The sequence below is a fragment of the Diospyros lotus genome, chromosome 11 (assembly GCF_014633365.1).
Source record: "Diospyros lotus cultivar Yz01 chromosome 11, ASM1463336v1, whole genome shotgun sequence".
Classification (NCBI taxonomy): Eukaryota; Viridiplantae; Streptophyta; class Magnoliopsida; order Ericales; family Ebenaceae; genus Diospyros; species Diospyros lotus.
In genome coordinates, this window is record NC_068348.1 from 16,457,452 (window position 1) to 16,595,059 (window position 137,608).

A 137,608-nucleotide genomic window follows, 5' to 3' on the forward strand; every position below is an offset into this window, starting at 1 on the left:
CAGGTTAGTTAAGCCTATTGAGAAATTTGTATTTTGATTTATGAAAAAAATATATTTTTCAGTATTGATGATCTCCAAAACATTTTATATAAATTCCTTTAAATTGGAGAACTTTATCCTTTCATATATATATATATATGTATATATATATATTTCTAAATAGTCGAGTATATTTCTGTAGTAGTAAAGTATGTTGAAACTTCTTTGAAAATCGGCTAAGTTAGAAAAAGTCTTTTGATAAAACTAGTTGAATGCTTATAAAGCTTTTGAAAGCAAAGCATTTTAGTATTCTATTGAGCTTTGGAAAATGTTTTCTAAGTAAGCTTTCAATATCAATCGAGTATTGTTTTCAAAGCAATCAAGTATTGAAGTCACTCAATTGACTAGTATAAAAACCTACTCGAGTATGTTCGTACAAAATTTATGGTTCTTAAAGCTAAATCAAGTATGGTACTTTTATAATCGAATATTGGTTCTCCACTACTCGAGTAAGCTTTTAAGAAAATTGAGTATTGAAATCTAAGCATATATTTTCAATCAAGTAATGCTTAGTGCGCTTTTCGAAATAGTCGATTATGTGTTTTAACAAAATCTTTTTCAATTGACTATTAAGGTTATCTTGCTCAAGCATTTTATATGAACCATTTCTTATTTCAAACTCAATCAAGTAAGGATCCATTTTCAATCGAATATCTTTTTGGTATCAAAATTCAAAGTATCTTCTTAATAGAGAATAGACTTCTTATCAATCAACTAAAGTATTTTCACAATCGAATATCTATATGTATTAGTGCAGTAAAGGTTGGATTGAATCTAGCTAAGCCTTTGGTCTTAAAAAGATAATCGAGTATCAAATGTTTATACTTGAGTAAATGCTTATCTTAGTCGAGTAAACTTTGCTCCGTAGTCGAGTAAGCAATATAAAGTCTCTATGACTTCTGAGTTAGTCGAGTAATAACTTGGTCATACTCGAGTGAGGCTTCTAAATAATCGATTACTTGATTTGTCCAATCGATTGAAGTGCTATAATAGTTGAGTAAAACTATAAGTTAGTCGAGTAACTGGTATCAAATTTTAAAAAATATAACCAGTACTCAAAGAATAAAAAGATGACATTTTTGACCATTGGAGTTTTATCTCTTTATTCAATGAAGTCTAATTATGTTATCTTATAAAAGAATGATAAATATGGTTATGCATAGTGTGCTAAATGTTTTATTTATTTAATATGCATATGGTTTTAATTAATTTGATTGTTATCAATCAAATCAAAGCAGTTGTGAGTGTGTGCAGGTATCAATCTAAATCCAAGTCTCAAGCTTTTATAAAAGACCAAGTGCAATAATGAGATTGCTATTGTTGGAAATACAGAGAATGGATGATGCTAATAATCAAGCAACATTTGTTAATATTTGAGCAACATTGAGCGAATGTAAACACAACAAGCCTATTTTCTTTTCAAGCTAATGTGAAATGCTTGAGTGAGTGTTCTTCATGTTCATTCTTCATTCACTTCAAGCTATCATTTGGTAAGGTTTCATGTAGATCTTTCTAAATCACATTTGATATATAAGAGTTGAGTGCTTTATTCATTCACATTCTTGTAACTCTCTTTTGCTCAAGAGAATGTTGAAATTATTATAATATTTCATATTTTTCTCTTGAAAAATCCTTTCACAAACTCTTTGTGAGATTTTTGTAAAGGTTATGCCTAATGCTTTAAAACACAGTGGTTGTGGCTCAACCTAGAATAAAAAGGCCTCATGTAAAGGTTATAGCTGCTCTTGTAAAAGCTGGGGTTCCTATTTAGCCCATTAAAAGTGGAGGTTATAGTTGAATTTGTAAAAACTATGTATGAGTTATAGTTAAACCCTAAAAACTAAAATCCCTTTCTGAGTGTTTTCAAAATTCTTTGTGAAGAGCTAAGGTAGTGGACTAGGCATGTTGGTCGAACCACTCTAAAATTGTTGTGCTCGTGTTGCTTGCTTCTCATATTTTTTTAACACCATTATTTTTCATACGTCATGCAAATGTTTCACATTTAAACTTAGCTCATGGATTTTTAATGCATACTAGTTTTAGTCTTTATTGCATTCATAAAGAGTTTTTAATATTTTTACTTGCATTCATTCTTTTCAAATTGCATATATTTTTCATAAGACCTAAAAGTGAGAGTTTAGAAATACAAACAAAAGCTTAATGGTATGAGCATAATAGTTTTCTTATTCTTATCTTCAAATGTTGCACTTCAATTTCTCATAAATACACTATATTTGAAACAAAATTAAATTTAGTTTTCATACAACATCTTATCACTTTCTATGCAATGTAGTCTCATTTTATTTCAATCTTCATTAAGCATTCTTGCATCAATTTTCATAGCATATATGAATGTCTTTAAATCTTTCCAGTTCCAGTTTCAGTTTTCATTGCAAGCATATAGAATTCTAAATATTTCTTTTTGCATGTAAGCTTTCTAAATATACATATGTTTTTCTATAAGAATTGAAAGTTAATCAAATAAAATCTTTTTATTGATACCATTACTAGTTTTCTCATTCTCATCCTGAAATGATATTTTTCATTCATACATAGTTATACTATATATGAAGTATTTTTAAACTAACTTGCACGAAAATGTTTTAATGCATACAATTTTATATTATGTTGTTGCAACATTTTATGTTATAAAGAGTATTTGTAACGGCTCATCTCATGGAGCCCCCGCTAGCATAAAGGATTTGTGAGAATGTTGCTACTTGAGTGATACAAAAGCAACTTGAGACCAAACTCCCATACATACCACACAAACTTTCATATGTACCACCATAATGAAGTAATTAGTCAAATACATCTGCCAAAATAAAAGTTACATCCCTTTTAACGATACATCGAATCACAAACACAAAACATATGCATACACACTCTTAGGGCTTGAGAGCCTAGCTAGCTCTAGCCTCTCAACACAAAAGTCCCCAAGACCTTCCTCTAGGCAAGCTCTACAAACATCTATCCACCCAAGGTTTAGCCCCGGCTAGACTCGCCCTCGGCCTTATCCTTGCCCTTACCTAGAGTGATTCAAAATAAGAGAATGAGCCACAAGGCTCAATAAGTATAGCAATGAATAACAAAAGACACGAGCTAATACAAATAAGCCACAACGTCCCAATAGAAAAAGGGAAGAATAAAGCCAACAAGTCAATGGTCATGCCATGCATACAAGAGAAAACCCGTGAACCAACATAAACATGAACAACATCGAGACACTTCATGCCTTACATTCACCACTACAAGTGACTTTTAGGGCCCGATAGCTCACTCCTAGGGCTGCACCCCCTCGCCATATAACCTTTAAGGATAATCAGCTCCCACCTAAGGTCATAGTCATATCACATGCCACGAGATCATTGGGGCCAGAAAGCTCACTCTTAGGGTTATATTCATGAGCACATACACCCTTAAGGATAATCCGCTCCCACCCAATGCCTTGATCTACCCATATACCATGCACAAGAAGAGGAATGCAAATATGCCTATAATATGCAATTTTTATCATAAGCCTCATAACAAATTCCAGCAAATTTCTAGATTAAGAGTGGGTATTTCAAACGATACCTATAGGCTCAAAACTTAGCCAAATAATCCAAATCCTACATCAAAATGAAGCCTATTAAGTCTAGTTTATAACACAACAAATGAATTTTGAATCGGATATAAGCACAAGAAGTTATGGCCCAAAGTGTACAATATGCACAAAATCTAGAGCTCACAATCTTGTCAAGGAATGCATTTCGCGGTAGGAAATGCTTGCTGGAGTTCACAGTCTGGTCATGACAAGCATGCCGCGGTAGGACTACAATACGACCCGAAAATGCCATTTCTTGCAAGTTTCACCAAAAGTCTTGCACCAAACTACACCCTAATGATAAAAGCACCACTCATTTGAAAATATGAGGTGGAATAAGACCTCATTTAGCCCTTGGACTTGGTTTACCAAGAATTGAAGAAAAATTACACAAATTACACTCAACTGGATTGTAACAAACCCTCTTACCAAGAGTGTGATGTCAAAGACCCAACACTTTAAGCATGGAGGAAATCATAGGATTTACTTTCTAGAACACAAAAGAAGAGAGGAGTTCACATCTTTGAAACAATAGAAGAACTTACACCACTTAAGCCATTGCAATAAGAAAACATACTTAAGGAAGGATGGAAGGAGGAATGAACTTGCCTTGGATGAAGAAACAAACAAGAACTTGTTGTAAGCTGCAATTCTCACCTCATTAATAGCTCTAAAATCAGAAAGAAGAACCAAAAAGAATAAAAAAAAACAAACAAACAAAGAAGATGGTGGAATAAAGTAGAAGAATGAGGAAGCTTGCACGACGAGCTTAAATAGCCACACCCATTTCCCTTTTCCAGATATGCCCCCACTCACCTTCCTCTTTTCCCCTTATGCCCCCACTTGCATACACACACACACACACATTTATATATAATCCCCCATTTCCTTGATTTTTCAAACATAATGCTATCTTCGTTATTTTTTACCCTTTCACAACACATAAAATGATTCCAACATATCGATCAATTACTAGCAAAGATATAACACACATAGAAATATTGATAGGTCGACCCAAACCCACTAATAGGTCATTATAGTGTTTCCTTTAACCTATTTTTTAAGCATAATATTTTTAATATTGCAAAATTTTCTCAAAATATCTAATTCACCCCCCTCTTGGATGATTTTTCTGAGCCAAACCACTATAAAATCTTATGTGTGTTGTATTATTCTATCTTGTCTTTTAATTTAGTAAAAATTAATCTTTCTGCATTCACTGTTTGCAATTTTAGCAGCGTATTTGAAGCAGTAAAAATCTAATCTTTCAATTAGCATTTGTAGCTATATTTCAAAGTCATATACTCATTCAAATCATATTACAACACTATCTTTCAAAGCCATAAGATTGTTTTTTAAACAATAGTTAAAGCACAAATATTTGAAGTGATTTAAAATAGATTATATATATAATTTTTTAATTTAAAAAAAAATTAAAACACCCAATTCACCCTCTCTTTTGAGTGTACAATATTCTTACAACATCCAAGAGCAAGGGTGAATTGGATGAATACAAATTTAGATGATCTTAAAATATTTTCAAAATAATAAGTAATATATATATATATGATTTTATACAAAAGAGATTTTCCAATAAAGGTGCTATGTAATGTTTGAGAGAGATTTAAAATGCAAAAGACAAATGATTTATAGTGGTTATTCTCTTTCTAGTCTTGATATACTACTTTAGGACCCAACTAGAGATTTTCAATCCACTAAACAAAATCTAGATTGCAAATTACAATCCAATACAATCATTAGCTAGCCAGCTAATCTACTAGCACTTTCTACTGGAAAACTCTCAAAATTTACAATGAAGAATAAGAGATACAACTCTTAACATAAGAATATCAAAATGAGATCTTGTTCCAACAAAGCTAAAATGACTTTACAAAATAAGTACAAGTCTTGAGAAATAGAAAATGAAAATAATGAAGCTCAAAGAGAAAAAACTAAAAAATTGATTTAATTTTTTAAAGTGTATAAGCCCAATCTCTCAATTTCTCATTTGAACTTCAAAATAGCTTATATTTATAGCCTTCAACCTTCTCTATAGATAACTAGAAGTTGGGGAGAAAAATAGCAAAAATTCAGTCTGCAGAAAAGTAGTTGTTAATAATTTTCCGAACATAATCGGTCGACTATTTTATAAAGTAGTTGACAATTTATTTGAAATTTTAAAAACATAGTCAACAATTTTTTTGAAATATAAAAGACAATCAACTAACATTGAATTAGAGGAATTTCACTCACATTGATTGACTATTTTTGAGAAGCAATCAAATAGTTTGTTACAACTAGTTGGCTGCCTTTCAAAAGTAGTCGACAATTTTTCCTCTTGCATTTTAAACTTTGACTACAATTTGAATTCTACCAATTTCAAGTATTGATCAATTAAATTAATCCTTGGCTCATTGTTTCTAAAAACCATTTTCAAACATCATTTAAAGTAATTTAAGTTTCTACACTCAAGATTTAATATTATTTATTAAAGTTTTGTATAAACATATTCATTATCAAAATATAAACAAAATCAAACCAGCAATCTTTCACTTTTTTATGATGACAAAACTTTAATAAAATTTTTCTATTTCGCTCCCTTTTTATCATCAATAAAAAAAACATAGGTTTAAAAATAACTCTCCCTTAAAGTGAAAGGAATTTGTTGAATTGAAATCGAAATTGGACGTGTTAAAAAAAATATATAACTCCTCCTTAAGGAAAGTATTAGATAAGCATCACAATATGAACATCAGGTAGGTATAAAAGAAACATGGCACGCAAAAAATTAAAAACAAAATTGAAGAGAACATTACATCAAAATCAAATGATTCAATGATCAAAATAAAATAGTTCATTACAGTTCAATGAAAAAAATGTTTGAATGCATTTTCAAAACAAAAACAAAATTGCTCAAGGTGGTCAAGGCTGATTAGAGTGAAGGGCTTAAGTTATGGCTAGGCTGAGGAAACTATAGGGTAATAGAAAGGTCTTCTGCTTGACCATTTAACTGTGGAAAATAGTCATCTTGCTCCTGAATGACGTCATCTCGCTCTTAAAATTTGTCATCTCATGAACCACAAGCTGTAGGTCTTTTTCCATTTTAGATAATCCGTCGCCAATTGTGATTTTGGAAGAAGGCTGACCATTGGTGGATGGACTAGCGATGTTAAGGGGTGCTGAGGACTGCTTTCTCTCTTCTACCGTAGAGTCAGATGATGAAAAAGAAGATGGGCTTTCCTTTTCCTAGACCTTACCTAGTATTCCTTTTCATCATCCCCATATCCCATGTGAAGCGAGATGGCTTAGCGATGTTAAGGGGTGTTGAGGACTGCTCTTTCTCTTCTACCATAGAGTCAGATGATGAATAAGAAGATGGGGCTTTCCTTTTCCTAGACCTTACCTAGTTTTCCTTTTCATCATCCCCATATCCCATGTGAAGCGAGGTGGCTTAGTTGAGATAGTGGGCTAGATTAGTATAGACCTTCTTAACTTCTTCTAAAGTATATGTCCTGTAACGACCCACTAAATTGTAATTTAATTTATTTTATTAATTATGGTGTTAATTTAAAGAAAATGTTAAATTATTTTATTATAGGAAAATGGGAAATTATTTGGAAAGAATTGGGATATAAGTGTTATTATTAGGTGGGGTGTAGATGTTAATTTCTGAAAATTATGGGGTCTAGGTGTAATTTTTGAAATCTGGCTGGGGATCACTTTAAAATTAATTGGGTGCATATATATATTGAGGAAGCTCGTGGATTAGGTAGCACGCGCGCGAGAGGCTTGGCTTCGGGTTGCGGGTTCGAGGTTAGTGGAGTGCGCGGACAGTTGGGAAAATGCTAGATTTTTCCAACAATGGGCCAGCCTGAAACGACATCATTTTGGGCTAAAGCAGTGGCACCGCACTTAGCCTCCAACGTTTTTGCATATTTAAAGCCTCAATTCAGTGTGCAATCAAGCAGTAAATTGAGCAAACAGAGGGAAAATTTGGAGAAGAAGAAGACACACAGAGGCTGGAAAAATGGGAAGAAATCCAAGAAAAATTAAGGAAAAATTTATGTAATCAAAGTGTAAAGTAACCAGATAAGTGGGGAAAAATATATTAGAAATTCCTTATGATTGGAATTTAATTTAGAGTGTGATTTTACTAATTTTGGTAAAATTATTGTAAGCACCCCCGCTCGGATATCCCAACCACCCGGACTACCCGAACGGGAGCACCTACGGAAGGAGAAAGAGTCAAACCTAAGACAGAAACCACCCTGGCATACATACACAAGAATGAAAACAGCGGAAGCGAAACTATATACATGCATGCACTACGGGAACACCGCTAGCACATCGATCACAAGATAAATAAATGAATACAGACTCCTGTGCCGACATACACGAGACTCGAGGAATGACCTGGCACAGTAAAAATAATAAAGTAAATCCTACTCAACTATCATAGTTGACAGGGACTGACGGGACTGCCTGTACACCATATCGACTCTGCCGTTAGAAGCTGACTCATTTGCCCTTGACCTACGCTGTTACTACCTGGAATGATGGAAAGTAAAGTGAGTCGAGAGACTCAGTAAGCATACAGAAAAGAAGGCTGCAGGCTAAACAAATCCAATAAACTCTCCCCAAAACACCAACCCCCAAGCACACACAAGTCATGAGACGCACAACACAGTATAAAAGCATAAATAAAAGCACGTATTGATCCTTGGGGCCCACACAAGACACACGCCACCCAAGTCTCATACCAACTTGTTGTTGCCCTAAAAGGCAACAAATACCGCCAACAAACCTGTGCGCGCCATCCCGGGTCGGTGCTCCCATCACCCGAATGCTCGTGTCGGTCCTCCCAACACTCAAGTTGTAGAATAACCGAGCCATAGGCTCCCTTGGAATGGTCTTCTTGTCAGAGATTAGAGAACTGTCGGTAACCATTCAATGCACATAAAAATGCAATGGCGTAGTGAGCATCAACGTGATACACTGGCACCCATACCTCCAGGCATTAGGCCATGCTCCGCCCACATAGTAAATCACACGCCATGCATATGCCCTTGCCAGATGCAATCTAACCATGCTAGAATGTCCGTGTCCAAGCATACTCAATAAATGAATACCCCAACATGCAACCCGTACCCATGTGCATAACAAACCATGAACGGTAATACAATATATCAAATCATGCAGTAAACTGCATAATGGCAGAGCTAGTCAGCAGTGTCCGACATCGGTCAATGGTCAATGACTAGGAGTGTCCGCCCAACGGTCCACTTCATGGTTGTACGATAGTCTACTTCAACGTCACCAAACAGCCGACCCCTGCCCCACTGCTCGATAGCTCTAGCCAACCCACACCTAGGAAATCCCTAAATAAACCCGTATCGCTAAGAATCTAGTCCCCAAGTTGGGTTCAGCATCATTCCCAAGAGAAGTGGGGGCGGTACAAACCCTCATAGGTTTACAACAAATAAAATTCTAAAAGTCCCAGATTTAATATAGATTATACCAAATGAATAATACTCAATAAATAATGCTATGCGCCAAATTAGCATAAGGGAGGGGATAAAATACGAGAAATCACAGAGTCTCTCACGGGAATTAAAGAACAGGAAGAGAGGGTTAGGAGTTTGCCTTTACACGACCATTCCTTGCCTTTCTTGCACTCCCGCTGCGAAGTAAAACGTTTCCTAACAATTAATAAAATCATAACTTACATTAAGCAAATTTAACCGTGTAATATAAATAATTTATCCGTATAAAATTCTTAAACATATAATGCTTCTAATACTTTTTATCCACATAGGCACATCGCAAATAAATCCCCAACGAGTCTTATATTTAATTTAAATTAAATCATGTCAATAACATCCTCAATTTATATAATTAATATGTGACACCGAAACGAATTGAGGGAAAAGTTCACAAAATGGAAAGAAATCGCAAGGGTAAAGGGAGCTTGCCTCTATTTAGCTGTTTACAGCGTTTTTATGCTCGCACGCTACCAAATTAATACACGCTGTAAATTAATATAAACTCCCAAAATTATCAAAATCAGACCCAAAATGAAATTCCAACCATACAGAATGTTTAATACATAATTCTCTACTTACTTGGCTATTTAAAACTCAATTAAACCTCATTTAATCCCCAAATTTTCCCAAATTTCCCCCACTTCTTCACTGTGCGCCTGCTCCTTCTTCTTCCATTTTTTCCTTACTATTCTTACTGCTCGGAGACGCCCGATTTGGGCTTTAAAAAGCTAAAAAATGAGTGGTTGGGGAGAGGCCACATGGTAGCAATGGAGACAGCCGCTGAAAGGCATAACCGCCTCCCCGAAATGTCGTCGTTTCGGGGAGGAATTTGCTAAAAAATCAACAAATCTCTCCTAGCCTCGCACGCACGCCCCCGCGAATTGAACCCGCGACCTCACCCAAGCCTCCCTCGCACACGACCACCCAGCTAGCCACCATTCTCAATCATAATAGCGCACCAAATTAATTTTAAAATGACTCTCAACCACTTCCAGGTTTTACATTTCAGCACCCATAGTTTTCATTAATTACACACGCGCCCCCTTAATAATTTCCCTTACACTCGAACTTCCATAAATTGACACTTTTGCCCCCACTTCACAGTTACCCCTTATTTCACTTTCGCCCTATAATTTCCAAAAACCCCCTAATTCAATTTATTTTATTATTTTTCTAAATATTTCTCAATAAATAATTATTTTCTTTAAACAATAAACACTCAATAATCACCGAAAATAAAAATTAAATCAATATTTCCTTTGAACTCACAAATATTCAATAATCCCCACAAACACCATAATTAATAATTAATATTTCTCTTAAATCCAAAAATATTTAACAATCACCTTATACGCAATAATTACTAATTATCAGTCTTTCACCAAATTATTCAATTCTAATAAATCAAAAATCACTTCAAATGCAAAATTTAACAATTATTAACTGTTCTCGACCAAATTAATAATCATTTATTTATTTCTCAAATTTCGGGATGTTACAATTACATTATTTTACAGCGAGTATTAATTTAGTGACGTATGAGTGGGAAAACACTGAAATCCGCTATTAAAAGGCAAGCTCTCTACCTCCTTTGTAGGGTTCCATTGCATTACGAGTTCCATCCCCTTCCTTAATCTGAATCAGTTCCAATTATTATTTATGTGGATTATAGATTTCTTTAGTGTAAATTAAATTCAACTAAATAAGAGACTTCTAGGATTTTATGTGTTAAGTGTTTACGGGGTATTATACCACCCCTATTCCTTTGAGAATGATGCCGAACCAAATTCGGGACTAGGTTCCTTGAGGTTGGGGTACAGTTATGGGTCCCTCAGGTGTGAGCAGTCGTAATAAGAGACATGAGTTGTCGAGCGGTGAGGCAAGTGTCGATTGTTCAACGATGATGGAGCAGAGCATCAATCGGTCCGAAGAAGGCTGTCAACTGGTTGTCCTTAGTCATGGACTATCGACTCGTACCTGGTCACTGTCGACTAACTCTATTGTTATATAACATACTGCATAACATTGTATCGCATGGGGTTAGGCTTGCATTATTGGGGGGTACATAAGCTGTGAATGCTTGAACACGAACATTTTAGAATGACTAAGTGCACAAGCATTGCATTGGGTGTGTATTTCTATGTGGGAGAAGCATGACTTGATACTTGATTTATGGGGGTCATTGTATCACGTTGATACTTATTATGCCATTGCATCTATTATTTGTTACATTGCATGGTTACAATATGACGTGGTATGGAGTTAACCCTTGATAGCTATGAGTAGAGCATGACTCTAGGTAGCTATGACTCAAGAACTCCGACATGTGATTTTGTTGAGGGCCTTGGGCTTATGTGGTTTATGTTATGAGGGCCTCAGGCTCATATGGGTGATGCTATCTAGTTCATAGCTACAGTAGGTTTGTAGGTCGGGACTTGGGTGCCAAGGTATGCATTTCTTATGTAGGCCCCAAGAACCGTTATGTGCATTTGTATATTTATGTTGAGAACTGAATACCTTGATGCATGGTATGGTATGACATTTTAATTTATTGCATGGCATGTTATGGGCGGTAATCAATGTGAGAGTTCTATTCCTAGCCATACTGTTATTTTTTTGTTTGCTTGCTGAGTCTTGTGACTCACCCTTGCTTTACATCATTCTAGGTAAAGGAAAGCAAAGGCCAAAGGTGAAGGGTAGTAATGTTTGAGTGATTAGGTAGCTGACTATACAGGGTTGTCCTAGTCATCGATCATGGGGATGTTTTGTGGTATAGGAGATTGTTAACCATGTTTTGTATATCATGATCCCAGTGCCCAGGTTTTGATAGAGGGTACGCCTTATGTTGCCACCCCATTACCTATCTGTTTTGTATGTATATATATATATATATATACCATGCTTTTGTTGTGTTAGTGTATTATTCCTTTTGTGTGTTGTTTTGTTAAGGATTTTTGGCATCTTATCTTTCTTTTTTAAGACTTTCGTCTAGGGCTCACGGGCCTCCAGGATCTCCGGGCGAGGGTCCTCACATGTCCGACATCTAAGATTATATTGATAGCCATCCCATAAGCTAGTACCATGTTCTTCCTATTGAAAGAACTAATCATCTACTTGACAAAACAAAAACACAAGTTCACCCTTTATCTTGTGATGATCATTGACATCAGCCCTAAAACCTCTTTGCTACCTTGAGTAAAATTATCATTCTTAGACAATAAGACTTGAGTGTAAATCAAGTGGAGTAATTTGTCTTGGAGTGATAGTTTGGTCACGCCATCCACATATTTCGTCAGGGAGTCATCCTAAAAAAATACTTTTGTTGCCTTAACAATATTGAAGGTCCAAGAAGTAAAACTAGCTCCTCCTTCAAGTATCCCAAAACAATTATGGATTAAAGACGCATTTATTTCAAACATATTCCTCATTGTATTTGTGATAAACTTATGGTCAGATTTTTGCTTGTTGTACTTGTTCCTAACATTTGAATAAATGACATGTATAATATCTATATCGGCTGGTTTGTGGAGTGTGATAAAATTCCACTACCCAAACTCTCTAAGGATGCTTAAGTATGGAAAGTTAATTGATTGTAGGAAAGGAATCTCAATAAACTTACCAAGTAAGATGAAAGTATATGAGTGTACACCCAAGAGGGGAGGTAAATTAAGTGTTTCAAAACTTTTGAATGTAGATTTTACACAAAAACTATTTTATGCATTTTATTGTTTTGCAAATAATGCTCTTAATGTAAACAAAAAATGCTAAGACTTTTATGATCTCAAAATCAATGCTGGAAAGTGCATAGGATAGGAAAATTAAATGTACAAGGATATGTAAAAGATAGTGCAAACAAAATTTATAGTTGTTTAACATAACCCGACCTACTCCCCTACCTTGACTTCTTATCAAGGATTTTCCAAATACATTAGGGAGTGCTTGTTTAGAAAGGTGAGCACTATGCTTTATAGCTTTACAAGACTCAGCTATAACTTTTTACACAGCTTTTCACAAGCTCAGTTAGAACCTTTCAATAGTTTTTTCAAAACTTAGCTACAACTTTTACAATAGCTTTTATAAGACTCAGCTACAACTTTTCAGTAAATTCAGAGAGAAAAACGTAGAGCACAAGCTCACAAGAATAACAACTCTCAAAGAATATGAGCAAAAACTCACATAGCAAGTAACCCTCTAAAAGAATAAGAGAGAAAGATCCAAGAGGGATTTTATGATACAGACAAAGAGTATAAAGATAGAAAATGAAAGGCCTTCCACTCTCTCTAGAAATAAAAGAATCTATATACAAATGAACTCAAAGGATGATGGCTTTCAACCCAACTCTTTTCTTTTTCTTTCTCTTCTTTCTCATTCTTCTTGTAACGCCCCGCTTTCTCGGGCACGTCATAAATTGGGACAATTCTGTGACAATAAATTTTTTTTCTTTCAAACTAATGCTAAACCACATCATTTCTCGAATTCGTCCCAGAATTCCTTCCATTTATCTCGAAAGAGAATCATTATACACATCAAGTACGAAAGCAAAGATCGAACCTGATACCTACATTAATCATAAATTAGTTCTTACATCATCATACCTCATCATAATTTAATACAAGGCATAAGTTCTTAACATTAACCCTAAATAGGATTATACATCATCATTCCTTAAAACGTTCAGATTTTAAAGTAGCAGAACTTAAATACATAGGCTACATAACATACATTTCATTTATCATGCACTTTGCTAAGTACCATTTCATGCCTCATTCATCCTCGTGTCTATTACAATCTTCATCTGGAACATTTGAATATTTTAGGGACAAAGCTTAAGTTAGATGATGAATCATCTAAGTAAGGGTACAAAAAATGTATTTCGTGCATGAATGGAATGTCTTACTCATCATAGGTGTCAACTGCACCCCTCATGCTACATACCATTTTTACGGCCACTTCTTTCGAAGTCGGGGTGTATGGGGGCACTCTTGGTAAAGTAACGATGCTGGTTCGTACTCCCTACGGCCACAATGCGTGTGATCAATGATATCAACATGTACGTATGCATTTCATAGCATGTCATGTATGCAGTCTACGTGATGGATACATATTAAAGCATGTCAATATGATGAAAACATCTCCGAGGATCAGGGTTTGAATTACCTATAAATCAAGCATTTTTCATAAAACTAAATTCTAGTTTGGGAGTACTAATTACCTTCTCAAGCTTATCAGGCTACCTCGATATTCGCACCTTGCCTTGAAATACGTGTATCGCCTCGATTTGCGTGCCAACCTCAAAATTTGCACAAGTCACTTCAACTTAAGCCTCAAAGTATCCTAATCACCATATTTGATTAAATAAGTATTAAAACCTATTTTTCATAATTTCTTGCATTTTCTTTTATTTTTCTTTCTATTTCTCCTATTTTTCCTCAATAAATCCAAACTAAATATTTATAAAATATTTTCTCAAATATTTCATTACTAAAATTCATAAAATAATATTCTTGAATTTTGAAAATTTTCTAAGAAATTTTACTTACCTTAACTTAGCTTATCAGACTGTCTCGGTATGCGTGCCACATCCTCGAAATGCGTGCTCGGACAAATTTTCTTGCCAAAATATCTGAAAATTACTAAATATCCATTTCCTATTTTTCTGACATTTTTTAAGATTTTTCTCTATTTTTATTTTTCTTTTCTTCATTTTTTTCTTTTTTCTTTTTCTTTCTTTTCTTTCTCCCTTCTTCTTCTTTCTTCTTCCTCCTCCTCCTTCCCTGCTTTTGCAACTCACGAAGCCATCACTTTTTTTTTTCTTCTTTCTTTTCTTTTTTTCTTTCTTTCTTTCTTCTTCTTCTTCTTCTTCTTCTTCTTCTTCTTCTTCTTCTTCTCTTCTTCTTTCCTCTGTTCCCTCTTCCAGCACTCGAACCAGCATTGCCCGCGGCCACCCGCTGCCGCACGCTCGCTACAGCCGACCGTTGCTGCCCACCTAGCCGGACGCCTTCGACCTTGTTGGACTGCCGTCTCACCCACCCTTGCTTGCCTTCAACCGAGCTGCCATGGCCATAGCTTGTTATTCGCAGCCATGGCCACTTGCTGTTTGCTTTCTTCAGCCACCATTTTGGCTTCAGCTCTAGCTCTTTCCCTCTCTCTTGAACTCCTTCTACTTCTCCTTCCTCTTTCGGCCAACCCCCTAACTATTTATAGGCGGCTGCTTCTTGCTCTCCACGGATGAATATATATATATATGTATGTATAAATTTTATATCACACATAATCTCAATCTGATCATAATCTTACTGTCATTTCCTCAAATCTTGCTGACATTTTCTCCAATCTTGCGCAAATCTTGGATGCTGAATCTTGCAAGAAATCCTTGGCCATCACTCTAGCAATTGAATAATTCAACTTGTAGCAAAATGAAGCTTCATAGAAGCTCTCATTCACACACACGCGCACGGATGTGTATATATATCTATATATTTTGCACATCACATTTAATTGCTTAATCCATCAAATCATCCCGCTCTACCTACTCCATGTCTCTTAGAGATTTTTTCCTCAATTCATGCTGCCAAAATCCCTCCCATTGGAGCAAATCTCAGCCATTTAAAAGCTTTCACAGAAGCTGGCCTTCTCACCCAATCGCATATATATGTATAATTGCATATTATATTATAATAATAAGAAAATTATACATTTAAATCTCACTTTTCATTTCTATTACACTTGTGTAATTCTCTAATTGCAATTACATCCTCAAACACTAAATTAAATTGTATTACAATACTGAAAACGCAAAATTAATAACTTCAAAGTTATTCAAAAATGTCGATTTTGCCCCAGTGTCCTCACCGAGCTATTGTTTCATCTCGAAACCCCTGAAGGGTTGCTCACTACGCAAAATCAGAGCTCCCCTAGGGTTTCGTTGATTTTTCGGAAGCCTCTTACAATGATTCGATTTTGCAGCCTAAATGACAGCTGTATTTTAGCTATACCAAAAATCGTTCCTGATCCGATTTCTTTCGATACCATAAATCCTATCTCAGAACGCTCATCAAAACCATATCATTTTCCTTAGAAAATTTCACTCCAAGGCATTCCTTGCAGTCGATTCGGTACTTATAACTACTATCAAGCTAACTTTTCAGTATTCTAAACTCATCAAAATTATGTGGCAACTTCATACGAACATGGGGTATTACACTTCTTAAGAGAACATTTCATCAGAGAAAGTTACTCAATCTTATGCATGCCATGGATATTTATAGCTTTGGCTTTTTCAACGCACTTTCAATGTTGCCCAATGGGTAAAAGGCTACACCTGAAAATCTACAACAAAACATTCTTTCTTTTTTCATGAAGTACCAATTAGTATTCAATTTGAACTTAAAATTCATGCTAATTGTATGAAAGAATTATCAAAATGCATTAAATGAAACTCTATTTGTCTTAAAAGTGAAAACTATGTGCATTTAATGCAATATCTAAGGGCTAGGTTTTTTTGAAATTTAATGTGAATTTATTCGAGTAATCTTGGAATTACTATATAGAGACCACATAGAGAGTATTCTCACCTCTTACACAGGATGGTTCCGCTCAATGACAAATCTTTGATACCAACATATAAGACAATTGTGTTGCCTCCAGTTTGAGGACTAATCACACAATCGAGGCCTATAACAGATCATTAATAATTTCAGCTATGTGATTTTTTATATGTGATTAGTGGTTAATTTTGTAAAAATTTTGTTATAATTATACCCTTCTTTCGATCTTAAATATGGTTTAAATTAGATATTAATATATATTTTATGGTTATATGTAAATTTAAATTGAAAGATGAATGAAATGAAGTTCTAAAGTAAATAATAATAATATATAAAATTATATATAATACATATATATTATTATATGCATGCATGTAATATATATATAATATAATCTAATATATATGTGCCATGTGTAATACATATATATAATATATAATTTATTAATAACATTAAATTATTTTTATTTTTTTTAGGCATGAAGAATTCAAGCCCATGAAGACTTAAAGTCCATGAAGAATTCAAGTCCATGAAGAAATCAAAGCCATGGAGAAATCAAGTCCATGAAGAAATCAAACCCATGAAAAATTAAAGTCCATGAAGAATTCAAGCCCATGAAGAATTAAGGCCCAATTTGAGCAACCCATGGAAAATATTATTTGGAGAAGGCCCAAGGATTATTTTTAATCCTAATGAAGATTAAAAATCAATTTATAGAAATCTATTTTTATTTTTTATGTGAGAGCTTTATTAGGTGTGTTTTTTAGCTAAAATCCATTTAACTATTAGGTGGATATTATAGCTAAAATCCATTTAACTTTATGAGTGCTTTATTAGGTATGTATTTTAGCTCAAATCCATTTAATATTAGGTGTGTATTATAGCTAAAATCCATTTAACTTTAAGTGTGTGAGTGCCCATTAGATATAATTATGTCTAATTGAATAATTGAAATTGTGTGGTTTGTATTGCATCTTGTGGCCTATAAATAGCTCACTTGATTGCATTTGTAAGTGTGATTATTATTCTTGAATAAAAGTTTAGTTGTTTCCTTATAATTCTCTCTTTGAGAATTGTTCTTGTTCTTTCTCATTTTCTTTAGTACTTTCTCTTATAATCTTACTTTTTTTTCTTTCTTCTTTTAAATTCTTATGTCATTTATTATTACTTTATTATTCACCGCCTAAATGGCCGGTTAATTTGTGCCTTTAAATTTCTGTAATTTTAATTCTTGTCATTTAATTATTCACCGCCTAAATGGCCGGTTAGTTTATGCCTTTAAATTTCTGCAATTTTAATTCTTGTCATTTAATTATCCACCGCCTAAATGGCCGGTTAGTTTATGCTTTTAAATTTCTTGTCATTTAAATTCTGTTATTTAAATTACGTCATTTAAATTTCTGTCAATTAACTTTCAAATAAAAATGAGTAGTTAAATCTAATCTTGGGTTAAGGCAAGGACAGTGTCCAATGCCAATGATTCCCAAAGAAAGCTGCGCTTTAAATAAGTAACATTAATTTAAATTTCAGTATGAGTGTGTATTAATTATTAAAAAATCACTAGGTTTGGATTGGAGCGTAAGCCTAACTTAGAGCTTTCATGCCATGTATGAGAGTTACTAGAACTGGAAACGCTATCATACCCAAACCCGGATGATTAATTTAGTTGTTTTGTATATTAATTGTAATTGGATTTATGGTAGTTGCTTAAATTAGAATCCCGCATATCATGTATGGGGATTGCTTAACCTAGAACTATCATCATCTCTAATTGCATTTAATAACAAACCCTCATATCTGAAATTAAATTAATGTTGCTAATCTTATATGCTAAAATTTGGGAATCAACGGGTTGGTACTGAAATTGTCTTAATTCAAGCACTATCCAAATTCATATTTTTACGTTTAATGTTTATTTCAATTTTTGCCTTACTTTATTTTCTAGTATCTGTTGTCTAAAAACAAAACCATAAAAAATCTTGTTGTCAATTTGTCCAAATGCGTGTGCGTGTGTGTGACATTCTTTTTCTTTTGCCATAAATAAATCTCTCAGTGGACGACCTGGATTCATCCAGAAAATATAAATTTAAATTTGGACTACAACTGCACTCGTACACTGGCGAGTATAAACCTCTCACTAAAATAAAAAAAATATAAAAGTTTTATTATGATTTGTTTTTATTGTGTTTTAATTGCAGGGTGAGAGTGCAGTCAAATTTTGGCGCCGTTGCCGGGGAGATTAAGGCAAAAACAAAAAGAAAAAAAGAAAAAAAAAAGAAAAAAAGAATAAGCATCTCTTGATAAAATCGGTAACTCTATTTCTCTTTTACTTTATTTTTGTTTGTGCATTGTATATGAGACTGAGATCAGGTAGAATTTTGAAACAGTATTTTCATATCATTCTGAGTCTTTACCTGCAATTAGATTGTCAACTTTACACTCATGTCTCAAAATTACTACAATCTGTCTGCACAAGATACTTATCATGATGAAAATTATCATTTTGAATCTGATTTGTCTAGACCTCTTAAGGATTATCTATACCCTCTTAGACAAACCACTTTTGATTTGCAATCAGACACTACCCATTTGTTACCCACTTACCATGAAATTGAGGTTTGGTGTGCTGTGTGTGAGACTTCAGCTCATTTAACGGATGACTGCCCTATAATACCTGCTTTTAAGGAGGTATTGTATGGTCAATCCAGTTACACACACACACAACTATGAGAGAATGTATTACCAGAACCATGAGGAAAACTACCATTCGGACTTTGATGCATATCACCTTAATTCACACTTTCATCCAAATTTCTCATGGGAAAATGATTTTATAGCCCAACCACATGAGCACTTCCTTTCCCAGCCTCAATCATTTCAAACTAATGAAGGGTCTACATTCGATGCATATCAACCCCCTCATGGGAGTTCATTAGAAGATACCTTCAATCTATTTATGCAAGGCCAAATGGAAATTTTTACACAAATGTCCAAATGTCAAGAACATACTATTAGAGTTACAGAGGACATTAGGAACCAATTGACACAGCTAACACAGACTTTGAGCATGTCAGAGCCTGTCCATCCCAACTCACTCCAAATTCCATTAATAAAACCCATCATCAAAAGTGAAAGTCAGGAGCAGGACATAGGAGTGACTGTCTTAAGGAATGGAGAAATAATTGAGAAACTTGATGCCCCTAGGACAGTACACCCTTTGGTGCAAGAAGAGAGAGTGGTTGATCACAGTGAGGTAGATGTCAATGAAGCCTTGGAGGAAGAAAAAGACCAAAATGATGTAAGAAAAGAAGAAACCTGGGAGGAAGAAGAGGATAAAATTCGAGAGCCAAAATGTGAAAAAATCATAAGTTTATCCACATTTACCCCTCAATTTCTATCTTTTAGGTTAGTCGATATTATTGAGGATCAAATTAAACCAAACACGTGTGAGATGTTTGTGCAAATTAATGTGCCATACGCGGATATAATAAAACCAACACCTCCGGACGATATATTTTCAAAATATATATGTGCATTCATGAGAAAAATCAATTTATATAATTTTGAAAATAACTTTAAAAGTGGTGTAGTGAATGGGAGATATTATACGATTAGGTGGGCAACCACTTATTTGATCCTTAATTGGAAGAAAAGAAAAAAAAAATTCTAAAAAAATAAATAAATAAAAATATAATAAAATAATTTTATATATATATATATATACATATAAGTTGTTCCTTTTCTTCATTACTTAACTAGTGTTTCTCTATGTGCAGTCTAAATAAAATTTCTCCATACGAGTTTATGTATTGAAGACCGCCAGGTATGCCTATCTTCTATCCTTTTATTGCCAATTGAGGACAATACGCAATTTAAGTTGGGGGGTAAGGTGTCTACAAAATTTTACCTAAAAAAAAAAAAATTAAAACAAAATTAATTAAAAAAAAAAATTGAGAGAGACAGAATTGACGCTGGTGGTAGCCATCTTTTCTTGGGCAGTGCAATCACACTGCCCTATAAAGAAAGAAGGCACACTGCCAAATGTTGAAAACAGAGGCGCCGAGCGTTGAAAAAAAAAAAAGGCACACTGCCAAATGTTGAAAACAGAGGCGCCGAGCGTTGAAAAAAAAAAAGGCACACTGCCAAATGTTGAAAAATGAGACGCTAAACGACGTCAAGTCTGACGGTGCAATTATGGCATGCCTCGAGTCGAGTGTAGAATAGTGATGCCCATTGCTCTATAAGAGACTCCATATCTGTATGAGGCAACTCACCCCTCTTGAGCTCAATCTTCTCTCCTTTGTGTTATTCTCCGATCAGGTACTCTCATCCCTTTTGTAAAGTTTATAGTTCTTTACTTTCTTCTTAGTATATTTTTTTTTTTTAAAAAAAAAAAAAATGGATCTTTATCTCTCAAAAATTCACAAGTACTATCCATCTCTCCCGCAGAATGATTTGAAAAAAATTTATGTTGCTAGGTGTGAAAGACTTAGGTTGTTGATGCTTAATAACATCCCTGAAGATATTCGTTGGCTGATCGAAGCAAAAGTTCGATTAGCTGGTGAAACTTCACCTAGTTTTAAGCATTTTCCAGGCTTAGGGAAGAGTAGTTTTGCGAAGAAAAGAAGAGCGAAAAGAGTGAATGGTTGTTACAAATGTGCTCGATGGACCTGTAACACACGATGCAAATCTGTGGGGTTTACGTCCATAAATCGAGAAGATAAAATTAGTTTCATAAAGGATGGACTGAGTAAGGAGTCTCTGGATGATATCCGATTGACTCTTGAGACGCATCCATGTGGAATAGTGCAAAGAGAACTTCTTGCTTTATGGACCTAGTTCAGAAGTGACCACCAACGCTATAGTCTTGGGAATCTGACTAAAAAAGACCCTGTTTGCCAATCTATAAGAAAATTGGATGGGAAGCTTATCCCCGCTTCATAGAAAGTGTTTAAGCCGTTTCTGGACGTAAAACCAGAGGAAGATGTGAGCCACAATCACAACTACTTATACATACGCATGATTTTTGTTTGTATTTATTTCTTGTTGAATTGTTGTATAGCTACTTTTGATCGCCAAACTTCTTTTCAGGACATACAAAAGGAACAAACATGGAAGGCCAGTTAGTTCGTCGAATCAATACCATATGCGTACTTTGTGGCTCTCAACTTGGGAGCGATATTTGTTACGCACTTGCAGCGAACGAACTTGGTAAAAAATTAGGAGAGAAAAAAATTAATTTGGTATATGGAGGGGGAAGTCGTGGATTGAATGGTTATGTTTCACAAGCTGTACATCTTGGAAATTCATCTGTGGTAGGTATAATGCCAATCCCTTTAGCTGAACCACATATTTCCGGGATTACACGCGGTCAACTTATAGAAACGACTTCTATGTCTGAGCGCATGGCTTGTAAGATTTATCAGTCAGATGCCTTCATTGCTTTACCAGGAGGTTTTGGAACACTTGAAGAAATCTTTTGTATAATCTCCTGGGCCAAGAGTAATCTCCATACCAAACCCATTGGACTTTTAAATGTTAACCATTTTTTCGATGGGTTACTCTCCTTTCTTGATCAGGCTGTGGACCAACAGTTCATTTCTCGTTCAGCAAGAAAGATTCTCATTTCTGCATCCACCATTGATAAGCTGCTAGAGAAATTACATGCTTATGTTCCACAGTACGATCCTCATGAGCCTCGGATAGACTGGTCTAAGGCAATTAGTAACAAGCGCCAAAGGGGTCCGATTAATTTAGATTTATCACTGTGAGAAATGCTCTTTATTAAGATGGCTGAGTAAGGAGTACTTTTTGTACTCTTGAGACGCATTTTGCTTATCTTATGACTTGCATGAAATTTTTATTTTGGTGTGAAAATATAAATATATATATATGGTGTGTTCATTTGTTGTTTAAGTTTTAGCAGTTCACAGCAAATCTATGGACTTGTGGAGTTACAGGTATTCCTAACAACCCTGATTTATTACTGCAATTCAAGTTGGGGGGTGTAAGGTCTAGTCATGAATCATCTGGTTTATATTTAACTGTGAGTTTGTAATTACTAGTTTGTAGTCTTGTGGGAATTGATTATCTTTATCTGCTCTTATAAAAAAAAAAATTATTATGTGTTTTAAATAATGCTATTCCTAAAGCTTTAAAGTTATGCACTGATAGCCGGTTAAGTTTGCAATACGAAACATGAATGCATTGATTTCTCATTTGAAAACGTTTATGCATGAGAATAAGTAATTTACATTCATCAGGGATTCAAAATTTAGAAATTGGTTATCGGTCATAAAGTCAAAGGTAACAGTAATTAGCTGATTAGTACATTGAATGATCCCTCAACAGAAGTGGAGACTATTACCCAAGCAAGTGTTTGAGCCTAATAACCGTTAATTCTGAGTGAAATAACACTTACTCTAAATATGCTCTCTTGTTTATCTTATCTTTTCAATGGCTTCAAAATATCAATTCGCTTTGAATGTCTAGTATGATAGCGGATGAATTTGACTGGTTTCAAACTATGAATTAGATGACTGAGAAGCATGATAGGGGGATCAATTTCTTTCATTTTGAGCCTATTTTTTTCTTTAAATCAACCTCTTGTTAGCCCATTTGAGCCATTTGTAGTACAACTTCTTTCGTTACCCTCGTTTAACCCATAACCATATGAATTTTATCCAACCTGGTCTGATTTTGGGAATTAGTCTGTTTATCTATTTTCATATTTAAAAAGAAAAAGAAAAAAAAAAAGAAGAAGAAAAAAAAAAGTGAACAAAAAAGGGGCAAATTCTCTTAGCTATTCAGCATAACTGTTTCAAAATGAATGCTAAAAAAAAAAAAAAAAAAAATCCCGACACACCCTTTGCACACTCTACCTTTTCTTTGACAACCCGTATTAACCTTATAGCCCCATTACAACCCAGTCCGGTCCCTTTTGATGCTATAAATCATGTGATCTCAGAATTCAAGTTTGGAGTAGGGAATCATGTTTAAATTCAGAAGTTACTCATCTAGAGCATTATTCCAATCATGAAGCTATGTCAATTTCCTTGTTCTTTCATGAAAATACGTTCCTTGTATTTGGGATGGCACCGAGTTTTGAACTTGTTCTGCATTTACTCTTATAACGGTGCACCCCCTTGTGTGTACACCTGAGGAATCTTTTTTATTGGAGAGAAAATCCATAGTAAGATTTGAAGTCAAAACTTCGAGGGAGTAAGTCTGTGTGTTGGTTATCCTAATTTCCATTCCTGAGATTGTATGACCTTTAACCAAAAATCTGATTTAGAATGCTAAATTATTTATTTAATTTTATGCATTTCGGTTTCGAATTTGAAATTTTTACATTCATACAGTTATTGTGAATAAAGTTTGGCAGGTGTATAATCTGCTTGCTAAGGGACTAGCAATGTTTAAGTTGGGGGGTATGATTAGTGGTTAATTTTGTAAAAAATTTGTTATAATTATACCCTTCTTTCGATCTTAAATATGGTTTAAATTAGATATTAATATATATTTTATGGTTATATGTAAATTTAAATTGAAAGATGAATGAAATGAAGTTCTAAAGTAAATAATAATAATATATAAAATTATATATAATACATATATATCATTATATGCATGCATGTAATATATATATAATATAATCTAATATATATGTGCCATGTGTAATACATATATATAATATATAATTTATTAATAACATTAAATTATTTTTATTTTTTTTTAGACATGAAGAATTCAAGCCCATGAAGACTTAAAGTCCATGAAGAATTCAAGTCCACGAAGAAATCAAAGCCATGGAGAAATCAAGTCCATGAAGAAATCAAACCCATGAAAAATTAAAGTCCATGAAGAATTCAAGCCCATGAAGAATTAAGGCCCAATTTGAGCAACCCATGGAAAATATTATTTGGAGAAGGCCCAAGGATTATTTTTAATCCTAATGAAGATTAAAAATCAATTTATAGAAATCTATTTTTATTTTTTATGTGAGAGCTTTATTAGGTGTGTTTTTTAGCTAAAATCCATTTAACTATTAGGTGGATATTATAGCTAAAATCCATTTAACTTTATGAGTGCTTTATTAGGTATGTATTTTAGCTCAAATCCATTTAATATTAGGTGTGTATTATAGCTAAAATCCATTTAACTTTAAGTGTGTGAGTGCCCATTAGATATAATTATGTCTAATTGAATAATTGAAATTGTGTGGTTTGTATTGCATCTTGTGGCCTATAAATAGCTCACTTGATTGCATTTGTAAGTGTGATTATTATTCTTGAATAAAAGTTTAGTTGTTTCCTTATAATTCTCTCTTTGAGAATTGTTCTTGTTCTTTCTCATTTTCTTTAGTACTTTCTCTTATAATCTTACTTTTTTTTCTTTCTTCTTTTAAATTCTTATGTCATTTATTATTACTTTATTATTCACCGCCTAAATGGCCGGTTAATTTGTGCCTTTAAATTTCTGTAATTTTAATTCTTGTCATTTAATTATTCACCGCCTAAATGGCCGGTTAGTTTATGCCTTTAAATTTCTGCAATTTTAATTCTTGTCATTTAATTATCCACCGCCTAAATGGCCGGTTAGTTTATGCTTTTAAATTTCTTGTCATTTAAATTCTGTTATTTAAATTACGTCATTTAAATTTCTGTCAATTAACTTTCAAATAAAAATGAGTAGTTAAATCTAATCTTGGGTTAAGGCAAGGACAGTGTCCAATGCCAATGATTCCCAAAGAAAGCTGCGCTTTAAATAAGTAACATTAATTTAAATTTCAGTATGAGTGTGTATTAATTATTAAAAAATCACTAGGTTTGGATTGGAGCGTAAGCCTAACTTAGAGCTTTCATGCCATGTATGAGAGTTACTAGAACTGGAAACGCTATCATACCCAAACCCGGATGATTAATTTAGTTGTTTTGTATATTAATTGTAATTGGATTTATGGTAGTTGCTTAAATTAGAATCCCGCATATCATGTATGGGGATTGCTTAACCTAGAACTATCATCATCTCTAATTGCATTTAATAACAAACCCTCATATCTGAAATTAAATTAATGTTGCTAATCTTATATGCTAAAATTTGGGAATCAACGGGTTGGTACTGAAATTGTCTTAATTCAAGCACTATCCAAATTCATATTTTTACGTTTAATGTTTATTTCAATTTTTGCCTTACTTTATTTTCTAGTATCTGTTGTCTAAAAACAAAACCATAAAAAATCTTGTTGTCAATTTGTCCAAATGCGTGTGCGTGTGTGTGACATTCTTTTTCTTTTGCCATAAATAAATCTCTCAGTGGACGACCTGGATTCATCCAGAAAATATAAATTTAAATTTGGACTACAACTGCACTCGTACACTGGCGAGTATAAACCTCTCACTAAAATAAAAAAAATATAAAAGTTTTATTATGATTTGTTTTTATTGTGTTTTAATTGCAGGGTGAGAGTGCAGTCAAATTTTGGCGCCGTTGCCGGGGAGATTAAGGCAAAAACAAAAAGAAAAAAAGAAAAAAAAAAGAAAAAAAGAATAAGCATCTCTTGATAAAATCGGTAACTCTATTTCTCTTTTACTTTATTTTTGTTTGTGCATTGTATATGAGACTGAGATCAGGTAGAATTTTGAAACAGTATTTTCATATCATTCTGAGTCTTTACCTGCAATTAGATTGTCAACTTTACACTCATGTCTCAAAATTACTACAATCTGTCTGCACAAGATACTTATCATGATGAAAATTATCATTTTGAATCTGATTTGTCTAGACCTCTTAAGGATTATCTATACCCTCTTAGACAAACCACTTTTGATTTGCAATCAGACACTACCCATTTGTTACCCACTTACCATGAAATTGAGGTTTGGTGTGCTGTGTGTGAGACTTCAGCTCATTTAACGGATGACTGCCCTATAATACCTGCTTTTAAGGAGGTATTGTATGGTCAATCCAGTTACACACACACACAACTATGAGAGAATGTATTACCAGAACCATGAGGAAAACTACCATTCGGACTTTGATGCATATCACCTTAATTCACACTTTCATCCAAATTTCTCATGGGAAAATGATTTTATAGCCCAACCACATGAGCACTTCCTTTCCCAGCCTCAATCATTTCAAACTAATGAAGGGTCTACATTCGATGCATATCAACCCCCTCATGGGAGTTCATTAGAAGATACCTTCAATCTATTTATGCAAGGCCAAATGGAAATTTTTACACAAATGTCCAAATGTCAAGAACATACTATTAGAGTTACAGAGGACATTAGGAACCAATTGACACAGCTAACACAGACTTTGAGCATGTCAGAGCCTGTCCATCCCAACTCACTCCAAATTCCATTAATAAAACCCATCATCAAAAGTGAAAGTCAGGAGCAGGACATAGGAGTGACTGTCTTAAGGAATGGAGAAATAATTGAGAAACTTGATGCCCCTAGGACAGTACACCCTTTGGTGCAAGAAGAGAGAGTGGTTGATCACAGTGAGGTAGATGTCAATGAAGCCTTGGAGGAAGAAAAAGACCAAAATGATGTAAGAAAAGAAGAAACCTGGGAGGAAGAAGAGGATAAAATTCGAGAGCCAAAATGTGAAAAAATCATAAGTTTATCCACATTTACCCCTCAATTTCTATCTTTTAGGTTAGTCGATATTATTGAGGATCAAATTAAACCAAACACGTGTGAGATGTTTGTGCAAATTAATGTGCCATACGCGGATATAATAAAACCAACACCTCCGGACGATATATTTTCAAAATATATATGTGCATTCATGAGAAAAATCAATTTATATAATTTTGAAAATAACTTTAAAAGTGGTGTAGTGAATGGGAGATATTATACGATTAGGTGGGCAACCACTTATTTGATCCTTAATTGGAAGAAAAGAAAAAAAAAATTCTAAAAAAATAAATAAATAAAAATATAATAAAATAATTTTATATATATATATATATACATATAAGTTGTTCCTTTTCTTCATTACTTAACTAGTGTTTCTCTATGTGCAGTCTAAATAAAATTTCTCCATACGAGTTTATGTATTGAAGACCGCCAGGTATGCCTATCTTCTATCCTTTTATTGCCAATTGAGGACAATACGCAATTTAAGTTGGGGGGTAAGGTGTCTACAAAATTTTACCTAAAAAAAAAAAAATTAAAACAAAATTAATTAAAAAAAAAAATTGAGAGAGACAGAATTGACGCTGGTGGTAGCCATCTTTTCTTGGGCAGTGCAATCACACTGCCCTATAAAGAAAGAAGGCACACTGCCAAATGTTGAAAACAGAGGCGCCGAGCGTTGAAAAAAAAAAAAGGCACACTGCCAAATGTTGAAAACAGAGGCGCCGAGCGTTGAAAAAAAAAAAGGCACACTGCCAAATGTTGAAAAATGAGACGCTAAACGACGTCAAGTCTGACGGTGCAATTATGGCATGCCTCGAGTCGAGTGTAGAATAGTGATGCCCATTGCTCTATAAGAGACTCCATATCTGTATGAGGTAACTCACCCCTCTTGAGCTCAATCTTCTCTCCTTTGTGTTATTCTCCGATCAGGTACTCTCATCCCTTTTGTAAAGTTTATAGTTCTTTACTTTCTTCTTAGTATATTTTTTTTTTTTAAAAAAAAAAAAAATGGATCTTTATCTCTCAAAAATTCACAAGTACTATCCATCTCTCCCGCAGAATGATTTGAAAAAAATTTATGTTGCTAGGTGTGAAAGACTTAGGTTGTTGATGCTTAATAACATCCCTGAAGATATTCGTTGGCTGATCGAAGCAAAAGTTCGATTAGCTGGTGAAACTTCACCTAGTTTTAAGCATTTTCCAGGCTTAGGGAAGAGTAGTTTTGCGAAGAAAAGAAGAGCGAAAAGAGTGAATGGTTGTTACAAATGTGCTCGATGGACCTGTAACACACGATGCAAATCTGTGGGGTTTACGTCCATAAATCGAGAAGATAAAATTAGTTTCATAAAGGATGGACTGAGTAAGGAGTCTCTGGATGATATCCGATTGACTCTTGAGACGCATCCATGTGGAATAGTGCAAAGAGAACTTCTTGCTTTATGGACCTAGTTCAGAAGTGACCACCAACGCTATAGTCTTGGGAATCTGACTAAAAAAGACCCTGTTTGCCAATCTATAAGAAAATTGGATGGGAAGCTTATCCCCGCTTCATAGAAAGTGTTTAAGCCGTTTCTGGACGTAAAACCAGAGGAAGATGTGAGCCACAATCACAACTACTTATACATACGCATGATTTTTGTTTGTATTTATTTCTTGTTGAATTGTTGTATAGCTACTTTTGATCGCCAAACTTCTTTTCAGGACATACAAAAGGAACAAACATGGAAGGCCAGTTAGTTCGTCGAATCAATACCATATGCGTACTTTGTGGCTCTCAACTTGGGAGCGATATTTGTTACGCACTTGCAGCGAACGAACTTGGTAAAAAATTAGGAGAGAAAAAAATTAATTTGGTATATGGAGGGGGAAGTCGTGGATTGAATGGTTATGTTTCACAAGCTGTACATCTTGGAAATTCATCTGTGGTAGGTATAATGCCAATCCCTTTAGCTGAACCACATATTTCCGGGATTACACGCGGTCAACTTATAGAAACGACTTCTATGTCTGAGCGCATGGCTTGTAAGATTTATCAGTCAGATGCCTTCATTGCTTTACCAGGAGGTTTTGGAACACTTGAAGAAATCTTTTGTATAATCTCCTGGGCCAAGAGTAATCTCCATACCAAACCCATTGGACTTTTAAATGTTAACCATTTTTTCGATGGGTTACTCTCCTTTCTTGATCAGGCTGTGGACCAACAGTTCATTTCTCGTTCAGCAAGAAAGATTCTCATTTCTGCATCCACCATTGATAAGCTGCTAGAGAAATTACATGCTTATGTTCCACAGTACGATCCTCATGAGCCTCGGATAGACTGGTCTAAGGCAATTAGTAACAAGCGCCAAAGGGGTCCGATTAATTTAGATTTATCACTGTGAGAAATGCTCTTTATTAAGATGGCTGAGTAAGGAGTACTTTTTGTACTCTTGAGACACATCTAGTTATTGTACAACTCGCAGAATTTTTCTTGATTGTGTTTCTTTAAAAAAAAAAAAAAAAACAAAACAAAACAAAAAAAAAAAAAAACAAAACTGTGGAATGTTGTTAGCAAAGTCTTTGATAAGATGGCTGAGTAAGGAGTACTTTTTGTACTCTTGAGACGCATTTTGCTTATCTTATGACTTGCATGAAATTTTTATTTTGGTGTGAAAATATAAATATATATATATGGTGTGTTCATTTGTTGTTTAAGTTTTAGCAGTTCACAGCAAATCTATGGACTTGTGGAGTTACAGGTATTCCTAACAACCCTGATTTATTACTGCAATTCAAGTTGGGGGGTGTAAGGTCTAGTCATGAATCATCTGGTTTATATTTAACTGTGAGTTTGTAATTACTAGTTTGTAGTCTTGTGGGAATTGATTATCTTTATCTGCTCTTATAAAAAAAAAAATTATTATGTGTTTTAAATAATGCTATTCCTAAAGCTTTAAAGTTATGCACTGATAGCCGGTTAAGTTTGCAATACGAAACATGAATGCATTGATTTCTCATTTGAAAACGTTTATGCATGAGAATAAGTAATTTACATTCATCAGGGATTCAAAATTTAGAAATTGGTTATCGGTCATAAAGTCAAAGGTAACAGTAATTAGCTGATTAGTACATTGAATGATCCCTCAACAGAAGTGGAGACTATTACCCAAGCAAGTGTTTGAGCCTAATAACCGTTAATTCTGAGTGAAATAACACTTACTCTAAATATGCTCTCTTGTTTATCTTATCTTTTCAATGGCTTCAAAATATCAATTCGCTTTGAATGTCTAGTATGATAGCGGATGAATTTGACTGGTTTCAAACTATGAATTAGATGACTGAGAAGCATGATAGGGGGATCAATTTCTTTCATTTTGAGCCTATTTTTTTCTTTAAATCAACCTCTTGTTAGCCCATTTGAGCCATTTGTAGTACAACTTCTTTCGTTACCCTCGTTTAACCCATAACCATATGAATTTTATCCAACCTGGTCTGATTTTGGGAATTAGTCTGTTTATCTATTTTCATATTTAAAAAGAAAAAGAAAAAAAAAAGAAGAAGAAAAAAAAGAAGAAGAAAAAAAAAAAAGTGAACAAAAAAGGGGCAAATTCTCTTAGCTATTCAGCATAACTGTTTCAAAATGAATGCTAAAAAAAAAAAAAAAAAATCCCGACACACCCTTTGCACACTCTACCTTTTCTTTGACAACCCGTATTAACCTTATAGCCCCATTACAACCCAGTCCGGTCCCTTTTGATGCTATAAATCATGTGATCTCAGAATTCAAGTTTGGAGTAGGGAATCATGTTTAAATTCAGAAGTTACTCATCTAGAGCATTATTCCAATCATGAAGCTATGTCAATTTCCTTGTTCTTTCATGAAAATACGTTCCTTGTATTTGGGATGGCACCGAGTTTTGAACTTGTTCTGCATTTACTCTTATAACGGTGCACCCCCTTGTGTGTACACCTGAGGAATCTTTTTTATTGGAGAGAAAATCCATAGTAAGATTTGAAGTCAAAACTTCGAGGGAGTAAGTCTGTGTGTTGGTTATCCTAATTTCCATTCCTGAGATTGTATGACCTTTAACCAAAAATCTGATTTAGAATGCTAAATTATTTATTTAATTTTATGCATTTCGGTTTCGAATTTGAAATTTTTACATTCATACAGTTATTGTGAATAAAGTTTGGCAGGTGTATAATCTGCTTGCTAAGGGACTAGCAATGTTTAAGTTGGGGGGTATGATTAGTGGTTAATTTTGTAAAAAATTTGTTATAATTATACCCTTCTTTCGATCTTAAATATGGTTTAAATTAGATATTAATATATATTTTATGGTTATATGTAAATTTAAATTGAAAGATGAATGAAATGAAGTTCTAAAGTAAATAATAATAATATATAAAATTATATATAATACATATATATCATTATATGCATGCATGTAATATATATATAATATAATCTAATATATATGTGCCATGTGTAATACATATATATAATATATAATTTATTAATAACATTAAATTATTTTTATTTTTTTTTAGACATGAAGAATTCAAGCCCATGAAGACTTAAAGTCCATGAAGAATTCAAGTCCACGAAGAAATCAAAGCCATGGAGAAATCAAGTCCATGAAGAAATCAAACCCATGAAAAATTAAAGTCCATGAAGAATTCAAGCCCATGAAGAATTAAGGCCCAATTTGAGCAACCCATGGAAAATATTATTTGGAGAAGGCCCAAGGATTATTTTTAATCCTAATGAAGATTAAAAATCAATTTATAGAAATCTATTTTTATTTTTTATGTGAGAGCTTTATTAGGTGTGTTTTTTAGCTAAAATCCATTTAACTATTAGGTGGATATTATAGCTAAAATCCATTTAACTTTATGAGTGCTTTATTAGGTATGTATTTTAGCTCAAATCCATTTAATATTAGGTGTGTATTATAGCTAAAATCCATTTAACTTTAAGTGTGTGAGTGCCCATTAGATATAATTATGTCTAATTGAATAATTGAAATTGTGTGGTTTGTATTGCATCTTGTGGCCTATAAATAGCTCACTTGATTGCATTTGTAAGTGTGATTATTATTCTTGAATAAAAGTTTAGTTGTTTCCTTATAATTCTCTCTTTGAGAATTGTTCTTGTTCTTTCTCATTTTCTTTAGTACTTTCTCTTATAATCTTACTTTTTTTTCTTTCTTCTTTTAAATTCTTATGTCATTTATTATTACTTTATTATTCACCGCCTAAATGGCCGGTTAATTTGTGCCTTTAAATTTCTGTAATTTTAATTCTTGTCATTTAATTATTCACCGCCTAAATGGCCGGTTAGTTTATGCCTTTAAATTTCTGCAATTTTAATTCTTGTCATTTAATTATCCACCGCCTAAATGGCCGGTTAGTTTATGCTTTTAAATTTCTTGTCATTTAAATTCTGTTATTTAAATTACGTCATTTAAATTTCTGTCAATTAACTTTCAAATAAAAATGAGTAGTTAAATCTAATCTTGGGTTAAGGCAAGGACAGTGTCCAATGCCAATGATTCCCAAAGAAAGCTGCGCTTTAAATAAGTAACATTAATTTAAATTTCAGTATGAGTGTGTATTAATTATTAAAAAATCACTAGGTTTGGATTGGAGCGTAAGCCTAACTTAGAGCTTTCATGCCATGTATGAGAGTTACTAGAACTGGAAACGCTATCATACCCAAACCCGGATGATTAATTTAGTTGTTTTGTATATTAATTGTAATTGGATTTATGGTAGTTGCTTAAATTAGAATCCCGCATATCATGTATGGGGATTGCTTAACCTAGAACTATCATCATCTCTAATTGCATTTAATAACAAACCCTCATATCTGAAATTAAATTAATGTTGCTAATCTTATATGCTAAAATTTGGGAATCAACGGGTTGGTACTGAAATTGTCTTAATTCAAGCACTATCCAAATTCATATTTTTACGTTTAATGTTTATTTCAATTTTTGCCTTACTTTATTTTCTAGTATCTGTTGTCTAAAAACAAAACCATAAAAAATCTTGTTGTCAATTTGTCCAAATGCGTGTGCGTGTGTGTGACATTCTTTTTCTTTTGCCATAAATAAATCTCTCAGTGGACGACCTGGATTCATCCAGAAAATATAAATTTAAATTTGGACTACAACTGCACTCGTACACTGGCGAGTATAAACCTCTCACTAAAATAAAAAAAATATAAAAGTTTTATTATGATTTGTTTTTATTGTGTTTTAATTGCAGGGTGAGAGTGCAGTCAAATTTTGGCGCCGTTGCCGGGGAGATTAAGGCAAAAACAAAAAGAAAAAAAGAAAAAAAAAAAGAAAAAAAGAATAAGCATCTCTTGATAAAATCGGTAACTCTATTTCTCTTTTACTTTATTTTTGTTTGTGCATTGTATATGAGACTGAGATCAGGTAGAATTTTGAAACAGTATTTTCATATCATTCTGAGTCTTTACCTGCAATTAGATTGTCAACTTTACACTCATGTCTCAAAATTACTACAATCTGTCTGCACAAGATACTTATCATGATGAAAATTATCATTTTGAATCTGATTTGTCTAGACCTCTTAAGGATTATCTATACCCTCTTAGACAAACCACTTTTGATTTGCAATCAGACACTACCCATTTGTTACCCACTTACCATGAAATTGAGGTTTGGTGTGCTGTGTGTGAGACTTCAGCTCATTTAACGGATGACTGCCCTATAATACCTGCTTTTAAGGAGGTATTGTATGGTCAATCCAGTTACACACACACACAACTATGAGAGAATGTATTACCAGAACCATGAGGAAAACTACCATTCGGACTTTGATGCATATCACCTTAATTCACACTTTCATCCAAATTTCTCATGGGAAAATGATTTTATAGCCCAACCACATGAGCACTTCCTTTCCCAGCCTCAATCATTTCAAACTAATGAAGGGTCTACATTCGATGCATATCAACCCCCTCATGGGAGTTCATTAGAAGATACCTTCAATCTATTTATGCAAGGCCAAATGGAAATTTTTACACAAATGTCCAAATGTCAAGAACATACTATTAGAGTTACAGAGGACATTAGGAACCAATTGACACAGCTAACACAGACTTTGAGCATGTCAGAGCCTGTCCATCCCAACTCACTCCAAATTCCATTAATAAAACCCATCATCAAAAGTGAAAGTCAGGAGCAGGACATAGGAGTGACTGTCTTAAGGAATGGAGAAATAATTGAGAAACTTGATGCCCCTAGGACAGTACACCCTTTGGTGCAAGAAGAGAGAGTGGTTGATCACAGTGAGGTAGGTGTCAATGAAGCCTTGGAGGAAGAAAAAGACCAAAATGATGTAAGAAAAGAAGAAACCTGGGAGGAAGAAGAGGATAAAATTCGAGAGCCAAAATGTGAAAAAATCATAAGTTTATCCACATTTACCCCTCAATTTCTATCTTTTAGGTTAGTCGATATTATTGAGGATCAAATTAAACCAAACACGTGTGAGATGTTTGTGCAAATTAATGTGCCATACGCGGATATAATAAAACCAACACCTCCGGACGATATATTTTCAAAATATATATGTGCATTCATGAGAAAAATCAATTTATATAATTTTGAAAATAACTTTAAAAGTGGTGTAGTGAATGGGAGATATTATACGATTAGGTGGGCAACCACTTATTTGATCCTTAATTGGAAGAAAAGAAAAAAAAAATTCTAAAAAAATAAATAAATAAAAATATAATAAAATAATTTTATATATATATATATATATATACATATAAGTTGTTCCTTTTCTTCATTACTTAACTAGTGTTTCTCTATGTGCAGTCTAAATAAAATTTCTCCATACGAGTTTATGTATTGAAGACCGCCAGGTATGCCTATCTTCTATCCTTTTATTGCCAATTGAGGACAATACGCAATTTAAGTTGGGGGGTAAGGTGTCTACAAAATTTTACCTAAAAAAAAAAAAATTAAAACAAAATTAATTAAAAAAAAAATTTGAGAGAGACAGAATTGACGCTGGTGGTAGCCATCTTTTCTTGGGCAGTGCAATCACACTGCCCTATAAAGAAAGAAGGCACACTGCCAAATGTTGAAAACAGAGGCGCCGAGCGTTGAAAAAAAAAAAAGGCACACTGCCAAATGTTGAAAACAGAGGCGCCGAGCGTTGAAAAAAAAAAAGGCACACTGCCAAATGTTGAAAAATGAGACGCTAAACGACGTCAAGTCTGACGGTGCAATTATGGCATGCCTCGAGTCGAGTGTAGAATAGTGATGCCCATTGCTCTATAAGAGACTCCATATCTGTATGAGGCAACTCACCCCTCTTGAGCTCAATCTTCTCTCCTTTGTGTTATTCTCCGATCAGGTACTCTCATCCCTTTTGTAAAGTTTATAGTTCTTTACTTTCTTCTTAGTATATTTTTTTTTTTTAAAAAAAAAAAAAATGGATCTTTATCTCTCAAAAATTCACAAGTACTATCCATCTCTCCCGCAGAATGATTTGAAAAAAATTTATGTTGCTAGGTGTGAAAGACTTAGGTTGTTGATGCTTAATAACATCCCTGAAGATATTCGTTGGCTGATCGAAGCAAAAGTTCGATTAGCTGGTGAAACTTCACCTAGTTTTAAGCATTTTCCAGGCTTAGGGAAGAGTAGTTTTGCGAAGAAAAGAAGAGCGAAAAGAGTGAATGGTTGTTACAAATGTGCTCGATGGACCTGTAACACACGATGCAAATCTGTGGGGTTTACGTCCATAAATCGAGAAGATAAAATTAGTTTCATAAAGGATGGACTGAGTAAGGAGTCTCTGGATGATATCCGATTGACTCTTGAGACGCATCCATGTGGAATAGTGCAAAGAGAACTTCTTGCTTTATGGACCTAGTTCAGAAGTGACCACCAACGCTATAGTCTTGGGAATCTGACTAAAAAAGACCCTGTTTGCCAATCTATAAGAAAATTGGATGGGAAGCTTATCCCCGCTTCATAGAAAGTGTTTAAGCCGTTTCTGGACGTAAAACCAGAGGAAGATGTGAGCCACAATCACAACTACTTATACATACGCATGATTTTTGTTTGTATTTATTTCTTGTTGAATTGTTGTATAGCTACTTTTGATCGCCAAACTTCTTTTCAGGACATACAAAAGGAACAAACATGGAAGGCCAGTTAGTTCGTCGAATCAATACCATATGCGTACTTTGTGGCTCTCAACTTGGGAGCGATATTTGTTACGCACTTGCAGCGAACGAACTTGGTAAAAAATTAGGAGAGAAAAAAATTAATTTGGTATATGGAGGGGGAAGTCGTGGATTGAATGGTTATGTTTCACAAGCTGTACATCTTGGAAATTCATCTGTGGTAGGTATAATGCCAATCCCTTTAGCTGAACCACATATTTCCGGGATTACACGCGGTCAACTTATAGAAACGACTTCTATGTCTGAGCGCATGGCTTGTAAGATTTATCAGTCAGATGCCTTCATTGCTTTACCAGGAGGTTTTGGAACACTTGAAGAAATCTTTTGTATAATCTCCTGGGCCAAGAGTAATCTCCATACCAAACCCATTGGACTTTTAAATGTTAACCATTTTTTCGATGGGTTACTCTCCTTTCTTGATCAGGCTGTGGACCAACAGTTCATTTCTCGTTCAGCAAGAAAGATTCTCATTTCTGCATCCACCATTGATAAGCTGCTAGAGAAATTACATGCTTATGTTCCACAGTACGATCCTCATGAGCCTCGGATAGACTGGTCTAAGGCAATTAGTAACAAGCGCCAAAGGGGTCCGATTAATTTAGATTTATCACTGTGAGAAATGCTCTTTATTAAGATGGCTGAGTAAGGAGTACTTTTTGTACTCTTGAGACACATCTAGTTATTGTACAACTCGCAGAATTTTTCTTGATTGTGTTTCTTTAAAAAAAAAAAAAAAAACAAAACAAAAAAAAAAAAAAAAAAAACAAAACTGTGGAATGTTGTTAGCAAAGTCTTTGATAAGATGGCTGAGTAAGGAGTACTTTTTGTACTCTTGAGACGCATTTTGCTTATCTTATGACTTGCATGAAATTTTTATTTTGGTGTGAAAATATAAATATATATATATGGTGTGTTCATTTGTTGTTTAAGTTTTAGCAGTTCACAGCAAATCTATGGACTTGTGGAGTTACAGGTATTCCTAACAACCCTGATTTATTACTGCAATTCAAGTTGGGGGGTGTAAGGTCTAGTCATGAATCATCTGGTTTATATTTAACTGTGAGTTTGTAATTACTAGTTTGTAGTCTTGTGGGAATTGATTATCTTTATCTGCTCTTATAAAAAAAAAAATTATTATGTGTTTTAAATAATGCTATTCCTAAAGCTTTAAAGTTATGCACTGATAGCCGGTTAAGTTTGCAATACGAAACATGAATGCATTGATTTCTCATTTGAAAACGTTTATGCATGAGAATAAGTAATTTACATTCATCAGGGATTCAAAATTTAGAAATTGGTTATCGGTCATAAAGTCAAAGGTAACAGTAATTAGCTGATTAGTACATTGAATGATCCCTCAACAGAAGTGGAGACTATTACCCAAGCAAGTGTTTGAGCCTAATAACCGTTAATTCTGAGTGAAATAACACTTACTCTAAATATGCTCTCTTGTTTATCTTATCTTTTCAATGGCTTCAAAATATCAATTCGCTTTGAATGTCTAGTATGATAGCGGATGAATTTGACTGGTTTCAAACTATGAATTAGATGACTGAGAAGCATGATAGGGGGATCAATTTCTTTCATTTTGAGCCTATTTTTTTCTTTAAATCAACCTCTTGTTAGCCCATTTGAGCCATTTGTAGTACAACTTCTTTCGTTACCCTCGTTTAACCCATAACCATATGAATTTTATCCAACCTGGTCTGATTTTGGGAATTAGTCTGTTTATCTATTTTCATATTTAAAAAGAAAAAGAAAAAAAAAAGAAGAAGAAAAAAAAAAGTGAACAAAAAAGGGGCAAATTCTCTTAGCTATTCAGCATAACTGTTTCAAAATGAATGCTAAAAAAAAAAAAAAAAAAATCCCGACACACCCTTTGCACACTCTACCTTTTCTTTGACAACCCGTATTAACCTTATAGCCCCATTACAACCCAGTCCGGTCCCTTTTGATGCTATAAATCATGTGATCTCAGAATTCAAGTTTGGAGTAGGGAATCATGTTTAAATTCAGAAGTTACTCATCTAGAGCATTATTCCAATCATGAAGCTATGTCAATTTCCTTGTTCTTTCATGAAAATACGTTCCTTGTATTTGGGATGGCACCGAGTTTTGAACTTGTTCTGCATTTACTCTTATAACGGTGCACCCCCTTGTGTGTACACCTGAGGAATCTTTTTTATTGGAGAGAAAATCCATAGTAAGATTTGAAGTCAAAACTTCGAGGGAGTAAGTCTGTGTGTTGGTTATCCTAATTTCCATTCCTGAGATTGTATGACCTTTAACCAAAAATCTGATTTAGAATGCTAAATTATTTATTTAATTTTATGCATTTCGGTTTCGAATTTGAAATTTTTACATTCATACAGTTATTGTGAATAAAGTTTGGCAGGTGTATAATCTGCTTGCTAAGGGACTAGCAATGTTTAAGTTGGGGGGTATGATTAGTGGTTAATTTTGTAAAAAATTTGTTATAATTATACCCTTCTTTCGATCTTAAATATGGTTTAAATTAGATATTAATATATATTTTATGGTTATATGTAAATTTAAATTGAAAGATGAATGAAATGAAGTTCTAAAGTAAATAATAATAATATATAAAATTATATATAATACATATATATCATTATATGCATGCATGTAATATATATATAATATAATCTAATATATATGTGCCATGTGTAATACATATATATAATATATAATTTATTAATAACATTAAATTATTTTTATTTTTTTTTTAGACATGAAGAATTCAAGCCCATGAAGACTTAAAGTCCATGAAGAATTCAAGTCCACGAAGAAATCAAAGCCATGGAGAAATCAAGTCCATGAAGAAATCAAACCCATGAAAAATTAAAGTCCATGAAGAATTCAAGCCCATGAAGAATTAAGGCCCAATTTGAGCAACCCATGGAAAATATTATTTGGAGAAGGCCCAAGGATTATTTTTAATCCTAATGAAGATTAAAAATCAATTTATAGAAATCTATTTTTATTTTTTATGTGAGAGCTTTATTAGGTGTGTTTTTTAGCTAAAATCCATTTAACTATTAGGTGGATATTATAGCTAAAATCCATTTAACTTTATGAGTGCTTTATTAGGTATGTATTTTAGCTCAAATCCATTTAATATTAGGTGTGTATTATAGCTAAAATCCATTTAACTTTAAGTGTGTGAGTGCCCATTAGATATAATTATGTCTAATTGAATAATTGAAATTGTGTGGTTTGTATTGCATCTTGTGGCCTATAAATAGCTCACTTGATTGCATTTGTAAGTGTGATTATTATTCTTGAATAAAAGTTTAGTTGTTTCCTTATAATTCTCTCTTTGAGAATTGTTCTTGTTCTTTCTCATTTTCTTTAGTACTTTCTCTTATAATCTTACTTTTTTTTCTTTCTTCTTTTAAATTCTTATGTCATTTATTATTACTTTATTATTCACCGCCTAAATGGCCGGTTAATTTGTGCCTTTAAATTTCTGTAATTTTAATTCTTGTCATTTAATTATTCACCGCCTAAATGGCCGGTTAGTTTATGCCTTTAAATTTCTGCAATTTTAATTCTTGTCATTTAATTATCCACCGCCTAAATGGCCGGTTAGTTTATGCTTTTAAATTTCTTGTCATTTAAATTCTGTTATTTAAATTACGTCATTTAAATTTCTGTCAATTAACTTTCAAATAAAAATGAGTAGTTAAATCTAATCTTGGGTTAAGGCAAGGACAGTGTCCAATGCCAATGATTCCCAAAGAAAGCTGCGCTTTAAATAAGTAACATTAATTTAAATTTCAGTATGAGTGTGTATTAATTATTAAAAAATCACTAGGTTTGGATTGGAGCGTAAGCCTAACTTAGAGCTTTCATGCCATGTATGAGAGTTACTAGAACTGGAAACGCTATCATACCCAAACCCGGATGATTAATTTAGTTGTTTTGTATATTAATTGTAATTGGATTTATGGTAGTTGCTTAAATTAGAATCCCGCATATCATGTATGGGGATTGCTTAACCTAGAACTATCATCATCTCTAATTGCATTTAATAACAAACCCTCATATCTGAAATTAAATTAATGTTGCTAATCTTATATGCTAAAATTTGGGAATCAACGGGTTGGTACTGAAATTGTCTTAATTCAAGCACTATCCAAATTCATATTTTTACGTTTAATGTTTATTTCAATTTTTGCCTTACTTTATTTTCTAGTATCTGTTGTCTAAAAACAAAACCATAAAAAATCTTGTTGTCAATTTGTCCAAATGCGTGTGCGTGTGTGTGACATTCTTTTTCTTTTGCCATAAATAAATCTCTCAGTGGACGACCTGGATTCATCCAGAAAATATAAATTTAAATTTGGACTACAACTGCACTCGTACACTGGCGAGTATAAACCTCTCACTAAAATAAAAAAAATATAAAAGTTTTATTATGATTTGTTTTTATTGTGTTTTAATTGCAGGGTGAGAGTGCAGTCAATATGCATCACATTCGACTGATATTCAACCAAAATCTACCCATATGTCTATTATCAACATCTTATGTAATATGATATGTGACTCACCATCCATTATCATTATATCTTATCCTAATCAATGGTAGTAGCCCATGTGTCAGTCCGTAATCGATTAATCATATTTCATTTCTAAGAAATCTAAAGATCATGAATAGCTTTAAAAAATCCCAAACTAAATATCTTTGTCACATATTCTTAACAATTTAAAAATAATTAATGTCTTTATCAAGATATCTAGAGACTCATTCATAATATAAACAGAGAGATGTGAATGAAGATATAACCATTTTATTAATTTAAAAGAATATATCATTAGTTCCTATTATACATACTAGATTTCATCTAAATCTAACATTAGGGCACTAATATTAATAGATACAACAATGATTTTTTTTTTCAAGTGCAGGAGTGTGTCTCGAGGGGGTGGCGAGTAACCCTTTGTGACGTGACCTGGTGACGAGAGTCCTGTGATGAGAGACTTAGTGATGAGAGAGTTTATTGGTGATAGGAGACCTAATGATTGAGAGACCTAATGATCGAGTGACCTAATGATTGAGAATAGGAGATTTAATGATCGAGTGACCTCCTTAGTGACAAGAGATCTATTGAGAAAGAAGCAAGTTAGGGGTGTAGATGAGATCACCTGCAGACCCTCTGATGCTCAAGTTGTTCTCATGCTTGAAGAGGAATTAAAATTTCAAAGACATACCTGAACAAAGAGGATGACTCTCCTATTTATAGAAAGGGAGGAGATTGATAGTTGGTAAGAGATCTACAATTTTCGGTGGGCATCTCAAAGGTTAATTTGACTAGTTCAATCATAGCTCTCGACTAGGCAGGCCTCTTGCATGGCTATTGTGGGGTGCGGGTGCATGGCACTGGTCTCTTGATCGTGTGTGGGCATGGGTCTCTTTGTCGTGTGCAGGCATAGCCATAAGGCACTCGATGCATGTGGCATAGTTGTAGGGCGCACAACATCGTTGTAAGGCAGTAAGGTGAGTTGCATGGCCACAAGGCCTTCAGTGTTGCGCGCGCGGCTGCGTGAACGAGAGAGTCTCTCGGTTGTTCCTGCGCGGCCATGGTCTCTCGGTCCGCCCCTGAGCGTGCGGCCTCACCCGGCCGCATGGCCATGCGTCTTTCTGCTCGCGCCTGCTATCTGCTTGCAGCGTCTAGGCCTGCCACCTGCTGCCTGCTGCGATGCACCTGCAATTGTGGCTGGCCCACTTGGACTTATCTCTTGGCCATAACACTTGCAATCCTCATATTTTCATGGGATAATAGAACATTTCAATCCCTATAATTTCACGGGTGCTACAGAACCTATCAATTTCTTAGTTTCAAGGGTATTATTTATTGATTAAACCTTATTTGCCACCGTAAGATCCCTATCTAGCTCCATGAATTGTTCTTGAAAATAATGATTGGAAGTTGAAGAATAATTCTAAAACATTCTTTCTTTTCTCTCTAAAGAAGGATTTACCAAATAAAAGCTTAAGAGAATGCAAGAATGATTTTCAAGAATGCAACAAGAGTTTTCCCAGTAACTTTTTCTCAAAATCTTAAATATGCCCTGATTTGTTATGGAAAAGAGTTTTCTCATTTTCAACTATAATTTATAATTAAATATGCTCTAACATTTTATGTTTAAAAACGAAATAACATTCATTTTTAAGAAATTTAGAAAACATATTTTTTTTATGTTTCTAATTCAAAGTATAAAATTAAAGAATTCGTAAATTCAATTTTTTTTTTATATTGAAATTGAATACATATTTTTTGATTATAAAAGAGCCTTAATCTGTTATTCACGTCAGACAATAATTATGTTGGCCGACGCTGAAGTGACAACAGATCATTGAAGTTTCACCTCTCATAATTGGAGGTTGCACCCCCCAATGATCTGTTATCATATCAGCGTCGAACAATATAATTGTTGTCTTACGTAAACAACAAATTAGTTTTGGATTATAAAATATATTTTTTATTTTTTAACTCAAATTTTTTTTAAATAATTGAATATCTCATTATAAAATATAAAACTTAATTTTTTATTTTTTTATTTTATACTATAAATTAGAAAAAAATGTTTTTAATGATAAATATTACAAGTTTTTAAAACATAAAATATTCTTGATAGTAAAATTAAAATTAAAAATTAGGAAATTGTTTTGTTGAACACGTAGTAGAGAAATCCTGTATCCTAAAATTGCTTCACCTTCACGTGTAAACTCTTGATAATTACCTCCATTCTCTAACAATTTTAATCTAAATCATTTATGAATTTGTGCTGGTTTGTCCATTATGCATGCGTTCGCAAGACTCGTGCATTCCCGACGGTTACAGCTTCGGAGGTGTTTGTCCGAAACAAATTCACACACTCTCTCTCTTAGGTCCTTGTGTTCTTCCATTCAATCTTTGGCTTTCGGATTCATTCGCATTCGCCGATTTCCCTACGAAGATTCTGATTAGGGATCGAGTGGCTTCGACTTGTTCTTCTTCATCAATCATCGTTGATTTACAGGCAAGTGCACTCGGGAGAGTTGAAATCTTGTTTTCAAAAAGGAATTATTCTGGTTTGCTTTGGCGCAATGCACATGTACAGACTGTTTTCGTGTTATTCTGTATAGGATTCCTATTTCTGGCATTGCGATTCTATTATCCTTTGCTTAGCAATCACGGGGGATTATGAGAATGCATCACTCTTCATTGTCACATTTGATCTGCATTTAAATATTATTTGTTGTTAAACATCTATTGACTCTCCTATAATTTTTTCATACTCTTTGAACGAGTTTAAAATCAGAATGTTCCATAACTTTTGAAATTATTTGAACGAGTTTTAAAAAAAAAAAAAAATCTCAAAACGGATCAATTTAGCATCTTCTTACTGAGAAAAGGGGAAGAATTTGCCATGTCCTATGGTTTGCACTTTGACAAACTTGCTGTTAAAATTCTGCATAGTTGCAGTAGACGTCCTAGTATTCAATATAGTTTTTACTTTTGCAGCTCCTATCAGAAAGGCAATACACGCTTTCTTGTATGGTGTACTTTCATGCTATTTAGTATTTATGCTTAATGACCCACCTAAGGAGTGCATTTGCATTGGACAGAGATGGACATCTCTAGTCTCTTAACTTCTGCTGGTATCAATATAGCATTTTGTGCGGTGTTTATATCACTATATTCTGTTTTGAGAAAACAACCTAGCAATTCAAGTGTGTACTTCGGGCAAAGGCTTGCTCAGTTACGTTCAAAGGAGGGGGACGGTTTCACCTTTGACAGACTTATTCCTTCTGCTAATTGGATAATAAAGGCCTGGAAAGCATCTGATGAAGAAATACTTGCTTGTGGGGGCTTGGACGCAGTGGTTTTTCTCAGGACAATTGTTTTCAGGTGATTGCCTCTTGCATCTTAAACATATAAGATTGGAGGTTGTTACATGCCTGCTTTGTTTATGTTGTTTTTTTCAATTATAAATGCCGATCTTACTAGTATTTATTTTTGCATAGATGGGTGATATTTTTAATATGTAGTTCTGATCTATCAGAAACTTGATAAAGTTAATAATTGTGGTTCCTTTTTTCCTTGTGCACCAGTTGTTGTCTCACTGTTTGATTTTAAAGGTTTATCACTATGAACTGAAAACTCTTTGTGGACTTTAGAGTTCTGTTAAAAGTGACAAACTGTTTTCCTTCAATTGATGTAAGACTTGTAATTAGTGTTTAATCCAGCTTTTTACATACTTCCAGGGATTTCATCTCTCAAAGGCCTTCTGGGCCAATTTTGAAGGGTTTAAAGTGTGGGTTCCAAGGAGGCTCTTGAAGTGTAGTTTAGAATCATGCTTTTGTGGTCTAGTTGATCTAGGGTGTTTGCTTCCTGTTGAAGCAGAGAGAAATTTACCTTGTACAGTGAAAACAATATGGTAAACCTAATGTGGTCCCCCACCATTTGGGTCTAAGGGTGAAGGGGCTCATGATGCTGCCACAAAAGCCCATTCGGGGTTCCTTGGGTGTGCCTGACCCTATTAAGGTTGGTCTAGCCCCGGGTTAACCCTCAGTAAAAAGCAGCTGGAAAATGATATGGCAATGGGCAGTTCCTTATAATTCACAATTCTATTGGTTGTCAATGTCAACATCCCTGTCAACAAAGTGAGTTTGACTTTTGGCTCTTCCAAATTCCCATTTGCGAAAGCTATTTTTATGGAATGATGGAGGCAATTCTTTATAATTCATAATTCTAATGGCAGATGATGTCAAAATCATTGTAAGCAAAACAAGTTTAACTTTTTCATATTTCAACAGTTTTGCACTTAAACTGTTTTTACAGTCTCATCTATGGTGTCAATTGACCATCCTAACCCTCCAGAGCTTCAATTATTACTATGTGACCATCCATAATCATTAGCTCGTCTCCCACTTCCACTAGTTGTGTAGGCACGACATGCTACAACCTCCTTAAAGGCATTCTTTTTTGGGCTATAGAAAAAAATAGGGACTATCGTCACTAGAGTTATGCTAAGAATGAACAGCAACAATGACATCTTAAGCCTTAATTCCACTAAGTGGAGTTGGCTAACATGGATTCTAGCTTGCTAGTCATCTCTATCTAGGGTTGTATCTTCTATGCTAAGAATGAACTCTGATAAAAAAAGGATGTCACTGTTACATGTCTTTTGGTTGCTCTGGAGTTGTTTTCTTTGAGGTTCATAAACAATTTAAACTCCATTGGAAGATATGTGAATGTTCAAGCTCTTTGTACTATATGTTGTATCTTCTCTCTTTCATGAATTATATGTACATACAGTTCCAACACTTGTTGGTATTAATATAGAATTCCTTTCCTTATGGAATTAATGTATAATATTTGCTTCTGTATTTAGGAATATTATAATATTCTTCAGATCTATTCATAGAGAAATCATTTTATAAAAAATAGCAATAAATCTTCAGAAGGTTGACTTTCCAAAACTGTTCAGTGCAAATTGTGTATTATTGGCCTCACCTACCCCATGCTGATGGTGTAGTGCATTATCAAGGCACCAAAGCTACCAAGGTTATGGTAACTGTCTACATTGTGGCCACACTCAGCCTACGGCAAGGATAAAATCATTCTGTCCAAACATTGTGGCCACATCCAATGTGTTGTGGCAATTGGAATTCTGCATTTGAATCTTCGTTCCTCAGGTTATGGTCTCTTCCGGTGTCCAGTCAACCAATAGCCTTTCTTTAGATTTCCCACTTACTGCCATTAATAGCAAAAATCTAAGTTGGAAGGTATTTCAGCTCAAAATTATATCAATCAAAAACAAGTTTTGTAATAGAATATGCCAGCACAGAACTATGGATGTCACATAAATTAGTGCAGTTGTGGTTTAGTTACACGTAACAGGCTATAGCCAGGGAGTATGCATGTTTCTTCCTTTCAGTAATTGAGAGTAGTTATAGTCTAGATACAAGGTCGCTTAGATCAGGTAGTATTTCTGCAAATATTAATGCAAGAAAGAAAAAGGGACAAGAAGCATTTAAACCGTTCTAATGGACATCAGTAGCTACTAGGACACAAGCTTATGCCTACAAAAGTACAAATTTAATAGACAACTGCAAATGATTGCATTCTTGTTTAAGTTGTAAATTACCTTATTCTTGTAATCTTTGTGCTCTCCTCCCCCCACTCCTTTGGAGAAAAAAAAACTTACTTTCTTTTTCTTCCCTTTATTTCATGAGGTATGAAGCACCTGATACTGGAATTTTTGTGCTAGGAAAATTTATGGAATATTACTTTGTTTTTGAGATTTGATAAACCTCTTTATAGCTTCACCTTTCACCTTCATCTTTAGTGAGGAATCATTTTCATGTTGTTTGATTAGCAGTTTTACTCACTATAGCCGCTGCATTATTTTTTGAACAGTATTCGGATATTCTCCGTTGCTGCTACAATTTGCATTCTCCTTGTGCTTCCATTGAATTATTTTGGAAAAGAGATGCAGCACCACCATATCCCTTCGGAATCACTGGATGTATTCACGATAGTGAATGTTAAAGAAAGATCACAATGGTATGAGTTACATCAGCAAAATGCTAGTTTAATCACTTTGAATATGCAGTTTTCTCTAGAATCTCAACTGTAGTCTTGCTGACATTCTGTATTTGTTTACAGTAAATTAAATGGGTTGCTGTAGCCTCCTAGAACAAATTGAATGTTTCCTGCTGGATTTTATGCCTGCAAGGAGATTATATGAGTTTGCTTGGGCATTTGGATATTTTTACTTTTCCAGCTAGGAGCAGACTCTAAAAACAATCTCCTTTCGCTCCTTTTGGAGCATGTGCTGATAAAGGAGTTACCAGTTCCCTGATTACTACTTAATATCTCTCCCGATGATATTCCCTTTCAATTTCACTTAAGTTAGGCACCAGCCAAAAGAATGACCTATGGGTTCAAGGACTCTGCAAACTTTCAATGTGAACTATACTTGATAACTGTTTTCTAATTGACTTTGTTTCCATTTCATTCCTGATTTTTGTTCTACTCATTTGTTTTCAGGCTTTGGGCCCATTGCCTTGCATTATACATCATATCCTTCTCTGCGTGTCTTCTTCTTTATTTTGTAAGGATCAACCTATTGTTTTATATCTAAATCTAATATTATTCTTTCAATGGGTCCACACCAATTATCTGATCTTGTTTTGAGTTGATGAACATGAAAGATTCTTGTAGCAACTTAAAATCAAAGTAAGTTGAATTGCTTATGAAGCTGTTCTTCTTTGCTTCAGGAGCATAAAAACATCACAAAAATGAGGTTGGTGCATATTACTGGATTTTCTCCAAGTCCGAGTCACTTTACAGTTCTAGTTCGTGGTATCCCTTGGACTCCAAAAGATTCATACAGTGATTCAGTGAGAAATTTCTTCGGAAAATATTATGCATCGAGTTATTTATCGCACCAAATGGTTTATAGGTCTGGTATAGTTCAGCAACTAATGGTGAGAATCTGCTTTGGATAATTTGCAAATGATTGTATGAATTTTTTTCACATTTTCAAAAATTTATTATTTTTGGGCTTTAAACGCTCTATGGGGATCTCTGGACCATTTGACAGTCAACAAGATGAGGCCAAGCCAACTATGTGATAACTAAATATGATAATCAGTCATAATTCTCTTTTTAAGATACCTAACCCGGCTGCCTGCATTCATTTTTTCATTTTATTTTGGAACAACTTATTGACTCTTTTAAGTATTGGGCTGGATATCCCTCTCCATCCATGGAAAGAAGACAGATCTCAATCCTTGGTGATTGCATGGTCCCTCTGTGTTCTACTGTTGTTGCATTTAACGTGGGTTTCCAAACTATGATGGTCGTATGGAACTATTTTATTGGTTGTTTTCATAGGTAACTTTTTTGTTTTTTTGGAATAATTGAAGGGCATCAATAAGATCCATCCATTTACAAAAGAATAAGTCAAACTCCTTATAAGATCTGTGTACAATTTCATGCTGAAGATCCATATGTAATGGAATATGCATTTCACGTGTCCAATTTAATTTGTTATGCTGGAAAGATATCCATGTTGAAATGCTGGGGCTCAACTGTATCATTCACTTCTATCATCTTGTTTCCTCCTGTCCTCATTTTCTGAACTTATTTATACCGCTCTGTGATATCATCAATCTTTCACGTTTATTATGTTAGTAATATATTCTATTGTGCTGGATTGTCCTCCTCTTGAACCCTATGTCACTATTGTTAGACACACACACACACGTATGTCAGGAACCCTAATGTTCTATAAAGGGATTCCTTATTAATTTTGTATGGCAGTTAAGTAGCAATTGTACCTTACAAGCTGCTGCTCATGTTGTACTTTGTAATTGGCTTGGCGCCAACTTCAAAACTGCTGCTGAGATTAGTATATAAATAGCTAATCCAGCCTAATGAAGGATCATTGAAGAATTATCCAGTAAATTCTGATCTCTCCCTCAATTTCTCTCCCTCTCGATTCTTCTTTATCTCTCACTCCCTTATGTTCTCCATCTCTCAATTCTCTTCTCATTTCTCCCTCAATTCTGCCCTAATTCTCTTCAATTGAAGGGAATTAGCTCTGCCTGATCTTAGAACCTGACAATTTGGTATCAGAGCTGTTCCTTGGCCTTCAATTGCTCATGCTTGTGAGATTCTGCCATGGCTGACAGTATAAGGATGAAACAATTCGAGCAACAACTGCAGCAAGTAAACGCGATAGTCTCGGATTTGTAGTTGCGCGTAAATTTGCTGGAAGCTAGATCCAGCAGAAATCACGAGGCAATTCTTACACTCAATCGGAAGTTTGATACGCTACCTCGGAGGTTTGAGTTGATGGAGACAACTTGGAAGGCCTAGCAAGGAAGTTTGAAGGATTTTTTATGATGTTTTCTAAGACGCCTCAAGGAAGTATCTCTCTTGAATTTCCTCCTAGGGAATGGACTGATCCAATCCTACAAGGAGAGAGTTTTTGACTTCCTACATGGTCTAAACTCAGACCTCGATGTGGTAAGAGGCAGGCTACTCCGGACAAAATCTTTTCCATCCATACGAGAGGTGTTTGTAGAAGTAAGACGAGAAGAAAGTAGGAAGAAGGCGATGTTATTTGATTCAGGACATTCCAACAATGAGGCTTATACTTCAACCTGAGCCCTAAATATTTCTCGAAGGAAAACACCTATTATAGCTAAAGGAGAGACTCCTAAAGAGAAACAGTGGTGTGACCACTGCAATAGGCCTTACCACACTAGAGAAACTTCCTGGAAAATTCATGGAAAGCCTGCAAATTGGAAGCTAAGGAATCAGAGGAAGAGAGACAATGAACTTACATGGTAGAGGTTGAAATAGGGAATTCAACAAACTTCACCTTAACAGCAGATCAATTGGAGGCTTTATAGCAACTACTAAGCCAAACCAAGGTGATTGAATTTGAAAATCTAGAGAACCCTAATCTGATGGTGTCCCTAGCAAAGCAAGGTAATGCTACATACTCCCTTGTGTCTCAAAAATTTCCTACAAGCTATTAGATCATAGACACTAGAGTATCAGATCATATGATAGGTTCTCTTAATATGCTGTCCAATTATGAACCTTGTGATCAAAACATTAATGTTTTTATGGCTGATGGTACAATATCCTTTGCGAAAGGAAAAGGAACAACTTGTGTAGCAGGATTAACTCTTAAATCAGCACATGTACCTGATTTAAAGTGTAATCTGCTATCAGTTAGCAAACTAAGGAAAAAGGCTATTTGGTGACATTCTTTCAATCCTATTGTGTTTTTCAGGACTTATTCTCAGGGAAGATGATTGGAAATGCTGAGGAGAAAGGAGGACTCTATCAAACTCCAAGACTTGATCATTCTACTACATTTAGGTCACTCATTCAATCTTCTTTATCTATTGTTTCAGAATCATAAATAATGCTATGGCATTAGCGTTTTGGACATCCTAGTTTTGATTATCTTAGAATTTTGTATCCTTCTTTTTCTAGCAATAAAATTCAAGATTTCCATTGTGAACATTGTATTCTTGCAAAACATACCAAGAGTCCTCATCCTAACCGTATCTATACTCCTTCAAAACCTTTTCATTTGGTCCATAGTGATATTTAGGGGCCAACTAGAACTCCAAATCTCACTAATACTCTATGGTTAATCACTTTCATAGATGACCATATGAGGATAAATTAGGTTTTCCTAATGAAATACAAATCTGAAGCTTATCTTGTCTTCAAAAGGTTTCATCAAATGGTGAAAAATATCTTGCAAACATCAATTCATGTGTTGAGGACTAACAATGGCCAAGAATAGTTTTCTAATGAGTTCTATAAGTACTTAATTGAGCATGGTATCATTCACCAAAACTCATGCCCTTATAGCCTCCAACAAAATGGGACAGCTAAAAGGAAAAATCGCCACCTGCTTGAGACAACAAAAGCCCTAATGTTCACTCATTCAGTCCCAAATTCTTATTGGGGAGAAGCTATTTTGACATTTGCTTATCTCATCAATAGGCTTCCTTAAAAATTTCTAAAGTTTAGGACTCCTCTAGATGTTCTTCTTGAAGCTTTCCCTCATCATGCTCGAGTCCTAAACTCCCTTACCCCTAGAGTGTTTGGGTGTGCTATTTTTGTTCACAAGAATCAACCCACTCAATCCAAACTTGATCCTAAAGCTCTCAAGTGCATTTTTGTGGGCTCTCTCCTACTCAGCAAGGGTATAAATGCTACAATTCTATTACCCAAAAGTTCATTGTTTCTTGTGATGTCTCTTTTATCGAGAATCATCCATTCTTTCAGGATTAGTCTCAATAAGAGAACATCACTAAAACAGAACACCATTAGGACCCAACGATGCCTATTTCAGATTGTTCCACTTCCTTACCTACATCTATTCCTGATGGTGAATCATCCCATCCTATACCTAAATGTTGTCAAGCACCTATTCCTATTGTCCAAAATGATCAAGGGGGAGAGAATAAGGAAAACGAAAATCAAGAGGATGATCAGGTTCGAAGTAAACCACCATTGGTGGTTTACTCAAGAAGACCTTGTGACCCTCAGCCAACCATATTATCTGAACCAAGGTTAAGTCCAGAAAGAACAACTACAAGAGATGCTAAGGTTTCTAACAGGGAAGAAGACAGAGGAAGGAAGGAAGAGCATGATCTGGATATTCCCATTGCTCTAAGGAAAGGGGTCAGATTCTACACTAAGCACCCTATTTCCAATTTTATGGGATACTCAAAAATTTCTCCTCAATTCAGATCGTTTACCGTCAGTATTGATGACGTGGTTATTCCTAAAGATATCTATCATGCACTACAGGAGAAGTGGAGGGTAGCAGTCATGGAAAAGATGCAAGACTTGGAGAAAAATGATACTTGGGAGATAGTGAGACTGCCAGATGGAAAGAATACAGTAGGCAACAAATGGGTGTTCATAGTGAAGTACAAATCAGATAGAAGAATTGATAAGTACAAGGCAAGACTTGTAGCTCAAGGTTTTACTTAAACTGAAGGCCTTGACTATGAGAAAACATTTGCACCAGTGGCTAAACTTAACTCTATTCGGGTGTTATTATCATTGCCAGTAAACTTGGGCTGAAGACTACATTAGTTAGACATAAAGAATGCCTTCTTGAATGGTGAGCTGGAGGAAGAAATTTACTTGAGGATACCCCATGGTTTTGAAAAAGAAGACACAAGAGGAAAAGTGTGCAGGCTGAAAAAGTCTTTGTATGGCCTTAAGCAATTGCCTAGGGCATGGTTTAAAAGGTTCAGTGACACTCTAAACTAGCTTGGATATAAGCAAGGGCAGGCATATCACGCTCTCTTTACAAAGACAAAATTTAATGGAAAAAAGACTATCCTAATAGTCTATGTAGATGATATAATCATCGTCGGAGATAACACTTAAGATATTAAGAAATTGAAGCATCAATTAAGGGAGGCATTTGAAGTAAAAGAGTTGGGAGAATTGAGATGTTTCTTTGGCTTGAAAGTTGCTAGAAGCAATGAGGGTATTTTCATATCACAGAGAAAATACACTTTGGACTTGCTAAAAGAAACAGGCAAGCTCAGGTGTAAGCATGCAAGTACTCCTCTAGAGCCTAATTGGAAGAATAAAGAAGAAGCTAATGAAGGATATCAAGTTGATAAAGGAAGATTTCAATGCCTAGTGGGAAAATTAATCTACCTATCACGTACATGGCCAAATATTGCGTATGCAGTAAGCATAATCAGTCAATTTATGCACTCTCCAACCAAAAGACATCTTGAAGCTACTTATCGTATCCTAAGGTATCTCAAAGGAACACCCGAGAAACGGCAACTATTTAGGAAAAGCAAAGAAAAAGGAATAGGGAGTTATGCAGATGGGAATAGGGTTGGATCCATTGAGGATAGCAAATCCACATCAGGGTATTACACCAAGCTATGGGGGAACCTAGTCACGTGGAGAAGCAAGAAATAGCAAGTTGTTTCGCGCAACAGTGTAGAGGCTGAATATAGAGCTATTGCATAGTGCTTTTGTGAGGTAATTTGGATAGAAAGATTGATGAAAGATCTTTCTATGCCCGAAACCTCTCCTAAGCTACTTTATAGTGACAACAAGTCAATCATAAGTATAGTAAATAATCCAGTACAACATGAATGGATGAAACATGTTAGGATTGATAGGCATTTTGTTAAAGAAGAGATAGAAAAAGGAGATATAAGCTTGACTTATGTTCCTACTGAAGATCAAGAAGCAGATATCTTGATCAAGGCTATGCAAAAACAGGGATTTGAAGTGCTTAGAGGCAAGCTGGGAATAATGGACATTTATTCACTAGCTTGAGGGGGAGTGTTGGAAGATAAAAGAGATAAGGAAGAGAACGGATGAATAAGGGTCTTGGACGTGTGAAAGGATCACAACAAGTTGAACTACTAGATAAAGAAGGAAAAGGATGAAAGTAATCTTGGCATCAGCTAAGGATATCCAAGTCATATCAATCCAAATCTGTAAATTAGATAAATAAATAGTTGTTGTTATCTATTTCTATAAAATAGGAGAGATTATAGGAGATTTTTTAGGAGTTTTCCTGTATATAAGTCTTCTTAAGTTAATGAAGTAGCCTACGGGTGAGAGAGTTTAACTTCCCCTAACTAATTCTTTCATCTTGGTATACAACCCTTCGTTCCAACGACACCTAGAACACCTAAGAGCCACACTAAGGGTCCTTAGATTTGACCAACTATTTTTCAAGAAATTAAAGTGTTCCTTTGCACAACAACATGTGGAATACTTGGGGCATGTAATATCTAATGCAGGGGTGAGCACTAATCCAAAGAAGGTGGCTACTATGAAGGCTTGGCCAAGACTAATTAATGTGAAGGCTTTGAGGGGGTTTCTAGGACTAACAAGGTACTATTGAACAAATGGAGAGGGTGTTTGGTACAAGTCCTTGTTCCCTTTCTAATGGCAATAGGGAGATCGAGATCACTTAGATCAGGTTGATTACACATACTTATGTTAGGTTCAAGTGTAGGTGTAGGTGTAGGTGTAGGTTTGATGGAGGATGGATTAGGTTCATAAATAGGAATGTAAGATTCAGGACACGGTTTAGATATTGTAGCCTGTATAGGTGGATGAGTTGGTACCTTTCTCCTTGAATACACCTGGGGTGGACCAGAAGAAGGTTGCAAATTTTCCTCGTGTATCATGCTTTGTGAGTCCTGTGAGGTAGAGTCTAGAGGAGGCAAGGAAGAAGAAGGAAGATTAGGGAGGAACAAGTCTTTGTCTCTATCTTTTAAGAAGGCAGTCTCCCCCTGAGGGTAAGGATGGTTAAAGTAGGAACTTTCGTCCACAAAACTTACATTAGCTGAAACAAAAAACCTCTTGGTAGGAGGGTGAAAGCATTTATAGCCTTTTTGAGTGGAGAAATACCCAACAAAGATACATTTGAGAGCCCAAGGGTCAAATTTGCCTCTATTAGGGGTGTGGATATGAACAAAACTTAGACAACCAAAAACTTTGGGAGTGAGACCATTAGAAGTATTGAACCCAGGAAAGGCCTTGGTGAGGTGATGAATCGGACTATGGGAATCAAGACTTCTAGAAGGTAGCTGGTTAATAAGATATGTGGCTATTGAGGTTGCTTCTCCCCAATATTGTATAGGAACATTATTGTTGAAGAGAAGAGCTCTTGTAATAGCTAACATTTCCTCTCAACCACTCTATTTTGTCGAGGAGTATGAACAAAAGAAGACTCATGGATTATACCTTTTTTTTGGAAGAAAACAGACAAGCTGTTTAAAATAGTCTCTAGCATTGTTTGACCAAACTCTCTTTATTTCCACCCCAAACTAAGTGTTAATCATGTTATAGAAAATTGGAAAAATTGTGCACACTTCGGATTTAGCCTTTAAAACGTATAACCAAACCACCTATGTGCAATCATCCACAAATGAGACAAACCATCGAGCCCCTTAGATATTAGGAATAGGAGAAGGACCCCATATATTACTATGAATAAGTGTAAATGGAAGAGAACTTATGTTATTATTAAGAGGAAATGAGACTCTCCTATGTTTTGCAAGCTCACACAAATCACAATGAAATTCCCTAGCATCTAATCCCTCGAATAATGAAGGAAACAACAATTTAAGAACCCTAAAAGATGGATGACCAAGACAAAAATGATGGAGCCAAAGCCTATCTTTATTGGACTTAACTAAGAATGATATAAGGGAAACACTCCTTTTATCAGTCTGTCCAATAAGGTCTTCAGGATAGTAAAGTCAATCCTTTTCCCTAGCATGCCCAATCATCCTCCTTGGGTCCTGTGCTTGAAATTCACAAAAGGAGGGATAAAAGATGACATGGCAGTTAGCATTAGTGGTTAGTTTTTGAATGGAAACAAGATTGGTGAAATGTTTAGGGACATAGAGAACATTCTTTAGGACTAGGTTATTATTTATAAGGACATCTCCTTGGCTAGCTATAGTTGTTAAAGATCCATCAGCCCTAGTTATTTTCCTTATGCTAGAACATGGTGTATAGGATAGAAACCGGTGTGAAGAAAAAGTCATATGGTCTGCATCTCCGAAGTCAAGTATCCAAGTGTTTGGAAGGGTTACATCTAAAGCATGAAAGGTAAGAAAAGAGGAAGATATACCTGTGAAGGCTAGAGTGCAAGTACTTGTCCTAGGTTTCTTTTCTAGCGTCCCCAACAGATTCCTTAGCTTCTGAATCTCCTCCCGATTTAGCTCCATTGTATCTACTTGATCTGGAGCTTTTCCTTCAGTAGACTACTAACAATTGGCCACGTATATTTGCCCTTAGCCTTTTTGTTGTCCACCCTTGGTTAGTTTACCATGAAGTTTCCAGCACTTCTATATGGTATGCCAAGGCTTCTTGCAGTATGTGCACCACAAGGTGTCCCTGTTCATTATTTTGGATGAATCAGAAACCTTCCTGTCCTCTCTAGGTTGTTTCTCTTGGCCAGAACTCCTCAAGGTTATGAGTGCTGAACCATCTGTAAGAATAGTCTCAAGCATCACCCCTCTTCGTCCTTCCTCTGCACGTACAATTGATATTGCCTCATTTAGAGAAGGCAAATCCGCCTTTCCAAGTATTTGGACTCTAACTACATTAAACTCCAAGTTTAGACCTGCAAGGAAATCATAAGTCCTCTATTTTTCAACAAATATTTTCTGTGTAGCGGCATCTTCACTGCACTTCATCTGAATGCATTAATAGTGGTCCGATTCTTGCCACAAAGTTTGTAAGAGATTTGCATAGTCGATGATAGATCGAGATCCTTGCTTGGTGGCTACTACTTTGGTCCTGATCTCATAGATCTGAGCAACCTCATGTACCTTAGAGTAAGTGAGCTTCACAACATCCCGAATCTCCTTTGTAGTCTTTAGGAACATGACAGTTCACTAATCTCGAGCATCATGGAATTCTAGAGCCAGGACATAACTGTGGAAATATAGGAGTTGTCGATTTGCTGAAGATAAGGAAGGCGGAATTATAGGAAGGATAAAGAGATAAAAAGGAGAAGAAGATAAGTCAATGATTAAGTTTAAATTGTATTCCTAAAAATAAGAGATAGTTAGTTTGTATTTTAAATAATTTAAGTATCTTGTAAATAGAGTAGACTTTTATAGAGAGTAGGTATCTTGTATTCATGTATTTATACACCCTTTGCTGAGTGAATGAAGTGAAGTTCTTCTTTTCTCCCAAATGTTTTCTATATGGTATCAAAGCAAGATTATTTTCTTTCTGATTACCAAACCCTAAAGAAGTAATAGCAGATCAGCCGTGACCCCACCACCCTCTACCCGGAACTGCAAACTCGCTGGTACTCACAATGGCCGACAGAAGCTCTAGCCAATCCTCCTAGATTATACCCCTACCGAATAGCAATCCTGTAACCATGGACAACAACAACATGTTTGCCATTATAGGACACAAACTTAATGGTCAGAACTATCTCCAATGGTCACAATCAGTGTTGATGTTCATATGCAGCAAGAGAAAGGATGACTACTTGACTGGAAGCACAACAAAACCTGAGAAACAGAACCGGGGTTTAAGGCTTGGAAGTCCGAAAATAACATGGTGATGTCTTGGCTCGTCAACTCTATGACAACCGAAATAGGTGAGAATTTTCTCTTTTATAACTCTGCACAAGAAATTTGGGAGGCTGCTAAGGAAGCTTATTCTCATATTAAGAATACTTTTGAATTATTTGAGATAGAGAGCATGCTTGATGATCTAAAACAAGGAGATTCTCATGTGTAACATTACTTTAACTCCTTAAACAAATTTTGGCTTCAATTGGATAAGTGTGATACTATCCAATGGAAGTGTACAGATGATTCAGCAAGATACAAGCAGATTGTGGAAGAGAAGAGACTATACAAGTTTCTTATAGGTTTGAATAAGAACCTAGATGGAGTGAGAGGAAGAATTCTTAGTACAAAGCCCTTGCCTAGTTTTAGAGAGGTGTTTGTAGAAGTACGAAGGGAGGAAAGCCGGATGAAGGTCATGCTGAAACCTACCAACCCAGCCTTGGAGCAATCAGCCTTAATCACCCAGGGGAGCCATCAAACTTCATCTAAACAAAAAAGGGGTCGTCCTTGGTGTGATCATTGTCACAAGACAGGACACACCAAAGAAACTTGCTGGGAAATTCATGGGAAGCCACCTGATTGGAAGCCGGCACATGAAAGAAGGAGTAAAGGATCCTTAGCCTCCACTGAAGAAACCACAATAGCTTCATCAACCAATGTTTTCAGCAAAGAACAAATTGAGTGGCTTTAAAATATGTTTGGAAGATCTCAGATTACTCAGCCTCCTACTTTGGCATCTGGTTCTATAGCTCATAAAGGTAATTCCTTCCATGCCTTGATTGCTAAGGGTAATTTTTCTTCTATTTGGGTTGTTGATTCAGGGGCTTCGGATCATATGACTGGAAATAACAATCTCCTAACTGGATTTCAACCATGCCAACAAGATTGGGTGGTGAAAATTGTTAATGGATCACTATCACAAGTTGCTGGAGTAGGTTTAGTGGTTGTTTCTATAGATCTAACCTTACATTCAGTATTTTTGGTGCCAAATTTAGATTGCAACCTATTATCAGTTAGTAAAGTGTCAGCCGATCATAATTGTGTGGTTAAATTCTCACAAAATCAGTGTGTATTTCAGGATCGGATTTCGGGGAGGACAATTGGTAGTGCTAAGGCATGTTCGGGACTATATATCCTTCAAGAGACTACTTCCAGCAATAAACTTGCTTCGATTAGCAAGTGTTCCTCCTCTAGACCCTCTGGTTATCTCTCTAAATTTCATTCTAGCAATAATAGTGCAATTATGTTATGGCACTATAGACTTGGACATCCAAATTTTGTTTATCTTCAAATGTTATTTCCCTCATTATTTGAGAATCAAGATCCACATATGTTGCAATGTGAAGTTTGTCAATTCTCTAAACATGTTCGAAATACTTATCCTAGACAATCCTATACTCCATCTTACCCTTTTTCCTTGATTCATAGTGATGTGTGGGGGCCTTCTAGGGTTAAAAACATTACTAGGGCTCGGTGGTTCTTCTCCTTTGTTGACGATCATACCCATCGTACTTGGGTATTTCTTATGAAAGATAAATCTGAAGCTAGTTCTATCTTCCAAATGTTTCATTCAATGGTGCAAAGACAATTTAATGCCAAAATTCAAATCCTAAGTACTGATAATGGCAAAGAATATTTTTGTGGAAGCATCTGAAGTTTATTATTGCTGTTTCTGTTTTATGTTCTGTTATATGTTTATGTTAGTAGTTAATTAGTTATTGTTGTGTTGAGGCGGTGCCTCTTTCGGTTGTAATAAGCTGTCTATTTAAACAGCTTATGTACTCTCTTTCTGATTAAGTTTTTCAGTAGTTTATTTCATTCTCTCTTTGGTCTCTCGATCTCGCTGTTATCACTTACAGCTTCGTTTAGATCCTAGGGTTACATTTACATGGTATCAGAGCCATATTGCTCTAACCTAATGGCCTCAGCTTCCTCCTCACCTCTTCGATCTTCTTCCTCCTTATCAACCGCTACTCAGTTGGAATTTTCAGCAGTCGCCAAAGCTTTCAATTATATCCCGATCAAACTCGATTCCAGTAATTACATATTTTGGAAAGCACAAATTCTTGCCACGGTTCGTGCGTTTGATCTTGTGCCGTTTCTCAACAAGTCATCTCCTCCGTTAAAGTTTTTGCCGAATTCCGAAGGAGGAGAAGCTGTCATCAATCCAGAATACCTGCACTGGATTCGATCAAACCAACTTCTGCTTGGGTGGCTCTTCTCCACCATCGATAAAGAGGTGCTTGCGCAAGTGATTCACTGTGAATCATCTGCTGAGGTATGGATTTCATTAGAAAGCTTATATTCTCGTCAAACAACGGCTAAGTCTTTCCAGCTGAAACAATAATTAAGATCTATAAAGAAAGACTCTCTATCCATCAATGATTATATCCTAAAGATTAAGACAGTAGGACATGCTTTGGCAGCCATTGGAGAACCATTAAACGACAAGGATTTGCTACATGCTATCCTCAACGGATTAGATCAGGAGTATGATACCGTTGTGAGCCTTATAACCTACCAAATGGATGATATAGATCTAGAAAAGGTTCAATTCTTGTTGTTGATGCATGAACAAAGGTTATCGGTAAAAAATGCACCTAATCCAACTGCTGGAAATTTTGATTCTATGTCTACTATGCATGTAAATGTGGCTTCAGTTCCTCCTACACAGAATAACAATTTTGGAAATACAAATAGAGGAGGATACAATCCGAGAGGAAATGGATTTGTTAATAGAGGAGGAAATGGAAGAGGTCACGGGAGATCATAAAAGAGAGTGTATTGTCAACTATGTGGAAAACCAGGCCCCTTTGTAGACCGATGCTATCATCGGTTTGATAAAACTTTTCAACGTATGCCTAATCAAGGTTTTGGAAGGTCAAGTAATGGAAATCAGACAGACTCTAGAGCTTACATGGCCTCCTTTAGTGATTCTAATGGAGCCTACATGAATGATACGGGTTCAATACAAGGATCTCACTATGGTAGTCCTTCTAATCCTACCCCTTACCTATCTAATAACTATGTTTCTCAGCCTAACTTTTCAGATCCTGCTTGGTTTGTTGATTTTGGGGCAACTAATCACATTACTTCAAATCTAAACAATCTCTCCTTGCATTCTCCATATACTGGTGGAGATAAAGTTGTGGTAGGCAATGGTAAGCAACTTCCTATCACACATATTGGTACGAGTTATCTACAATCCACACCTAATTCAAATGTTGTTCTTTCCTTACCTAAAGTTTTACATGTCCCGAATATGCAGAAAAAATACTTAGTGTGTCTCAACTTACTCATGATCATAATGTTGTGGCTGAATTTCATTCGGATGTTTGTTTTATTAAGGACAACTTTCAGACGGGTGCTACTTCGGGGACATCTTAAGGATGGGCTTTATAGGCTGACACCAGCATCTTGTTCTGCTGTTGGCAACAACTCTGCTCAATCTCTAGCTTCTTCCTGTGTTTCTTCAGCTTTTCCTTCATTCATTACATGTAATAAACATGATTCATGTAACAAGCAAACTTCATTTTGTCATGAGTTGCCAAGTACTGTAAATGTAGTTCAGAATGTTAGTCTGTGTCAGCAGTGGCATAATAAACTTGGACATCCTTCCTTAAATGTACTCAAATCTCTGTTACAGAAAATTGGTATTTCTTGTTCTGTTTCCGATCTATCCTTTTGTGACTCTTGTAAGATTGGAAAGCTGAGTTAACTTCCTTTTATTCGCCATGAAATCACTGCTGTTAAACCTCTAGAGGTGGTTTATTCTGATCTATGGGGTCCTGCCCCTATTTTATCCATTGAAGGTTTTAGATATTACATAATCTTTGTGGATGCATGTACTGGATACACTTGGATCTATCCTCTTAAACTCAAATCTGATGCTGTGAAAGTCTTTATCACTTTCCACAAGTTTGCTGAACTTCAATATTGCACTAAACTCAAAGCATTACAAACTGATAACGGTGGGGAATTTAAAGCCTTCTTGCCTTATCTTCATGCAAATGGCATTCAGCCTAGGTTTACTTGTCCTCATACACATCAACAGAATGGTGTGGCAGAAAGAAAACATAGACATATAGCTAAGATGGGTCTAACATTGCTTTCTCATGCTAATATTCCTCTTAAGTTTTGGGTTGAAGCATTTCAAACAGCAGTACATCTTATAAATCTGCTTCCTTCCTCAACCTTATAGTACGGTATCCCATTTGAGTTGCTTTATCACAAACAACCCAACTATTCTATTCTTCAACCCTTTGGTTGTGCTTGTTTTCCATATCTTCGTCCCTATAACAAGCATAAATTTGATTTTCATTCCACCAAGTGTGTTTTTCTTGGTTATAGTCACACTCAATCTGGTTATAAGTGCTTGCATCCATCAAGCAAATTATATGTCTCTAGGCATGTTCAGTTTAATCCTCATGAGTTTCCTTACTCTACTTTGTTTTTCTTCTTCTTCTACCTCTTTATCTCCTCCTCTTCAATCAACTGGATTTTCTACTGCCTTTTTACAACCATTTTCTTCTATTTCTAATTCTTCACGATGTCCTCAAGTAGCATAATTCCCAGTTCAAGTTCAATCTCGTGATGTTTCCAATGATACTCGTCACAGTCTGCCTTCTCCATCCACTGTCTCATCAACCTTTTCACTGCCTATTAGCCACTTACCAGCCTCTTCAATTCAGTTTCCAAAACCTAAGACTGTTCCAGCACCATCTATTCACCCTATGGTTACAAGATCTAAATCCAAATAGTTAGTTGTCTCTTCCCCAAATGCCTTAGTGAGTTCCATTGAACCTAGTTCTGTTCGTGAGGTTCTTTTAGACTCACAATGGGTTAAGGCTATGGAACAAGAGTTTTTGGCCTTGCAGCAGAATGATACCTGGGAGTTGGTTCCCTTTTCTCCTAATATGAATCTGATTGGAAATAAGTGGGTTTTTCGGGTGAAGTATAATACTGATGGTTCTATACTTAAGTACAAAGCTAGGCTTGTTGCCAAAGGCTTTCTTCAAACTTCGGGTGTGGATTATGGTGAAACATTCAACCCGGTGGTTAAAGCTCCAACAATCAGAGTTCTTTTTTCTCTAGCAGTCACTTTTGGTTGGGAAATTCAACAAGTTGATGTCAATAATGCTTTTCTTAATGGTGATCTCATTGAAACTGTTTTCATGACCCAGCCGGAAGGTTTCATAAGCTCTCAGTTTCCTAATCATGTGTGTCGGCTGAAGAAATCATTGTATGGGCTTAAACAAGCACCTAGGGCTTGGTATCTTAAACTGAAAACAGCATTACAGAATTGGGGATTTGTTAAAGCTGTCTCGGATGCTTCATTATTCATCAAAAAGACGGCTGATTATGTTCTATTTGTGTTAGTATATGTTGATGATATACTCATCACTAGTTCTGATTCCACCGCCCTTAAATCTTGTATTTGTGACTTGGATACTCATTTTGCTCTCAAGACTCTTGGTTAGGTTAATTACTTCCTAGGATTTGAGGCATATAGGGACAACAGTGGTCTATATTTAACTCAAACAAAATATGTTGGTGATTTGTTGGAAAAGGCTGCTATGACAGATTGTAATCCCTGTGAAACTCCTATGGCTGCTGGAAATTTTTTAACTAATGAAGGAGAACTCTGATAGGATACTGATTATCGAATGGAACTACAAGCTGGAAAGTAACAAAATGAAAAGGAAACTGGGCATTCGAGAGGCCCTTCACTCTCCCAAAACTCAATACAAGAATGATAATGCCCTCCCCCAACTTCTTGCCCCTCTATATATTCTTTTCTTCCTCCCCTCAACAGAAATCTGTTATGCACTTGCTGGGTTGTTACACAACCCAGCGATTTCCCTCCTCTACCCCTACGCACATGGCTGGCTTAACAGCCAGCCATCCAAGTTACATCCTTGCCCTTACCCTCTTGGACCTTCTTTGATAAGTCAAGTAAACCGGGGGCCTATCAAACTCTTTTCTCATCCATCATTATACAGAACTCTTATTAGCTTTTTGCAGTATTTGACATGTACTCGCCCTGATATAGCATTCACAGTTAACAAATTGAGTCAATTTCTGTCTAATCCTAAGACTCAGCATTGGTTATCTTGTAAAAGATTACTTCGGTACCTTAAAGGAACTATGAACTTCGGGTTATTATTTTCTCCTTCGTTGCATGATATGTCTTTACAAGTCTACACCGATGCAGACCATGCTGGCTGCAAAGTCACTCGTCGATCTACTAGTGGCGTTTGTGTTTATCTTGGCAGCAATCTTATTGTGTGGGAATCTAAGAAGCAGTCCGTTGTTGCTAGATCAGTTGGGGAGGCTGAATATTGGGCCATTGCCTTGGGAGTAACTGAGTTGATGTGGTTGAAGTCCCTATTTTTGGAGTTAGGCTATCTGTGTACTGCAACTCCTATTGTGTGGAATGACAATTTGGCTGCTAAAAGTATGGCTGAAAATCCGGTTTTTCATTCTAGAACCAAGCATGTTGAAATTGATGTCCATTTTGTTCGTGAGAAGGTAGAAAATGGTGAAGTGGAAGTTAGATACGTTCCAACAGCAGATTAAGTAGCTGATGTTCTCACAAAAGGGTTGCCCAAAGACCGGTTTGTATTTTTGAGACAAAAGCTTGGTTTGAAGGTGTCACCTATGTGTCCTGGTTCTAGTGGTGATGCAAGATTAACTAAGAATAAGTGATCAAGCTTCATGGAGTCTGATTTGAAGGGGAGTGTGGAAGCATCTGAAGTTTATTATTGTTGTTTCTGTTTTATGTTCTGTTATATGTTTCTGTTAGTAGTTAATTAGTTATTGTTGTATTGAGGCGGTGCCTCTTTCGGTTGTAATAAGCTGTCTATTTAAACAGCTTATGTACTCTCTTTCTGATTAAGTTTTTCAGTAGTTTATTTCATTCTCTCTCTGGTCTCTCGATCTCGCTATTATCACTTACAGCTTCGTTTAGATCCTAGGGTTACATTTACAATTTTAACTCTATTCTTGGTCATTATCTCTCCCAACAAGGCATTATACATCAAGGCTCATGTGTTGATACCCCACAACAAAATGGGATCATTGAACGGAAGAACTAACACCTTTTAAAAGTGGCAAGATCCCTATTGTTCTCTACCAATATTCCTAAACATCTTTGAGGTGAAGCCATTCTTACAGCCACCTACCTTATTAATAGAATGCCCTCTCGCATCCTCAAGCATCAAACTCCGAGCCAACTTCTCCTAATTGCCTTTTCTCACACTCGTGTTCTTTCCCAACTTCCATTAAAAATCTTTGGTTGCTGTGCATTTGTCCATGTTCACAACCACCTTCGGAGCAAGCTTGATCCTAGGTCTATCAAATGCATCTTCCTAGACTACTCTCCTCATGAAAAAGGTTACAAATGCTACTGTCTCGAACTTTAGAAATTCTTCACTTCTATGGATATAACCTTTGCTGAAAATCAGTCCTATTATCCCAAACCTGATATTCAGGGGGAGAACACTCAAAATAATTCCTTGGAATATTAGTTTTGGGATATCCCATCCTCACTTATTGAAAATCAGCAACCTACCAGTAACCAGCAGCCCCAAGAACCAGTCCAATCAACCCCTAATTCCTCTCCCACCAAGGAATTTCAAGTTCATTCTTGGAGACAGTCTAACTGGAAGGAGAGTAAGGACCAAACATGCCCTAGACCTGATCAAAAGGCTAACCTAAATTCAGATCCTGCAACTGGTGAGAATTTGGACACTACTTCTCTTGATGACGAGGATTTACATTGGCCTATTGCTTTGAGAAAGGGAGTAAGATCATGCACACAACATCCTATACAAAATTATATTTCATACGAGGGTCTCTCACCCAAATTTAGTGCATTTGTTTCAAATATGGATAAAGTGTAGGTTTCACACACTGTTCAAGAGGCTTTTCAACACCCTAAGTGGAGGAATGTTGTTCTTGAGGAAATCAAGGCATTGGAGAAGAATAAGACATGGGATATCACTAATTTACCTCCCGGAAAGAACCCTGTGGGCTGCAAATGGGTTTTTACAGCAAAATACTAGGAGGATAGAAGGATTGACAGGTACAAGGCCCGACTAGTAGCAAAGGGATTCACCCAATCCTATGGTATTGACTATCAAGAAACATTTGCCCCTGTGGCAAAACTAAATACCATTAGGCTTTTATTGTCCCTAGTAGCAAACATGGATTGGCCCTTACATTAGTTAGATGTAATGGTGATCTAGAAGAGGAAGTCTACATGGAAATTCCATATGGATTTGAAACGAAGCTTACAAGAAACAAAGTATGCAAGCTAAGGAGATCACTTTATGGACTTAAATAGTCCCTGAGAGCCTGGTTTGAGAGATTTACAAGGGCAGTTAAGAAATATGGATATAATCAATGCCAAGCAGACCACACCTTATTTATCAAGCACTCCAAGGAAGGTAAAATTTCCATTCTTATTGTCTATGTGGATGATATCATTGTTACAGGAAATGACATTATTGAAATTACAAGTCTTAAGGAAGTCCTTGCAAGGGAATTTGAAATTAAGGATCTAGGAAGTCTACGATACTTCTTAGGTATGGAAGTTGCAAGGTCGAAAGAAGGGATTTCAGTCTCCCAAAGAAAGTATGTTCTTGATCTCCTAAATGAAACAAGGATGCTTGATTGCAAACCAACAGATACTCCTATGGAATCTATAGCAAAATTAGATATTGGCAAAGAAAGCACACCAGTTGACAAAGGGAGATATCAAAGGTTGGTGGAAAAACTTATATACCTATCACATACTAGGCTTGATATAGGCTTTTCTATGAGTATTGTAAGTCAATTCGTGAATGATCCCAAAGAAGAGCACCTAGAAGCAGTTTATCGCATCCTCAGGTAGTTAAAATTAACTCTAGGCAAGGAATTAATGTTCAGGAAAACAACAAACCGAGGGATCAAAGTCTATAATGATGTTGATTGGGCTGGATCAATCCTAGATAGAAGATCAACCTCTGGTTATTGCTCATTTGTGTGGGGAAATCTAATCACTTGGTGTAGCAAGAAACAATCAGTTGTCTCTAGAAGCAGTGCAGAGGCTGAGTTCAGAGCCATGGCTCAAGGATTTTGTGAAGGAATATGGCTAGGAAGACTACTCCATGAATTACAAGTAAATGTGACAGAGCCAGTTCAAGTATTATGTGATAACCAATTAGCCATCAGTATTGCAAAAAACCCGATCCATCCTGATTGACCAAAACATGTGGAGATTGATAGACACTTTATCAAAGAGAAGATAGAAGGAGTATTCAAGCTATTCTACACACCTACAAAAAATCAAGTAGTTGACATTCTCACTAAGGCCCTACCAAGAAGATTATTTGATGAATTAAGCTGCAAGCTTGGCCTGAATAACATATTCAGCCCAGCTTGAGGGGGAGTGTGGAAATATAGGAGTTGCTGATTTGTTGAAGATAAGGAAGGCGAAATTATAGGAAGGATAAAGAGATAAAAATGAGAAGAAGATGAGTCAATGATTAAGTTTAAATTATATTCCTAAAAATAAGAGATAGTTTGTATTTTAAATAGTTTAAGTATCTTGTAAATAGAGTAGACTTCTATAGAGAGTAGGTATCTTGTATTCATGTATTTATACACCTTTTGCCTAGTGAATGAAGTTAAGTTCTTCTTTTCTCCCAAATATTTTCTACAATAACCAACGAGTCCTCTTCATCCCAGGTTGCATACATAGGATTGTCCTCCTTAGGCCCGATTCCAAGTAAGTGGCTCAACTTCCCTTTGCCCTTCAGGAATGTCTTAATCAATTGGGACCACTTCAAGTAGTTTTTTCCATTTAGCCTATAGGCTGCTTGGATATTTTGTAGCTCTCCATCGGACGTTGCACCATTGCTGGAAGTTCTAGCAAAAGGAACTTCTTTTGTGCTACTGGATTCAATGGAGTCCGTCATGGTTATAAGGTTTTGAAAAGAGATTGGATCAAGGTAGGCTACAACCACCGAAAGCCAAAAATTGCCTTACTTCTAAGGGTATGAACCTATGGCTTTGATATCATGTCAAAATGACGGAAAATTCAATCACACTTTCATTGAAAGGTTACAAGAAATATATATACAACTTATTCTCTCATATAGGCAATATCCTAATTAGACAGTTTCCTACTCTAGATTAGGAAATATTTACCATCTATGATACAATTAAAAATACAGTCAAGATATAATCTCATAGGAAGAAATATAGAAAGATAAATCAACTGTATTCAATCCATATCAATCTTCGAATATGGATAGTACTCTCTCGGTATTTCTAACAGATATCTATTCATTAGCTTGAGGAGGAGTGTTAGAGAAGATAAAGGAAAAGAAAAAATTTATTCAAAGCTGTGAACGAGTAGATAAAGAGATGAGGTTGCTATGAAAAGATTGGAGAAGTTCAAACTAAGAGGATAAAGGAAAGAAAGGATAATGCAGTGTTTCAAGAACAGATAAGGGAATCCAAGTTCAAATGTATTCTAATATGTAATACATTGTTATTTAAATTTGTTGTAATTTATTCTTGTAATTTAGGAGAGGTTTTAGGATATTTTGTGTATATATAGTTCACCCTACAGATCAATAAAGTGCGAGGAAGAACATTTTATTTCTCCCATTTATTTCTCAAATTATAAAGGTAATCCCTATTTAATTAAGATTCTCATAAATAAAAGAAATTAAGAAATTAAAAGAAGCTTAAGAACAAATTATAATAAAGAAACTAATAAAACATAAACAATATTAATTTCTACTTTTACGCCTAAAATATTGTTTCCCGAAATATTTGTTTTTATGATGATTGTCATTTGGTCTCTTCATATTTTATTGCATATACATTAATCAGAATCTTGGTATCTTGATTTCTGCAAGTTTGGGGTTTTAGGGTGGTAAATATGTATCAGATTTGCATTTGCATTTACATTGTACAGATCACTAGCATGAATTGTGGAGTTATAGTTTGGGAGATTGTACTTATTTTAGACACTGCTGTTTTTCTAGTCTATAGAGATCCTTAAAATTGGTCTGCTTGCAGAGAGATGCATCAAAGATATATGAGATGATCAGTCTCAATTCAACTGAGCCACACTGTAGATCAAATTTACTAAGATGCTGCCTCTGTGGAGGAAAAACACATTCTTTCAAGATCCTCTCCAATGAATCAGAAAGTATCCGCCAGAGAAGTGACAGCATAGACTCAGATTTAAGAGAAAAGGTCACCACTTTTCACATAATTTAGACTGTTTCTCAACTGATTTGGACTTTCAGGGTTATTTGATAAGTATGGCCCTAAAATATAGTGATATGGAATGTACAATTTGTTTGGATAATTTTGCATTTCATCTAACTTCTATCTTTTCCAGATAGCTGTGTTGCTTTACTATAATGCTTTTCGCTCATCTTATTCTGCATCCTCGAGATAATTTTCCTTTGTGGCATAGACATTGCTGACTGTATCATCAGCTGTGTCAAATTTTTTCTGTCCGTCTTGTCTTCCTCCCTGATTGGAAAACCTAGATTGGTGCCAGGCCTTTTTATTGGTTTCATGTGTCGCTTGACCTTTTTTAGTAAACAAGTTGATTCAGTTACCCATTGTTATTGCCTTTGAAGTAGAGCAGTTTTTGGCCATTGAATTTTGCCTATTCTACAGATGCTGCTTGTACTTGGTTATAAAACTTGTATGGTGGTGGTTGGAGGCCACCACATGTAATTTTTTTGTTTATTTTTTTTTTTTTTGCAATAACAGTGGAGAGAGAAGGGGTATTTAAATAATTTTAAAAAATTAGCAGCCATTAACTAACAGCATGGAGGAGATTGATATGCAGCTATGAAACTCAAGGGAGGGACGTACCATTTTTGAAAACACAACAATGGTGGGGGCAATTTAGGCAAACTTTATGTTTGTTCTATGAAATTCACACTAATAAAAATTGATACTTTTGTTGATGTTTTGAAGCCTTTTTTGGAACAAGGTATAAATTTATTTACCATAACCATTGGATCGAGCCCTTCTTTTAACTTCCACTCACATTGGTACCCTTGCAAGTCAGGTTTTGTTGCTCGTCAGGTTCTTCTAGCTGCTCCCTGAGTTTCCTGATAACAAACTAATTTTAATTGTTGTATTATAACAACAACAATAATCAAGAATATATATGCTTAAAGAGCTTGATATGGAAAAAAAAAGAAGGAAACCCTAGATTATGAGGAATCTTAGGGATTAACCTCAGTAAATTTGTTATAGGTGATGAAATTCATGGTTTTCGAGTCATTCAGAATTATAAGAGAACATGAGAAGAGGTTGAACTTAAGGTTCCTATATTAGTCAAGATGATCGAGATTTCTAGTGATAAAAAGAATGCAAAAGATGATTTTGGAATGAACCCCAAATTTTTGTGCATGATTTATTATGATTATAAGACATTGGGATTCTGTAATTAAGTGATTAGATTTATTACCTGAATGGTTGGTGTTTGATTCTAAAATCCATGACATGACAAAAAGTCTAGATCTAATGGATCCTAACTCAAGGTTATACTTGATGATAAAAATAAAAAATATGAGATACAAATTCTTAGACACAAGCAAACCATTAAGGTTTAATGACTGAGTGACACAGCGTGTAGCGCATGTGTGAAGAAAACACAACAAAATAAACTCTTGAAAGAACAAACTTCAATGGCCAAAGTTTGACTTTCAAGAAGACGCAAAAACAAGACTGTTTTGTTAAGAAAATCCAAATAGGTTGCTAAAATTTGATTGAGAAAAACTTAATTACAAATTCTAGGTTCTAGGCATATTTATACTATTTGGCTAATCCAAATCCATCTAATATTTGTAAACAAAATCCAACTAGAATCCTAATAGAAATAAATCATAAATAAAAGTTAATTGGAATCCTAATAAAAATAAAACCCTAATTAAACATGAAGTAGAATCCTAAATCAAGTAGAAACATGAAGTAGAATCCTAAATCAAGTAGAATTCTAAAACTTAAGAAGTATTAAAATATTATTCTGGCATGGTCGGGTCGGCTTTGGGCCGGGTTTTGATTGGGGACCGCATCATTCACCTCCACTTGAGAAAAAATTCGACCTCGAATTTTAATCCGAGTATGACAAATCTACGTCCGGTAAGTACAAAGAGAGATTAGCCACATTGAATGTTTGGAAATACCCATATGATTAGGAAAATCCACAACATAAGCATTATCATTGATATTCTTTGTAATCTTGTAAGGATCATACTTCTCTGGCTTGAGCTTGTTCTGCTTTCCTGCTAGAATCCGTTCCTTCTTCAAGAATATCATGATTTCATGTTCAACCTCAAATACCTTGTGCTTCCTATGGTTGTTAGCTGTTGCCTTGTACTTCTTATTTGTGCAACCTTTGCTTGACATCTTCTTAAACCGCTTGAACTTTTCTGCTAAGGAAACATGAACAAAGACATTCCTCCTCTTCTTAGCCATATCTGCGTTGGCATGGATTCAGCCATTGCCATGTTTGTTACCCTCTGCCTCCATTTTATTATTACTTTTAAATTGAGGACCTTGAACATTTCATCTTAATCACTTCTCTAATCTGGTAGATCTTATCACAGGTCCTTCTCCTTTCATCAGCTTTCTTGATTTTGACTCCTCAACAGCTTTCGAATTCATTTGTAGATTTTTCTTGCTTGGAGAAGCATTCTTTTGCAATTGTTTTGAATAAAGGCTTATTCCATGACTACTTGCAGTCTCTCCATCACTTAAAATATTGATGCTTGAATCCTCCTCTGGTGTAAGCACTTGATCAGCTATAGCAGCAGCTGTTACAACATTCTTAGTTTCGAAATCTAATTTCAAATTAATATCAAAAGCAGTTGCACTACCCGAGTTAACTAGCTTGAGAGATCCAACACCCCTATCCACAAAGAGACCTATGTGACCATCTTGCTTTTGCAATTGCGAAGGTGAATATGTTCCTATTGCCTTCGATTCAACCATGCCAGAGCTTGAATAAACTGTAGAAGGATTTGCTACCATGATCTCCATCTCCTTTACAATCGCAAGCCTATCAGAAGAAACGCCACCATCATTGGGTTGCGAAGCAATGCCTAAGCCCTCGGGATTGGAAAATTCCCCAATATGAGTCAATAACCTTGGAGTTTCTGTCATATTAGCAGCATAAATCACACCTGAGTTTGCAAACGTTGAGGTTGCTGGGACAACATAATCTTCGAAATCAAGCTCCAAACTCATTGAAAAGCCATTCTTTAGTTTATACTCATCGTTTCCCCAATGGTTGTGTTGTTGCGCATTCCTCCTAACCCCTTTACCACTAGGGTTGGCTATCATACGACCAAGATCATCCTCATCGTCACTATCATCCATCATTGGTCTTCTAGGATTAATGAGGACAGGATTAATGGCTGGTCTTCCCGGTTTAGCATAGCTGGCTTGATTCACGCCATTAGTCCGGTTTCGATTATCCTTAACTGGTTGTAAAACGCCCAATTGGTTGCGGATTCACTCCAATTGCTGCTCCATTGTACGAGTTATTTCTCGCTGTTCCTCGATAGCTCTCCAAACCGCGAGTAGCCCCCGATCACCGTCACGAGACTAGTTGCTACCGTTACCTTCAAGATTGGCCATCTGATTGATTGATGAATCGCTCTGATACCACCTGACGCAACGTGTAGCGCGTGTGTGAAGAAAACATACCAAAATAAACTCTTGAAAGAACAAACTTCAATGGCCGAAACTTAACTTTCAAGAAGACGCAAAAACAAGACTGTTTTGCTAAGAAAACCCAAATAGGTTGCTGAAATTTGATTGAGAAAAACTTGATTACAAACTCTAAGTTCTAGGCATATTTATAGTATTTGGCTAATCCAAATCCATCTAATATTTGTAAACAAAATCCAACTAGAATCCTAATAGAAATAAATCATAAATAAAAGTTAACTAGAATCCTAATAAAAATAAAACCCTAATCAAACATGAAGTAAAATCCTAAATCAAGTAGAAACATGAAGTAGAATCCTAAATCAAGTAGAATCATGAAGTAGAATCCTAAATCAAGTAGAAACATGAAGTAGAATCATAAATCAAGTAGAATTCTAAAACTTAAGAAGTATTAAAATATTATTTTGGCGTGGTCAGGTTGGCTTTGGGCCGGGTCTTGATTGGGGACCGCATCGCTAAGGGATATCAAATGGTTATAGCCACTAATGAAGATCATGAGACAAATATTTTGGAAAATAATATTTTAGGCATAAAATTAATTTCTTTATTTTAATTTGTTTCGTAGTTTGTTTTAATTTTTTTGCCGTCCTAAAATCCCAAACACATTAGGATTACCCTTATTAGTTTAATTAATAAGGAATCCTTGTTATAATAGATTTCTATCTATTAATTGTTTATAAATAATCCCTAAAAGAAGTATTGAAGGACAAATTTTGATGAATAATATTAAATATTGCTATTGGTTTTGAGTAATTAGGATTACTCTTGTTTCTTTTGGTTTAGGTTTTGTATCAATTGGTATTAGGGCTGAAATTTCTAAATTGTTTTTGAAGATTTTCTAAAATTTTTTGGAAAAATTTTAGAAAAATCACCAGTCCTTCCATTGCCGATTTAGAGCCTACATCCAATAATCTTAAGCATTCACACGCTATTGAAGTTTGTTAACACAACAACAACAAAAACCCTAGCCGACCCTCACCGAACACCCCAAGTCTAGTCCATTCGCCACCGTTGAAGATATTCAAAACCAGTGAACGTGACGGTGTTGGAATCCTCAATTGACAACAATGGAACCCTCCTCCGACCTGTTCGCGACAAACCAGCAAACATGACAATGTCGGAATCCTAATCGGCAACATCGAAACCCTATTCTGACCTATTTGCAGCCATCATTATGTTTGTCTACCATCACCGAAGCCCTAATCACCACCAAAAACTATCGCAAGTTCTAGCTTCGATTTTGATGGAAACTGCTACACTTTCATTGCTTCCTCTTGCTACTGCACTATAAGTCCAACCCTAACCCAATCTCTCAATCCATATCCTAACCCGATTTAAAGATCCATTACCCATTAACCCAACCCATTTAACAAAAAAACTTCAAAAGCCATGACCCAAGTCCTAGTTTGAACTCTACTGCTCCTAAACCCAATAGCCCACAAGCCTTTCCCATGGTTGCCGATGAAACCTTTTTCAACTTGCCTTATCCCTTTTATCTTGAAACCTTATCACCTTATCCCATTAACCTAGTAATCTTCTCTTATCTCCGAACTACCTTATCACTTCACCCCTTTAATTTTGTAGACTCCTAACAACCTTATCTCTTAGTTCTATGCCATGAGAGAAAGAGCCAAGTTTTGATTTTAATTTTTCCAACACTTCCCATCAAGCTGGTGAATAGATATCAATTATACCCAGCTTGCCAACCAAGAACTTGAATCTTGGCTTGGACAATGCTTTGGTAAGAATATTTGTTTCCTGATTCTTTGTAGAGACATAGGATAGGTTAACAACTCTAAAGTCAATCTCATGCTTGATGAAGTTTTTATCAATTCGCACAGCTTCATCTGATCGTGTTGTATAGGGTTGTGAACTATGCTTATTGTTGATTTACTGTCATTATACAACCTCATAGGACTTGTTCTAGGAATGTTTAGATCCTTTAGAAGTCTCTTGATCCAAATGAGTTCACATACTCCTTGTGCAATTGCCTGATATTTTGCTTTAACACTACTCCTAGCCATGACACACTATCTCTTGCTCCTTAATGTCATAAGATTCCCCCATAATTTTGTGTAACACCCGGTTGTAGATTTGCTGTCTAATTGATCCTGCCCAATCTATATTTACAAACCCTTCTAAATCTTGGTTTTCACTTTTCATGAACAGAATTCCATTGCCTGGAATAAACTAGAAACTGCTTAAGTGAACTGGGTAGGCACTCCCAGTTGTTGCTACTTGTTGACCCATTTTGCCACTTTTCCAAGACTTGGATCAGTGGAACTCCCTAGTTGTAAACCACCCTTCTGTCCAATATGGCCTCTAGTTCTTCCACCCTATCCTTCTCGTTAAGAAGTGAAGGCAATGCTGGGTTCGCCTACTCGGTGCCCACTGACCTCTTCAAGAGGGAGACATGGAACATCGGATGAATGTGTGATTCCTCAGGAAGTTGCAAGTGGTAGGCCACCTTCCCAACCTTGGCTGCTATGGGAAATGGTCTAAAATACCTGGGGCTGAGTTTAGACACTGGCCCTTGGGTGATAGATTTCAAATGGGGATACCTCAGCCTTAGATACACCTTTTCCCCTACTTCAAACTCCCTGTCACTCCTCCTCCGATCAGCATATTGCTTCATTCTATTCTGGGCTGACGTCAACTCCTGCTTCAGCTATTGCAAGATTGTTCTGCTCGGCAGCAAGTACTCCTCAATGGAGGCTGCAGTAGTATGCTCTCTTATGGCTGGTAAAATGGGAGGTTTGTACCCGAACAAAGCCTCAAATGGGGACATTTTCAAGGAGGTGTGGTGGTTAGAGTTATACCACCATTGGGCCAAGGAAAGCCACCTATGCCAGCTTTTGGGTTGCATGATACAAACACACCTCAAATAGGTTTCCAAACTCTGATTCACCCTCTTAGTTTGCCCATTCGATTGAGGGTGATAGGCCGTAGACATATTAAGCTTGGTTCCTAGTGCCTTCATAAGTTCCTGGCACAAGAGGCTTGTGAAGATCTTGTCACGATCTGAAATTATAGACTTAGGAACTCCATGCAGTGCCACCACTTGATCCAGAAATACATTAGCCACCTCTTGGGCTATATAAGATGGGCTAGCCCTATAAAATGGGCGAATTTGGTTAATCTATCAACCACAACTAGTATGTTGTCCTTTCTTTCTGATTTAGGTAACCCCTCAATAAAGTCCATAGACACACTAGTCCAAGCTTGATTGGGTATTGGTAGGGGTTGCAAGAAACCAGGGTAGGCCACATTTTCATGCTTACACGTCTTGCAGGTGTCACAATCTAGCACGAACTCCCTTACTTCTGTCTTGAGCTTGGGCCAATGGAATAGTTGCCTCACCTAGAGGTAGGTGTTTTGAATCCTAGTGTCCCCCCAAAGGGGACTCGTGTAGGGCCTGTAAAATTCTCCTCTTGACAGCCTCACTGTCACCAATAACAATCCCAGTGTCCCCCCACATTTTCAGCTTCTTTCTCATATATGCTAAAGCCAAGATGCCTTGGGCCTGGCTTAGGTATGCCAAGGGTCTAACTCCCTGCATCAACATAGCACCAATCCCTGCCCCACATGCATCAGTCTCCAATATAAAAGGTTTGCTGAAATCTAGCAAACCCAAGACAAGTACTCTACTCATGGCCCCCTTCAACCTTTCAAAGGCTTCCTTAGCCTCTTGCCCCCAGCTGAAACTCTCATTCTTTAAGAGACCTGTTAGGAGTTTACTGATGACACCATACCCCTTAACGAACCTATGATAGTATCTGGTAAGCCCAAGGAACCCCCTCAAAGCTCTTACTATAGTTGGCTTGGGCCAAGCCAACATGGCTTTCACCTTCCTTGGGTCAGTGCTAATCCCATCTCCTGAAATCAAATGACCCAAGTACTTTACCTGATCTTGACCAAAGGCATACTTAGACCTTTCGATGAAGAGCTGGTTAGTCCTATGGACCACCTCAAAGGTGGTTCTTAGGTGAGTCAAGTGTTGGTCCAAATTTGGGTTATAGACAAGGATGTCATCAAAGAACACAAGTATGAATTTTCTTAGATATGGCTCAAAAATTTGGTTCATGAGGGACTAAAAAGTGGTTGGGGCATTGGTGAGCCTGAAGGGCATCACCAAGAATTCAAAGTGCCCATGGTGTGTCCTAAAGGTGGTTTTATGAACATCCTCAGGCTTCATTCTAATTTGATGGTAGCCCGAGCGGAGGTCAAGCTTTGAAAAGAATTTGAAATTGTGTAGTTCATCCATTAGGTCTTCCACAAGAGGTATGGGGAATTTATCTTTGATGGTCAAGGCGTTAAGTTGGCGATAATCCACACAAAAATGCTATGATCCATCTTTTTTTTTTTTTTTTTATTAAGAGGACTGGAGAGACAAAAGAACTTTGGCTAGTTCTTATGAAAGATTGGTTTAGCATTTCCTTCACCATCTTTTCAATCTTTGTTTTCTAGATTGGGGAATAACGATAAGACCTAATGTTGATGGGTTCAGTATTGGGTTTAAGATTAATAAAATGATCCAATGCTCTAGTAGGGGGAACGGTGGTAGGTTCAGCAAAAAGGTCCCTAAATTTTACCAGCAATTCTCCATACATCACCCTATTAGGTCCCTCATCCACTGCCACAATCAAGAACAATTGTGTCAATTGGCACCATTTGCTCTTGAAAACCCTTTGCAATCTCTTCCCAGTAATCATTTTGCACGTCCTAACTTCCTTTCCCCCTGTGAGAGTGATTTTCCTTCCTTCTCAAAAGACACCTCCTTCCTATTAAAATCAAAACTTATGGGGCTCACCCCCTTCATCTAGTCAACCCCTAGTACCACGTCACAACCTCCCAGTCGTAGCAGCCTGATATTAGCCTCAAACTTCTCCTCGTGCATCTCCCGACAAAAACCAAGGCAAGCTGACTTACTTAGCAACCTACTCCCATTAGCCACTGTCACACTCAAAGGTTGGGTTCCCATGAGTGGACACTTCAACCTCCTAGTCGTGCCCTCATCTAGGAAGTTGTGGGTGCTCCCACTATCAATGAAAATCAGGGGGCTATAGTCTTTCACCTTTCCTTTTACCTTGATTATCTTGTTATTAGTTACCCGCTTCAATGCATGTAGTGATATCTCTTAATTATCTTCTTCCCCTGACTCCCCATACTCTTCAATCTCTTCTTCTACTTCCATCCTTTCTCCTGTATCTCCTTCTAACAATAACAACTGGCGCTTGCATTGGTGCTCAGGATAATATTTATCCCCGCACCTAAAGCATAAACCAAGTTGTCTTCTTTGTTCATTAGGCCTTCCTCCTAAGTTGGATCCCCCTAAATTCTTCACCCCTGTGTTGCCTTTAATCATCTCACAATTGTAGCCTTTTCCCCCTTGATTGAAAGTTCCTACTGTAATAGCTTTTTGCTGCTGTCTTTACTTCCTCATCAAGGCCTCCACCACCATCTCTTGTAGTCTTGCACTCTTTACTGCCTGTTCTATAGTTCGAGGCCTAATCATTTTCACCATGGGTCTTAGATCATCATTGAGGCCACTCAAGAAACTAGATATGAAGTAGGCCTCTGAAAGATGTGGGTTATGGTTAATCATTAAGGACCTCAGCTCCTTGAACCTCCTTAGATAATCCCTTACTTCTCCAACTTGCGTTAGCTTGTTAAACTCTTCTATGACATTGGAGATACTCCTATCCCCAAACCTTTCACACAATTTATCCAAAAATTCCTCCCAAGTGTGATTCTCCCTGGTCCACCCCTAAATCCAAGCATCAACCACATCATCAAAGTAGGTGGCAGATAAAGCTACTCTTTTCCTATAATACCCCATGCTTTCATGAGGTTGTCACGTATTTCAAATGAGTTTGAAATACCGAAAAATTAGTTTAATAGCAAAATAAATCACTGAATTGATGACAGGGAGCGCCCTAGAGCTTAGATGTCTAAAGGAAAGAGTATGACATCAACGAGCGTCTCGAGATGAAATTTATGACGCCGAAAGAAATCAAATCCGAGACAGTTTTTAGTACAACTAAGTTATAGCCTGAAAGACCGAATGATGGTAAGAGGCTTCCGGGAAATCCACGGAACCCTGAGAAGGCTCTAATTTTGTGCATAAAACAACCCTTAAGTGGTTTAGGGATGAAACAAAATGGTTCGCGATCGAAACACGCATTTTGGGCCTAAGTGTAATTTTCAATTCTAGTTAAAAAGGGGGTGAAAATGATATTTTTCAAGTTTGTTGGGCCATTTGAGAAGCATGGAACTTAGGGGTTCATGTGGTAAAATATCAAAGTCTAAGGACTTGAGGAAGAGGGCCGAAATGCAAGAGAAATAAGTTGGGGGTCAAAATGCAATTTTTGAAAATGCTACAGCAAGCATGGCTGATCTGACCGCTGCACATGGGCCAAAATCTGGCGATGGGACAACAATATCTCGCTAGGGTATGGCCATCTCTGGCCTAGGAGGCATGTGGGCGAAGCTATGGCCGTTGATTGGCCGAAGGGAGGCTGAATTTCGCCTATAAATAGGCAAGGGTTTTGGCTGAAAATAGGGCATCAATTCTTTCGTGTTTTGAAGTGTTTTGGGGAGATTGGATAAGGGGCTTTTGTTCCTTGGTGTGAGGGGATCATTTCTGGAGAATTTGGAGTGTTTTCATAAAGGTTTGAGTAGTGTTCAAGTGTTGGCCGGAAAAATCGAAGGTTGTCGGAGCCGAGGTCTAAAATGCCCGATTGAGGCACCTCCGGCCACTGTTTCGAGCATCCAAGGGTGCCATTGAGGTCACCCTGAGTAGAATCAAAAGGTGGAAGAAAAACCACCATTCGAAGAATTCCAGTCACCGGTTGACGAGAAGCTCACCAGAGAAGGAGACCCGTGTGCATCACACGCGCGGTTCAACACGCATAGGCCACGCGTAAGCGCGTGGGGGAAGGTAATTTCCTAAATTTAATTTTAATATTTTGAGAAAAATATTTTATGAATTATGATGGAGAAAATTTGAGAAAAATCTTAATGAGGTATTTATTTTGGAATTTTTAAGGAGAAAATGAGGAGAAATTATGAAAAATAGATAATGATATTCTTTTGAATGAATATGATGTCTAGGGATTGTTGGGGCTCGAGGTTGAGTAATAGTACTATTATTTGAGGCCCAACACGAAAATTGAGGTGGAACACAGTAATCGAGGTATTCTAAGTATGTTCAAGGTGAGTGGTTCTACTATCAAAACTTGGCTTGTTTTATACAAATGGTTTTGATTTGTGAAAGTTTCTACTTCAAACTTGGTTTATTTTGAGTGGTTCGACCCTATACTTGATTTTGTTTCATGCAATGTGCTGGAAAATGTGCTCAAATTAAGGAAGATTTGGCCTTGATCCTAGAATATTCTAGGATTTATGTTTTATGTAAATATTATGTAAATATAGTAAGTCAAAGATGTAAATCAGGATGTTGTCAATATTTAGTTTATTTCCTTCCTCTTTTGTTCATAATCCTCTCTTTAAAAGAGGATGTTGTTCTTGCTTATTGTAATCAATCAAGCTATATGGTCCTTGATTATTTCTAAGATGGTATCGGAGTTAGATTAAATCTCAGCCATCCATTACCCTAGGCCCTTTGCCCTTTGCCCTTTGCCCTTTGCCATAACTCACGATTGTCAGCGCCTCTCTATTGACTGCTGACGCTCAGATCTAGCCACTTTCAATCAAACGGTCGCGGCCACCCAGATCGCCCAGCCGTCGCCGATCTCGGGTCTACTGGTCGTTGCTACCCAAGGTCGTCTTCTCTCCATCGTGAACCGCCAAAATAGTTTCTACCTCCTATGACTGCAAGTTCTCTCTGGGCAAGATCAGTTCAACCGCCAAATCGTTTCAGAAAGGTGACGCCCATTTCGATCGGGTTGGTTGTGTTTGCTTCAGCCACCGATTGCTTGCGGCCGCTCTGCCTTGACTGCCTACTGTTGGTTTTAGCCACCGATTGCTCGCGGCCTCTCTGCCTTGACCACCTACTGCTTGTTGGGATCTTACATCGGCAACCATCTCCTAGATCTTGGTAACCCTGTTTTTTCCTTCTTGTTTTTTCACTCCCAAGTGATAAGTTATGTTGGAAGTTACTTCTGAAACCACCCTAAACCCTGTCATTGCCATCCAAACAAAAATTCCAGCAACCCAGCCAAACCATTCTAGCACCCATTCTGTCCAAATCACCACCATTCGTTTAAATGGTGATAATTTTCTTCGCTGGTCTCAATCTGTCCGGATGTATATCCGCAAGCAAGGAAAAATTGGCTACATCACTGGAGACAAGAAGGAACCTGTAATGGATGACCCAGCACACTCTGTTTGGGATGCTGAAAACTCTATGGTCATGATATGGCTGGTCAATTCTATGGATGAAGATATCAGTTCCAATTATATGTGTTATCCTACTGTAAAGGAATTGTGGGATAATGTAAATCAGATGTACTCTGACCTGGGTAACCAATCTCAGGTTTTTGAGTTAACTCTGAAGCTGGGAGAGATTTGGCAAGGAGATGATTCTGTTACTAAGTACCTCCATTCATTGAAGAGACTGTGGCAAGATCTTGACCTCTTCAACACTTATGAGTGGAAATCTATTGAAAATTGCAACCACCACAAGAAAATGGTTGAAGATGGTCGTATTTACAAGTTTCTTGTTGGTCTTAATATCGAGTTCGATGAGGTGCAAGGGAGGATTATTGGCCGATCTCCCTTTCCTCCTATTGGTGAAATATTTGTTGAGATTAGAAGGGAAGAAAGCTGAAGGAGTGTCATGCTCGACAAAAAAACTGCTAGTGAGTCGATTGAAAATTCTGCCTTGTTTACTGATTCTACTGCCTACAAGGCTGCAAATTACCAGCATAAGAGCAATGAGCGGCCTCGGGTCTGCTGTAACCATTGCAACAAGCCACGCCATACTCGTGAGACCTGCTGAAAAATTCATGGCAAACCTGCCAATTGGAAGAGCAGCAAGCAAGGAGACAAGGGCAGTAACCGTGGGGTCCCTACTGCAAATGACGTTGACACAGGTCCCTTCAACAAAGAGCAGATTGATCAACTCTTGAAGCTGTTACATTCCAGTTCCTCATCTAGTATTCCTAGTGTTTCCTTGGCACACACAAGTAGAAAACCTAAAGCTCTTTCTTGTCTACATTCCACTCCATGGGTTATTGATTCCGGAGCCTCCAATCATATGACTAGTTCTCCTTATTTATTTAATACCTATTTTCCTTGCTCTGGCAATGAAAAAATCAGAATTGCCGATGGTAGTTTTTCATCTATTGCAGGAAAAGGAATTATTAAACTAACCAGGAAAATTCATCTCAATTTTGTCCTTTTTGTTCCTAACTTGGCCTGCAATCTTTTGCCTGTTAGTAAACTTTGCAAAGATCCTAACTGTCATGTTACTTTTTTTTTAATCCCATTGTGAATTTTAGGACCAGAACTTGAGGACGATGATTGGGCGTGCTAGGATGATTGAAAGTCTTTACTACTTTGATAAAATTTCTTCTGGTAATAAAAAAGTTCAGGGCTTTAATAGTACTAGTTCAATTCCTGTTCAAGACACAATTATGCTATGGCATCTTAGACTAGGACATCCTAGTTTTGCCTGTATGAAACGTTTATTTTCTGAATTATTTAAAGGAATGGATTGTTCTTCTTTTCAATGTGAAAGTTGCATCTTGGCAAAAAATCATCGTTCTACATATTTACCAAAACCCTACCAAGGATCCAAACCTTTTTATATAATTCATAGTGATGTTTGGGGTACATCTAAAATTTCTACTCCATCTGGAAAAAAATGGTATGTTTCCTTTATAGACGATCATACCCATTTGTGTTGGGTTTATTTGATGTACAAAAAATCTGAAGTGGAATATTTATTCAAAAACTTTTACACTATGATTGAAAACCAATTTCAAACCAAAATTGACATTTTTCACTCTAACAATGGCACTGAGTATTTCAATGAGCACTTGGGGGATTTTTTGAAAACCGAAGGTATTCACCACCAATCTACTTGTCGACATACTCCTCAACAAAATAGCATTGCTGAACGTAAAAATAAACATTTACTCGAAGTAGTACATGCCATCATGTTTTCTATGCATATTCCAAAATACTTATGGGGTGAAGTTGTTTTGACGGCATCCTATTTGATAAACAAGATGCCTACTAAAGTATTAAAGTACCAAACACCCCTTGAGTGCCTAAAAGACTTTTTTCCCAACACTAGATTACATTCGGACCTCCCTGTCAAAGTTTTCGGATGTACTGTGTATGTTCATATACCTACTCAATTTCGCTCAAAACTTGATCCTCGGGCTGTCAAATGTGTTTTCTTGGGCGATACCTCTAAAAAAAAAAAGGCTATAAGTGTTATGATCTTCTCACAAAAAAGATCTACGTGAGTATGGATGTCTCCTTTGTTGAAAACAAACCCTATTTTTCCAAAAATTTCCTTCAGGGGGAGAAACATGAAGATGAAGACAATTTTGGGGATGTTTCTGTCCTCTCAGGAATCACAAGTTTCTGATAATGGTCACTTAGGAGATTCTGGTTCTTTGATGCCAAGTAAAGGGGTTTCTTGGGCAGGGGGAGAATTACTACAAACTAATTATCATGATCTAAATTCTGAGTTTCAGGTTTATAACAGGAAGAGATTTCATCAAATGAACAAAGACTTGAATGTCAATTCTGCACAAAACCAGTCTGAAAACCCGAGAAATGGCACTGTAAGTTCAGGAAATCCCACTTCAACATTTAGTCCACCTCCTTCCACTTTACCTAATAGTTCTCAAGTTGATTCTTTAACTATTTCCATAGCAATCAGGAAAGGTGTTAGAAGTTGCACTAAATATCCTATTGCTAAATATCTCTCTTGCCACAGACTATCAAAGAATCATAAGGCTTTCACATCTAGGATTTCACACATGTTTGTGCCAAGGAATATATAGGAAGCTTTGGATGATCCAAACTGGAAATTAGAAGTTATAGAGGAGATGAATGCTCTGACGAGAAATGGCACTTGGGAGATAGTTAACCTGCCCAAAGACAAAAAAGTAATAGGGTGTAAATGGGTGTTTACAATAAAATGTAAAGCGGACGGGAGTGTTGATAGGTACAAAGCCAAACTGGTGGCTAAAGGCTTCACCCAGACTTATGGGATTGATTATCAGGAGACTTTTGCTTCTGTTGCAAAAATAAACTCTATCAGAGTCTTATTGTCTCTTGCAGTAAATTAAGATTGGCCTCTACACCAACTTGATGTCAAAAATGCGTTTCTTAATGGTGATCTTGAAGAGAAGGTTTCATGAGTTTGCCATCGGGATTTGAAAATAAACTTGGGAGTGACAAAGTATGTAGACTGAAGAAATCCCTGTATAGTCTCAAACAGTCCCCAAGAGCATGGTTCGAACGCTTTGGAAATGCAATTACCAGTTATGGCTTCCTTCAAAGTTAAGCAGATTGCACTATATTTTATAAACACTCAAAAAATGGTAAAATTGCAATTTTGATTGGTTATGTTGATGACATTATTTTAACTGGTAATGATGAGACAAAGTTAGCAATCCTCAAGCAGAAACTTGCAAAGGAGTTCCAAATCAAGGACCTGGGGATCCTAAAATACTTCCTTGGAATAGAGTTTGCAAGATCCAAAGAAGGCATCTTTGTTAATCAGAGAAAATATGTTCTTGACCTTTTTGGAGAAACAGGTTTACTTGGTTGCAGGGTGTCAGAAACTCCCATTGAGCCTAATGTGAAACTATATGCTGTCAAAGCTGAAGAAGTAAAGGACAGGGAACAATATCAGAGACTTGTTGTGGACAGATTAATCAACTTGTCTCATACGCGACTTGATGTTGCTTTTGTAGTAAGTATGGTGAGTCAATTCATGCACTCACCAAGGTCAGAGCATTTTGAAGCAGTCTACAAAATCCTAAGATATATGAAAGGGACTCCTGGAAGAGGCTTACTGTTCAAGAAACATAGCCACCTACAAGTTGAGATCTACACTGATGCAGATTAGGCAGGAAGTGTTAATGATAGGAGATCTACTTCAGGCTACTATTCTTTTGTTAGGGGAAACCTAGTCACCTGGTGAAGTAAAAAACAAAATGTGGTGGCTAGAAGTAGTGCAGAAGCAGAGTTCAGAGCTGTTACTCACGGAATTTGTAAGGGAATGTGGATCAAAAGTATACTTGAAGAACTGAACAGTCGAAACCGATAAAAGTTTATTGTGACAACAAGGCTTCCATCTCTATTTCTCATAATCCGGTGTTACATGATCGTACAAAACATATAGAAGTGGACAAACATTTCATCAAGGAGAAGCTCGATGCTGGAATAATATGCATGCCATATCTTCCAACAACTAAACAAATTGCTGATGTTCTAACTAAGAGTCTTCACAAGAAGCAATTTGATAAACTTATTGGCAAGCTAGCTATGGAAGACATCTACAAGCCAGCTTGAGGGGGAGTGCTGGAAATATGCTCAAATTAAGGAAGATTTGGCCTTGATCCTAGAATATTCTAGGATTTATGTTTTATGTAAATATAGTAAGTCAAAGATGTAAATTAGGATGCTGTCAATATTTAGTTTATTTCCTTCCTTTTTTGTTCATAATCCTCTCTTTAAAAGAGGATGTTGTTCTTGCTTATTGTAATCAATCAAGCTATATGGTCTTTGATTATTTCTAAGACAATGGTTTTGGCATGGGAATGGTTGATTTCATGTGGATGGTTCATCCAAAATATTTATTTACGCATGCATTGAAATACGTGCATTGAAATGTTGTTTTATGTAATGCATCATTACATGTTGTGGTTATGGTATTGGCATATGTGTTGGACATGGGTAGTGTCTCCGGGATGTTTTTGAGTGGGAACGTAATCTCTGACATGATTGTGGTGAGCCGGGTTCCTACGTTGATATTGACCCTCCTGTGTCGGGAGTGGTAACGATTATTTCCGAGATGTCGGAGAGATGCGTTGATGTTGCTCTTCTTAAGCTAGGATTGTGTTATACCAATGTGTCGATGTGGTTATGTTGCCTTTAGAGATATTGCTCTTTTCTCGTGGTATGGGTTAAGCGCTGTATGAGATTCTCTTGGGCTGGGTTATGTCAAGATATGTCAGTTGTTCATGGTCTTGCATATATTCATGAAAATATTCTGATCCCTCATTTAGATGATTGAAGATCTAATTTAGACTATGTCCCTGGAATATTCAAACGTTCCAGGTGAAAGCAGCAGCGCCAAGGGAAATGAGGTTATCGAGATGTAGCCATTGATTACATTGGAGACCTTTAGCATATATTTTGATTATGTTGAGGTGATTTAGTAGTGTTTGCTAAGGGATTAATCTCTATGTATTTTGTTTTGAAGATGTCATATTAAACATTGGTACGGTTTCTATATTATGAATAAAGGAATTACGGTTATGTATCATTTGAGGTTTCAATCTTGCTTTTGCATTTACGTTGATATTACCTGTCTTAGCTTATTGATTATTAAGTTTGATATGCTGAGAAGGTGAAACGGGATTGTTGGGGAAGGATTATGTTAAGTGTATATGGAAAAAAATATATATATATATATCCTCGATATCTCGGGTTAACACATACTAGGGAAAAATGGGGTGTTACATCTCCCCCCTATGTTATACCAGTCAAGCATCCGCTCACATTTCCTCAACCACCACTTGGGGTTGGTCCCTTTGAACACAGGGATCTCCATCCCCCCGGATGCTGAGGATTGCCATGAACCTCACACCCTCTACCCATTATTGCTTCCATTTCTTCTTTCGGTTCGACCTCAATTTTAGAAGTCCCATTCATACGATTCATCCTATTATTTTTGTAAAATTGGCTTTGTTCTATCCCTAGGAGGAATCGTGAGCAATTCTTACCGAATTTTGGCGAGTAAACATCACCATAAATTGTTGTAGTTATGCTCCCATTTCTTCTCTCATCTGCTTGATATCCTCCCATATTTGAGAGAAAGCTCCATCCAACCTCCTTTCCAACCCCTCGATTAAGCCTTCCACCTTGTGATCTACTGCCATGATTGCCTCATGGTTTTATTTGGACCCAAGCTCCTATTGGTCCACTCGGTTCTGGAACTCAGACATGGTCAAGCTAACTTGTTGCAGCTGTGACTCAAAGTTCTTCATGCGGGTTCCTTTTGCCATTGCACCACCCTCAAAAAGAACTACGACCAGGATTGAGCTTTCATACTTAGACAATGGTTGCTATGAGAAGTTAGAGGTAGAACTCCAACCTGAAACTTAATAGGTGGAGGGATTCTCCTCCTTATCTATAGTCCTGGTCTCCCTTGCTAGGGTAATGTGGGATTCTCATACACATCCTCCCCCCCCCCCCCCCCCAAATGCCGAAGCTTCTTCAGTAACTGATACATGCCCAGGTGATCGGGCAGGGTACTGGTCCATGACCATGACTGAGGGTAGTCTCCCAGCCAAGGGTTGGCTCTGATACCATGTGAGAAGTTAGAGGTAGAACTCCAACCTGAAAAGCTAACTTAACAAGTGGAGGGATCATCTTCCTTATATATAGCACAGGTCTCCCTTGCTGAGGCAATGTGGGATTCTCATAGTTGCTCCCCTAATTCGGCATGAATTAGAAAGATGCAACAAGGGAGAAACAGAGTAGAACAGAGAGAAGGAAGAGAGATGAGAGAAGGTTGAGGAAGAATTTAGAATTCTTTCTTTGATATTCGATGATCTCCTCCAAGAGAGCCTTGGGAAGTATATACATCTTGACAAAGGGACGTTGCCACAGTAGATTTATAGAAGAAAATTGAAAAGTTGGTATATATTTCTCTTACTCTTCACAAGGAATGGTTACATTATATATAGGAGAAAGAAACCAATCAAATCCTATAACTAAGGAAAAAGAAGGAATCCTAATTACATCAATTATTAATTTACATAAATCAATCAATCCAACAATTAAGATTGATTATAATCAATCTCATAGATTGTAGGATAATTGAGATTGATAATCAATCCCATAGATTGAGGAATCAATCAACACTCCCCCTTAAGCTGGTTAATGAATATCAATCATTTCCAGCTTGCCTATAAGTTCCTCAAATTTCTTGATAGGTAGTCCATTTGTTAATACATTAGCAATCTGATTTTCTAAGGTAACAAAGGATATACAAACTTCCCCAGCTTCCTACTTTTCTTTAATGAAATGTCTATCAATCTCAACATGTTTGGTCTGGTCATGTTGCATAGGGTTACGTGCAATACTGATTGCTGATTGCTTATCACAAAACAACTTCATTGCTTTATAGCTAGAGATTTTTAGGTCTTCTAGCACTAGACCGAGCCACTACACCCTATTTTTTACTCCTCCAGGATACCAAGTTGCCTCCAAGAAAGACACAATACCCTATAGTTGACCTTCTATCCACCAATGAGCCCCCATAGTTAGCATCTGTATCAATGTTCTAAAAGGCGGCCGCCGCGAATCAATCCAAATCGGCACCCCTAGGCGTCGTCGGGCCGAATCGGCGCCTAGCTGCCTGGGTAGTCGCTTGGCCTAGGTCCCGCGCGACCTGGGCCGATTATCATTCCCTCTCTCTCTCTCGTTGTTACTCTCTCTAGCCGCTTTCCTGTTCATGGTCTCTCATCAGACTTGTTGTTGCCATCAAACTCGTCGTCTCTCTCTCTCTCTCTCTCTCACCACCAATCTCATTGTTTCTCTCTCTCTCTCTCTCTCTTTCTCGCTGCTAATTGGGCCATTCTCTCCCTGGTGGTTCTCACTCTTCTTCCTCCGATACGTATGGCCATCTTCCTCCTTGCTCCTTGCTTCTTGCTGGGCCATCTTCGTCAAGAAGCAAGCATCTTCCTCCTTACTGCTTGCTGCTTGCAGGCAGGCAATAGGCGCCCTAGGTGCTAGGCCTCCGTAACCGCCTGACTAACGCCTAGCGCGTTTTAGAATACTGATATGTATACCCTGCAACTTCTAATTCCTTTCCTAATTTGAACAACAAACCTTTCCATAGAGTTGCCTTTAGATAGCATAATATCCTCCTCACTGCTTGCATATGTTCCTCAGTTGGATTATGCATAAACTGGCTCACCAAACTGACAACAAATGCTGTTAGGCTTGGTGTGAGATAGGTAAATCAAACGGCCTACCAACCTTTGATACCTTCCTCTTTCTACCACCAAACCATCAGCATTTCCTAGCTTCAAATTAGGCTCTAAGGGAGTATCTGCTGACCTGCCACCTAGCATCCCTATTTCCTCCAGCAATTCCATGGTATACTTTCTTTGGGAAAGAAAATACCAGCACTAGAGTAGGCTACTTCTATTCCCAAGAAGTACCTAAGCTTACCCAGATCTTTGATATCCAATTCTCGGGCCAAATCCTTCTTTAGCTACTGTTGCTCATCAAAGTCATCCCCGATGACAATAATGTCATAAACATATGCAAGCAATGTTGTGAGGCTGCCCTCCTTCGAATGCTTAATAAATAGGGTGTGATCTCCTCTACTTTGCCTATGTTCCATGGTCTTCATTGCTTTAGAAAATATATCAAACTAAGACCTTGGGGACTATTTTAACTCTTAAAGAGCTTTTTTCAGCTTGCAAACTTGCCCTGTAACTCCATTATTGAAACTAGGAGGTGGTTCCATTATTCAAAGGCTTTTCCATGTGAAAAAGGTTTCAAGATAAAAGGGATAAGCCTTTTCCAACCAAACAGCGGTCGGCAGTTGCATCGGCGGCCATGGGAAGGGGAGAGGGAGGAGAGAGCAGGCGAGCAAGGCAATGGCAAGGTTTGCAAATTTGCAATTTGGGCGAGGGCATTTCTGTCTTTTTGACGCCTTCGATAACCCCCTCGGTAGAATCTGTTGGGCAGTGTAGAAGAGCCCTTCTACTTATAGTCCATGTTGCAGCAGCTTTTCAAAAAGTAGCCATTTTGGCAGTAGTCATTTCAACAGAACAAAAATTGTCACGTTTTTCGAGTTCTATGTTTAAAAAACATGGTTTCCTGAACTGACGCTTTGAAGATTGTTTTGAAACATCTGCCTCTTTATCCTGACACCCCACATGGATTTCTGCACAAAAAAAAAAAACTGATTGGATAAAAAGTAGGCATGGTGTTTAGCTGAAAAAGGTATCTAATCAAAAGCCATCTCTTTTGAGTTTTGGCTCCAAAATAATTGAGGAGAGGGAGACCTTGAAAATTTGAATTATTTGAGAGATTTTCCAACTTAAATAATAATACTTGGTTTTCATTGCAAATTATTGATAAAATAATAAGAAGTTTTGAACCATGAAAATGTTGTTCTGAAACAGTATGCTTGTATTTTAGAATTTGTAAATCAGATTTAGTTTCAAATCAAAAGAAAGTAGGTTTCAAAACTTTTTGAAAACAGAAACCTTTTTGATCAAGCAGCTAGTTTCGAAACATGTCAAGACTGGTTTCAAAACTTAATGTACAACATATAGTTTTGAAACTATAGTCTGTGTTCTGAAAGTAAATGCTGAAATACTGGGGAAAAAAAATGTTTTCTCCATAATCAAAAAATCTGACTCAACAGTAGTTTCTTATAAATTTTAGAGAAAGGGGCAAAAAGTGTTATGCATTGTTATAAAAAAAATGTGCTAAATTTTTTTACTTACAACCACCACTAATGGTTGCAGTTCTCACCATCCACACACCATGACATCATCAATATCGGAGTTACTGCTTCCACTCATTTCCTGTATACTATCACCACCAGGGCACCAAGGACCACTATCATTGTCAGTGAAGCCACATTTTATTTGCCTACCACCAATACAACCTACCACAGCCCCTTTGCACCATTCACCCACAATAATGCCACTGACCATCACTACCACCATTGCCTATTGCCTCTATCACCCACTGCTGCTGCCACCAACCTCATTCTCCAGGATCATCCACCCCTGCCCCTTGCAGCCCCAGCATCAACTATGGTACCCATCTGAATCACCATCTTCAAACATAATGAGCCAAAATCCATGTAGCCGAATCCATGCTTGGGATTAAGGCTTGATATGTTGTTTTTGAGCAGTTAAAGTTTCAGAATAGTTTAGTTTATACTTGGCATGTGACATTATTATCTGCAAAAGTTTTCTAAAATGATTTTGTTTATTGCATTATTGTTGTCAGTCACTGCTGTCTAGAAATCTTGTAAGCTAGTATGCTTTTGGAAACATTTGTGTGTTGCAAAAAGAGAAAACCAAATTGCAAGTTTTGGGTCAACTACTCAAGCAGTTCATTTTCTAGTGCAGGAATGTGCAGCTGCTTTGGTTTTCTTCAGGACAAGATATGCTGCTTTAGTTGCTTCACGTGTTCTTCAATCATCAAATCCCATGCATTGGGTCACAGATCGGGCTCCAGGACCACTTGATGTCTATTGGAAAAATCTTTGTATACCATACAAACAACTTTGGATTCGAAAGCTAGCAACTCGCATCGCTTCTATCGTTTTGACGCTTTTATTTATTGGACCTGTGGGTTTTGTACAAGGTCTCCTTCACCTAGAGGGTCTCCAGAAACGATTTCCTTTTCTGAGAGGAGATTTAAAGAAGTAAGCATGTTATTGTCATATTTTTAGAAAGCTTCTCAAGGCTTGCCTCAAAGCCTGATTGTCCTCAATTGCCTTTAGTGGAAGGCAAGGGCGTTATTAAGCATTCATGTGCATTGCATGCTTTTATGCATCTTTTGTCCTTTATGATGTGTATGGTCCATATGCCTCAGTTTCTTTTTAACTTTCTTCAATTCAATCTTGTAACTAACCAAATATTGCTGAAGTTATTTTATCTATATCTAGAAAATGTATAACTGTAAATGTGCATGAATGCACACTATGTCTATGCAGCAGACTCCATATAACTCATATCATTTACATTACCTGTTAACAAATGTATATAGTTATAGTTTTATATTTCTCTTGAAGAAGATACTCTTTTACTACTTTTGTGTAAACTATACACTCTCTCTGTTTGATAAACTCTATGTATCTCATATGATTTAACATTATATGCTAACAAATGTATATAATTGTTTTATATTTCTCTTGAAGATGACACTCTTTGACTACATCAGCATAAACTATTTTGCTGATGAAATATGAAATAATTTCTTTATATTAGCAGTTGTGCTTAATTTACAAGTGAATTTTATTTGTTAAATTAAGTTGCAGCTAATTGTTCTTTTCTTCTTTTATTTGTATCTATTAATGTATTTTTAAGTAGAATGTATGTGCTCCATGGCATGAGGTTTCACCCTCACCCTTGAAAAAGGATGCCTTTTTTCACATACAATTATATTTAGAAGTTTGTAGTCAATTACTAAAAATGCTGATCTTTTGAACCTCAAAAGGCTTATTCAACTTCCATTATGGTAGTTTCTTACATGGATGTCTGTACTATAGTCAAATAAATTTGACCCTGAGAATTTGTTGAGGAAGAAATCCCAATGAAAAGGAAGAATTCCGAATTAAAAGGGATGACAAGAACAGGTGGTTTGAATAAGAGATAAGGTGATAAAGAAGAAGAGGATGAATTCAAAAGAAGTTGCAGCCATTCCTAAAAGATAGGAGAAGAACTACCTTTCAAAGTTTAATCCTATCTTATCTGTTGTTGTAAATTCAAATTTGTATTTTGAATTCCTAGATTTTAGGAGATAGCTGATAGAAGTTTTTTCTGTATTTAAATGCATCATACAATCTAATGAAGATGTGAAAGAGTTTGTTCCTTTCACCCCTTTCTACTTAGAGTGTTTCTTCCTAAAACATCTAAGTTTGTTCATGGTATTAGAGCCACCGGTCCGATGACTGCATACCTAGTTCTTTTCTTCACACAAGTTGCTCCAAGATGGCCAGTTCCTCGCCAACTAGTGAAGACTCCACTACTTGCCCTACATCCACTAGATCCTTACCACCAATTGTTGTCCCTATTTCCCTTGATCACCACACCCTTCAAATCACCCAACATAAGCTAAATGGGACTAACTTTTGGGAGTGGTCCCAATCAGTTTTGTTGGTTATGAAAGGGAAAGGAAAAGTGGGGTATCTAACCGGGGGAACCCCAAAACCAAATCTTGAAGATGCTAACTATGAAGCATGGGATGCTGAGAATTCCATAGTTATGGCTTGGCTCATCAATTCCATGGAGCCAAAGATAGGGAGGACCCATCTGTTTTACAAAACAACCAAAGAAGTATGGGAGTCTGTACAAAGTCTTTACTCAGACATGGAAAACACAACATAGTGTTTTGAAGTTCGATTAGCTATAAGGGCCACTAGCCAAGGTAATCACTTGATAACCGAATACTATAATATGTTGTTCGAATACTATAATATGTTCTATGACATCAGTTGGGAGTGTACCAAAGATGAAGTTAAGTACTCTAAAATGGTGGAAAAGGAACGAGTATTTGACTTCCTGTTGAAATGGAAAAGAGACAAATCCCTTGATTAGTGGGGATTGGCTCCAATCCCTTGATTGTGGGGAAGGAGACAAATCCCTAGATTAGTAAGGATTGGCTCCAATCCTTTGATTAGTGGCCTAAATCTTTGATTGATTGATTATAGTTTAGAATTAAAATATCCCAATTTGCCATATCCTCCCTCTATAAAAAGATAGGAATCATGTTGTTTCATTTATGGTGAAATAAAAATCCTTCTTCTCTTAGCTTATATGGTATCTAAGCAGGGAAGTCATCCTTACACCATCAAACCTTAAGCCAAGTAGCCTATCTCAGTTGCTGTCATTGCTCCTGTCCACCATCGTTCGTCCCTGGATCCTTGCCTGCCGACACACCTAGATTTGGTCCTTGTTGATAACTAGATCTGATCTATCTCTTGGTGTTGTTCTTACTGCTTCTTTTGCCACCATGTCTGACGTTGCATCAACTGCTCCTACCCATCAGCCACAGTTTGATCAGGTTCAGTTCCGAGTCCTTCGAGTCTCCTCCGACTCACACCCGGTACAAATTACTACTATTCATCTTAATGGCACCAATTTTCTGCATTGGTCCTAATTTGTTCGTATGTACATTCGAGGACGGGGAAAGATCGATTACTTAACCGGTGCTACACCGGCTCCTAACAGTAAGGACCCAACGTATGAAATTTGGAATGCAGACAAATCAATGGTGATGACATGGCTTGTGAACTCCGTGGAGGAAGAGATCAACCCAAACTACATGTGCTTTTCTACAGCAAAAGAACTATGGGATGAAGTCATCGCCATGTACTCTGATTTGGGCAATTAATCCCAAATTCTACAAACTTAACTTGAAGCTCAGTGAGATTCAGTGAGGTAGCGACACTATCATCACATACTTCAATTCCTTGAAGTGTATATGGCAAGATCTAAATCTCTTCAACACTTATGAGTGGGAAAGTCCTAATGATTGCAAGCATTATCAACAAATAGTCAATGCTAACCAGGTGTTTAAATTCCTTGCCGAACTCAATGTTGAGTTTGATGAAGTCCAAGGAAGGATCATTGGAAGAAATCCTCTTCCATCACTAAGTGAAGCTTTTTCGGAAGAACAATGGCGCAAGTGGGTTGTCCGAAAATATGGCGCTTGTTACTGCTAATGCTAATGCCGGTGGACGGCATATTTCTGGTTAAGGAAAAGCTAAAGGGAAGCCTCGTGTTTGGTGTGATCACTGTAACAAACCACGCCATACTCGGGAAACTTGCTGGGTGCTTCATGGAAAACCAACCAACTAGAAACCCAAACAGAAGTGCTCCCAACCCACTACTAATGAAGCTGAAGCGGAACAATTCAACAAAGAGTAGATTGATCAACTTCTGAGATTGCTAAAGCCCAATCTATCACCCGGTACACCCAATTGTTCATTGGTCTATTCAGGTAGAAATTTATTTTCCCTATTTGGTTCCTTTAAATCAGTTCCCTATATTATTGATTCAGGAGCATTTGATCATATGACCGACTTGTCACATCTATTCAACTCGTATATTCCTTGTTCTGGTAGTGAAAAAGTAAGAATACCTAATGGTAGTCTTTCACCTATGCAGGTAAAGGTCTCTCTGGCAATATTGATCTTCAATCGGTACTTTATGTTCCTAAACTTGCCTATAATATTTTTTCTAACAGTAAACTCTCAAAAGACTAACTGTTTTGTTATCTCTTTTTTATTCCTATTGTAGTTTTCTGGACCAAAACTCGGAGAAGACGATTAGGAGTGCTAGAGAGATAAGTGGACTCTACTATTTGGATAGGGATGTCTTCCGTCATAAAAAAGCTCACAAATTGAGTGGTAATAGTTCAACTTCTGTGTCTACTCAAATAATGCAATGGCATCTTAGGTTAGGCCATCCTAGTTTTCCTTAAAACATGTATTTCCTAAGTTGTTTAAAGGAGTGGATCCTTCTATGTTTCAATGTGAAAGTAGTCATTTATTTAAAGATCATCGTGTTAAATTTATTTCAAAACCCTACTGCCCTTTAAAACCATTCTATTTGATAGATAGTGATGTTTGCGGACCCTCAAAGGTTTCCACTTCATCTGGTAAAAGGTGGTTTGTAACTTTTATTGATAATCATACTAGACTTTGTTAGGTTTACTTACTTGCAAAGAAATCATATGTATCTCGAATTTTCAAGGATTTCTTTCATATGATTGAAGCTCAATTTAACACAAAAAATTGTATTCTTCGATCAGATAATGGAACTGAATATTTTAATGAATCTTTGGGAGTTTTTTTGAAAGAAAAAGGAATTTTACATCAATCCACTTGTCGTGAAACCCCCCAACAAAATGGTATTGCTAAACGCAAAAATAGACATTTACTTGAAGTAGCTAGGGCTATTATGTTTTCCATGAACGTTTCCAAATACCTCTGGGGTGAGGCGATTTTAACATCTTCCTATCTCATCAATCGAATGCCTATTCGTGTTCTAACCTTTGAAACTCCTTTACATTCTTTACAAAAATTATTTCCCATGTGTCGACTATATTCTAAGTTACCTTTGAAGGTCTTTGGATGCACTTGTTTTGTTTATGTTCCACAAATATTACGTTCCAAATTGGATTCTATAGCTGAAAAATATATTTTTCTGGGCTATGCTCCCAATAAAAAAGGATACAAATGCTTTAATCCTATGACCAAAAAAACTTATATAAGTATGGATGTGTCTTTTCTCAAGACTCAACCTTATTTTTCCAAAAATCCTCTTCAGTAGGAGAATATAAATATTGTGGAAGAAGATAAATTTTTGAATCTTCATGTTGAGGACAATACTTCTTTAAAAATCTATGATCCTCTTCCAACCATGTTTGATACTCCACTACACCCTGATAAACAATTCGAGGAAACAAATGTTCAAAAAAGTACGAAACAAGATGTGTTTAGTTCACAGGTGCCTAGCATGTTGGGATTGGAACTAGGGGGAGAATTACCACAAATGGATCAAAACAATCCAAGAACTGGAGTTTCAGTTTTATATGAGAAGGCAAACTCAAGAGAATACTATCAGTTCGAATATTCCTCTAACAATTGAACAGTCGGCATCTCCGAATGATGGTCTTTCTTCTTCTCAAGGTAACTCTAAACTCACTCATTCAGATTCTTTCTTATTTGACCTGTTCGATCTTGATGCCCCTATTGCTACTAGAAAAAGTGTGAGATCATGTACCAAACACCCGATTGCTAAATACTTGTCATATCAAAAACTGTCCAATCACCATAAAGCCTTTCTTTCCAAGATTTCTAACCTACATGTTTCAAGAACTATTTAAGATGCCCTTGGTGACCCAGATTGGAAGTTAGCGGTAAAGGAGAAGATGAATACTCTTGAAAAGAATGGGACTTGGGAGATTGTGAAGCTACCGAGAGGTAGAAAAACTAGAGATTGTAAGTGGGTCTTCACTATAAAATGTAAGGCAGATGGGAGATAGAGATACAAGGCAAGTCTTGTTGCCAAGGGTTTCACCCAAACATATGGCATCGACCACCAAGTGACCTTTGCTTCAGTGGCAAAGATAAACTCTATTCGAGTTCTCCTCTCTCTCACAATGAATTTTGATTGGCCTCTACGCCAACTCGATGTGAAGAATGCCTTCTTAAATGGTGATTTAGAGGAAGAAGTGTTTATGGAACCCCCACTTGGATTTGAGAGGAGCCTCGGTACCAACAAGGTATGCCATCTAAAAAATTTCTTGTATGGTTTGAAACAATCTCCAAGAGCGTGGTTTGAAAGGTTTGGAAAAGAGGTCAAGAGTTATGGTTATACTCAAAGCCAAGTGGACCACACAATGTTTTTCAAGCACTCTAGTGACGGTAAGAGGGCAATTATAATTGTCTGTGTGAATGATATAATAATGACTGGCGATGATATGGGAGAGATTGAAGAGCTTAAGAGAAAACTAGCTCATGAGTTCAAGATCAAGGACTTGAGCCTCCTAAAGTTCTTCCTTGGGTTGGAATTTGCAAGATCTAAGGAGAGAATCTTTATCAACCAACATAAGTATGTTCTAGATTTGCTTAATGAAACTAGAATACCTAGATGCAAGATAACCAAAACTCCCATAGAACCGAACTTAAAGCTACAACCTACTGAAGCTAAAGATGTGGTAAATGGAGAGAAATACCAAAGACTTGTGGGTAGACTCATCTATTTATCTCACACCCAACCTAATATAGATTTTGCAGTGAGTGTTGTAAGTCAATTTATGCATTTGCCAAGTTCAGAGCCTTTTGAAGCTGCTTATAGAATCCTAAGGTATCTAAAGGGAACACTTGGAAAAGGATTGTTTTTCAAAAAACAAGGACACCTACACATAGAGGCCTATACTAACACAGATTGGGCAAGCAGCATTACAGATAGAATATCTACTTTGGGCTATTGCACCTTCATGGGAGCTAATCTTGTCACTTGGAGGAGCAAGAAACAGAATGTAGTAGCTAAAAGTAGTGTTAAAGCTGAATTTTGCTCAATAGCCCACGAGATTTGTGAGGTTATGCGGATAAAAAGATTACTAAAGGACTTAAAGGTTCTTATTTTCTTACCAGCAAAGGTTTACTGTGACTGCAAAGCTGTAATCTCCATTGCTCACAATTTGATTCTCCATGACAGAACAAAACATGTAGCTGTGGATAAGCATTTTATCAAGGAGAAACTTAGCAATAGGATAATTTGTATGCCTTACATTCTAACAGTTAATCAAGTTGTTGATATCCTCACAAAGGGGTTACATAAGAAACAGTTTGAAAATCTAGCGAGCGAGCAAGCTTGTCATAGAAGATATCTTCAAGCCAACTTGAGGAGGAGTGTTGAAATGGAAAGGAGACAAATCCCTTGATTAGTGGGGATTGGCTCCAATCCCTTAAGTGTTGAAATGAAAATCCGGGACGACTCTTCGTCTTTGCTACATCAAGTTTAGCTGGAGGTCGAAGACGGAACGCTAGTTTCAATTCCGGCATCTACTTTGGCGACAGTGGCAATGCACAGAGGGCTTAAAACCCTAACTAAAGGATGAAGATAATGGGTTTTAAGCGAGCGGGTCGAGGCAGGACAGGTCAAGTCAGGTGTTTTGCTGATGTGTCCAATAATGGACACATCTGCAGGCCACATCAGTCGCCATGTAAGGTGGGGCACACGCTTGGTCGATTGAGGATAAAATTGAAACAAATGTGAAAATTCGATGACCAAATTGAAGAAAAGGTCAAAAGTGGATAAAATTGAAAATTGACCCAAAATTAAATATATATTAGTTTATTCGGCCTATTAAAAATGCATTTCTTCATGGTGATTTGTAGGAAGAGGTATATATGGAGCAATCACTTGGTTTTGTTGCTCAGGGGGAGTCTAATGTAGTCTGCAAACTCAAGAAGTCTCTCTATGGTCTGAAACAATCTCCACGGGCGTAGTTTGGCAGGTTCAGCACTGTGGTTCAAGCCTTTGGTCTCACTCAAAGTGAAGCTAATCATTTGGTTTTCTATCGCCATTCTTCCTTATGTATCTATCTTGTTGTTTATATAGATGACATTATTATCACAGGGAGTGATCAGGTTGGAATACATAAGCTAAAGGAACATCTACATCAGCACTTTCAGACCAAAGACCTACGCCGACTTCGGTATTTCTTAGGTATTGAAGTTGCTCAATCAGGAGATGGTATCTCAATTTCTTAGAGGAAGTATGCCTTTGACATCTTAAAAGAAACTGGTATGGTGAATTGCAAACCAATTGACACCTCAATGGATCCGAATGTACGACTCTTGCTGGGACAGGGTGAGCTTTATTCAGATCCTGGAAGGTATAGGAGATTGGTAGGCAAGTTGAACTATCTCATAGCCACTCGTCCTAACATTGCTTTTGTTGTGAGTATAGTTAGTTAGTTCCTCAGTTCTTCATGTGATTCTAACTGGGATGCTGTTATTCGGATTCTGAGATATATCAAAAGAACGTCAGGTAAAGGGCTACTCTATGAGGATAAGAGACACACAGATATTTGTTGTTATGTAAATGCAAATTGGGTAGGATCTCCTTCTGATCGTCAGTCAACCTCTGGGTATTGTGTTCTTGTGGGAGGAAATATGATTTCTTGGAAAAGTAAGAAACAGAATGTAGTAGCTAGATCTAGTGCAGAGGCAAAGTATCGGGCTATGGCTAATCCAATTTATGAGCTCATCTGGCTGAAACAACTCCTGCAGGAGCTCAAGTTTTGTGAAGTGTCCCCTATGAAACTTGTTTGTGATAATCAGACTGCCTTACACTTTGCTTCCAATCCAGTGTTCCATGAGCGGACTAAGCATATTAAAATCGACTGTCACTTTATTAGAGAAAAGTTGGTTGAAGGTGTTATTGTTACAAAGTTTGTTAACTCCAATGATCAACTTACAGATACCTTCACCAAGTCTCTAAAGGGTCCTCGAGTGAAATATATTTGTAACAAACTTGGTACATATGATATCTATGCTCCCACTTGAGAGGGAGTGTTAGAATTATTAGTATAATTGTATATATTGTAATTATTAGATGTGTGGGTTTTATTTGTAATTAGATTAAGCCCATAGGTTAAGCTCGTAAGTGTTTAATATTCGTTATGCCTATTATAAATAACAAGCTAAGAGAGGCTAATTTCTTAGGTTTTTTCCTCTTATAATTATTTTCTCATAGTTTCAAATAGCATAACGAACCTAGAAACTTTGAGAGATATTTTCCAAATCAGAATACATCTCTCTTACAGGATCCCAGATATCTTTTGCAATTTGATAAAACAGGTATAATTGCCCAATCTTTGGCTCCATTGAATTGATTAGCAATGCCATTACAATAGAATTTTCAGCCTCCCAAGTGCTGCAAGTTGTTGAATCCTTTTTTGGCATAGCTATTGCTCCTGTCAGGTATCCCATCTTACCTTTACCCTTGATCACCAGTAAAATAGGCTAGTACCATTCTCGGAAGTTGCTGCCTATGTAACATGATTTTGATCAAGGAATTTTCTAAGTGAGGGGGAACGAAAGATGATTGAAGGTTTGAAGCAGTCAGAACCATAGAGGATTCTGCTATAGATGGATTTGGCGTCGAGCTTGTCATTGATCGTTGCTGGTGAAACGTCTGGCTCTAATACCATGAACAAATAATGAACCGAAGATGAAGGGGACTTACTCGAGTACCAAACAAAATCACTCAAGTACTATAAGAATTTAAGAGAGTTTTTTCTCGAGTACAATACTTTACTCGATTAAATGAAAGCTCTAATTTATTTCTGCAGCTATGAGAGATATATATACACACAGCTATACAAGATATCTCCTAGAAAATAGGAACATCTATCTCCTAAACTATAGGTGCAGGTATACAGATTTGAATTAGAAATTTTAAACTGCTAGAGTTTCTGGTATTATCTTGTCTACCTTATCTCTAACAGCCTTATCACTTGATCCTTTACTTTTAAACTGATAGAGTTGCTGGTATTATCTTATTTTCCTTATGTCATTATCTCTAACAGCCTTATCTCTTTATCCTTTTATTTCCGGCCATAAGAGAAAAGACAGGAATACCTTTTAATCTTTTCAATGGTATCATTTTGAGATCCTGATTAAGCATTTGAGAATTCAGTTCTTTCTTCTAAATTCTCTCTATTTTCTTTCTTTTCTTCTTTCACAACTAACAGTATTTTGGAAATCAATGGCTCTGTCCTTCCTTTGTCATGAAATTTCCTACTATATCAATTTTCTAAATTGGCAAACATCAACTGTATTGTGCTAGTGTAACTTAATTGAGAATTTGAAAAGTAGAGACATTAATTAGTCTCTGTTGATTTTCCATTTCATAATCTCATGGTCTTCTTGTCAAGAAACATGCATTTTCATATCCATGTCTTTATTTGTTTTTCTAGTCAATTTCACATCCCATGTTTAATGTTTGTGTAAGAGATTATATGGAACTTTTGCAAAGGGCCAACTAGAAAGAATGAATCCATGTAGCCAAACCCAAATAATTGAGTCTAAACTTGTTTATTCTCTTTGATGCATGTGTCATGACCCTAGGGTTTAGCTAGGGTCTTAGAAGGAATTGGAAGGAATTCGGGGAAGAACAGAGAAGAATTGAAGGGGGAGATTTAACAGAATTAGGGAGGAAGTAGGGAGAAATGAGAGAGAGAATGGAAGAGAATTGTAGAGAGAAACCAGTTCTTGTTTATCAATTCAAAACATAATCCTCTCCTCTTATAATTGGCCTTTTAATAGGCATAACTAGCTTCTTAACTAATTTCTAACAGCACCCATGTGCTCTCAACAAACAACCAAATATCCCTAACAAACTATTATACCCTATTACAATAATACCCCCTAACTGTAATTGTAACTCAATTACAACTTTGCCTCTATAATACCCAAGGGTCGTGACAATTTCCCCTCCTTGAAATGTTTCTTGTCCCCAAGAAACTTATTACCACGTAGTTGTTGCTTCTTTATCCAATGCCCATCTTCACCCACTGGTTTCTTCTTCGCCTTTTCTTGTTCTTATCTCTTATTTCCCTTGTCTCTTGGTTCCTCTTTTCTTTTTCCTCAACAGTAACATCATTATAACTTGCTGCAATACCAATTTTAGCCATCCACCTCTTCCTTATTGCTGTTAAAAATGGTTCCAAATGCGTCATCAGTCCTACAACCCCATCCTCCAACTCTTCTGGTTGCAATGTTAACTTTGCTTTGTCTTGTGTGCCCGTGCCAATGACATACATGTGAGATGTTCCAAGCAAGGTGCCCAATGCAATCCTTTGTTCCTTCTCTCCTCTTTAGACTCCTTATTTTGTTGTTTCAGGAGATCAATGGCATCAAGAGTCTCAACACCAGTGGCAGTGCTTGAGAGGCTGCCAACTGATTGAGTGTCATCCTCCACTTCCTCCTCCCCAATCTCTTCTTCCATGTACTCCACAGCCAAGACCAAGGGAGCAACATGTTTAGACCCTTCTATATCTTCAGTAAGGGCCTCCTCAAGTGGAAATAATTTTACTTGTTGGTAGCTGGAGTACATTACTTTCAGCAAGGCTGTCCTCCTTCGGCTGCTCCACTTTAAGGAATTCCTCCTTATTAAAACTTCCTCGATAATCATCGAAGTATTCTACAGGGAAGTTGTAATGATACTTCTTAGTCAGTATCATTGCAAACTCCTGCAGCTTCTCACGGAACATACGACCGAATTTCTCGCACTCTTCATGTATCCCACTGGTTGTTTCCTTGCACCTTAGATTGAACTGATTATCCATTTTCTTTTCCCATGTCCCATGATTCTGGCCAAACTCCTCATGGTTTCTGTTATATCCAACTGAGATTATAGCATTCTGCTTTATGTATGCATTGCCTCCCCTAACTTCACGAGTAGGACACCCCATTGAAAATGCAGCCTTATTCTACCGCAATTAAGTCTCCCATGGCCTCATGTGCACACTGCCTTCCTTGGCAGAACTTTCACTAGCAGAATGATACACGAGCCAAGAATTCAGAGCACTGTCCATCCTGAATCCTCAACACTTCTCTTCTGTAACTACCTTACCCAGTTACCTCTAAAATTGATCCAATAAATGGCAAATTGCAGCCAATGTTCTGCTTCGGAGTCAATCCTATTTTAGGACTGGAATAAATGGCATGTTACAACAACTTGATCGGCCTTCAAGAGTCTCCTAGGGCTACCGAATATCCTGTCTCGCTTGCTGCAATAATACCCAATACTTGCTGGAATCACCGTCAGAAACACCGGCCTGTTGCGCCTTCCAGTTCACAATCGCCTGGCCTTGAATCCGGTTCTACTCTGAATTGGCTCTCCAGAATGGTTGGAATCTCCTTCCGATCAAGGTGGAAAGCTCGTTGTGACACCCCAGTCGCTTCACCAGAAAGGGTCAGAAGGCTACCAAAACCGTAGCACACAGTGCCTTCCAATCAAAGCAACAACACCCACAAAACTTCGGTCGGAATTCCAATCAAAACTGCCACACCACAGCCGCACCTGTAGGAAGCTTATTGGTCTGGGGCGGAATGGTCTTTCGATCTAGTCGCAATTCTCTAGGTCATCCGCTTCACCTTTGACGAACTCACATTTGCCTCAACAGTCGCACTTCAGTGGTTGTGGTCCACCCTCCCTTCGTTGCCTTCCAGCCGAACCAAGAATCACCTTCAAGGATCAGATCTATCATCGTCCAAAATCACTGTCGAGGACCACCGTTGAACCAAAGATCACCGTCGACCCTTTGTTGCCTCCCGAGGTCGAAGATCACCGACTCAGCGACCCAAACCCAGTCGCTCCAGAATCCCCGTCGAAGTTGCCTGGGTCCTTTTCTCCTCAAGATCCAACAACAAGCATCTTCTATTACCCAATCACTTCTCTAAAACGCCTCTTGAATCTGCTTCGCCTTCAACAATCGTTTTTCCTCCACAATTCGAACCAAGAGTCCTTTATAATCAGATCAGAAGCAACCGTCTATCCACCATTAAATTACCTCCATGCATCAGAATTAGATTCCAAAATCAACGGCCGTGAATTAATCCTCAGCCAAGAGTCCCACCCAAACTTGTTGGAATCGTCGAAGTATGCTTCACTTTCACATGTCTTCAAATCTAGGCTACGATTAGCAACATTTCCAGCCACGAAACTACTGTTGTGCCACTCTGATTCGCCTCCAAATTCAACTCGGTATCACTGCAGACCTCTCCTAGCCTACATCGTCTTCAATTTCAAGCCGAAGTGACTTTGCTCGGTTTTGCTTTTCAATTCCGAGTTTGCTCTACTCGGCTATGCCTTCCAAATCCAAGTTCAATTCTGAATTCAGTCGTTGCTTCTTCCCTGAGGAGCGTTGCCTCCAATATTCAAGTCATAGTGGATTACGGAACCTGCTCCACCTGCTATTTCTAACTTGCAATAGCCGCAACCCTCCCAATCACAGTCCACTGGTTGCGACCATCAGCTCAGTTATAGACTTCACCTGAATTGCTTCACATAATCGCAAAGGAAAACGCCTGGTTCCAACAAAAAAACTATTGACTCACCTCCGATCACCAACTGTGAACTCTCCTATGGTCGCGTCGCCTCTGTCTAAATTGTTGTTCACTCAACTGCCTGGCCTAGCCTTGCGCCTCTTTCTCAAGCCTGGATTGTCGAAAATTGCGGCTTCAAATCTCAACCTAACTACCAAGGTTTGTCGGAATCACCGGAGTTGAATTCGCCCTCTAATCCCAAGAATCAACTTCCGTCGGACAACAAACGTCAATCCATTAGAAATTAATCAACAGAGAAAGCTGTCGAGGAACGGTGGCTCTGATACCAAATTGTCATGACCCAAGGATTTGATTAAGGTTAGAAAGGGAAGTGAGAAGGGTTCATGGGAGAGAGAGAAGAATTAGGGAGAAATGAGAGGGAGAATGGAAGAGAATTGTAGAGAGAAACTAGTTCTTGTTTATCAATTCAAAAAACATAATCCTCTCCTCTTACAATTCAAAAAACATAATCCTCTCCTCTTACAATTGACCTTTTTATAGGCATAGCTAACTTCTTAACTAATTTCTAACAACACCCATGTGCTCCTTAAAAAATAGCCAAATATCCCTAACAAACTATTATACCCTATTACAATAATACCCCTTAACTGTAATTGTAATTCTAAAATATGGCTAGCAGCACAACCGGATTCATTTAATCCAACACTTCTTCTTCTTCTTTATTCTTTCCACTTATTTTGTGTCAACATAACGGAGACAACTAGAAGATAGGTTTAGTGTCCATTACTCACATTACTCATGTAATATGACTCAAAATAGACATGTAAACAGCAGCTTACCTTGCTCTTGTTTGTGTGCAGCAAGTATATAATCCGTGTGGTGACTGGGTATCTTCCAAGTGTGGTATTGATGATATTTCTTTATGCTGTTCCTCCAGCAATGATGTTGTTTTCTACAATTGAGGGACCTATCTCTCGTAGTGACAGGAAAAGGAGTGCCTGCACCAAAATTCTATATTTCTTCATCTGGAATATATTTTTTGGTAATGTTTTGTCAGGTAGAGTTATTGAAAGATTGAGCGTTTTTTCTCGTCCCGGGGATGTAACTGCCTTACTTGCCACTGCAGTACCTGCACAGGTATTTTTATGTTTTCTTGTTTTGTTTTTGTTTCAGTTATTAAGATAGTAGTTGTTTTATTTTTGTTTCAATCACCAAAAATAGGTGCCAATTGGCATGTATATTTTTTTTCCCCTCCACTCACATTATTGAAGTCTTTCCATGGCCAGCCTAGCAGTTCACTTATGATTTTTGTGCTCTCTGTCATCTCTGTGCTTTCTTCAAATAGGTTGAGTTCAAATTGGAGTAATACCACCCCTCCCCAAAAAAACTCATAAAAAGAAATCAGTTTTGATTAACATGAACCTTCAATAACAGTCTTAACCCTGATTATGGATTTCAATACTGTGCAGACAACCTTCTTTATGACTTATGTTCTGACATCAGGTTGGGCAAGTTTGTCATCTGAACTCATGCAACCTTACGCTCTTCTCTCCAACTTTTGCTATAAATTTATTCTCAGATACAATGATGATCCATCTTGTGGCGTTTATTCGTTCCCATACCACACGGAACTTCCAAGAGTTCTCTTGTTTGGATTCATTGGCTTTGTTTATTCTGTGATGGCTCCTTTAATATTGCCATTCTTGCTGGTTTACTTCTTCCTTGCGAATCTTGTGTACCGTAATCAGGTGAGCATTTCCATTTATACATACATTTTACTTTTTATTATCTGTAAACTTCTTATAGCTGACCCCATATAGTGGGATAAAAGCTTGGTATGTTGTTCTTTTATCTCATAACTTCTTTGAAGTAACTTGCCTTGGATTTTCTACAGATGTTTATCCTTCTCTGTAAAAGTCACATAGAGTTTAATTTTTATCTTTTTATCTTTAAAATGTGTGATTTTTTGGTCCTTTAATGTATTTACCTTCTTAGAATTTTTTTTTTTTTTTTTTTTGGCTGAAGTATCTTTTAGAAGTTCTATAATTCTGTCTGAGATCATTTTTGAGTGTTTGAACTTAATTTTTTTATTTTCTGTTCCCCTTTTTGGTTCTGTGGGTACATTAGATTCTTTGAAAGTGGGAAATGATTTTTTTTTTTGTGATAAGTAGGAAAATTCTTTCATTACTCTTTGTGAAAGTAATGGATATTCACTTTAACGTGTTGAGAGTATTCTAAATGGAGTTTGCCTCTTTTTTCTTTTCATTTTTTTTTTTTTTTTTGGTCCTTGTGTGCCAATGAAATTCCAGCTAACACACTTCTCTTCCTGCTTCTGATCTTTATCCTCAGTCTCTAGGCTGGAAGAATATATTGGGTCTGGCAGCAGATTTTTATAGTTAAATTCAGATGCCAAATGATTTGAATTTTGAATAAAGAACTAGGAATTTCTTTTTAATAAGATAGAATTATCTGTCCAATAATATTTCCCTGTTTTCAGAATTTGTAATCCTGTTGGCAAAGATAAAGTAGAAGATAAAGATAGAGTAGCAAGCAACTAACTTTCTGATTTATGTTGTATTTTTCTATAAATTAATTGTTGTAATCTAGTCCTAGAAAGTAGGAATTATCTAGTCCTATATTCTAGGAATTATCCAGTCCTAAAACTTAAGAGATTTCATAGGAGTTGTTATCTATTTATACTTGTACATTCATTCCTAGTATGAGTGAGAAAGTATTCTTCTTTTTCCCAATTATTTCATATGGTATCAGAGCCACCATTACAGCCTCTGAAACCCTAGCCGTGTGCCTTCATTGCACATTTCCTAACCTCTCTTTGAGTGCCTTCATTGCACTCCTTTATTCATTAGCCATCTGCTTCTGTTGTTGGCCCTCCCAAATTCTCCAAATTGTCTAGAATGTCCGCAAGATCTGATATTGTTGTTGGAGAGTCTTCACCCGAGGAGGAGCAGCCTGTCGATCCTAGTCAAGAGATAAATCATTGTGTTGTTGCTGGAGATCTACCAAACATCATCCTATCCTACCGCCTAGACGAAAAAAACTACTTGCAATGGGCCCAATTGGTGCGAACTTTTCTCAAAGGAAAAGGGAAAATTGCCCATCTCACGGCCTCTCCTCCTAATGCAGATCATCCATTGTTTTCCACATGGGAAATCGAAGATTCCCAGATCATGTCTTGGCTATGGAATGCCATGCTACCTGAGGTAAGTAGGAATTATATATTTTTGGAGATTGCCAGGGAGATTTGGGAGGTTGTAACACAAACTTACTCAAAGGTACAAGATGCATCTGTTATCTATGAAATTAAAACCAAGATTAGTGGGGCTAAACAAGGTGGGATGACAGTTATGGAATATTATAATTACATGAAAGGCCTTTGGCTAGAGTTGGATCACTATCAAAATATTAAGATGATATGTAAGGAGGATGCTGTGACCCTTAATCAAATAATGAATAGGGATCAGATCGTTGAGTTCTTGGCTGGACTTAATCATGAATTTGATCAAGTTAGGGTGCAGATACTTGGTCGAGAAAAGCTACCATCCATCAATGAAGTATTTGCCATGGTAAGGAGTGAGGAGAATAGGAGGATTGTGATGCTAAAGGAGGCAACCACTGATGGTTCAGCATTAATGTCAAACAAGGGCAATGGACCAAGGAAGTTAGGAAGGATGGAACAGCAGGTAAAACCTGGCAGCAGCAAGGATGGCCTATGGTGCACTTTCTGCCGAAAACCTAGGCACACTCGAGACACTTGTTTCAAGCTACATGGAAAGGAGGCAGTTCTCAGCAAGCTTGGTGGGTTTAAAAACTTGGCTCCAAAGAATCAAGTCTACCTATCTCACAAAACCCAAGAGGAGGGCAAATCTGGAGAAAAGACTGATGCAGATGGCAGCCCTGATCTCACTCAACTTAATGCTGATGAGATCCATAAGCTGAAATCCTTTCTTAAGACTATGCAAGAAGGCACATGCTCTTTAGCACTCTCAGGTAACACAAATTCTGCATACTTTACTGCCTTAAAGACTATTTGGAATGATGTTTGGATCTTGGATTCAGGAGCCACTAGCCACATGTCGCCCAATCCAAGTATATTTACTACCTACCAGCCACTCAACACCTCCAAACAAATTACCATTGCCAATGGGAAATCAGTCCCTATTGTTGGTCAAGGCCAAGTTAACCTTTGCCCAAATTTATCTCTTAAATCAGTCCTACATGTCCCTCAATTATCATCAAACTTCTCTCAATCCATCAACTCACAAAGGACTTGAATTGCTTAGCCATTTTTTCTCCTAATGATTGTGAGTTTCAGGAATTGAAGACCGGGACGAGGATTGGAGCCGCTAGGGTAAAGGATGGGCTGTACTGCTTCATGGGGAAGAACTCTCAACCACCTAGGGACCAGCTGCAGGTGGCATACTCCTCAAACAATGAAGCAGATCACTCAGAAATATGGCTGCACCATTACCGCCTAGGCCACCCTCCATTCTCACTATTGAAAGCTATGTTTCCTACTTTCTTTAGGTCTATAGACCCTAGCATATTTCATTGTGATATTTGCATCTTGGCTAAACAACATCGTGTTTCTTATTCAATCAGTAATAAAATTAGTTCAAAACCTTTTTCCTTAATCCATTCGAATGTCTGGGGGCCTTGCAAAATTCCTAATTATTCTGGGGCAAAATGGTTTATCTCCTTCATTGATAATTGCACCCGTATGACATGGGTTTTTTTGCTTAAAGATAAGACAGCCATAGGGACAGTATTGCCAAACTTTTGCAAAATGATAGCTACCCAATTTGGAACCCCTATCCAAAAATTTAGGACAGACAATGCTCGTGATTATTTCAATCATCATATGCATCAATTCTTCCAACAAGAAGGGATTATCCATGAATCTTCTTGTGTCGACACCCCACAACAAAATGGAGTAACCGAACGGAAGATGAGACATCTCCTTAATGTGGCCCGTACCCTACTTCATCATCATCATGTACCTAAACTATATGGGGGGAAGCTGTCCTAACTGCTGCATTTTTTATTAATCGGGTGCCAACCAAAATTCTCAACTATCAAAGCCCTATTGCATGCCTAACTATACATTTTCCAGATTTTAATGTGCACAACTCTTTACCTCTTAGAGTATTCGGTTGTGTGGCTTTTGTCCATATTTCCAAACAACATAGAGATAAACTTGATCCTAGGGCAATCAAATGTGTATTCTTAGGCTATTCACCTACCCAAAAAGGATACAAATGCTATCATCCTCCTACCCAAAAACTATATGTCTCTAAGGACATTACCTTCATTGAAACCCTTCAATTTTTTCATTCCTCTATCACTGGTCACCAGGGGGAGCCTACTTATGGTGACCACGGTGATCTTTGGAATACCACGACTAACCACCTATCAATTCCAAACCCAGCCATTCCAGCCATGCCAATTCCAGCTTCTGCCCCTGCTTCCAAACAGCCACAACACTCTCATTCTAGCCTCAATGCCCAGCCTTCCCATACCACTGACAGCAACCTATGTTCAGGTACTGGCAGCCATATAGAAGGACAAGATCATGCTGAAATGAATAGGGAAATAGCCACTCAAATGTTGTCACCTCTAGTACGGTTTAAGGGTTCACCCTATGTTTACAAGCGGAGGCAGCCTGGCCAACAACCCCAGCAGATCCAGTCCTCAGTCTCTAGTCAAGGTAATGATCTCACACAACCCATTCCCATGACTTCTACTGAATCTATCTTTGATGATCTAGACCTCCCTATTTCTGTTAGAAAATGGGTGAGAAACTGCACAAAACACCCCTTAACCAATTATATCTCCTATCACCGACTTTCCCCAAAACATAGGAGCTTCCTAGCATCCTTAGATGCAATTATCATTCCTAAAACAGTCCAAGAGGCACTAAAGGATCAGAATTGGAAAAATGCCATGATGGAAGAAATGGGGGCATTGAAAAAGAACCACACATGGGATCTTGTATCCAAACCAAAAGGGGTTAATCCTATTGGGTGTAGATGGATTTTTAATGTTAAATACAAGGCAGATGGCACCCTTGAAAGATATAAGGCTAGGCTGGTGGCTAAGAGATATACCCAGTCATATGGAATTGATTGTCTTAAAACATTTGCCCCAGTAGCAAAAATGACCACGGTCAGAATCCTCTTATCCTTGGCAACCCATTTTGAATGGAACCTACAACAATTAGATGCAAAAAATGCATTCCTCCATGGAGACTTAGAGGAAGAAGTATATATGGAATTACCACCAGGATTCCAAGAAGGAAATGAAGGACAGGTATGCCACTTAAAGAAGGCCTTATATGGCCTTAAGCAATCCCCCAGGGCATGGTTTGGCAGGTTTTCTAAAGCTATGAAAGCTTTAAGGTATTTTCAAAGTAGAGGGGATCATACTCTCTTTATAAAGCATTCAAAGGAACACAAGGTAACAATTCTTTTAGTGTATGTTGATGATATGATTATTACAGGTGATGATAAAGAAGAGCAAGTAAAAGTCAAAGAAAAATTGGCTAAAGAGTTTGAAATCAAAGACTTGGGCACTCTCAAATATTTCCTAGGCATTGAGGTTGCCTACTCCAACGAATGGATTTTTCTATCCCAAAGAAAATATGTACTTGATTTGTTGGCAGAAACAGGTATGCTTGGTGGAAAATGATCTAAAATTCCAATTGAACCTAACAGTAAATTGTGGAATAATCCAAACAGTCAAATGGTGGATAAAGGGAGATATCAAAGACTTGTTGGGAGACTAATCTACCTATTCCACACAAGGCCAGACATAGCATTTGCAGTCAGCCTTGTGAGTCAATTCATGCACAATCCAACAGAGGAGCACATGCTAGCTGTGAGGAGGATCTTAAGCTACTTGAAGACCACTCCAGGCAAGGGAATTCTCTTTAAAGCAAGGAAAGAACTGGACATCAATGGTTTTTCAGATGCAGATTATGTAGGTTCAGTAACAGATAGAAGATCTACAAGTGGTAATTGTGTATATTTAGGGGGTAATTTGGTATCATGGAGGAGCAAGAAGCAGATTGTGGTAGCAAAGTCAAGTGCAGAGGCAGAGTTCTGGGCCATGGCCCTAAGTCTATGTGAGGTCTTATGGTTGAAAATCATTTTAGAAGACCTAAAGATTCAAATCCAAGGCCCAATTGGTATAAGGTGTGATAATCAAACAGCTATCAGCATAGCCCATAATCCGGTTCAATATGACAGGACTAAACATGTTGAGGTTGATAGACATTTTGTAAAGGAAAAATTGGAAGCAGATTTAATACAGTTACCCTATGTGCCTTCAGAGGATCAGGTAGCAGATATATTGACCAAGGGGTTGCCAGTGTAAAGAGATTTGATGATTTGACAAGCAAGCTTGGAATGTGCGATATACATTCTCCAGCTTGAGGGGGAGTGTTGGCGAAGATAAAGTAGAAGATAAAGATAGAGTAGCAAGCAACTAACTTTCTGATTTATGTTGTATTTTTCTATAAATTAATTGTTGTAATCTAGTCCTAGAAAGTAGGAATTATCTAGTCCTATATTCTAGGAATTATCCAGTCCTAAAACTTAGGAGATTTCTTAGGAGTTGTTCTCTATTTATACTTGTACATTCATTCCTAGTATGAGTGAGAAAGTATTCTTCTTTTTCCCAATTATTTCACAAATCCCATCCTTTTTTTTTACCTATTAACTACTATGCGGTGTTTCCCCCAAATTTAAGGTGTATTGATTTATGATACGCCAAACATGCCTTCAAAAAGTCTGATTATGTAAGGAGAGGATAGTGTTCTGGTGCACACAAACTGTATGCAGAACCCCAAGTCTGAATAAAGATTTACCGTCTAGTTATTTATCTATTTTTGGTTTTCCAGTTGCAACTGATGGATGCCCTTTTCAATTTATTCTGCATTTGTATCTTTCAGATTCTCAATGTATATGTCACAAAATATCAAAGTGGTGGCCGGTTTTGGCCTATTGTGCATAATTCAACAATCTGCTCATTGGTGATGACACAAATACTATCCATGGGGGTATTTGGACTGAAAAAATCAACAGTTGCATCAGGCTTCACTATTCCATTGATTATCCTTACACTTCTTTACAACGAGTTTTGCAGGCAAAGGTTTATTCCTGTATTTAAGGACCATCCTGCACAGGTATGATTGGATGTGTATTTACATCTTTCCAACTTATCTTTCTGTATCTTCAAACCTGATTTGACATGTGGGCTTGTTTGAAGGTTCTTATTGATATGGATCAAAAAGATGCCCAATGCGGGATGTTGGAGGAGATTCACGAGCAATTGCGTTCGGCGTATTGTCAGTTTGCATCAACTCCCAATGAATTGGATAAAAGTGTGCCCCTCAATCATTTTGAGGAAGGACAGAGGGCCATACTTCAAGATCCAGAGGACATGATGTCAAGTACGATCTCACCTTGCAATTAAAAACTCTCAGTATCGGTCATGTGATCTCATTTTGTGCCTCCTGTTTACAGGAAACAAATCCCGACGGTGAAGGAGGTATTATTACATGTTGCCCGGTTCCAGTTTGGTGATGGGAGAATTGAACTTGAACTGAAAAGCTAAAACGAAGAGCAAAAAAGAAAAATGAAGAAAGGGAGAAAGAGAAAAATTGGATTGAGCCTTAGTGTGTTGGTACAAAATTGAACTTTTAAGATGACATTAGCCGCCACCAGAAGTTGGTGCTCAGTTCCTGGAAGAAACTTCTTGTAAGTAAAGAGCTGGTCAATATTTGAAGGTTTTGTAGAGAAGATATGAAGCTCTGCTTTCCACCCTATTTTAATTTGTCATTTTTTTATTCTTTTATTTTTTATATCACTTCAAGAAATATATCAAAATTGTGTTAGGAACCGTTAGAACATTCATTATTCTGTTTTTTTTTTTTTTCCTTTTTTTTATTGTGCTAAGAATCATTCATCTATAATTGGGTAGACATTAGTAGCTTATTTGTAGAAACTGGTTGTCCATATCTAACTAAAGAAAGTAGAGTTTTGTATAATTTTAAAACCGTTATTTATATTCGCTATATTACTTGTACATCAAAAGTTACACACTTTAAGTTACACGCGTGCGTAAATAACTAAAATATCTCTCGCGTCTCATCGTCTTGAGGAGGAATACTTTTGTCATTTTAGTTATATTGTGTAGTCTAAAGTATAATCCAAAAAATATAAATAGTATTTTCTTATTTATATATGAGACTAGACATTAGTAGCTTGTGTATTTGAATAAAAGTTATATGCATTGAACAAAGCATCCCATTATTTGTTATTATTGAATAGGCAAAGTGATGAAGATCCAACTAATTAGCATCAAGAGAGTCCTTAATATTAATTTTTTTTTATATTATTAGAAAAGATCTTTCGTTCTATTTGCCATGTAGTTTCTTTCCTATAACATTGGATCTCTCTTTCTCTTTCAAATGGCTATTCTGTATGTATGCAATTTGGCCGTCGCCTCCCTTCTCATTGCTAAGATCCTCTGCCTCTCTCTCACATCGTTGTTACTCTTAATAGTAAGTGCATTCTTTTACTTCAAAGTATGTGTGACAGACCACACTTCTAGTATTCATGAAAGAATGCTGAATATGCCATGAGTATTATTTTTGAAAACCAAAAAAAAATATATATATATATATATTTCTATTAATTTAGTTTTCTGGGCCTTCTTTCAAAATAAATGTCTTGGGCTGTGAGCCCAAAACTACAAGCAAACCTTTTAAAGGCCGAGCCCAATTCATGTTGTGAACTGAAAATCTAAATTTGCTGCCTAATAAACTAACTTTGATTTAAGAGTAATCACTTTGCCCACATCTGATTAGTTAAAACAAAACCCATTTCGAGGAAGTTTTGAACTAATGGCTTCAATTTTGTTTCCTAAAACTTATTTACTTACTTTCATTTCATTAGTTAAGTTTATACCCAGTTTGAGCGTAAGCCCCTTTGTACTTATTTAAAAATTTTATTTAGCTATATTTAATAAGATTAGACTTTGATTATTAGAATTTTTGTGGTACATTAATACGTGATGTGAATAATAGCGCGTTAACTAAGTGACGTCGGGAAACTTGAATGAGTTAACCTTCGACTTGTTAGTGCCTTTTATTTAAAAATAGGTCAAATATGTAGTCTAAAACGCCTGGAGTTTATTAAGTTTGTCTATTCATAGATTAATTTGAGTTTCATGTTATATGTAAGGGTGTCAATGGCCAATTTAGATGATTTGGAATATGTTTTCCAAACCAAACTTACAATTTTAATGGTTTGTCTATCTTCTAAATCATAACTAAACTATCATATGCTTGAAATTATTCAAATTGTAACTTAGTAGTTTGGTCAATTTAGGTTGCTTCAACTATAATAACTAACAATTATTAAAAATATATATATATGTGATTTCTTGGCATTTGTAAAAGGTCAAGAAAAGTCTTAAAGACATCAAGAATTTTCTTCTCGATGTTGATTTGTTAAAGAAGGCGATATATTAATAAATTTTAAAAAATGTCACTATACATATAAAACACCATTTTGAGACAAATGTTGAGATAAATACCAAAACACCAAAATTTCTCTAACCCTCAAGCTTAAAAATACTGGAGATGGAAAAAATAAATGTAGGGGGATCTTGAATAATAAGGTTTTTAAACATCATAAAAAGATTAAATAAGTATTCGGAAAGAAAGAGTTAAATGGTGTTTCCCAAATGTTGGGAACGAAGTTAAATGACTTTTCACAAATATTGAGGCTTCATTTCAAAACCTTGGGAATTGCCCAAAAAATGCTAGGAATTTTCAAAAAGCATAATTTTATAACATTCACCTGTACATTAGACATGGCCACGGTTCATGAACCACCGGTTCCGGTTCATGAACCGCCGGTTCCGGTTCAAGAAATCTTTGAACCTGAACCGAACTGCCCAAGGGCGGTTTGGGACGGTTCGGTTCCGGTTCCGGTTCATGCCGGTTCGGTCAACGGTTTGGACCGGTTCGGTCAACGGTTTGAGCCGGTTCGGTCAACGGTTCCGGTTCCGGTTCAAACCGAATTTTTTTAATTTTTTTTAAATATTGTTGTATTCAATTTTGGTCCTTGTTCCGTTGTTCGGTTCGGTTTGGTTTCGATTTTTAATTGTTAAATGTAATTGTAAATATAAATATTCTCAACCATATTTTTAATAAAAAAACACTACTAAAAATTGAAGAAATATAAGTAATAATTTCATTAAAAATAATTAAAACAACTAAACAAGTATGTAATATAAGTAATTAATTTTTACAAATGTGAAAAATAAAAAATAAAAAATAGAATTAGACTTAATTTCATTAAAAAATAATTACAACAAAAATGTAATACAAGTAATTAATTTTTACAAATGTGAAAAAAAATAAAATATGGACTTGGATCCTACGCATCTTCATTGGAGTCGGAAGTCGCCGTTGTTGAACCATCATTAACCCATTCGTCAGATGATGATGAATGGATAAGTTCTTCTTAACGTCGCATGTTAGCTCTTTCCCAATCATCGAGGCAAACTTGAGCTTCCAATGATTCTGGAGCCAATCTTGATCTTCTTTCGTCCAAAATGTTGCCTCCACTACTGAATGTTTGTTCAACGGCTACAGTTGAAGCTGGAACTGCAAGAAGTTGACTTGCAATAATTGCAAGAGTTGGAAATGTCTCCTTGTGCCTTTTCCACCACTCCAAAATTTCAAAATTTAAACCTGTATCATCACCAAACTCAAAAACTGTGGTTAGATAAGTTTCGAGCTCCGAATGTGAGCTCGATCTAGGTTTTTTCCTCCTTTGATCTAAAAATTTATGACCCCATTTCATTGGTTGGGAGGAAGAGGAATGCGGAGCCATGGATGGAAATGATTCTTCACTACTAGGAGCAATAACATATGCTTCATATAATTGATTGCATAAAGTTCTAACCTTAGAAATTATAATATTCACATCAATTTCTTCATTATTTTCTAATCCTAACAACGAATAATAGTTAGACAAACACTCAATTAAACCATCAAATTTACACCTAGGATCAAATACCATAGTAACAAGAAAAATTTCAGGAATAAATTGATAATAACGTAACCATTTTTCTCTCATTTCTAAAACAGCATGACAAATTTCTTCAACATTAATTCCTTCCATTAATACACCGGCCACATTCATTGCTTCTATTAAAAATTGATGTGAAGTTGGTTTATAAACACTACTAAGTGTATGAGTAGCATCATTAAAAATTCGTAAAATATTCAAAATTGAACTACAAACATTCCACATAGTTGGAAAAATAGGATATTGTGGAATATAATTTGCTGCAAAAGAACACAATAAATCTTTATATTCAAAAGATTGATTAAGTAATTTAAAAGTTGAGTTCCAACGAGTATGGACATCTTTTGAAAAACGTTTTGGGGTTTGACCATTGGAGGTGCAAAAATGTGCCCATGCTTTTGCAGTTCGAGGGTGTACCCAAATATAAGAAATAACATTTCTAATTGGATCTAAATAAGAATTAAGTGACTTAATACCATCTTGAACACATAAATTTAAAACATGACATGCACATCTAACATGAAAAAATCTTCCACCAAAATTTGGTTGGCAAATTCTTTTCAATTCATTAATAGAAGCAGTATTAGCCGATGCATTATCAAAAGAAATTGAAAAAATTCTATTAACTAATCTATATTCTTGTAAAATTTGTTGAATTAATCTACAAATATTTTCAGCATTATGACTTTCATCAAAACATCGATACGCAAGAATTCTTTTTTGTAAAACATAATTTTCATCAACCCAATGACAAGTAATACCCATATATGAATGAGTTTGCCAATGATCACTCCAAATATCACTACAAATAGAAACATTAATATTATTGTTTTGAAAATATGTTATCAATTCAATTTTTGAGTTTTTAAACAATTTTAACAAATTCCTTTTCAAAGTATTTCTAGGAATTGATTTAAAACTAGGATTAACAAAGTTTTGACAAAATCGAGTAAAACCTAATTTTTCACCAAAACTAAAAGATAAATGATCAATTGCTACCATTTCAGCTAAACCAGACCTACAATTAGCTTCATTATAATGAAATAATTGAGGAGAGTTTGAAGAGGTAGCAAACCCGGATATTTGTGTTTGATCGCGGCTCAATCCAACCTTGAGCGGGTGCTTTGTTTGCAAATGTCGGGCGAAAGTACCATATCCACCTCCTTGCTTGAATTTGTATACTTGATTACAATAATTACAAGATACATCAAATTTACCATCTCCTTTTGGTGTTTTCTTGAAATGAATATTAAAAATATCAGAAGTAGAAATTTTTCCACCTCCCTTTTGTTGAGTTTCACTCTCTTGTGTTTGAAAATTTTGAGCTTCAAACTCAACATTTTCAACATTTCTACCTTCACTTGCCATTTTTTTGAAAAAAGTATGATAATAAAAAAATATAATAATGATAAAATAATATAGTAACAAGTAATAAATAATTAATAATATAATTGAATAAATTGATAAATAACAAAATGAGAAGATTGAAGAAATTGAAATTAAAATATTAAATGAGAGACAAAATTGAGAGAATAATAATAGCTTGAGACTTGAGAGAGAGAGAGAGAGAGAAAGTGTGAAAAATGAGTGGGGGAGGGAGGGGTATATATAGATAAGAATTATAAAATTTAAAAAAAAAAAAAAAGTTTGGGGGGGGGTCCAACGGTCCAATCCAAATTGGACCGTTGGGGGGGGGGGGGGGGTGCACCGTGCGCGGCCTTACGCGCACGGGGGGAGGGGGGGGCCGCGCACGGGGGGGAGGGGGGGGGTGCACCGTGCGCGGCCGCACGCGCACGGGGGGGAGGGGGGCCGGTTCTCCGGAACCTTGAACCGGAACCGGACCGAATTTCGCCGGTTCGGTCCGGTTCCGGTTCGGCCGGTTCCGGGTCCAGTTCCGGCCGGTCCGGTTCCGGTTCGAACCGCCGGTCCGGTTCAATTTTGGCCATGTCTACTGTACATCCTATTATTTCATAACCCGTACACTCCCATTACCATAGCAAAAAATTAAATATAAAATAAAATAACATTTAAAAATGTCCAACCCACTAAAAGTAGATACAGTCAACATAACCTATCTTCAATACACTTACATTACTCGATGATAAGCATTTAAATAAAATTATCGAGTTCATCCAATTATTAATAGGTTAATTACAAAGCCTTTTGGCACTATAGAGTCTACATTGTTAGAATATACCCTGTAAGCATACATTACAAAATAAGAGTAAAGGTTCAACAATAAATACATTGTCAAGGCTACAATCATTTAAAAAAAAAAAAAAAAACTATATACATTCATGAAGCCTATTCATGCATGCTTACATTTTGTCTTTAAATGAAAATGTACTTCCAAAAAAGTGTGATGTCAACCACTAAAAAATGAGGTCAACCTATGCAACATATCATTCATGTCTTCTCATCGTGAACGCTCCCTAAAAAAAAGACTATCTTTTATGGGATGAACATGGATACCCATTTGAAACCAATTAATTTATCAAACTCATTGCTAGGCAACCACAAGTTGAGAAAATGAAATAACAAATTTGACGGTAAGCAAGCATTATATATATATATATATATATATTATAACGACCTATTGATGGGTATAGATATCGAGTGGTATTTTTTTTCGAGCATTAGAACTTTTGATCCTTATTGAATTAAGTGTTAAAAATATTATATGTGTTGATAATGGGGCAAATTAATAAAGATAATATTTTGTATGAAAAAGTCTCAAAGTTGTGGGCTAAATGGGTTTGGGCTTTTTTTGAAATAGGTCATTTATAAGTATTTAAATTTTAAGTGTAAATGAATTGGGTTAAACCCAAATTTCAAGGAAAGTCTATTGGGATTTAGTTAGATTAGGCCATATATTTGGATTTGAGCTTGGGCCATGGGCACAGAGAATGGTATCTTAATTAAAAAAGAAAAAAAATTAAGAAAATGACAAGATGACCTAAAGGGCAAGAGATATTTGAATTATGTGTGTGTTATGTGAGGGGCAAATTAGGAAAGCCAAAAGAAGAGTTGGATTGGAGAGAGTTGGGAGACAACTCCTTCCCCATTTCCTCCTTCTTTTCTTCTTTCTTGTTTTCTTGCTCCCTTCTCCCTCTCCCGATTGTCTTCTTCTCCTCCTCATTCTTTCTTCTTCTTCCTCTATTGTTAACCTTCATTGGAGCTTCAAGCAAAGGGATTTTCAAGAGCTTCATCAAGTTCCTCTTTGGGTATCATCTCCTAAGGCAAGTTCTCCTTACATCTCTCTTATTATGCAAGATTACCTCTCTTTATTTTGATGTACAAGTTCTTGTTTAATTCCCCTTAATTTGAATAGATATTGCTTCTCCATGGCAAAAACCACCATTTTTTGTTTTTAAAATAAGTCTTTCTTTTATTACAAATATTTTGTAAAAAAAAAATCTTCAAAATTAATGGATTTTGTTGGATCTTCATTTGGGGCTTGATTTACCCCAAAATCCTTCAAAGAATAACATATTTTTTGTTAGATTAGAGTAAAACAATTATTTGTTTGGTTGTTTTGCATTATTCTCGTATGTCCATTCTCAGCTTGCGCATGCTCTATTATTTTGAGCATAACTTTCAGTAGAAATATATAATTTGAGATCTATTTGTTGCGTTGTAAACTATATTCGATAACCTTCATTTAATAATTTTTTGTAATTTTTGGTTGCATTTGAGCCTACAACAGCCTTGTTAATTCTTACCCAGAATCTGGAAATTTTCTGCTCTGTCTTTGAATAATATATCCTTGCTTCGATTTTTGGAGTATAACGCCCTTTGGTTATATCTGATTTGAAATCCGTTTGTTTCTATGCAAACTAGACATCATAGGATTCGATTTGATATAAGATTTGAAATTTTTGGTTATGATTTGGACCCATAACAGATTTATTGAATTCTATCTAGAATTTTGAAATTTTGCTATTATAAATTCTGCCTTGTTTTAGTCTTTTTGGGATATTTCCTTGTGTTTATTTCCAATTCTAGATTTGGTTATTGTTTCAAAAATTAGAGATCTGAGGCTTCAATTTGATATATGATTCATGATATTTGACTGAAAAATGAGCCCAAAATAGGCCCTTGAAGTTAGACTTCAAAATCTAAAATTTTTCTAAAATTTTGCCTAATTAAATCCTTTTATGTTGGTTATTCTTTCTATAATCGAGGTGATGTTTACCACTGATCATTCTTCTTAAATACTTGAAGTATTTTATTCAAAATCCTCGATAGGGTTTTGTATCACCATATTTCTTAAGGAATGACACATTTATTGGTTAAGGTTTAGAGACTTGCAAGATTTGGTGTTTCTTGCATGTATAAATTTTATTTTCTTGCAGTTGTTGTTGGGGTAAAAATATACCACAAATATTGGTTGGGAATTTCTATAAGTATGAGTAAATAAATGTATTGAGATTTACCATGTGATCATGAGATAGTGCACGCCTTAATTTATGTAATTGTGCATGATAAGCATGATTTGAGATTTTTCTTAATCATTAAGGATTGATATGAAATTGGGATATGCATATGTGATACATGATTATACCGATTTGCGCACCTATTATTTTGCGCGACGGCTATGTCCGTGGGTGAGAAAATGATATTCTATAAGCGCCTGAAGCGGGTGAGGTGGCTATCAACCCAGTAGGCGAGGCTCAAATTGTTATTGTTTGTTGATGTATTTTCGTGATGCATATATATTCATGTATGGATATATTGGGCGTGGGAATCTTGGGAATTATGTGAAAAATTTCTTACTATTGGTGCATGTGCATGAGTATGGAAATGACTACATGATATGTATAATAATCACAGCACGAGAAATTGATATAAATGGAAAACTTATGAATTGTGTTATATTGATATCTTCTCATAGAGTTGTTTACTCTATCTCGACTTTCTATGCCTTTGATTCTATATCTCCATGCTTTATAAATATACTTGCTGAGTCTTGTGACTTACCTTGTTTACTCTCGTGTCATTCTAGGTACATGTAAAGTAGTGGTTGAGGGCGAGCTCAGTGGGGCTAAAGCCCAGGGTTAGAGGTGTACAGAAACCTTCCAAACTAGATGGTCCATGTTAGTGTTTGTGATGAGGATATGTGTGAGGAAATTTTATGTTGTAAAATTTGTTAATGCCCTTGTATTTCATTTTGTGCAGGCTATGGTCCAAGATGTTGTAAACCTTTATGATAGCTTCCGCTGAATTTATTTAAGGATAGTATTATGGTGTTGTATGTTATTGTTCTATATCACCCTTGTGATGACCTTCTTTAAGATATTCTATGCTACCAGGACTATCCAGGAGTGGGCCACTACATATATAAATGAATGTGATAACCACAAAAACTCACTATACTAATAATTTTTACCTAGTCTCTTAACTCAAAGTTGAGCATGTATCTTAAATCCATAGTGTTGTGGGGGAGAATAAGCCCCAAAGAGAAGTTGCACACGTATTTGTATATATAATAGGGTTTCATTAATAACATAAGTAATATGATGTTGATGAAGTGTAGTTGTTTACTAGGGTCGAGAAAAGTCCCACAAAGAGAGAGATAAGGAAATGATGGAAAAGAATGGGGTGTCGGGAGAGTCTAATGTGATTAAATTTTGAGTTTTGTTTTTTTTTATAAATGGACCATAAGTTCCCAACAATAAAGTATGGTAGAATATTAACTTTCAAGTCTTCACCATTCATATATTATGTAATGTTTAATTATGGGTCATAAAAGTTTGTGGTCGTATTTTGCCTAAGCAAGACTTCATTTTCTACAATTAACTCATTTTGTGAGACGACCGAAGAGGAGAAGTTACATGTGGACTCAACAAAATTCAAGATTAGACAACACACATCTTCTTTGTGATCTCAACCTATGTCTTCGTTGTGACCCTCAAGAGGATTCTAGCCATCAAGCTCCTCTTGAACCCCATCATCGGGGAACTCAATCTCAAGAGCATGCTCCTCATTGTCAGGCTCACTATTCTCCTATAAGAATAACACAAGTGCTTAGATATCATTCAGCTTGTGTGGGGCTACAAGCTAATAGTAATTTGAGTAATTTGTACCTGGTTGTGACTCTCATTTAATTATGTATAATCCTTATTATGTCTCCCAAATGAAGCCACCCCCTAACTACTCTCCTCAACGTCTTATTAATTTTAGCTATATTTTTCCTTTGGTGGTATTGGTGAATTACCATGGCCTTAAGTACGAGGTAGAAATAATTTCAACATCTTTTCCCCTAACCCATCCCAATCACTCTAGCCCATGCACATGAGTGAAGACAGTCTCATCATCTATCTAGGGATTGGATGGAGAACCTTCTTGCATGTCCCTTTTCGTGTGAACCTTGGTTGATCATTATACCTCCAACACCTAAGTGAGTTGTTAGATCCAAGAACAATCCTAAACATGGGGGACTATCCGAGACTTAATCTTACTAAGAAAGTCTCTAATAGGTTTCTAATTAAGCTTTGTAATTGTAAAACTAACCAAGTTAAAGAGAGTAACCAGATCATTTATTAGAAAGCTAGCCGATGCACTAGGCTTTCTGTTAGTTCCAAATGATGGCAAATATATCTCAAGAGGGGGGTGAATTGGGATTAAGGTAAATTCTTCGATCGTTTAAAGACCTATTGTTTGCAGAACACTATGTTTCGAAATATCAAGGAATTTGTTTTGAAATCAACTTTTTTGTTAAGTATATTTCGAAACCTATTATAATATGTTTCAAAACCTTCCTTTCTGTTTTTCTTATTTTGAAACTTTTAACTTTGGAAAACGTTTCTTTTGAAAACATGAACAATGAGAATAGACAAGTAAAATAGTAAAGCAAGTGCACACAAGATTTATAGTGGTTTGGCACCCCCACCTAGTCCACTACCTTCAAACTTACCCACTTAAAGGATTTTCAAACACAATCACTTTCATTAGTGATCAATCACAACAAGGGTTTTACCACGGTTCACCCTAAAACCTTATACATGATGAATTTTTATAACTCAACTCAAATCTTACAATCAATAACAAGATAAATAAAATTTATCTCTTTTACGACCTAATAGATTTAATGTAATGAAATACCTTACCAAATGGTTGTACAAAATTCTTGGTGTGAGGTGAGGAGAGCTTAGAAGAATGAGATATCGGTTTCAGTTTGTTTCTCCTTCTCACGTCACAATGCACATCAAGGATTGATTGAATGGATCTTCTTTGAAATCTTGTCAAAAGGATTTCGTTCACTTGTGTTTGTGTATGTATCAATGTCTCTTGAATGTGTGTTCTCGTGTATAAGCTTGTAAGTGGTACTTTTTGTCTTCAAAGAGCTAATATATATAGTAAGAAATAGAATTTTGGCTAATTATAACTTTTAGAGACAAGATATTAAAGTAGATTTCAAAACACATCTCATTGATTTCGAAACAACACACTTTTACACTAAGGTTTCGAAACATACATCACATGTTTTAAAACATCTAGCCTTTACAGCTGGTTATGCACTTAGAGATAAAATAAGATGGAGACAATGCTTTATACTTAACATGATTTTGTTTTATTCTCCACTTTCAAACTTTAGAAATTGAAACAACAGAGTATGGAGATTAAATCAAAAGTAACATTTTAAATAGCTTTTGGATGAAAAGAAATTAAAAGGCAAAAGCATGTCGGTTTTTCAAATATTCTGTTGTCAGAGACAGATGTTTCGAAACATGATATGAAGGTTTCGAAACATACTTCAAAAACATATTTCAAAACATATGCAACTCATATTTTAAATGCTCTGCTGACAGAAATGACAGAGGTTTCGAAACATACTATATAGGTTTCGAAACATATGCTTAAATCTCAAACAAGTTTTGAAATAAACATGCAAACTTAACAAACATTGAAACCTTTTAAAAAAATATTTCAAAACAGGTATAGAAACATGACATAATGATGTTTCAAAACATGGAAACTAAGTTTCGAAATATGATGCATGAACTTTGAATTTTTCAAACATTTTAACATTCACGCCAAACACTATTCAAGCATGTTTCGAAATATGAAAATTTTATTTCGAAATATGAATTTCACATAAAAGATTTTTCATTCTAAAATAGATTTTCATCAAACACATTTTCTCATATATCAAAAAATATGATACAAATATTTTGTAGTTGAGTCTGTTGCAAAAGCTACCCAAAAGTAAGTTTGGATTAACTAAATCCTTGGTTAAGAGCCAAGACAGTGGAGTAGACATGTTGTTGAACCACTATATATAAAATTCTAGTGTGCTGCAATCTTTTATTTTCTATTTACCTTCAGTTTTAAATTACTTGATTTTTTTTTTAAAAATGGTGAAAACTTAATTCACCCCATCTCTTAAGTTAATCCCGCTTTATTTTTTTGTATCAAATTGATATTACTGTCTTAAGCAGTATTATTGCTCTTTAATACGCATACCAAACAAGTCATATGAGATTTACATGAATAGATGTAGATTCGAATTTGACACAAATCGATATAAAAATCTTGTGTTAGCTTTGGTTATTTACTTCCTACTCTTACATTGCAATGAGAAAAGAAAAGTATAAAAATCTCAATCAAATCATCCAAAAAGTCTATTCATATAATTGAAAGTAAACCTCATTCTTAGAAGTTAGATACTCGAGTTTATAAGTAAACTTTGAGACTTTAACATAGTTTTAAGAGAACTCACAATCTATGATGCATAGAAATTTCTTGGGAGCACCATTTCAGCGTTTTCTAAACATCAAGAAATATTTTTACCTGACTTTTGCAATTTTAGAAACCTTTTATGGTCGTATTGTAATATTAAAAAATATTAAAAATACATTTCTAATTTGAAAATGCATTTCCATCCATCAATAGAGATGAAATTTTTTCAGTTTTTAACTCAAAATTTTTATTTTTTTTAAATTTGTTTCCAAAATTTATTTGAATGCATTGTGGAATTTATGTTTATTTTACATTTAATAACTATTTTTATATTAAAAATTATATTTATAAAAAGATCCCTATATTTTTTTATTTATGTTTTTCTTCTACGTTTTCCTTTCTTATTTTTTTGAAAAATGACGTTTCTCCATTTTCTTTTCGTATCGTATCTATTTTTTATTTTTGTTTTCGTGTAACCTAACTCACAATTATACTACTAAATAAATACTAAGCTACCTCCTTCAATATATCTGTTAACCTTAGTTTTATTAGAAAAATTAATTATCTTGGATTCCTTCCCCACACCAAGAGATGTTTATTTGGTAGGACCAATAAAAATAAATAATCGCAAAAAAGCAAATTCATATCCGAATATATATCAGAAAAGGTGAGTTCGGTAGTTGGCACATGGCTCTGCATTAAAGGACAAGTGCATGAGGCTTAGAAGGGGCACGAGAGGTGGGGACACACAGATCTGAGAGCCATCTTTCTGGAAAGGTACCCTTAGTGAAAAATATATGCTGTACATTTAAGGACACCTAAAGGCAAATGGAGCTCAAGTCTTTATTTGTCCGCACTCGGCAGTCCTTTAGATCTAGGGTACCCTACCCTACTCCCAGAAGGGTGAATGGATGCATTTATAGCCTGTTTTCCACCGCTTTTGGCCGTCATTCTCATTTCTCACAACAAATTGAGGGTTGGGGGGCTGCCAAATTGCCAGTTGTGGGGTTTGTTTTTTTAAGGCAAGGCATCAAGAGGGTACCCAAAGAGGTACCATCCGAGTGAGTGTTGGTACTATCAATAAAAACATATTTGATATTGTTGAACTGTATTATATATTGTAAATGCATTATTAATAAATAAATAAAGTAATATTCCGAAAAAATTAATTGAAGTGTGCTATTTTATTTATTGATGTTAAAATAAATAATAAATATTTATTTGATAATTTTTGCATTGCCTCCTCTTTCCTCATTACCAATTTTTTCAATTAAAGTCGTCATTTCACATTTTTCGAAAGCAAAAGTAGATAGTGACGTTAATTTTGTTTCCATTCGGTAGCTTTATTTTATATATATATATATATATATATTTGCTTTTTTAATATTTACAATTTTTTAGATTAAACAGTCAGCAAAAGTAGTTTTTTTTATTCTTGTAAATATCCTGCTGTTAGTTAACTTGCTGCAGCTGTAGAGCCAAATTTGGCAATGATTAATTACACTCTTAACTAAGCTTTTTTTAATTTTTAAAATAAAATAATAATAATCTTTAGAACCTGATATTGTTGTGAATGGGGCCCCAAGCAACACCAAACAATTCCCTGCAAGTTTGAGTTCTTTTTTTTTTTTTTTTCCTCGCAGTGTATATTTTGATGACCAAGTTAGTATTTAATGAAAAGAAAACAAACAGAATAATAAGGAAAATAAAAAAAATTAATGTTTACCCATCGTCAAAGAATTGGGAGCTTTTATAGCACACATGGGGTGATCCAAGTGTGATTTCCACTGAGTGCCTCATTCGAGACATGATCAGACATGGGTTTGACATGGGTTCAAGGGCTCGAGCCATACTTGTTGAGGCATGCTCATTAATTGTTGGAGCATTTGAGCTTCCAACGTGGTGAGTCGAAATGTCCTCTAGATAGGCTATCTCGTCAAGTCCAAGCCACATGTCCTTTTTTCACTGGTCCATGTGTCTTGCTTAGTTTAGAGCATGTGTCACCTTGGAATTAGTTAGAAGGCTAATTATTATACCTCTGTCATTCGCCCCCTACCCCTATGCTTTTCTCAGGTGTAGGAGTATTTCAGTTTCAACCTTTCACCGGTGTAGGAGTATTTCAATTTCAACCTTTCACCGTCTGTCTTTTGATATTTGCCATGTCATTTTACCAAGAAGAAAGGGAAAAGGCATCACAACCATTCACTTCCCTTTTCAGGCCTTATAAATGGCCTTGTCCTATTCCAATTTCATTTCTTCACTTTCACGATCTCACCTTACTCTTATTCTTCTACTTAGTGTCTCCCTGCTTGACATCTCTTGCTTAATAGTTCCTCATTTCTTTGCTTGCCCCTTTTTTCGATATGTATGCTAATGATTCTCAAAATAGGTCTTTTAGTGGGTCGATGTTAAATTTGAGCACCAATAATAATAGCTCTAGCAGCTTGGATTCTAGTAGAGTTAAGCTCATCCCTAGGTCATAGGTAAGGCCAATAGAGAATGTTAAGGCCTCTTTTTAGGCGACTAAGCCCATGCCAATGAGATCAAAGATGTAGAATCTAAGGGTCTTCCCAAGGACCTTATCGAGGACCTATCTATGATTGGCAATGAACACATGTTGGTTTTATAACCCAACCTATTTCTTGGCCAAACACAAGATCAAGTGTAAAAACGAAAGATAAAACAAAAACAATACAGAAACCAAGAACACAAGATGTACGTGTTCGAATTCGAATAGATCCTACTCACGGCAAAGGCTCAGCCTCTAGTCAATTCACTAAATATCTCAAGATTACAATCGGGTTACAAGATCACAACTAAAGTAAAAATAGTATTGCGAAAGAGAAAACTGAAACATAATACACAAATACAAGAACAAGTGCTAGTTATGTTCGACCGATCTCAAGATCAAGTCAAGTGTCTATTCTATCAATTTCTACCAATCTCACATGCCTCAAGCGATTAAACAACAATAGATATTACACAATGCTTTACCTTACCGGGTGATCTTACCATAGAACCGAACAACCGATTGATCGAGAGAAGGATTCACGAGAAAAGTGTCTCGCTTCAAGCGCCGATTAGGGTTTCAGTTTCAGAAAATGAGTGAGAGAGAACAATCTAGAGATTAGGGCAGCATTAGAGCCCTTTTATAGCAACATCAGCGGGACTAGAATGGGCCAAGCCAGTAAACGCAACACGGATGAAGACAAGATTATGGGCTTGACCCGTAACATATCTCGACCCAAATAAACTTGGCCCACATGATATAACAACAGAATGGATACACATTTAAAATTCAATTTAAATGAAAGTTAAATGTAACTCAATTTCATATAAAAAAAATGCAATCAGATTGTATATCAAAATATACATGATAAAACATTTAATGTAATTTTGAATCACATTAATCAACAAATTTCACCTTGATTCAAGAATGGATTAAATAGTGGATTTTTTACTAGAGACCCCTGCATGTCTTCTACAGCTACATTGGAAGAACATTGAGCAAATTTAAGGCTTGCTCAAATTTAGCTACAAGAATAGATTTGGTTAACATATCCGCTGTATTTATTTTTGTACAAATCTTTTCTACCTTAATTTTCCTTTTGGATATAATATCCCTAACAAAGTGAAGACGCACATCTATGTGCTTGGTTCTCTCATAAAAAACACTGTTCTTAGAGAGATGAATGGCACTTTGAGAGTTACAAAATACCCTAGAGATTTGGTCACCTACACCTAACTCTCTAACTATTCCCTGCAACCAAATTGCCTTTTTCATGGCTTTTGTTAAGGTAACATATTCTGCCTCAGTGGTTGGTAAAGCCACTATGTACTGAAGATTTGATTTTCAGCTCACTACATTTCCACCTATGGTGAAAACATATCCAGACAAGGACATTCTCTTATCTAAATCAGCTGCAAAATCAGAATCACAATAGCCCTGAATGCAGCTAGAATTTTCAATGTTAGAACTAAACACTAAACCCTTATCCATCGACCCCTTTAGATACCTAAGAATCCACTTAATAGCTGACCAATGCTTTTTAGATGGATTGCTCATGAATCTACTTACTAGACTAACTCCATAGGCTATGTCAGGTTTGGTTCCTATCATAGCATACATTAGGCTTCCCACTGCATTAGAGTAGGGAACCTTTTTCATATATTTAGCTTCTTCCTTAGGTAAACAATCTTTTACAGCATGAAGCTTAAAATGTGGGGGAATAGGGGTAGAGACTGCTTTACAATCTTGCATATCAAAAAGATTTATTACTTTCTTTAGATAACCAAATTGGGACAAGGTTAAAGTACCTCTTTTTCTATCTCTATTAATGTCTATTCCCAAAATACGCCTGGCTACACCTAGAGTTTTCATTTCAAACTCTGATTTAAGGGCTTGTGTCAATTTATTTATTTCTCCCTTTTCTTTGCATGCTATAAGCATATCATCTACATATATAAGGAGATATATGAACATCTTCATTTTAAGCTGTTTAAAGTAAACACAATGTTCAAAATTACATCTTGTGTAATTTTCTTTAAGCATAAACTCATCAAACCTCCTATACCATTGTCTAAGAGACTGCTTTAGACCATAGAGAGACCTTTGCAACAAGCAAACTTTATTCTCCTTTCCTTTTTCTACAAAACCTACCGGTTGGTCCATATATATCCTCTCTTCTAGGTTTCCATGTAGAAAGGCAGTCTTGACATCTAAGTGTTCAAGCTCTAAATCATGTAAAGCTACTAGGGCCAAGACTAATCTTATTGAGGCATGTTTTACTATAGGGGAGAACACTTCATGGTAGTCTATGCCCTTTCTTTAGGAAAACCCCTTAGCTACTACCCTTGCTTTAAATCTGGTTGGTTCTACACCTAGAATACCTGGCTTCCTTTTATATATCCACTTACAGCCTATAACCTTTCAGTCTTTAGGTTTATTTACAAGTATCCAGGTATTTTTCTTTTCAAGAGATTCCATCTCTTCCTTCATTGCCTTTAACCAGTTAGTTATATACTTGCTAAAGCAAGTTTCTTGAAAACTAATATGTTCATTATGCTCAATTGAATCTCCAATGTTAAGAGCATATGCAATAACATTTGCATGGGCATACATCGCAGGTGGTCTTATTTCTCTCATCACCCTATCCCTAGATAGGATATAATCATCCAAATTAGGAATCGCTTCAGTTGAACCCTCATTCTCTTCAATCTTTATTTCAGATTCACCATTTTCAAGAGAACTAGTAGATATAGGACTCTCTAGGTTAGTCTTCACTATCTTATCATTAAGGTTGTCCCTTTCCACCTCAAACTGAAAAGTTTCAGTTTGGTTTGCCTTAGGGTTTTCCACCTTATTTGTCATATAGTATTTTGATTCTTTGAACACTACATCCCGGCTGATGAATGTCTTCTTTTCATCAATCAACCATAGTTTATATCCTTTTACCCCTTAAAGGTATCCTAAGAATATAGTCTTTTTAGCTTTAGGGTATAGCTTCCCTTCTTTCTTATGGACATATGCAATACATCCAAACGGTCTAAGGTGGTCTAATGTAGGTAATTTGTCACTCCATAGTTGTTCTAGAGTCCTAAAGTTTATGGCAGAGGAAAAGAATTTATTTATTTGATAACAAGCAGTTGACACTGCTTCATCCCAAAATTTCTTAGGTAAGTTAGAGTATCTTAATAAACATATAACCTTATTTAGAATTGTCCTATTCATCCGCTCAGCAATACCATTTTGCTGAGGTGTTTCACTACAAGTTCTATGCCTTGCAATGCCTACTTGTTTGCAAAAGTTTGTGAATTCATGATTACAGAATTCTAGCCCATTATCAGTTCTTAGGGTCTTTATTTTCTTACCTGTTTGGAGTTCTACATAGGTCTTCCATTCCTTAAATTTTGAAAATGCTTCATTTTTGTGTCTAAGGAAATAAACCCATACCTTCCTAGAATAGTCATATATTAGAGAAAGGAAATATTGGGCACTTGATAGGGAACTAGGAAGTTGGGGAGATCCCCAAAGATCAGAATGAATATAATCTAAGACACCCTTAGACTTATGTGTTGCAAGTGCAAACTGCAACCTGTGAGACTTGCCCAAGACACATGTCTCACAAAAATTTAAATCATCAATCCTCTTAGGATCTAGGATGTCTTGTTTACCTAATTCTTGTAAAGCTTTCATTCCTACGTGACCTAGCCTCCTACACCATAATGCAGTGTCATCATTTCTTGAAGATAAAACTGCAGCACTTCCAGAGATAATCTCTGCTTGCAAAACATATAACCCTTACTTAAGGATTCCTTTAAGAACTACCATGGATCATTTCATAACCCTAAGGATACTATTTTCAGACTTATAAGACCCTTCATTTGGATCTAACATGCCTAGGGAAATAAGATTTCTTCTAAGGTTGGGCACATATCTCACATTATCTAAAGTCCTATACATTCCATCCCACATCTTAAATCTAACTAACCCTATTCCAATTATGTTGCAAGATTGGTTATTGCCCATAAGGACTTTTCCACCTTCAATATGCGAGAACTTAAGCAACCAGTCTTTCTTAGGTGTCATGTGAAATGTACAACCTGAATATAATATCCACTTATCTCTTGAAGCATGTTCAGAGAGTATTAAACCCTCTGCATTATCATACCCATCAGATAGATTTGTTGCATCTTGATTATTATTATTTTCATTTTCTAAGTCTTTCTTCCTTTTAAAACGGTTCTTTCTTAAGTGCCCATCTTTCTTACAATACCAGCATGTTCTTGTTTTTGAGAATCCCCTACTTATTCCTCTAGATTTTGAATTTGATCTCAACTTACTTCTTCCCCTAGAATTACTTATTCCTCTTGATTTCTGTTCCCAATTTCCCTTTACACTTATTTCCTTATCAAATCAAAACAAACAAATTACTCAACAAATGATGTTTCCTTTTGACCCTCAAGATGTAAAAGAATTTGATGATAGCCTTAAAAAGTGTCTAAGAAATTAATCAACTAACACTCAACAATTCCATCTATCAAAGCATCAATCTAAGGCAAAGGATAATAGTCTTTAGGGCATGTTTTTTTAAGTTGTATAAAATAAATACATAATCTCCACTTTCCCTCCCCTTTAGAGATGAGCACTACATTAGAAATCCATTTCGGGTAATCTACTTTTTAGATGTATCAAGCATCTAAAAGTTTACTAACTTTATTTTGCATTTCTTTGGTTTGTTTGGGCATAAAATACCTCTTCTTCTACTTCACAACCCGACAGGTAGGGTTAGTGGCAAGCCTATGTGTGATGGTACTCGGATATATGTCAAGCATTTCTCAAGAAAATTAAGCAAAGATATCTATTTTTTCTAAGAAAAGTCACCATTTTGACCCTTAGAGGAACCTCTTCCAATCAATCTACTAGAGTAAAAACCTTTAGTTTTTTCAAGGCTTTCTAGCAAATAGCTAGTTGAAGAAGGCATAACCATCTTACCAAGCTTTATTCCATGTAGCATTCTTGGGCAACTGTAGGGTCTCATCATGCTTTATCGATCCCCTTGTTCATTAGAAACTTGATCACTATGTGATAGATGGATAGAATTGCCCTCAATGTGCTCATTGTTGATCTTTCAAGAATCAATGTATAAGTTAAGAGGGTATTAGCCACTAGGACCAATCTTAATGGTTGATTCTCTAGGGTCGTGCCTAAGGTAATTAGCATTTCCATTGATCTATCAGCCTCCACTACTCCCTTGTTGAAGCCAAATAAGGGTGTCTTACTCAGTACCAAGTCTTCCAACTTATACCCTATCCACAAGTAAGCATCTCGATAAAGGACTTCCAAGGAGATTTGCATGTCTACAAGGATTATTTGTACCCAGCATATAGCTACTTTAGTTGAGATGGCTAATAGATCATCATAATTGGACTCGAGTGGTAGGTCATTATTGGTAAACGTTATGACCTCATCCTTTTATGGCCTCTTGAGTGGGGATTGAGCTGTAGGTCCATTGTGATGTTCCCTATCACAACATGCGCTTGAAGTTCTCCATGGGTTGCTTTCCCTCTCTCCTAGAAGGGTGCTAGTCCAATCTTGATTGTCTCGATGTTTCGCCTAATGCTTGACTCAACAAGGGTTTCTTCTTTCTTGGTGCTAGGGCATTGGCTTCTAGTAAACATCTTCTCAAGCAACATGCTCTTTGAGAAAGCCTCAGTTTATTAAATCTTTGATGGCCTCTTTTAATTGCATGCATATGTCTATATTGTGGCTATGATCTCAATGGAATAAGCAGTACTTCTATCAATTCCTCTTACTCAATGGTGTCTTCATTTTACTCGGCTATCGGAGCAAGTCCTTATGTTAAATGCTTATCAAAATGATAGACCGAGGCTTACTAAGAAGGGTAAATCAAGATAGGTTTCTTAATCCTACCAAATATCCAACTCAATCATGTGCATGTATCTATCAATCCTCCAACCTAGATCTTGGATATTTTTCTTTTCTATCTCTCATCTATAGCTATTCAGCCTTTTGTCTTAGTATATGTCATCTACGTTTTTATACTTTTGGCCTTGGGGCAATACCTTTGGGAAAGACTACAAAGGCTTTTTTGCCAAAGAAAAACAAAAAGGACAAGGCCTCAGCCATTTTGGAAGGCTTCCATGGCTAGTCCTTGATTAAAATCATGCATCCCCCATAGCCTCCATATTAAACAGAGCAAGAAAATCCTTCAAAGACTCATTTGGAACCTACGAATGTTGACGAGCGTAATTGAGGGTCGAAGATGTCTATGATAAGAAGTGAAATAGGCTAAGAAACTTTCCTTAAGTTAATCAAAGCTAAAAATGGATCTATCCAAAAAGGCTAGAGTACTAGAACCAAGCATTTCTCTCCAATATAGCTAAGAAGGCATCGACACCACATTCCATTGGAAGTTGCCTACACCATCACATGTGACGTGAATACATTAAAGTGATTGGTATGATCGATCATGCCATTATACAATCTTGTAGAAGGTATTAGAAAAGTTTCAAGGGGAGTCTTAGTCATAATATGATCACTTAATGGCTTATTAGAACTTCTGATAAGGGTTAAGCTTGACCTTTCTTCAAAGCTCAAATTTTGTCCTCTAACTACTAAAGGCACTTATCATGCTTGGTCTTGTGCTTCTTTTGACGTTAATAACTTGAGTACCCTAAAGTCTTAAGCTTCATCTTTTTCTCATTCTCTAATGCTCGATTATCGTGAGATAGATGTATAGAGGGCTCAAAGTCCTACTAGTGCTCGTGTCGATGCTGTTCTTACTCTTGCTATCAAGTGTGGTGAGACAAGGAGACATGCCCCTATTCTATTGATACTAATGATTCCGAGCATTCGGGTTAAGGCTCAAACTTGTGTCTCCAAATTGGCTTGTCACTCAGTGATGATAGGTTTAAGAGCTTAAGTTTCTAGCACATCTCCTTGTACATCTTGTTAACTTTTAACAAAGGGTGCTTGACATGGAGGCATGTTGGTGGGGGAGAACCCAAGTAGGAAATGCTTTTAAGGTAGAAAATTGGGCCCTTAATGGGCACCAATTAATATTGTTGGTGAATGGGCCCCATGGTAACACTAAACAATTTGCTGCAAGGTTTGGGGTTTTTTCCCTCGGTATACACTCTGATGGACAAGTTAATACTCAGTGATGAAAGAACAATAGAGTAATAAGTAGAAAAGGAGTTAGTGCATACTTGTCGTCGAAGAATCAAGAGCTTCTATAGCCCGCGTGAGGGTGGTATGAGCATGATTTTCACTAGATGTCCTATCTAGGATGTAATCGAGCATGGCCAAGACATAAGAGTAAAGGCTCTAGCCATACCAGTTCAGCCATGCTCATTGATTATCGAAGTCTCCGAATTTTCCATATGGTGAGTCAAGATGTCCTTCAGGTGGCAATTGGATTATCTTGTCAGGTCCAACCCACATGTCCTTTTTCTACTAATTTACATGTTTTTCTCAATTTGGACCACATGACACTTTAAAATTGATTGTAGGGCTTATTACAAGCCCATAAATCCTATAATCCTTGTAAATTTAATTGTTAGGTCCAATTGCATTAGGAACATTTTTAATTTTATTGCTAGCAATAATTACATACAAGCTTTCTTTCTAGTAAAAAGAATAATAACATATAAGTTTTTATTTATGTGAAATAACATACAAGTTCACTTGGCAATCCTTTGTACATGCCATGGTGATAAATAAAAAGCAAATTACCATTGCATTGGAAAGTATCTATAAAGCTCTAAGGGTAACAATTTAATGGAAGTTAGACTTAAAAGACTCAAATTAGAAATTTCAAGCTTGAAGGTTATGTCATATAAAATTTGAAGATCATACTATATTTTAAAGTTAAATAAATTAATAATATTGTCTTTGATGATTTATAATAAAAACTTATTTACAATGACTTAAACACCCTTCTTATATAACATGAACAATGAAATATCAAATTATTTCCAATAGCCCTACCCATGGGTTAGAGGTTGAGCAAGGCCTATTTTTGCACATTAAAAGCTTATTACACCTCATTTAACACTTAGTTATAACACGCACAAATTAACAAAAAATAAATCACATTTGGATTTTCTCTCAAATTATTCGGATCGAGTCAAGTTTTGATAATTATTTCAAATTTAAAAATTAAAACATATTTTAATAGTGAGTTTTGGAACATAGTTGTCGGTTGTATCATACCCTAACCTTATAAATGCAAGCAACAAATTAGATGGAACCAAACAACACTCACTTCTCCGAGCCATTTAGCAAAACCCTTTTCATTAAAGAAGAATTATCATAAATATTAAAATGAAATGAAAATAAAGTAATGTTAATCAATAATCATGGTACATAATAATATATCTCAATCCACACACACACACAAAAAAAAAAAAAAGAATTCTAGAAACAGTATTAATCTCTAATTACATCCATATTTAATGTGGAATCTTACTTTTTTTAAATTATTTTTAAGCATAAAAAGAAAACATCTTTCCTGTGCTTGACTTGTCATAACCGATTAACTAAACTCTAAACTTGACTATTGACTTCTATGTGAGAAGAAAAGGTTTGTCAATGTAATTAGGTGAAGAAGGACTTCTTCTATGGCTTAAGTCTACAAAATCTTATGTTGTGGAGATTTTGGCCCAGAGAAAACGATATGTGTTTACTTATCAATATTGGCCAAAGTTATATACCATTTTACGTATATAATTATAATTACAAATGGATTGTGTACTTGGTGCAATAATAATTCATTTTTAATGACATTATTAATTTATTATTTTAATTTGCACATTGTATGCCCAAATTAGTAATGTTGTAACATACCTTTAGTAAGGTTCCTTTGGAGGGTATTTGGGGGAGTTTTTACGGAAAAGTCCATTTAGGTTTGGGAGAGTGTTCTCTCCCAAAAGGGTCTTCGAGATGCTTACTCCCCGAAGACTTGAGTACCCCCTCTAAAGACCCTTCAGGGACTAATTTCCTCTTTCGAAGCCTAACCTAGTGACAATCAGACGTCCTTACCTGAATAGTCATGCCACGTGCCCTCATGCATGTGTGTCATGTGTTCCGACTTCCCACGTGTCCCAATCCTTTTAGGGGTATAAATTTTGCCTGATCCTTCACCTTCTATATCCTTTACTTAGATTCGAAAACCTCTATTCGAGTCTTTTGCACACATCTTTTTCGAAGGCACCATCCGCATCGCATTGCATTTGCATAACCTCTTTAGTATAATGACATCTAACTTAGACACTGAAGTGCTCACACGGGAGAGATCTTTGCGTGCCTTCTAACTATTATTTTCCTTGTAGATTGGAAGACCCGAAACTCTCTTAAAGACACCTTTGGGAAGGACCCTTCCGTAGTTCCATCTGAAGACCCTTCCGTAGCTCTAGACACTTGAGAACCCTTTTGTAGGACCCATTTAGATGACCTCTTCCGAGCAAACCTTACTCTTTCACCCAAACTTGTCAACTTTTTGCTGAGTTCCCTATAGCAAACAAGTTCTAATTGTTATATTACGACAACAAGTAAAGCATTTTGTCATATCAACTTTACGTGAGTTCCTAAATTACAACCTCAAATGGTTCTATTTGTTTTATATATTGATAAAATTTATAATCACTATTTTTTTAGATGTACTAAGGTAAGCCTACAAAAAACATGTAATAAGAAGCATACCACATACACTAAGTTAGCCTATAAAAATTTACTTATCAGTTTGTCTCAACAAAATATTTGAGCTAAGCTGTTGGCAAAGGGGACATTAACGACAATCTCTTGGAGTGGTTTAAGATATCATTAAAAATGTGAAGGGATTTTACTTTCAGAGTATGACACAAGTGGTAAAACTCTCAAATTTCTTTAGGAGTGGCGAGAGTTTGATTCTTGGTGGAAGTAGAAATATCTCATTTGATGGAGACTGACCGTATGTCCGCTTGGAAATATATAACTTTGTGACTGCATCCGATTTATCCTGAGACCGAACTAGAGAAGAAGATCGGTCTCTTCCAGGACTAAGCAGGTGAAGCTCGGACACCTAGATCATAAAAAAAATATATATAAAGGGATTTTGAATTTTAGTTCAAAACTCAAGCATATAACACATCATTAATTAATTATTGGAGAGCTAATTAAATTTATAATTTTATCTCTATTTATTTTTTAAATCCGTCCTTCCCCTCAAATTAATTAATTAATACAAGCTTGATTTTCAACTTAATTATATAGTCTAAAAAAATTCAAACCCTAAAAGTCAACCAAAGAGTTGAAAAATAAAAAAAGAAAAGAAAAGAAAAGTACATAACTACCAAATAATCATGATTAGATTCTATAATCCAACGAATTAAATTAATGATTGCAAGCAACAAAGTGTATTTGGTTTTGAGGAGATTCTCATTTCATGCTTTCACTTTTCCCATAAAGCTGATAATCCTCAATCATTTTTAACTAATCCTTATCCCTTCTGGGTAAAGACAAAACAATCACACCACACCCCCACATAAAGGGCTGGATGGATATCCAAATATCTTATTTGTCCTCGTTGTCTGCTACCCTACGGGTTACTAGTCCACGCCCAAGTATGAAAACGAAAATTTAATGGCTGCTTTTGAATTAATTGTTTTTTATTTAAATAATATTTATTAATCAAAATATAAAATAAAAAAATTAGATATAAAAAATATCTTAGATGCTCCCAAGAGCATAGCTCAGTAGTCAAGGCGAGCA

The 137,608-nt window shown here is 36.2% G+C and overlaps 1 protein-coding gene across 1 annotated transcript; it reads left to right on the top strand.

The window, feature by feature from the left end:
• Nucleotides 1–43,387: 43,387 nt before the first annotated feature.
• Nucleotides 43,388–112,560, top strand: LOC127812470 (CSC1-like protein RXW8). The gene is made up of 11 exons (XM_052352865.1): nt 43,388–44,500; nt 47,015–47,161; nt 47,648–47,711; nt 47,878–48,087; nt 68,326–68,505; nt 90,339–90,637; nt 104,389–104,665; nt 104,998–105,276; nt 111,498–111,731; nt 111,815–111,998; nt 112,072–112,560. The coding sequence occupies exons 1-11, from the start codon at nt 44,220–44,222 to the stop codon at nt 112,089–112,091; spliced, it is 2,175 nt and encodes a 724-aa protein (XP_052208825.1). The 5' UTR covers nt 43,388–44,219; the 3' UTR covers nt 112,092–112,560.
• Nucleotides 112,561–137,608: the final 25,048 nt, after the last annotated feature.

Coding starts and splice junctions, on each gene's coding strand:
- LOC127812470 (XM_052352865.1), top strand. CDS start 44,220: ATGGACATCTCTAGTCTCTTAACTTCTGCTGGTATCAATATAGCATTT. Junction 47,712..47,877: donor CGTGTCTTCTTCTTTATTTT/GTAAGGATCAAC, acceptor TCTTTGCTTCAG/GAGCATAAAAACATCACAAA. Junction 68,506..90,338: donor ACTCAGATTTAAGAGAAAAG/GTCACCACTTTT, acceptor TTTCTAGTGCAG/GAATGTGCAGCTGCTTTGGT.